The following is a 131,000-nucleotide window of genomic DNA, read 5'->3' as shown; positions in this document are numbered from 1 at the left end:
ACACACCTGGAAATGCAACAGGCACGTTTTAAGCAACTGTGTGCACATGTTTGCATCAATTGTCTCGTGTTGAAGATATGCATCTGAATTCATGAAAGGCTTTATGCTTAAAGATTCCAAGCACTGACACCTCTGTGTACTCCTAAAACAAAGGGTCATATGCTCAAATGAAAAATCATAAATTACACATACTTAAAGGAATCAACCCTCCCACCCCAAAAAAAAGCTTTTATCATTTATTTACTCAATATTTTAGTCATGATTTACCCACTTTCATTTCATTCCATACCTTAATAGCCTTTCATTTTTTGTTTCTGTGCTACAAAGTAGCAGGATATTGATGATACGTTTATTTCTCATGTATCCTCCCTTAATATATCTGCAACATATATTATGATATCATATCTTAAAATCATATGATCATGACTGTGGTTACTAAACTGCAAAAAAATGATAACCACCAATTGTTACCTTAAAGAGCTATTTCTACCTGATTTTAGCACATAAACATTAGTTTTATTTAGATCAATTCTGCGATATTAATCAATATTTTTTACTTAAATTAAAGATGTAGATTTAAATGATTTAGGTGTGACCATTTTTTTTTAGAATGCAAGAACTATGTGTCATAATTTAGAAATATTTCAGTCAAGTGGAGGGGAGAGTGAATGTGGAGAAAAGTATGTATCCATCTATCAGCTAAACAAAAATTAGACCTCCTGAGGCTAAAGACTGAATGCTTTGTAATGATTACAGTAGATTCTTGACTTTACCTGGAGCCCAGTCTGTCTGTATGAGAGTGAAGGAGGGCAGCTAGGTCACTGGTTATGTGGTTGCGTTTGTTTAATGGCTATGGTGTTGTGCTGAAGGGCATATCAGTCTCAGCGAGACACACGAGAAGTGTTTTTTTACAGGCCACACGTTTATCAAATGTCACTAGCGAAGCATAACTACTTTTACTTCCATTTCAAAAACTCTATCAAGGATAGAAAGTTCCTGAAATTGAATTTATACCAAGCTCATTCCATTAAAAGCTAGGTTTCATGAAGTTAAGAAAACTTCTCAGATTTCACAGATATGTTTGGTTACTAATCATTCTGTAAAGAAGTAAAAAACTGTGAAATGTGTTTTTTATACTGCCTCATTTAGAATATTATAACCAGGCATGATGTGTCAGATTTCTTGTGAAAACGCTGTGGGATGCGGCACAGTAACAGCCAATCAGAACACATTCAAAGTTTAATATACATTTACGAGGAATGTGATTTTAAACCAATGACATTTCACTGTGGGCGGGGCTACCCGGAGCAATGACACCGAAATAGAAAGCATGACAAAAACTCATATTAACAGGAAGAAACTATTTATTGCTTGTTGATTTATTTTGTTGCACCAATACATGATGCAATACTTACAAATTGGTGTTAAATGAAGAATGTCTCTTAGTGTGACTGCATGGACAGTTGTAAAAATTACAGCCTTTCATTCCATGACTGATGGAGAAACAGTACATTGTCTGTTGTGAAAGATGCTTGTAAAACATGGAAGGGTGCCAACACATTACAAAGAGCGAATGTTTGGAGGTTTTAAAGCCCTGTGTTTGCTGCCAGGCACTCTCTTGTCTTATGAGGTTTCATCAGCCTGGAAAATAAAGACATCCCCTCTAGGCTTTTCATTAAAAAAATATTTACTTAAAATGGCAAAAGAGAAAGGCAGAGGGGATGAAAGAAAATCTGATGAGCGGAGGGAATTGCCTCTAAGCTTAGCAAACATTACATTGGGCTGTGAATAAAGGAGGCGACCTGAAGAGAAATGGTGACAGTTTTGGCAGGGAGGGAAGCTGGGGGGGTCTGGGGTCAAGCTGACCTAATTGAAAGCATGAAATTGTGAATCCCTGAGTAGATAATGCACTTGTTAGTAGTAAGGGATTACAGATGTTGCAACAAAAGATAAGTGCTTTTTGTGCATGCTTCAGCAAACTCATGAAACACATTTATTTATATTTGTAAAATCTGCGTTTATGCATTTCCATAGTGTTTTTCTCTGCTCTCATCGAATTCTCCCACTAGACTTGCAATCAGTATGTCAGGGGTTTTCAGTGACCCCCAAATGTGACTATTCTCTTGTGAGGTACCCCCTTCTTAAAATATATATTTTTTTATAAACATCATTCAGTCAGTTCTATTTTTCTAGTTCTATCTATTTATTTATTCATTTCTATTTTTTCTAGTTCTATTTATTTATTCATTTCTATAATACACATGGAATAAATAAATAAATATAAATAGAATAAATATAGATAGAAATAGAATAAATAAAAACAGAAAAATAGAAAGAATAAATAAATAGAAATAGAAAAACAGAATAAATAAATAATTAGAAATTGAAAAAATAGAATAAATAAATAGAAATAGGATATATAGAAATAAATGTATTTATTTATTTATTTTCTCTGAACTTTTCTGTGGATCCCATAGCATTTCCTTGTAGAGTCCCCTGTAGAGTTTATTGTAAATGTAGATTTCTCTAGCAATGCTATCATCTATCTGTCATTGTCTTCCAGCATACAAGCATTACGATATGTCTTTGTTTTTCAGGAGAGAAGGTGAGGGTGTGCGGGTGTTTTGGGATAAACTCAGAGAACCATCTTTCACATCTCGTTGGAATCCTTTTTCTGTTGACTATCCTTTCTGTTCATTCACCTATCACCCTGTCAGGGGTGCCAATGAGCAGCTGGGTCGCCTGTGTGAGGTGAGTATTACAATACAACACACAGAACACGTTTATCACAGTCAGGTCTCATTCCTTAGCTCTGACATATTCCTATAAGATCTTCAAACTATCAGACTTAACCCAACCATTAAATGAGCTCAGTTAGCCAGTAGCCACTCTCAAAACCAGTTACTCACAAGTGTTACAGAAGCTGCCAGAGGACTTGCAGAGGGGGAGTAAGAATCCACAATTTCTTGGAAGTCGTCTTAGGAAGAAATGACGTGTTCAGTTAACATTAGTGGTGCAATATGTATTTCACTATATGATTAAGATTTCAAAGAATGACAGCTTGAGGCTAGAGGCAAGGTTACTTAAGGCAGCGTTTCTCAAACTGGGGTCATTCGAAATCAAATGGGGTCAGTGGAAATTTCCTGCATAAATAAATTGACGTAAGTTACTGAATATAAGTATTAATCTATGAAAGGCTTACCAGTTCCACCTGGACTTTTTTATAGTTTATAGTTTATCTGTGTTTATACATGCCATTAAGTAATTTCCTGACAATAAAAACATTTGTGATCCAGGTTTTTAGAGGCCGAGCACTGAAAGTTGATCATTTAGATTTGCCGATAATTATAGTTTATATGCCATTGTTAAAAAAATCTGCTTACCAAACACCTTTTATGTGTGCAGGTTTTTTGGTATGCTTTTTTTGCTTGTTCTTATATGCATATAAAAGCAAACTCTTTTATTTATATCTATCTTTCCCTTGTGAAAAAAGTACACTTTAGCATACTTTTTTTAAAAAGTACTTAAAGTACCTAATAATACACTTTAAAAGAATATACTGTAGTGCGAACGGAACGTAATGTTTTCAGACAATTATGTTAATTGCAATAAATGAAAATATATATTTATTGGCCCTTTTGACCCACTTAACTAGGACTTAAGTACATCTTTATATGTAATTTCATAATTTCTCTACTGTCTTTGAAATATATTTGAAGTGTACTGCTAAATGCACTGACAAGCATTTATGGGAAACTAAAATATACTTTAATGTCACTTGTATGTTATGTATTTATGTATTTAGATATATTTATTTTTAATTAGACATTTTTAATGATGAAATTGTAATTTACTACATTTTTAAATAAATTAAACTTGAAATATTGGGTACAATGGGGCTAAAGGCGTACTGGGGTAAAAGGTGCATTTGGCTTTATTCTATGCTGGTGAGCCTTTTACCTTGTGTGTGTGGGATAAAAGGTCCAGCTTGCCATCTCATACATTTATACGCTTTTTAAACAATCTTAACCACTTTTATGATTTATTTTCACACAAAATCTGTTGCTCCATCAATGTTCAATAAAACATATATATTTTTCCTTCAATCTTACACTATGGGAGTAGTGAAAAGCAATTTTTTTAAACTTGGGGTGTGCCTTCAACCCCGTTTTACCCTAATACTGAATAACACATTACAGTTACTTTAGTATGTGTAGTATGTTAGCCAACATAAAGTAAGTGCACTTATTTAAAGCATGACAAAACATTATTAAAATATAATGATTTAAAATGATAATAATTAAACAAATATTACATTATCGGCAAGGATAGAAATAAATATGTAGGCTACTTTTAAGATTTGAAGTTCACAAGTGCACATTCAATACAATTAAGCTCTTCTTTTTCGCAAGGAATATGGAGATAAACTGATATTCTGTTTTGTTGTTGTTATGTTAATTATCTGAAGTAGCCCTTATATTATGTCATGATCATCTTTGATCATCTAACTATCTGAAGTAGACCTTATATTATGTCACATTCATCTTTTTGGAGTTAGGGGACCTGTAGACAGTCAAGTGGTCATTGGTTTAGAAAAAGTACGTAATTTTTAGATGCATAAAAAATAAATTTAAGGCTGTATCATTTAATTAGACAATAAACAAGAAATAGTCCAAGTGCGTATAGAAAAATCACTGAAATCAAAAATTTTGAAATTAGATTTGTTTTGGTCCCTGGCTCACTCAGCGTCTCTAAAGTATATATGTAGTTCAAGGTGTGAGCGAAGGGTCTTATGCAGGTGACCTCAAAGATCGCATAACCAGTCATTTGGACTAAGGGGGTGTCTAATCCCACAGCCACACATTCCCATTCCTCACATTCCACCCCACCTACTGAGGTGAACAGCAGGTTCAACAAAAATGAAGAACGGTTGATAAAAAAAAAAGAGAAAACATAAACAGGATTGTTTTGACAAGCAGAAACCACCAACCTGACAAACACGAGTTGAGCCAAATAAGCATATAAAAGTTGTTTTTGCCATGTGTTTTAGTACTGAATAAATTACTTTTCCATATTTTTCTTCCTCATTTAGATTGAAAACTTCAGGGAGGAGCTGACTTTAGCAGCGCAGAAAGCCCACAGCAAGAATCCTATACCTGGAAAAGCCAACGGGGTTCTTGTGCTGAATCAACCCATTCTAATCGAAGCATATGTTGGTCTGATGTCTGTCATAGGCAACCAAAACAAGCTGGGCTATTGCTTAGCACGAGGCAATATTGGTTTCTGAGGGCACTTTGAGTCTTCCAATGATTGTTTACACTAAGTAATTCTCTTGCACCAGCTGAGCATGTGTAATTTATATTTTAATTTAATATATTTTTAATATATGGGAGGAATGTATAATTTTTGTTCTTGAAATACATTCTATACTATTAATGTCCATCAAACCTTTCAGTTTCATCTAGTTACATTAGCGCCAAAATGTCAATCAGACATTTCCTGTTTGGTTGTGTCTTAGCATACAAAGAATGTTTTCCCTCCTCCTACGACTTCCTTTGTAGAAATATCTTGTATTCGGTATGTTATCTCTCAGAGGAAACCTCACTATGTGTTTTGTAATGTGCCTTTTCTTTCTGTATCTATGCTGATATTGTACCTCATCATAAAGCTTCTTACAAGCCAATTGATGCATAAGGGTATATAAGTAATTTTTGTTTGATGGTTTAGGGTTTTGTTATTACAGCAAAATGCAGTACTGGATTTCCCCATATTGTGTAATTACTGCATTCACTTAGTGGTCTTGATATATTTCTTCAACAGAATGTCAAATAAACTGCAAAGCCTTTATAAAATAAATGTTAATACTGAAACATGCTTCATTAGTGCTGAAACTGAAATTAGTGTTCCTTAGCTGTGCTTCATTTATCTGACTAATTTGCTCTGTTTTGATTTATTGGGCATTTCTAAGGTGGGGCTATGTCAACAAGCTTGAAACGTATAAAACGTACTGTATATTTTACATTTAAGGTAATGCGAATTGTCCCCTAAAAATTGGCACCAGCATGGCCACCCCAATTAACACGGTGTACATAAGTCACTGAATGTGGATTCTTTTCAGATTTTTTATTACAGATTTTCTTGACTGCTAACACACAATTCATGAAACAATTCACCATTTTCTGACAAATATAAACAATCTCATAACTACACACCAATTTTTACAAACCTCAAACTTCCACATCGAACTCAAATATTTCGGTCAAAAACAAATTCTCTTTTGTCAGAATCAAACTTTGGCCCCAGATATCACACAAATAACAAATAGACTGACTATTTTCCTGCCTGGAGAAAACTGGTGAGATCAATTCATAACACTGTAACAAACACCTCATATTGGAATTCAGCAATGATTTTGCAGCTCATTGTCTATTACAGTATACAACATAAATTAAAGTGCAGATTCAGTAAAATACAACAATAAGCTTTAGGAAAAAATTATTTTCATTACACTACTGTAAAGTGATCTTACAGTAGATGAATACCAAAGAATTGAATAAGAACTCTGTATGCAACTCAATAGAGTATACTGTCAATTGCAGTACACTAGAAAAAATATATATATTTAGCATCCTCTGCACCTTCGGCCGAATTTCATTACAGCATTTTACAGCAGTTCTTTAGCAATTTCTTGGTCTTCTGACAAGAGACTCTCTTATCTCCCTGAGGCAGTCGTCTCTCATTTCTGCAAAAAATACAGTACATGTAAAAAATTGGCTACAAATAAATTTGACAATTGTGAGTTTCCCCTCATCTAAAGCACTGTTACTGTGTACTGTAATTATACTGTATAACGTCTCGGTGATGTATGGTAACCCTCGTTCCCTGAAGGAGGGAACGGAGACGTACGTCGTGACCGACGGATAGGAATCTCGCTAGAGAGGCCAATCTACTTCGAATGAAACTAAACGAGCCAATGCACATTGGCGTGCAATCATTTGCATCAGCTGTTCAGCCACACAGCACGGGTATATAGTGAGCAGAAGGTGCGATTGCAGGGGTTTTTTTTGAGGAGCCAAGCCTGATAACCTGGCCACCCCAGCGGGCAGCAGCAGATGTGACGAAGGGACGTATGTCTCCGTTCCCTAACACACCGTGACCGACGAATAGGAATCCCTACCAAAGCGCCACAGCTGCTGCACCCCATTCAGCGCCCTGTGCAAGCCTCTACCCCTTCTTGCCTGGAAGGACGATAGGAGAGGGCTTACACAGAGTGGATCTGTCACTGTTGTTCTGTGATAACCCACGCAGTTAGATTTTTGAATAACACTGGGAAAGCATGCCCTTTCTATGGGAAAGGGGAACGCTGCGGAAGCCACATTCTTCGAAGAAGTTATGTGGAAAAATACATATGGACTAGCCCGAAGATTGCACTGCATATGAATACTGGGTGACTTAGCCCAAGGGAAAGACATGGGCTTCGATTAGGAGCAGCCGTGGAAGAATACACATATTGGATCCCCGTAGGGTCACACATATGGGACCCAGCCTAGACCCGGTTCTCAAGGATTCAACGGGCCGAGGGTGTTGGAGGACTCAAAGGTTTTTCACTCTTGAGCAATAAGGAGCACTACACGTAGGCTATAAAATCTAGCGAACATGTTAGGTGTCGCCCAGCCCGCAGCTCTACAAATATCTGTTAGCGAGGAACCACGTGCCAGCGCCCAGGAGAATGCAACGCCTCTCGTGGAGTGAGCATGCAACCTGAGCGGGCATGGCATCCAGTGGGCCGTCCTCTGCTTGGAGACAGCATTCCCTTCTGCTGGCCTCCGTAACAGACGAGCTGGTCTGAGGTCCTGAGACTCTGAGTTCTGTCCACATACAGTGCGCGAAAGTTGGAACCTTGGGCACATTGAGGGTGGAGGGAGACAGCCTTCGCGCCAACCCTTGCTGCAAGAAGGAAAGCACGGACCCTATCGAACATCTTCGGGGGTCCTCTCGGCGAGAAGAACACCACTCGATGAACAGGTTCCACTTCCAGGCGTACACATGTCTCGTGGACGGCGCTCGTGCAAAAGTGAGGGTGTTAAGTACCTCTGGGGGTAAGTCGCCTAGAACCTCCGCGTCCCGTCCAGGGACCAGACATGGAGTTTCCAGAGGTCCGGACGTGGTTTCCATAGGGTGCCCTGTCTCTGAGTCAGAATGTCCTTCCTAAGTATGGCTTTATTTTTGTGTCATCTTTTTCAATAAAAAAATATCTAACAGAATGTCCTTCCTCAGAGGAATGGGCCAGGGAGGGACTGTCACAAGAAGCATGAGTTCTGGGAACCAGGTCCTATCATGCTCCTCGTGACAGTCTCTCCCTGGCCCATTCCTCTGGAAACCACGTCCGGACCTCTGGAAACTCCATGTCTGCTCCTCGTCCTCCCTGACTTTGCACAGAGTCTGCGCAAGTAGGCTCACTGGGGGAAACACATATTTGTGGAGGCCAGCTGTGTGCCAGTGCATCCGTGCCGAGTGTTCCCTCGGTCAGGGAGTAAAACAGCTGGCAGTGGGAGGTCTCCCAGGAGGCAGACAGGTCTACCTGAGCCTCCCCGAACTCTCTCCAGATCAGCTGAACCGCCTGGGTTTGGAGTCGCCATTCTCCCGGGAGCACAGCTCGTGAAAGCTCGTCGGCCACACGGTTGAGCACATACATGGCTCGAAGCGACCTCAGATGCTTCTGACTCCAGAGGAGGAGACGAGTTGCATCATGCAATGGGAGTGTAGACCACCTTGTCGGCTGATGTACGCAATGGTCGCAGTGTTGTCCGTACGGACCAGCACGTCCCTGCCCTGTAGCGGCCTTTTTAAGCGGCTCAGAGTGAGACGTACTGCTAGCAACTCGAGGCAGTTGATGTGCCAATGCAGTTGGGGGGCCCGGCCACATCCCTGACACTGCATGCCCGTTGTACGTGGTACCCCAGCCGGTGGCAGAGGCATCTGTGAACACCACAGCATGCCTGGACACCTGTTTCAAGGGCACTCATGCCCACAGGAATGAGGGGTCTGACCACAGGCTGAAGGTCTGGAGGCACGCTGGTGTGATTGTCACCCGGTGAGTGCCGTGATGCCACGCCCATCTCGGGACTCGGCCGTGAAGCCAGTGCTGAAGCGGTCTCATATGGAGCAGCCAGAGCGGAGTTATCGCTGCTGCCATATGCCCCAGGAGTCTCTGAAAGAATTTCAGTGGGACCGCCGTCCTGCCTTTGAACGTGTTCAAGCAGTTCAGCACCAACTGAGCGTGTTCCTCTGTAAGGCTCGCTGTCTGTGCGACCGAATCCAGCTCCATAACCGAGAAAAGAGATCCTCTGCACGGGGGCGAGTTTGCTCTTTTCCCAGTTGACCTGAAGACCCAACTGGCTGAGGTGCCAGAGCACAAGGTCCCTGTGTTCGCATAACTGATCTCGAAAGTGTGCTAGTATGAGCCAGTTGTCGAGATAGTTGAGGATGCGCGCACCCTGTTCTCTCATGGGAACAAGGGCCCCCTTCGTGACTTTCGTGAAGAAACGGGGAGACAGGGATAGCCCGAAGGGCAGGACCTTGTACTGATATGTTAGACCCTCGAACGCAAAGCGCAGAAACGGCCTGTGTTGAAGAAGAATCGAGACATGAAAGTACGCATCCTTCATGTCGATTGCTGCAAACCAATCTCGGGGACGGATACATTCGAAAATGCGTTTCTGCATGAGCATTTTGAACGGTAGCTTGTGGAGACTCCGATTCAAAACTCGCAGGTCCAAGATAGTTCGTAACCCACCGTCTTTCTTGGGTACAATGAAGTAGGGACTGTAGTACCCTGACCTCATATCGGACACAATTGCATAGCTGAGCCTGATGGTCAGAATGAGCCAGCGAGACGAACTGGGGAGCGCTAACCAGGCTCGCAGAGACCTTACAAGTGGGACCAAAGGGACCGTAGGCGTACCCGCAGTGGGGTAGCGAGGTGGAACACAGGGTCTGGCTCAGGAGGCTCTCTCTGGGAGGCGGCCTGTATCGGAGTCTGAGTGTGCTGAGCAACACTTACCTGGTTCCACGGGTCAGGAGGTGCAGGAGGCGGCTTGGTTGCGTTCTCGAACCACACACTGCTGCCCGCTGGCGATAGAAGAGGCGGATGAGAGTGGTGAGGAAACTGCTCCTTTATTGAGAATTTGGGTACCGCTGGTTTGAGCCTACCTCCGTCTGGCTCCACGGCGCCGTTTAGGTGGAAGCTGCTTCTGCGGCGCAGGAGCAAGGGCAGACACAGAAGGCCGCCCCCGGCGACGAGCAGACTGAGCGGGCAAGATGTGTTTGATGTGTCAAAATGTGCCTCAGTCTGCTTTTGTACAGCCGAGAACTGCTGGGCGAAGTTCTCGACCGCGTCGCCAAAGACCCCGGTCTGGGACACGGGTCCGTTAAGGAACCGGAGCTTGTCGGTCTCCCTCATCTTGGCCAGACACAGCCAGTGATGGCGTTCCTGGACCACCAAAGTGGACATCTCATGACCCACTGACTGTGCGGTGACCTTCGTTGCACGAAGCGAGTACTTACAGGCCCGGGAAGGGAGACACGGTTCTCCGCGCCAAATGGAGTTAGGGCATAGCTGCATAGCAATGGCCCGCTCCACTGGGGGGATATGCGTTTATCTCTTAGCTGCCCCGTCATCAAGGGTGGCGAGGGAGGAGGAGCCACCGGTGGAGGTTTCTGGCAGTAAAAGGTGCCGTGCATGTCCCCGTGAGCTCCTCATGCACCTCTGGGAAGAAAGGAACTGAGGTGGGTTGCTGAGAACCAGCGCGCGCCACCCCGAGATACCAATCATCCAGCCTCGAGGGCTCGGGACACGGTGGAGGGTTCCATACGAGCCCGATCCTCACCGTAATCCTCAGGTCTCACGTATCAGTGCCCGAAGCAACCCTCTGAGGAGGGTTAGATCGAGGCAGAGGCACGGGGACTCCGCCCCTTTGCAGGAACGAGAGTCTCGACCGCAGCTCCGTGATGGTCATCTTCCCACAATGGGTGCCTGACTCATCAACGAAGGCTGCCTCAGCGTGTTCGAGGCCCAGACATACGAGGCAGCGATCGAGACCATCCCGCGATCCCAGGTAGCGACCGCATCCAGAAACACACAGATAGAATGTCATCTTTTAAAAGACACGTTCTATCTGTGTAAGCTCTTTTAGGGACTGCTCTCATAGGTGCTGATGCACGCAGGGGAACGGTCACCGCAAACACAGACAGGAATGTGCACCTGTCTGTGCGCTGTCTCTCTCTCACTGGTGTGGTCTTACCATCCGTCAGAACGGCTTTTGAGCGCTCTCACTGTGCACCTTACCAGCTGTGAGAACAGCTTTTTGTTTGCTCAAGTAAACAAAAACAGAAAAGAAAGGAAGAGAGAGAAAGACCACTCGCGCTGCTGTGCTGTGTTGCCCGCACCAGAGTGGAGAGGTCCGAAAAAAGCTTGCTCGTGGTTCTCCTGTAGAGTTGTAGAGAGCACCGAAGTGCTTGGCTCTGAAGCAAAAGACTGAAGTGCAATCGCACCTTCTGATCATTATATACCCGCGCTGCGTGGCTGACCAGCTGATGCAAATGATTGCACGCCGATGTGCATTGGCTCGTTTATCATCTGATTGATGTATCATCAGTTTTGCTACATAATGTTTACTCATGGATAAATGTGTTATTTGAGTTCACATTGTGATTCTTGAGTTAATTAAATTATTAAATTGTGTTTTATGAATTGGAATGTGTGTAAAAACAGGTCAGTTTTTCTCAGTCGATGTGACATTTCTTCAAATGAATGTAGTTGCTCTCAAAACAATTAACACAGCACACTAAACACTCTTATGTTGATGAAACAGTTCAATATTCACTGCTTAATGAAGCACTGCCGTTTATAATGCATTTATTAAAAGTAAATGCTATCATCAAAACTAGGTGTGCTCTATTGTTTTTATAACATTCAGCTATAGACACAAATACAATAATGAAAATATGTTTATCGAACTTTTTCAATGAGAGGTTTTGTTATACAAGTCTCCCCAACCTCATAATTTGAGGTTTTCACAAAAATTAGTTCACAAAAATTAGCCCTCGTTTAGCAATCCCAATGCCCCAGATAGCAATTAAACATCTAAAAGTGTCTTTATTTGTATGTTTTCTGAGAGGAGTACCTACCTTTCCTTTGTCCATGAAAAATGCTGTTCCCTTTCAGTCGGTCACGTTCGATGCCACGTCAGTGACCAACGAATAGGAATCTCGCTATAGGCCAATTTACTTGGAGTGTAACTAAATAAGCCAATGCACCCTAACTGTAGCGCTTTGGTAGGGATTCCTATTCCTATGAAAGGGAACATCTCGGTCAGGGAACGGAGACGGCACGTCCCGTCGCCACAGCTGCTGTACAGGCCACTGGATTGGCTCCACAGCAAAAACTTGAAAATGCAATGCACCTTCTGCTCATTATATACCTGTGCTGCGAGGTGGAGCAGCTGATGCAAATATTGCATGCCAATGTGCATTGGCTTGTTTAGTTACACTCGACAGCACGCCTCAGACAGCGCGTGATCCCGATATACATGTTGCTTATACACAGAATAACAGTAGCCTAATTTCAAAATATCTGTCTTGGCTGTTTGTCAATTTATTCCTGCGCAGGAAGCTAGTTTAGGAAGGAAGCTAGTTTAGGAAAAACAAGTTAGATTAGGTAAGATTCAAAGTGAGGACGTCGCCAGGAGACGATACTCAGAAATCAGCTACCCGAGTGGGGACGTCGCCAGGAGACGAGACCTAGGTAGTTAGGTAGTTAGGTTAAGTTAGAAAGCTGGTGATAGAGTGGGGACGTGAAGAACGGGAACCAATAAATAGAGCCAGGTAGTCCAGTGATCTATAGAGTGGGGACGTCAGGGACGGGAACCAATAGATAGAGCCGGATAGTTAGGTTTAGGGAAAAAATCCACTACAATCCTTTTGGGGAAATTGGATATTAAATTACTGGTCCTTTAAGAAAGCATAAGTAGAATTGGATTAAGACAAGACAAGCAAAACCATTGTTTGTCATGCACTGGTCAATTTTGAGATTTTGCTTCTATAACATGTCTAGTTTCATGGGGTGATAAAAACTTTGTAAAAACCTGTAACTAATAAGCTAAATGAAACAAGAATTTTGAAATCCAGTGTTATCCAGTGTTCAGATTTCTGGTCTTGAAATGTATGCAAATCAGTGCATAATTACTAAGATAATGCCTTGTTTGCATATTTAAACATAACATTTCAGAATGTCTTAATGTGCTGTGATTAACTGATTAATACAAAACTTTTAAAAAAAAAATACGTGATGAGATTGCTCAAAAGTGGCTTACGCAGTGCACAATGGATTGTGCAAGTGAACATGCAAACCCTGTTTTTGAATAAATGTAACAATTTCTTTATACAGTAAACTAATAGATTTGATTTTGTTGTTTACTAGCTTCATGCAGCGCCCTGCCCTGCTGTAAAGTGGGATCTGCACTCATGACCGGTATACGTGTGGAGAATGCAGACTTACAGAATGTACACCATAACTCTGGTCTGGCAGATGTTACGTGTTAATCTCTTGTTTATCTGATTACATTTCTGTAGGCTGCACAATGGCACAGTGTATGTTGCTACCAGATCCCAAACCAGAAGCTCTGCGAATATGTGCGTTCTTTCCATTCATCAACCTCCCACAATATCCATTTACAACTAAACAAGCTTATACACACTTGCACATGACACCAACCTTTCCTAATGTAATGATGTACAGTTCACAACATGATCGTTTATATTTTTGTCTTTGAAGGCTCAAAGGGTTAATGCTTTTCCTACGAATGTGGGGACGTGTCTCGCAAACCAGGATCAGGCACTGCTGTCCCCTCAGGCCATGGCTTCTCATCCATGGTATCTCCACCTCTGCTCGTAAAAGATCTACAGAGTAAACCTTGGATCATATGCCAAATAAACTGAGACTGTTTAAAAAGAAACAGAATAAAACAGAGTGATGACACTGCTCTGTGTGAGTTGGATTTCACAAGAGGATAAGTGAAAGATAAATAATATTGCTCTTTTTGATAGGCGTGTCCATATTAGCAGTGAACTTGTTATTAGTGTTGTCATGGTGGCAAGATATATCACCTTATCTTCACTGTACTGTGCAGAATCCAATTGATTGATTTCCCTTGGAAATGGTGAAATAAAGCAGAGAGACCAATATTGTATCACACTGCTTTTCATAAGTGCCATTTTTATATATTGACCAGTGAATTGAGCTCTTTGTGGTCTGCTTTCTGTGTTTTTTCTTCTTGCATTTTGTAAGCACTTTTATGTCATCCCTGTAATTGCGGTGTTGTATTGTGAGCAGTGTTTCCACGGAGGCTGAACAATAATTGCCCTCTTTCAGTTAAAAAAAAATCAGCCAATAAATAAGAGAAATGATCTTATCTTATCCAAGAAATTATTAAAATTGTCAAAATATGATTCTAGTCTGTTGCATAATCTAGGTTGATTTGAGAAAATGAATTGTTTATTATAAATGCATGACATAGTGTGGTTATATTTCTCAATGAGTCATCTTTGAACTTTTACGTCTATTAAAAACATTTGACAAATAAGTTATACATAATCTAGCTTGAGGCCATCAGTGTAGCCCTTAACTGGCCTTATATAACCTTATCAAGAAGTGATAGAGTAGCCCTATATGTATCTGAATAATACAGAATGATAATTTTGGAGGTGAATATACTGTTCTGGATGTATAAACATCCACAGTAATCCCTGTGCTTAGGTGTCGGGTACTTGATGGGTAATGTAGCACACAGAGTTCTTCAGTTAATCATCATGAAGTTTCATAATGGGAGAGGTTCAGGCTGCATTCTTCTGTGAAAAGGTAAGACGTTGCCCATGGCTATAGAATCTTTTTCTTTCCATATTTTTTTTTTTTTAAACTGAAGCACAGCCTCTGACAAACTGACATCCTTTTTTTTTCATGCTTAGTAAATGGGTAAAAGTTGATATGGAAGGATTGTGTTTTGCTTTCTATCCGCTTTGAGTTCCAAGTTTACTGTTGTACTCAGGGGTGTAGTGTGTGTGTGTGTGTGTGTGTGTGTGTGTGTGTGTGTGTGTGTGTGTGTGTGTGTGTGTGTGTGTGTATGTGTGCCCTTGTTTATATTACATTGTGGGGACCAAATGTCCCCATAAGAATAGTAAAACCTGAGATCACCTACATTGTGGGGACCAGCCAGCGGTCCCCACTTTTCAAAAGGCTTATAAATCACACAGGATGAGTTGTTTTGAGAAAGTAAAAATGCAGAATGTTTCCTGTGATGGGTAGGTTTAGGGGCAGGGGCAGTGTAAGGGGATAGAATGTACAGTTTGTACGGTATAAAAACCATTACGTCTATGGAGAGTCCCCACAAAGATAGTGAACCAGACATGTGTGTGTGTGTGTGTGTGTGTGTGTGTGTGTGTGTGTGTGTGTGTGTGTGTGTGTGTGTGTGTGTGTGTGTGTGTGTCTGATCGCTGATCGATTGCTCCTGTCTGCCTCGCTGCCTGCTGTGAGTGTGTTTGTGTGCTTCGGTGCTGTAAGCTCCGTCTTAGCCTTATATTTCTTTGTTTTGAACCATCATTTTACTACTATTTCTAGTTGTTTATACTACTACATTTTACCCAACATCTCAGATTAACCTGACATCGCTAGCTTTTGTTATTAGTACTACTAGCACAAAACGCTAGTAATTCGCTAGCCTGTTAACGCGCCACCCGTGCGCTCAGCTATTTTATTTATTTATTTTTCTCTCGCGCGTCCGCGCCTTTGAGTTCATAAAAAGCTCAGGTGAGTAAGAATCACTCAACAAACACGGTGAGTAATGTCTTGTCCTGTTATTGTCACCTGCACTTCATGTCACATGTTTAGTATAGCCTTCTCTGTCGACAATATAGGATTTATATGTGATAAATGTAAGGAGACAGTTAGGTTGACAGAGAAGATTTCAGAATTAGAAACACGCATCCAAACTTTAATTGAGGATAGTAAGAGTGCTAGTGCTTTAGATGTTTTGGATGCGCATAGAATAGAGAACTCTTTACATGACGCGGTTCTGGCTGAAGTAGAGCCCGTGCAGCCGGGCAAATGGGTGACAGTGAGGGATCGCTCTAGTCGCGGATCTAAAAACCACTCTTCCGTTCCGATTACCATAACAAATCGATTTGCCCCGCTCAGTGAAACACCCACTGAGAATGATTGTGCCCTAGTTATTGGCGATTCTATTACACGGAACGTGAAAATAGAGACACCAGCCACCATAGTCACATGTTTGCCGGGAGCCAGAGCGCCTGACATCAAAGCAAATTTAAAAGTGCTGGCTAATGCTAATCGTAAATTCTCTAAGATCATTATTCATGTCGGCACTAATGATGTTCGACTCCGCCAGTCGGAGATCACCAAAATTAATATTAAAGAGGTGTGTGAACTTGCAAGTACGATGTCAAGGACTGTAATTTGCTCTGGCCCCCTTCCTGTTCGCAGGAGTGATGAGATAGTTAGTAGATTATGTTCGCTTAACGGTTGGCTGTCTCGGTGGTGTCCGCTTAATAATATAGAATTCATAGACAATTGGAAAAGTTTTTGGGGCAAACCTGACCTGTTGAAAAGAGATGGTATTCATCCCTCCTGGGATGGTGCTGCTCTTCTCTCTAGTAATATGGCTCATAGTCTTAGAGCTCAAACATGACAATCTGGGGCTCAGGTCAGGAAGCAGACAGACTGGCTTAACCGACCGTCTGCTAGCGGCCTCGCGTCACCAAGGTCAGATAAATCCTATCACATAGAGCCTCTTTCACCTAGCTATCATCATATAGAGACTGTGTCTGTTCCCCGAATTTGGAAATCCAAAAAACGTTTAAACCCAACTAAGGTTAAAAATTTAATTGATGTTCAACAAATAAAAAACAGCTCTAATACAGATGAGCAAATGCTAAAGCTTGGGTTGCTGAATATTCGATCGCTTACTTCAAAAGCACTCGTTGTTAACGATATGATTTCAGATAATAACCTAGATGTGCTGTGTTTGACAGAAACCTGGCTAAAACCAAACGATTACATTACTTTAAATGAATCAACCCCGCAAGATTACTGTTATAAACATGAGCCTCGTCTGAAACGCAAAGGGGGTGGTGTTGCTGTAATTTATAGTAATAGTTTCAAAACCACTAAGAAATCAAGTTTTAAATATAATTCTTTTGAAGCATTGGTGCTTAATGTAAAAATATATAGTGTAAACGATAAATCACGTTTGAGATTTGTGCTGGCTACTGTATACAGGCCACCAGGGCACCATACAGACTTTATCAAAGAATTTGCGGACTTTCTATCAGAATTAATATTGACTGCAGATAAAGTACTAATTGTTGGTGATTTTAATATACACATCGATAATGAAAAAGATGCATTGGGATTGGCATTTAAAGACATTGTAAATTCAATTGGAGTTAGACAACACGTGTCAGGACCTACTCATCGTCGTAATCATACTCTAGATCTAATATTATCACACGGAATAGATGTTGATGCCGTTGAAATTCTGCAGCAGAGCGATGACATCTCAGATCATTATCTAGTCTCGTGTAAACTTCATTTAGCCAAGGCTGCAAAGCCGACTCCGTGTTTCAAATATGTGAGACCTATCACTTCTGCTACTAAAGATTGCTTTATTAATAATCTTCCTAAACAGTTTCATCATCTCAGCATCTCAGATAGCTTAGAAGAACTAGATATTACAACAGAAACGTTTAACTCTCTCTTTTCCAGCACTTTAGACACAGTTGCTCCGTTGCGCTTAAAGAAGATTAAAGAAAAAAGTCCAACGCCGTGGTACAACGAGCACACTCGGGCCCTTAAGAGAGCAGCCAGAAAAATGGAGCGCAACTGGAAGAAAACAAAACTAGAGGTATTTCGCATTTCATGGAAAGAGAGCTCAATTACTTACAGAGAGGCTTTAAAAGCTGCTAGATCTGCTTATTTTTCAACCCTATTAGAAGAAAATAAACATAATCCTAGGTATTTATTTGAAACGGTGGCTAAACTAACGAAAAATAAAGCTTCAAGCACCGAAGTTTCCAAGCAACACAGCAGTAATGACTTTATGAACTTCTTCACTTATAAGATTGATAATATCAGGGACAAAATTATAACTATGCAACCGTCTACTACAGTATCGCATCAGGCAGTGCATTGTAGTCTCCCTGAGGAAAAATTTGATTCATTCGTTGCTATAGGAGAGGAAGAATTTACTAAACTCATTAAATCATCTAAATCTACAACATGTATGTTAGACCCTATACCGACTAAGCTACTGAAAGAAATACTTCCAGAGGTCATAGATCCTCTTCTTAATATCATTAATTCATCTTTGTCTCTAGGATATGTACCAAAAAACTTTAAGCTGGCTATGATTAAACCGCTTGTTAAAAAAACGCAACTTGATCCTTCAGAATTAGTCAATTACAGGCCGATCTCGAATCTACCTTTTCTGTCAAAGATATTAGAAAAGGCGGTATCCTCACAACTGTGTTCCTTTCTTGAAAGAAATGATATCTGCGAGGATTTCCAGTCAGGATTTAGACCGTACCATAGTACCGAAACAGCTCTCGTTAGAGTCACAAATGATTTGCTCTTATCATCCGATCGTGGTTGTATCTCGCTATTAGTGTTACTCGATCTTAGTGCTGCATTTGACACCATCGACCACAACGTTCTTTTAAATAGATTAGAACATTATGTTGGCATTACGGGAAATGCACTAGCATGGTTTAAATCATACTTATCTGACCGTTATCAATTTGTAGCAGTAAATGATGAGATGTCTCATCGATCACAAGTTCAGTATGGCGTACCACAAGGCTCAGTACTAGGACCGCTGCTGTTCACTCTGTACATGCTACCCTTGGGAGATATCATTAGGAAGCATGGCATTAGCTTTCACTGTTATGCCGATGATACTCAGCTCTATATTTCTTCAAAACCTAACGAAACTTACCAATTCACAAAATTAACGGAATGCATAGCGGATATAAAAAATTGGATGACTTGTAATTTCCTACTTCTGAATTCTGAAAAAACAGAGTTTCTAATTATTGGACAAAAAACTTCCTCACGTAATAATCTAGAATACTGTCTAACACTTGATGGCTGCTCTGTTAAGTCTTCGTCGTCGGTTAGGAACCTGGGTGTGCTCTTTGATACCAATCTTTCATTTGAAAGTCACGTGTCTAGTATCTGTAAAACTGCATTTTTCCATCTTAAAAATATATCTAAATTACGCCATATGCTCTCATTGACAAATGCGGAACAGTTAGTTCATGCGTTCATGACCTCAAGGCTAGATTATTGTAATGCTCTACTGGGTGGTTGCCCTGCACGCTTAATAAACAAACTACAGCTGGTTCAAAACGCAGCAGCTCGAGTTCTTACCAGAACCAGGAAGTATGACCATATTAGCCCAGTTCTGTCAAAACTGCATTGGCTCCCTATTAAACATCGCATCAATTTTAAAATATTGCTGATTACTTACAAAGCACTGAATGGTTTAGCTCCGCAGTACTTGAGCGAGCTCTTAACGCATTATAGTCCGTCACGTCTATTACGATCTCAAAATTCCGGCCAGTTGATAATACCTAGAATATCAAAATCGACTGCTGGCGGTAGATCCTTTTCCTATTTAGCACCAAAACTCTGGAACAGTCTTCCTACCATTGTCCGGGAAGCAGACACACTCTGTCAGTTCAAAGCCAGATTAAAGACACATCTCTTTGACCTAGCTTTCACATAATACATTATAGACTTCTATAATTTAATGTTAGGCTGCATATAGTAGGTCAGCCGGAACCGGGAACACTTCCCAAAAATCCTGATGTACTCGTTACATCATGAGAAGAATGGCATCTACGCTAATTTTAGTGTCTGTGTTTATCCCGAGGTTTTCCTGCAGCCTGCCGGATCCAGGCCGTATCCAGATCTGACGAAGGACCTTCGCCTGGACCGATGACAACGCAGTGCTAAGTGCCAACTAGTCTCTCCCTATGGAGGATCCCACTACCACTCTACAGATAAGGCGTTGTCGGGAAAATTCGTCTCGCGGTCCTACCCCAAAGCAACAAATAAAATAAAATTCCTTATCAAAATTTATAAGGAAAGACAAGTATTCTGTTTAGGCTTGGCTTGTCGGGAATTCCAAACTTGCGTATATTCAAACGCACATAACTATAGAACCCATTCTAAATGCGCATGTGAACGCCATCAGTGTTTCTCACAGGTTCGCATTTAAAGTCTGTGTAGAGAGAATGGTGTCGTCTTAGCGGGCCCTAATTTAATAACAAATGATCATTGCGACGGAAGCAAATCAATTAAAACTAACTTTAGATGGAAATAACTTAACTCTGCTGTACAGCCGAAACAATCTCTGTTGCCTTAAATTATACGCTTATCTCTGTAAAGCTGCTTTGAGACAATCTACATTGTTAAAAGCGCTATATAAATGAAGATGACTTGACTTGACTTGACTTGTGTGTTTTAGACCATTGGAGTGAGGACAAATAGAGTACAGTGAGGACATTTTGGCCGGTCCTCACTTTCTGAGACCCCTTTAAAGGCCTGTGCATGCGTGCGTGCGTGTGTGTGTGTGGGAGAACCATAGAACCAAAAAGTAAACAAACAAATAAATCTCATGTCCCGGATTTCAGAATTCCAAATTCAAAAGAGTTGTGCAACTGCAAAATCAAGGTCAATGAGAGATTACAGTTTTTTTTTTCAATTGTTTACACACTAAAATTAAAACTTTCCCACAATTAGCAAAACCTTACACTCAAGGAGCAAATCACAAACCTAGATTTGCACAACTGTAAGCACATTGTCAGCTTCAAACTTTTTGCGAAACATTGCACAGTGATTTGCAAAACACTAAACACACTTGTATGCGTTTGACACAGAAATTTATCATGATGTAATTTCCTTGCAATTTCAAAGCAAAGGCTTTCAAATGAACACACCCATGAACCAATTGGTTAAACAGCCACGAGGTGTGCACACACACTGGTGCTTAATTGTAGACACACCAATCAGGTTTAAGCACTATAAAAAGGAAACGGGTAAGTTCACCTGTCTTCAACAAAAATGGACGGTGTCAGAGGAAGAGGGAGAGTGCGGATGAGAGGGGGAATCCGGAGAGAACAAGGTGGAGGAAGAGGCCAAGGTAGAGGAAGACCTGGAGGAGGGGTAGGGCATGCACAAAGAAGAAGACAACCAAATCTGTGTAACGAAATTCGAAAACACAATTGCTATAATTGTGGACCATGTAATAAACCACGGACTAACACTGAGGGAGGCTGGACTGAGAGTACAGCCTAACCTAAACAGGTACACGGTGGCATCAATAGTTCGGACATTTCGTCAAGAGCACAGGTGAAAAACGTATATTCTGCCAACAGAAGAACAGTGAGAAGAAGGGAAAGAAACATCAGTGGCCACAGGGCTATTGTCAGTTTACCAGGGCAACCCCAAGTACTCTTTACCCAAAAAGAGTAGTAACTTTACCCTTTGTGCTGCCATTTCACAGAATGGGGTCCTCCACCGCCATGCTAACTTGGGTCCTTACAACACTGACCTCATTCTTACATTTTTAGACAGATTACACAATATTTTCACAGCAGAAAACCAAAGGGACTAGATGCAATACATTGTCGAGAGGATCGTTTGACATCGTTCTGCTCTGGCCCAAAACTGGTTTCGTCAACACCCACAATTTACAGTTCAATACCTGTTCCACCACACTCCCCCTTCCTAAACCACATCAAGGAGTTCTTCTCAGCATAGTGGTGGAAGGTTTATGATCTCCAGCCCTATGTCCCTGTGGCCAGATCCAGCTAGGCGGAGAGATGTTTAGTTTTTTCGTTTTTTTTCGGTACTGAACTGGATATGTAATTTATGTTTCAGTATTACTATAAGCTTACAGTACAATGGTACGTTCAGTAATACTGTATGAAAACTGGAAAATGTTTTGTTATGAATGTTTTGATGAAATGTTCAGTATTGACTGACTTGAGTACATGAAAAGAAATAAATATTTTCATTAGTCTGCACAATTGGTGTCATGTGGTGTTGGTGAATTTATTTGTACACTTTCACTGTGTGAATGCTAAAAGTGTTTTAGGTTGAGCACAGGAGTGTTTAACTGATTCAAACAGAATCAGACCATATGATGGTTGTGTTTATGTTTTGACAACAAAATAATGTTTTATAAGACATTGTATAGTTTTGACAAAAGTGTTCCATTTTGCAATTGATCTGAGGTGTTGTGCTACTTTGGTGTAGTGTTGGGTCCAGCCTGAGGACTTTGTCCACGTCACATAAACAATGTCGTCTCTTGACAAGCAAAGGGAAAACCCCTCTGGTGTGCTGGATCTAGCCTTGTCAACACTGTCAACACCTTGCTCTTCTTCGTCCTCTTCCTCCTTGTCCACCACCTCTTACACATACTCTTCCTCCTCTCCCTCTTATATTGTTTCCATCTATTGTTGGTATCAACATTTTGAGTAAATGTTTGTACTCTGAACTGACTTGTATTATGTACAGCTGGTTTGGTCACATCATCAGAAATAAGTGTGAACAATTTTAAGTCGTTGTGTGCAAACAATGACAACTGTGTTGCAGTTGTGTTTAACTTTTGCCACCCTGTGTTTAGCATTTTGAAACATAAGTGCATAACAGTGTGAAATGTGTTTTAGTGAGTGAGAATGTGTTTAGAGGTTTGCAAAAAGAGTGCATGAGTTTTGCAAACAGTGTTTTAATTACCTGAACTTCTTCAATGTTTTACAGAAAAAGTGATTTATTTGACAAATTGGTTTAGGTTATTGCGAATTTGGTTCAGAGAATGGGATTTAGTGTTTTAGTAATTCAGAAGAACTGCTGCTTAATATTTTGTGGAAGTAATAAGAAGGATAAGTAATACTTGTATTGAGCAGGTATGTATTCATTTAATCAAAACGAAAGTTCTTTGATGAATTGACAGTTCAAAAGAACAGCATTTATTTGAAAATGAAAAAGTCTAGTTTCACTTTTGATGAATTTAACGGGCAAGTATTAATGTCTTTAAATCTCACTGACCCCAAACCTTTGAATGGTAGTTTGTATATATCATTTAGGATGAGAGACTGTGTGTTTGTGTGGCGTATGTATTGCCTTGGAGGGTTTTGTGTCTTCTCATAGGTCAAGCGTCAGCGGAAAGGCAAATCGTGTCCTCTAGACAGCCGCTTTAGCTTTTTGTTGTGATATGAAAAGAGACTCCACATTGCCCTTGAGTGGAATTTGATTGGCAAAGTGGCCGAGGGTGGAGAAGAGTTGAGAAACTTTCTAGACACCCATGACCCCACATGACCCGTCTAACACCAGCGCAACATAGCATGCCTGGGGCGAGTAATACTATACAAACAGTCAATCGCCAGCCTGACGTTGCACATTGCCTGTAGCTTCCCAGTCTCCAACAAACACTGCTCAGGTCCCATCTGAGGTTCTAGAGAAGAAATGATATGTGCTGTATGTAAAGTTCTGTATGCTAACAGAAAACTACAGAATAACCACTCATTTGTATAGAAGCCAGTTTCTGTTGTCGACATGAAATGGAAGTTGTTATAGTCTTTTCTTCCCTTTTCTGATCTATATCAGAGTGAAATGGCTACTTGAAGAAAAAATGTTGGGTGTGACTTGATTTTGTCCATTGGGAATTGATTGGATCATTGTGGTTTGCTATTGCTGTGATCTCATGTGAGTGACATGTTGTCCCGCATTCGCGCCAGTTAACACGTCATCAGAGAAGAGAAAAGATGTCACTGCATAAGGGAGGGGAATTTATTTTGATTAAAGATTACAAGCGCAAAGTAATTAGAACAATTATGTGCATCGATACTGCAATATTCAATAAAAAAAAAAAAAAAGAGTTGTCCATTTTGATTTCGTGGTGAATTTGAAGTCACAGTGTTAAGTATTCTAAGAAGAAGTGCCTCAGGTCAGACTAGTGTCACTCTGTCTCAGTGTCTCTGAACATTGCTTGTTTGTTCAGTAAACACAAGGCACCTGTTTGCGGAATTCGGGTTGCCAACTAGACCAGTCCAGTGGCATTTATTATGCCTAATGACCCCAGCCACTTTTTCCTTTTCGCTTTCTACTCGTTCCATCTGTCAGCCATACAGCTGTGTGTTATGTACCGGGGCAGGCGACGCAGATAGGGATACTTTGTTTTTATTTATCCCCCCCCCCCCCCCCCCCCACCCCCTTTCTGCCTCAGCTGTCAGTGTTGTGTCTGGAGTGTGGTGTCAAACGTAGCGGGGAATGGGACCCTTGGAAAAGACTCAACTTTGCTAGCCCTCTCAGTTATGCAGAATGTAGAGGGGAGAGAGGAGCACGCCCTGGATTCAGATCCTGGAAAACAATAGCTATGGCAAAAATGTCAGGACACCATTGCTGAGTTGCTGGTTTGGCGTCATCACTGCAAAATAACAGCCCCTGTCATTTCGTTTACAACCATGAATTATTTTGATTAATCTCTAAATGTTAAAAGATGATTTAAGATTGCATACCATTTTTTTTAGTTTGGATTTTTCTGTTGGAGACTTATAAGCTCTTGACACGCAAAGATCGCCCTATGTTAGCTAACATTATATTAATTGGAGCTTCAAGATCTACACATTTAAGGGGGGAAAATGCCCAAAATATATGGAAATGTATTATTAACCCATATAATTCTAAACCTGTATGACTTTCTTCTACTGTGGAACACAAAAGGTGATTTTTTTAATAATAATTTTTTTTTTTTTTTTTTTTTTTCAGTATTATGAAAGCCGTGAAAAAAGCCAACTGGGGCCGTCAAGGTCCAAAATGCCATAAAAACACTTTTAATCTTTAAATTGGTCCACATACCTATTGTATATAATATACAGTATTTCTAATATATTTCTAATCTAATATATCTAATATATTTCTATTGTGCTATATTTCTAACTCTATTTCAAGACTTCTGAAGTTTTATGTGAGAAACCAGGAAGTATCGATGTCTGAAAATTATTTTGAGCGATTATTTTGATTATTATTGTGTTCACAAAACTACTGAATGATTTTTTTTTTTTTTTTTTCATGAATCATACTGATATGTTTCTCACTAGCTCAATGATTTGGTCACAGCAGTTATCAGTCCACTGAAGAGGGAGATTTTCAGTGAATAATGACTAAAATTTGGGTTTGCTCATCACACAAATCTATGATTTCATCATACTTGGAAAATAGCGCATGATTACGGCAGAGTACTTTATTATGCTTTTTGCATTATTTTTGAAAGTTGAAATCTTTCGTTTTCTATTTATTTTAGTTGCATGAAAAAGAAAAACCAAGAGTATTCAAAAATTATCTTTTTGTGTTCAACAAAATAAAGAAAGTCATACTAGTTTGGAATGTCATGAAGATGAAGAAATGATGACACAATTTTAGTTTTGGGTTGAACAAACCCTAGTATATCCAAAATAATATATATATATATTTTTTTTTTTTTTTATTGATAAAAAAGCCTTTTTTTTTTTACTCATGAACAATGATTTGATCAATTACATAATTAAATATCAATTAAATGATAACTGTAACATACACATTATCAAATCCTGCATAAAAGCTATATCACAAATCATCCTGCCAACTAAGAAAAAAAATACTGGAAGTTGTACATCAGTGTTAAAGTGTCCTATTATAAAGTGGCTACACTTTTGTTGATTTGTTTTATATATTTATTCATTTTACCTTTTCAGGACATCATTTAAATTCTAACTGCACTGGTGCAGGAAACCATTTTCACTCATTTTCACTGGCTAGTAATGTTCAAAAATAATTACAAAGAACCAGCAAGTAACACATTGAGTTAAGCATTAATTTTTAATTAAAAGTAGAACAACTGAAATACTATTTTCTTGTAAATAATAATCTAATGTTTTATGTTTTATTTAGGAATTCAAAACATAATTTTTACAGTGTGGGATTAAACTAGAGTCCCATGGGACTTCACAGAAATCATCTTGTAATCAATACCCATGGGGAGACAGCCCATCCTGTGAATAATGGCCACTTGCGCAACCTGTTGTCTTAGCAAGAAGAGGAAAAGAGGAAAGAAAAACAACACACCATGATATGATAAAGATCTTTGATCCAGAAAGACATTAGTCACTGCATTTACAAGAAGTTGTCAAACGAGGGTTTTCTTCTGTCATTTTTCTCATGAAAATACCCACATATTTATGTCCTCCTAAGCTCCCATAAGTATTCTTGGGACAAGGAAAGCTTGTCGTTAATAGATGTGTTTCCTTTAGCCCTAAAAAAGCAAAAAGCAAAATCCCTATTTGCTTAAAACTTCTGAATGAATTAATCTTAGTTTTGGCATTTTTATGCAGATTATTGCACAAAAATTCGAAGTAATCTCCAAACAGTCATTTCGGCAGATTAATATAGTTTTATAGACCTTAGTGATATTTGCTCTGTATCAAAGCTGATGCTATAGCTGACTGCAGGGGTCCGGCTGCTGACAGGCGCTTTAAGGGAGCATATCAATACGAGAAAGAGCAGACGCTGTTCTGGGGCCCACCCTAAGCCCTGAAGGTGCGTTAGTGCACACTCCATCCCTCCTGTGACTCCAAGGAATCTCAATCTTTATGCCCCCCAGTGTAACCGAAGCCCCAAAAATGCACCCACAAAAAAAACCCCTACGTGCCTCGCTGGTTTGAGCGTTTAGGATACCACAGCTAGCGAGCAGGCTGAAATGCAAATGCATTCCACCACAATCTCTAACATTTTTGCTGAAGTTCTGTGTGGGTAAATATAGTGTACGAATTGTAGAGTTGTACATATCAGATATTTAATTACCTCGTGTTCTGTCATGCAATGCACCTGCATGTTTGTTTGACATCCCTGCAGTTCATCATCTGTTTTTATCCCACTTGAAGTCAGCATGCCACATATTTAAATTTCATATACGTGATTGTTTGCCAACAGGGGGCAATGCATGCCTTTATCCAATGCAATGTAATGGGATCCAGTGCAATGCATTGTGGCAAGTTTGTAGTCACTGAAAACCAAACAAGCAGTTGGATCTATGACACTCACTCCATGACACCCCCAGAAAACAGGAACACTGTAAAAAGTGATCAGTTGTCTTAGCTTAAAAAAGTGAGGAAACCCGTTGCCTTAAAATTATTAAGTGAATAGCCTCATGAGTAATTGAAAAAATTAAGTAATGTGAACTTGACAATTCCACATAACTTTTTTTTCAATTACACAGTTTATTTACTTAATAATTTTAAGGCAATGGGTTTCCTCACTTTTTTAAAGTAAAGTCAACTGATCACTTTTCACAGCTAGGATCCATGACTGTGTCCGTTTGGGAAAATTTCATCTCATTTGACCTTTTTATGACAAAGCATGGATAGTTCATCCCTACCCCTAACCCTACCCCTACCCCTACCCCTATCCCTACCCCTAACCCTAAACCTAACCCTAAACCTAACCCTACCCCTAACCCTACCTATACTTATCCTTAAAATCAGAGGGAACTGAATAACACTGATAACCAGCTAACCCTGGTTGTAAGCCAACTTGACATAAACTGTAAACAAATCTGACTGGTTGATTGAAATGTTGTTCCAGGATCAACAAAGATGTTGATCCAGGAACACGTTGCACGTGGTGAAATCACTTTGACCGTAAAAGGTCATGGGGTGCGACTCCCCCAAAACTTGAATGATATTTATGAATCAGTAATTTATGATATTTGTAATGTACACATCATTGACCCAGTTAGTCTATTTAATTTGTGGTTCTTCAGGTTATTCCACCCTTATGCTGCCATACAACAACTGCTTCCACATTTCTATGCAGTCTTAAAAAGAAGCATATCATTCAGTCATGTTGTGTGTTTACTTTGCAATGATGCTTAGCACTTAGTTCAGTAAAAAAAACATTTTCCTCCACCAGTCTTACATGCCTCATGGTCTGAGTATGCTCAATTAAAAAAAAAAAGAAATAAATACTCATAAACTCATAAAACCTGAGCCAGCTAAAGCTCAGGTATTTACGTTCGGGCTACGTATTGGTGACCTGAACTAGAGCAATGGCCATCCTTTCACCCCTCAGCCCCTGTGGCCCTTAAGCCTCAAACCCCTCTTGACAAGTGGGAGAGTTTATGAGCCGGGTTAAGATGTCAGCGGGTGCACGAGTTGAAAGGAACGCTTACGCCCCAAAGTGCACGCCACCATATCCCACACACACCCCAGCTCTCCATCCCCCTGTGCCCTGGAGCTTTTCTCCTTTTGACCTCTTGAAGCAGAGCATTGTGATTGGGATCTCTGTAAATGAGAATCACAATACATTTCATTTTATCCCATTTATTCCTCATTTCTTTTGGCCTTGTTTTGTGTACTTGCTCTCTCTCTCTCTCTCTCTCTCTCTCTCTCTCTCTCTCTCTCTCTCTCGACTGCTACTGTTTCTCTACTGCTGTGTCCCCGACAACCCCTTGCAAATCATGCAAATATGTCCTCCTTGAAATGGCTGGCATGCCACTCGCAGATGTCCGTGCGGTGGGAGATAAATTCGAGTGAGTAGATGAGAGCGACAGCTGGGGGGTTACAGTTTCACCAGATGTCCACTGGGTGCTAACCCTCGGTCAGACATGAGCCACTCTGGACACTCCTCCCTCTTGCGCTCTGGATGCATTTGGGATACACGGTAAATATTTTTTTCTCTGCAGAATGAGGGGAGGAACGGATGGGAAGAGAAGTGAGCTGAATTCTCATCGGCGAGACTTGCATGGTTTGACACATTGCAGATTGAAATGATGGACAGTAGTCTCATAATTTACATTACAGTTTTTCTCGATTGCTTAAACACATTTCTTGAAACTATGCCTCGTATTCTCAAAACTATAAACACAAATCCATAACGTCTCACCCAATTCCCCAAACATCCTATTTTCAGGTCAAAATGAAGCTCTACACTCAAAACCATTCACTCTTGCTGAAAAACCAAACTTTGCCCTCAGACAGGACACACAAGCCCTCAAAATCACACACACTACAACATAGTCTAACACACTGGTGCAATAAATTCAAAACAACATTTCCAAAACTGGTAAGTTATGTTGCTTGTGGTTCCCCCATCACAAACCTTTTCACATGATGAACACAAAAGACACAACCAGTGGATACATTGGCACATTCATACACAGAAAACACACACACACAAAAACATTTTTTTCCTGTTTTACTCTCTTTTTTTTTTACTCTTTTTTTTTTTACTCTCTCCTCTAATTTTTTTTTTTATATTTACTTACAGTAAGATGTGTGTGACCAACATATGACAGTAAAAGAGCACACACAAACCATATTCTAATATGGAATTCGAATTGTATTGGAATGGTAAAGAGTGTTGGGACGTAACAGGAGGGCCTTCACTCAAGGATACAATATGATGGACACGTCTAAGAATGTTCCACATATGGTTGAAATACCATCATTTGCCTAGAAAGATAACATTCTGGGAGTCAAGACTATAAAGGAGAAAGGATGCCCTCCCTTCACTGTCACACTCTGCAGCCACACTGTCTGACTGTACGACTGCTGGCCTTTTCTTGCAAGAAAATAAACCTCATCAAAGACTATTGGAAATATTTGTCTCTTATTCAGTGATAGAATTTTGTTTGCCACCACACCTCCCTGAAGGTTCTCGAGGCGACGGTAAAGCGACTCAAATTTGGCCTTACTCGTAGCCGAGCCTCCCTCATAGTCATACCATTGACAAAGACATGGGCAACTAGAGTGGCTTGAATTTCATCTGACACTGCTTGTCTTCTTGTCCTTGCCCTTCCTCCTCCTCATTCTTATCCCTCTTCCTTCATGTCTTTCTGGATCCATTGTTCCAAAACGCAATAAACTGATTTGGGCCCTTTTATATATCTATTGAAGGTTCTGATTGATGTGTGTTAAATTTTGACTCTTATAGTGTTTCCACTTGGGTAATTGTGTGCTAACTGAGCTGAAGCTGTGCTGACTTGAGTGAACAATTTTGAATGCTAGTGCTTTCTAAATGACAACATGGTCTAAGCAATGAGAAATGAAGGGATTTGTGTGTAGAGTTTTGCAGTGACAGTTCAACAAATCTGACTCATGTGTCAAAACAGGGAATAATGTTTATAGTTTAGTGAAATGGGTGTGCTTTTTGATAAATGGCGTTATGGTTTTGAAATTTTAGTTCAAAAGCCTGGTTATAGTGTTTAAGCAATCGAGAAAAACTGTAATATCTGTAGCATTGATATGGGGCATCACTGTAAGTCTTATTATAGCAATAGAATTTAAAAATCTGACTTAATGACACGACAATGATGTATCAATAAAACAATTCCCTCAGATACTACAGCAGTGAATGATTTTCAAGAATTGTTATGTGTTTTTATATACTTTTTTGTAATATTAAAAGTGCTGAGCAGTCTGGAAGTAAAAAAATAAAAATAACTGTGACTTTAATATCACATAATTAAAAAAGAAATTGTGACTTTATATCACATAATTATAAATGTATTTCTAATAATTGTGACTTTATCTCCCAACTGTTACTTTGTATTTCGGCCCGATCACCGATGGTGCAAGCACCATATTGGACTTTAGTTGGCTCCGTTTATGTTTCTTGTAATTGCAACATTTTAACTCACAATCTGACTTTATATTTATCAATCATGACTTTATCATAATTGGGATTTTATATCTCATAGTGTGACATATCCCACTTAAACGTAGTTTCTCGCAATTGTGATTTTTATATCTCAAAATGTGGGGTTATTTGTTGTAATTGTGGCTTTCATTTAAAAGTATAACAACAACAATTGTCTTGAAATTTTAATTATTTTTTAATTTTTCAGTCCCATACAACCATTTATGCATTTGCAAAGTCACTACAGTTGAGTTGTTGTTGTTTTTTACACATAACACCACTGTACAATATATTCCAAGAAATTTATTTACCACCACTAAGATGAAATTGTCATGTGAAATTTGTTGATTAACGACTTGTTTTTAATCTATTGTAAAAGACACAATATGCTAACCGGATGCACTTCATGACTAAGAGTGCAACTGAGGTGCTGGTAATGATGACACATCCTCTGACTCCTAGTTGACAGTGTTTAATGGAGAAACCGACATAGAAAGAATAAAACACATTGTTCATTACTCATGTTTAATCACAACTATATCATATGTATATACAGTGAGGGTGTTTTAGTCCAATTAAAATTTTTGTTTCAGTTCCATTTAATGTTGACAAGATTTAAATTTTAAATTAACATAAGTTGTCTTATATCAACAATAAACTGATATAATATTTCAATGCAGGTTTACAACATTTTGTGATTTACAAACAATTTAATATCATATTTTAATAACATGTATTTATTTATTTTTGTACGGTTTGAATTTAACTCATTATTTTTAGTATCACTTCATTATCAAATGATTTTCCTTCACTAACAGCAAGTTAAGATGATGTAATGTAAAATTTGGCATAACTAAATGCATTTATTTGCTGTTTAAATGTGATCATTGCACTTCGTTCCCATACAACATTTTTCCTGTAAAGGTCCTTGCTATGTCACTATATAGTGGAAACTAGTAGGAGTTTGAATAGAGAGATCGCATATGGGGATTTTCTGTCTTCTGTGGTAGGTTTGTCTCCAGTCAGCTGAATTTGCCCTGTGGGTGCACAGCCCTTAAAGAAGAACCAGGAAGAAGCCAGGCAAACCCGTTTTGCAGCTCATATGTTTTGAATGAACACATTAGTTGAGTTTACTTTAAAAAAAAAAAAAAAGAGGAAACCCACTGCTTTAAAAATTAAGTAAATAAAGTTCACGTCAAACTGAAAAATATGATTAGGTTGACATTCATTTCTGAGTTACACTGACAAAATTTATAAAAGTTATTAAAACAAAAGAAAATGTGCTGTGGTCACTTTTTTATGTTGGACTAACTTAAGCTTATATACTATGCTGACTGAGTGCTTAATTGCTTTACATCATTAATAGTTTTATGTTTCACAATAGAAAAAGGTTGTAATACAGGATTTAGTAATACAATTTTAATAGATAATAAAAGCCAAATGTGTATTAGTTTATGATCTAGCTTGAAGTTAGATAAAAAGAAACCCATACTGTTCCTTTGAAAGCACAAATAATTATAATATTTTGTAACACCATTACACTGATAGGAAGAGAATTATATAAAAACAAAATACGTTTCAAGTGCCAACCCAAAGAACACTAACCACCATAATGGCGACTTCAAAAGAAAAGTGAATAAATTTGAGGAATCAACATCAGTTATGGTCATGGTCAACTTCTGTGGTATTCTCTCAACATTTCCAGCTGTGTTGATAATTTAACAACATTCAAGATGATTAATGCAAGGGAAGAGGGGGAAATAAGAGAAAATGCAATCCGCCTGACTTTGCAAGTTAAGAACTAGGACACTGAATGAATCAGCATCAACTTTCATGTCATATCCTGCTCTTTGATCTCCATTCTCCACCGTTTGTATTTCCAGCAGTGTAATGCTATTTCATTTGTGAATGCCATGTCTAGCAATGAGAAACCTAAATTGATTAATAACATTTAACATTTTAACCAAAAACAGGTGTTAATCCAGATAATCTAATTAAATATGTTGTATGTGTGTTTGTGTCTATAGTTAACTAAGTTCAATGAATAAATAAATGAAAACGAATAAAAATAAATAATAATAATAATAAAATGAACAATTATAATAAATAAGTGTAGTTAGCACATTAGAGCAAGGCTAACCATAATACAGATACAGTACATGGTGATCGCTGAACTCTGAATCTATCATATCCCATTAAGGAGTGCTTCTAAACTCCCAATATACAAAAAAAAAAAAAACCTGCATTTCTCAGCACATGACAGTTTTTCATGAAGAAAAGGTAATTTAAAGGTGATAGTGATGCGAGTAGTTTCTTCATATAATTTATATCAGAAATATATAAATCTGAGAAGATTGGATTGTCTTTACGACCCCTCCAGTGTCCCTTGGAAACATCCACACACACACACACACACACACACACACACACACACACACACACACACACACACACACACACACACACACACACACACACACACACACACACACACACACACACACACACACACACACACACACACACTCACACTCACACTCACACACAGCTGGTTGTCCTGATTGGCAGGTGACGTTATTTCATAGGAACCTGGCCCACCTTACAGTGTGAGTGTTCATGTACATACACACTATTACCTCCCTCTCACCCAGATCGGCTTTCATTCTCTTCCACGGCAATGTAAATTCCTTGAGCCAATCCAATTAGAAAAACAGATTACATGGCCTTTGCATCTAACTGAGCCCATGACTCCCCATTGCATGTATGAAAAGATTGTTAATGTTGAGAGCCAATGGAAACACATAGTTATTGTTAAACATTATCACATCGACATGCTTTCTTAGAGATGACTCACAGTGGAAATTTCACAAAGTGAACTGAATAGCTTTAACTCTAAAGTAGCCATTGTGCGTCAATCCATCTAACTGCATAGGTGGATACAGGCCGAAACATCTGCTAAAAGCTGAGTTAGCTCTAGAGTTAATAAAGTCTGTTGTCATAACAACTCAAAAATACTGCCTTAATAGTCATCTAGAGTCAATGACTTATAGGAATAACTTGCAATTTTTAATCAAGTTGCCCTTGATAAATGACTTTTAGCCTTCAGCTAACTCTTGAGCTGAGTGAGATCTATTTGCTTGCATTAAAGTAGCGCTTTACATAATTTACCCTGTTTTATTTTTAAAGCCTATCCTGTGACAAAAGACACCTTAGAGCCTCTCTCAAATTACGCATGGATATGTGGTAGCTCATGGACCATGGATAAGATATCATTGAGATGCCACATTATGTACTACGCAAACATTCATTTTAATGGTTTGACGGGAGAACCAATCACGCTTGTCACTCAGTTGCCTGGATACCAATCTCCTGGTTGCTAAACACCAGGCCATAAGTTTTACATCATGAGCTATTTTTCTGAAAGTTAGAATATCAAAGATAGGGTTACCTCACAGAAGTGCTGAGCCGGAGACACCTGCTCAGATGTGTACAAGGGCTGTTAAAAGAGATCTCTTTTTACACGACCCCTTACTGCAACAACCCATAGGGTACACATGAACTGTCAGCAGTCCGAGGCAGCCGCTTATTTGATACTCTAAAGAAGAATAAAGTATTTGGCCAATGGAGATACAACACAACATTCGTAAATCAAAAATCTCAAACTTGACACATGGTGCTTCATGTTCAACAAGTTAACTTAAAGGGATCATGACATGAGAAATCTAATTCTGCTAGTGTCATAGTTTAAAATGTCCTCTTCAAAAAAAAAAAAAAAAAAAAAAAATTTGATTGGAAAAAAAAGATTGCAAAACCAAATAGAACCCATTAAAATAACTGACGCTGTCTACACTGGATACAGCATTTGCCCGTTCGATTTCTGATGTACTCCACATGCATGAGCAATATTCCCGACAGCAGGAATATTGGATATGAACATCATATTAGCATCTGCATAGACTTCTGAAGGACCCCAACGTCAGGAAGAAGTGGATGATTTATTTTTATCCCAGATCGCATTGGATGATTATATTGAGAATTTTCAAAGTGGTCAATTTCTGACCATTGTCGGCAAGATGTGTCTATATTACAGTTTTTCTCGATTGCTTAAACACTATAACCAGGCTTTTGAACGAAAATTTCAAAACCATAACGCCATTTATCAAAAAGCACACCCATTTCACTAAACTATAAACACTATTCCCTGTTTTGACACATGAGTCAGATTTGTTGAAATGTCACTGCAAAACTCTACACACAAATCTCTTCATTTCTCATTGCTTAGACAATGTTGTCATTTAGAAAGCACTAGCATTCAAAATTGTTCACTCAAGTCAGCACAGCTTCAGCTCAGTTAGCACTAGGGCTGTCAAACGATTAATCGCGATTAATCGCATCCAAAATAAAAGTTTGTTTTTACATAATATATGTGTGTGTACGGTGTATAATTATTTTCTATATATAAATACACATACATGCATGTATATATTTAAGAAATATTTGCATGTATATACTGTGTATATATATTTATATTATATATAATTTATATTATATATACATATTTTATATATAAATAACACATTTTTCTTAAATATATATGCATGTGTGTGTATTTATATATAGAAAATAATTATACTCCATACACACACATATATGATGTAAACACAAACTTTTATTTTGGATGCGATTAATCGCGAGTAATCGTTTGACAGCCCTAGTTAGCACACAATTACCCAGGTGGAAACACTAAGAGTCAAAATTTAACACACATCAATCAGATCCTTCAATAGATATATAAAAGGGCCCAAATCAGTTTATTGCGTTTTGGAACAATGGATCTAGAAAGACATGAAGGAAGAGGGATAAGAATGAGGAGGAGGAGGAAGGGCAAGGACAAGAAGACAAGCAGTGTCAGATGAAATTCAAGCCACTCTAGTTGCCCATGTCTTTATCAATGGTATGACTATGAGGGAGGCTCGGCTACGAGTAAGGCCAAATTTGAGTCGCTTTACCGTCGCCTCGAGAACCTTCAGGGAGGTGTGGTGGCAAACAAAATTCTATCACTGAATAAGAGACAAACATTTCCAATAGTCTTTGATGAGGTGTATTTTCTTGCAAGAAAAGGCCAGCAGTCGTACAGTCAGACAGTGTGGCTGCAGAGTGTGACAGTGAAGGGAGGGCTTCCTTTCTCCTTTATAGTCTTGACTCCCAGAATGTTATCTTTCTAGGTATTTCAACCATATGTGGAACATTCTTAGACGTGTCCATCATATTGTATCCTTGAGTGAAGGCCCTCCTGTTACGTCCCAACACTCTTTACCATTCCAATACAATTCGAATTCCATATTAGAATAAGGTTTGTGTGTGCTCTTTTACTGTCATATGTTGGTCACACACATCTTACTGTAAGTAAATCTAAAAAAAAAATTAGAGGAGAGAGTAAAAAAAAAAAGAGTAAAACAGGAAATAAAAATGTTTTTGTGTGTGTGTGTTTTCTGTGTATGAATGTGCCAATGTATTCACTGGTTGTGTCTTTTGTGTTCATCATGTGAAAAGGTTTGTGATGGGGGAACCACAAGCAACATAACTTACCAGTTTTGGAAATGTTGTTTTGAATTTATTGCACCAGTGTGTTAGACTATGTTGTAGTGTGTGTGATTTTGAGGGCTTGTGTGTCCTGTCTGAGGGCAAAGTTTGTTTTTTCAGCAAGAGTGAATGGTTTTGAGTGTAGAGCTTCATTTTGACCTGAAAATAGGATGTTTGGGGAATTGGGTGAGACGTTATGGATTTGTGTTTATAGTTTTGAGAATACGAGGCATAGTTTCAAGAAATGTGTTTAAGCAATCGAGAAAAACTGTAATCCACACAACAAAGTTAAGAAAATGCAACCATAACTTGCACCGTTCAAAGGGGAATTTGAACTAGTGTGCATTTAAAGAGCAGGGGAGTGAGATTTACCTGCACAGCTCTTATTAATTGGCCTCCATTACACTCATCCCCCTAAACCTCACCCACATCCCAGTCACTGCACCAACATTACTAGGGCCTACTCGGACCATTACAAATGGGATTGAACCATTAATTGGCATGGGAGGCAGTTAGGCCGCAGGTTAGGCACTAACTTGAGGGCAAGGGAGTGAGGTTTACATGCCTAGCTCATAGATTCTTGTCTCTGATATTATGCATTATGCACTGGTGCAAATTATTTACAATTTATTTTCCTCTAGAATGCTAATTTTTAGTGGTATAAAAACTGATTTGATGACATCTAAGCAGTGGTGATGATCAAAACCAGAAGTAATGCCTACTAACAACCAACAAGTGCACTGACTGCAATATTCAGCAATGCAGGCGGTGTGAACAAGGCTTGAGATGTGAGGCTTGAAATGACTGTTGTTGAGAACACATTGTGTCACGCTTACAGAGTATTTTTTTTTCTCGGTAAATGAGAGGATTCTGTATTACAGAGGTAAACAAAGTCCAGAAAAACCTGTTTAAACAAACGGTGGCTTACCCATGTGTCATAATGTGCTCTGATTTTTTATATTATAAGTTGGATGGTGTTTTTGTTTGTTACCTTTAAAAAAAAAATCTGTTCATAATTATAATCTTATGATGATTACTGCACTGTAATTAAATAAATGTTGCTTAGACAACCTGTGAATATTGTCTGATACATGCATGATCTCTTTTAACCTTTGCAGCAATCAAAGTTTTTGCAAAACTGGAACATGCACAAGAACAAATAGAAAGGTGAAAAATGAAGGAGAAGTGTGTTGTGTAAAAACAACAGTATTATACAGTTCAGGAAGGGTTACATGTTTTGGAGCTGGTGCAACACAGCTGCAAGACAAAAAACAAAACAAATCAGTTGTTTTGTTGTAGACTAACAGCTTTTACTAGATGTGAATTATTCAGCTATAATCCCAAACCAGTTTGTCATTAATAATGCAACAGAGGATATAAAAAAAAAAGAAGAAGAAAAAAAAAAAGAAAGAAAACAAATCTGGTTCCCACCAAAAGCTGTCCTACAGGATGATTCAAAATTTGGCATTTCGCCTTTAACTCCTTGCCACCAGCAACTTGAATTTTCCCATGAATGGTGACACAACTGATTTTAGGTGGAGAAGTCACTGTGACAAAAGTGAGCTGAGGGTAGTAGGTATAGTGTGATTCACAACGTGGGAAAGTATTTGTCTTTGTCTACAGTTTTATACTTAGAACAATAACAAGGTGCACAAACTAGTATTATCTCTTTAATGACAGCATGTGAGAGGTGGAGTTTTTTTTTATAAGACGCTTTCAGTTATTGTTTCAAAAGTGTGAATCACTTGTTACTTGGTCATTTTTAATAGGATCTATTAATTTATTCAAAACCCCATTACAAATGCAATTTCCATATAATATAATCAGTACATCTTATTATGAGCATGTTTTTAATTTCGGAATTAAAATGAAATGTTTTATTTTTATTTTATGTATGAATTAATTTTTTGGCAGGGGGCATAATACAACTGTCCTGATCATAATGAAGAAAACAGCATCAATAAGATTAAAAAACCTTACTGACATTTTTATGACAACACTGTAAAAAATGTCTAACCCTCCCAAATCTAAAATTTCAAGTGACCGATAACATCTAAATTTTTCAATTGGCCCAAGTGAAATTCTGTAAATTATAAAATTAAATTTACAGATTTTCACTTGGGCCAATTGAAATGTACAGAATTTCACTTGGGCCAATTGAAAAATTTAGATGTTATCGGTCACTTGAAATTTTTGATTTGGGAGGATTAGAAATTTTTTACAGTGAAGGCAAGGTTAGTTCTGGTTTTCTTTTTAAAAGTATATATTTGAAAATAAAAATTAAGATGTGCACACTCGTGTGTATTCAAGGGGTTATGAAAATGTTGTTTGTTTGTATTGCTCCACAAGACATTTTAGAGTAATTACATTCTTGAAACTGATATAAAGTTGTTGTTTTTTTTTTTGTTTTTTTTTAAACCATATGAAACCAACAAAAATAAATTTCTAAGAACTTGGCATACATTTTTTAAAGACTTTTCTATTTCTTTATCAGAAATCGTATCGTTGTCACAATTCTAGTGATAATTTGCCATTCCCTCTATAGCAAGTGGATTATTTCGCCCTTTATTTTGTTCGTAAAAGGAATGGTCCGGCTTCATGTTTAATGTGACAGGCTGATGTAAACACTGGTGAGTTGCCGGGCAGTTTTGGAGTTGTTCACAAGCCTCTGTACTCCATGAATTATCACCTCTCAAACACTGCACTGAACACCAGTCCCTCTGACTCATTTGGATACCCACACCATTAGTCACAGCGGGCAATACAGACACATACGCATACGCTTGAGCCCTACACAGTGCCTGAGAGTGGCTGGCGTATGTTCGTCCCACGCAGTGTACGCTTGACCTCATGTTGAAGACCGTCCTCACCAGCTGCCCCCCGACAACTGCTTAGCCGTATACAAGCACAGGACAGTAATAGGTGGTGTGAACTGCCGTACCATGGTGCGTAAAGGAAGATAAAGGGCATAAAGACGAATTAGGAGGGATGATGTACTTAAAGTTGCATGTGCTTCAGTCATAGCCTTATAAACAACTACTTTTAACCCATCTATGCAAGTACAGATTAACATGGGTTTAACCCTGCAGATCATGCAACAACACTCTGTGATCTACACTGCAACAAGATAATCAGCACATTAGAGATGTGAGATTAGACACACACAGGCCACAGCCCACTGTAGAAACTGACGTAATCACGAGGGCCCTAAATGAGAATGTGGCTATCATATGAAGTAATAGGGATGGAGTGACTATCATCCAATGACTGCATGTTAAGAGCAATTAACACTGCAGTGATGTAAGGGTTTCATGTGTCATCTGCAATATCACTTGTACTCAACAAGAGATCATATTAGTAGTGTTATTTTGTCCTTGCTTGGAGAACAGGGGTGGTAACCACTACAGTGTGTGGTCCAAATTGGTGATTTGTCCAAATATAATTGTTTATGGTGAAAACGAAAAAAACTATACTATGCTAATTCCTCATGATCTTTTCATATACAGTAGCCAAAAGAGTGCTTGTCAAATATTGGACACTTAAATCACAGAAATGTGTTCATTTCATAGTAAATAACAAACTAATTGGCATCTGTAAACGTCAGTTCCCATAACACAGGTGTCCAAACAAAGTAACCACATTCATAATGTGTAGTTCATCACATTAAATATGGTCACTAAGTTTAATAACCAGAAAGTAACCAAATAGGTTTTGTCTGTTTTAAAGTTATCATGAAATGGAATTTGCGTTAGTCTTTTCTTTCTTATTGTGGCATATATCCAAGTGAAACGGCTACTTGAACAAGAAAAATGTAGGGTGGGACTTGATTTTGTCCATCAGGAACTGATTGGATAATTGGATTGTTGTCATTGGCTATTGCTGTGATCTCATGTGAGTGACAGGTTGTACCGCCCTTGCACCAGTATACACATCATCAGAGAAAATAAGTCATTGCAAGTGGAAGGTACGGTGGCCAAGAGGACTCAACGCGCTGCAACTGAAAAAAACACATGCAAATAGAAAAAACACCAGCAAATTAGGAAAACTTCTTCATCTGCAAATACTCACGACGCAACCAAATACAGAAGCGCGCTGCAAACACTCAAAATGCACATACCATTACGGTGTTAAAAGTTAAAGTTAAAGTTCACTTTGACCCCGCTCAGCCTCCCTTTCTCACCTCCACTGCAAAGTTTGGCCAGTCCTTCAGCCCCGCCTCAGCTGGTCAGGAACTCAATGTTTATTGGAACTATCTTCATCTTCCTTGGACTATAGGCTTACATTACAATCGACAACACCACTGACGAGTAGACACTGAACAATAAGCATGTCCCAGCCAGGTTCGTCACTTGTTGGGGTCCCCTTGAAACATTTCCGTGCTATTTGCAGCAAGTTTCTGGATTTGGTTGCATTGTGATTATTTGCAGCACATGCGGTCTCAAACCGGAGAAGATGTTATCTTAATTTGTTGGTGTTTTTTCTATTTGCAAGTGTTTTGATTTTTGATTTTTGGGCATTGAGCTTTGTGCTATTTGCAGCACATTTTTGAATTTGGTTGCATTGAGTATTTGCAGCACATGTGCTTTCACGTGTTCTGGCTTGTGGAAACTGACCTGTTACATGTCTATTAAATCTGAAGGAATCAATACTAGAATAATAGTCTTCAGTCATCAACCTCGATGCGGTGTAATTTACCCTTTTCACATTTCTGGGTTTCACAGAAGCGAAAGTAGTCACAGGTGGGTAAACTTCAATAGAGAGCCTAAGTCCCGCCCCTCCGCTTCCGGCTCATGGGACCTTATTTCGGAAAAAATATGTATGGAAGTCAATGGCGAGAGATAACTTATCTTTTTATTCCGTCTGAACTGTGCCCTGAACTACACATATGATGTTTGTCAATTTAAAAGGTAATTATGAAAGTCAAGAAAGTCGCAGTTTGTCATAAAACAGAAGAGTAACGTTTAGTTTTATGTGAAAATCGCTCAATGAACTACATCTCTCGTCTCGCACTATGTACGTCACAAGATCCGTTGCTCGTATGTGTGTATTCTGGCTCAAAACACTCAGGCATGACGGCGTAACGTTACGATTATAATGTAAGACTATAGAAAAAATGACAGACGTTAGCTTCAGTAAAGTTAGCTTCATTCATTGAGAGAAAAGGTATGACGTCGCATGTGCGCCTTCTGGGTTTGTAGTCTTTGTAATTACGTATTTTCACAGTCTTATACCTCAGCAGTTTTACATCAAGCTGCGACTTTCTTGACTTTAAAATGTATCTTTTAAATTGACAAACATCATATGTGTAAATCAGGGCACAATTCAAACGAGATCAAAATATTTGTTGTCTCTCGCCATTGACTCCCATACAATATTTTTCCGAAATAAGGTCCCATGGTGGTCGACCGGAAGGGGAGGGACTTAGGCTCTCTATAGCATTGAATGAAAGACTCCATTAAATTATTTTATTTTATTTATTTATTTATTTTTGTGGTCCAATTTGCTCAAATAACAAAAGAAAAACTCCACAATAGTGTTTTCACAGCTTTCAAAAAGAGGAATAATATAGATTCAAAAATTGATAACTGCGTCATCACAGACTCTCTCACGTGACACTCAACGACATCTCAACAACGTGTTTCCCCTCTGCTTCTCCTGTGCCTCCACGCAGGTGTCGCTAATTATTACATTACATCAGTGTTTTTTTGCAACCCTTCTCAGCGGCGCCGTTCCCACGCTCTCAGTTCCTACGCGGTAAAATAAATCTTATTTTTGCCTGAGAAGTCACCTTGTCGTTGCCATAGCTTATACAGTATAGCCTAATTAATTAAAATTGTACAGCCAGTCTAGCGAGCTAGCTTTCTTCATTGAATCTTCCCCACAGGCTCCAAACAGGCGTGTGGTTTACCGTGTAGTCCGATTCACGAGCGTAACTCTTTCGAACGATTAATTTATCTTTCCGTAAAAGTCATTGGTTCAAATTAGTGCACTGAATCCTCGAACTGAATCTGAAATCATCACATAGGCTATCATATTAACATATCTGAATCCCATGCTGAATGGTAGCCTACCATCAATTTGAAGTTTGCCTGTATCATTAGGCCTACTAGTCATCTATTGATTTTTTTCAATAAATTTAATTCATACTGCTACACTAAAACCTTACAGTCAACGAAGCAAGTTTAATTTTACTCATATTAGGCTACTTGAATATGAAACTAAGGTAATATAACTTATTATATTTAGTTGAATTCAGTCTGGATAAATTACAGCAGATTTCTAGTTCCCATCATGCTTTTCTTCTGACTGTTAAAGGAGTTAATGTTAAAATTAAGTGTTATTTGTGTTTTTGGTCAAGATTAGTATGGGGAGATCAGTGTTTAATGTTCTGTTATGCCTGTTTTTTGTGGTCTTACCGGTGAAGATAGAGCCTGAGGTTAGTTTGAGGATTGGCCTAATCTCATCAAGACTATTTGTTGCTTTATATAAAAACTATGGCTGTGTATACTTCAGAACAGTGATGGTCTCTGTGCTAATCTGTTAGGACGTGCAGGTGTGCCACATGTAACGAACTAACAGATAACAGTAAGAGATAGGCTTGTTAATTTTTTATTTTTTATTTGATGCTTAATTGATCCTTTATTATTTTATGCTATTAAATTAATTTTTGGCTACATAAAATATTTAAGCGGATTTAATTTGAAGAAATATTATCTTTAAGATAACATTAACATTATAAAACAGTTGTCAAATATTATTGTGGTTTGTTGTTACTCTTTACAGCATGATCAAATCCTTGTTTAATATTGGCCAAAAAAATATAATTAAAATGTCCACTTCTTAATCTTTAATATTTGACCACTTCTTTACGATAGAAATGCTACAGTCACTGTAATTTCTTGAACAAGAACACATGGACATCAAAACATTCAAACTCAGATCGAAGGTTTAATCTTTTATTTTGAAATCGCGATGAACAACAATTTGCATACTTGGAAACATATTGACGTGTTTTGCCGTGTTGGTATAAATGATCAGCGTTACAGGCCTGGTGAAGTGCCGTTCCATTACCAGATGAATGTCAACTTTACCATCACTCCCACAGCCGCTGTATTAGAAACACCCTCACTGCAGCGTTAACTAGTTTTGTGCAATTTGATGCAAAGGTAATATAATACAAAGCATACAGTAGTATTATACGTGTACATGCATTAAAAAATAAATATATATATATATATTAGTACAGGCCAAAAGTTTGGACACATTACTATTTTTAATGTTTTTGAAAGAAGTTTCTTCTGCTCATCAAGCCTGCATTTATTTGATCAAAAATACAGAAAAAAATGTAATATTGTGATATATTATTACAATTTAAAATAATTGGTTTTCAATTTATTATACTTTAAATTATCATTTATTTCGGTGATGCAAAGCTGAATTTTCAGGATCATTACTCCAGTCTTCAGTGTCACATGTGACATCCAGTCAATCACATGATCCTTTAGAAATCATTCTAATGTTCTGATTTATTATGAGTGTTGGAAACAGTTCTGCTGCCTAATATATTTGATGAATCAAAGGTTAAAAAGAACGGCATTTATTCAAAAAAAAAAAAAAAAAAATTGTTTTAATATAAATCATCTTTATTATCACTTTTTATCAATTTAACACATCCTTGCTGAATAAAATTGATTTAGTTAAAAAAAAAATAAAGAAAAAAAATTACTGACCCCAAATTACTGACCAGTAGTGTATATTGTTGTTATAAAAGATTTCTATCTTGAAAACATTTGCTTCTTTTTTTTTCTTTTCTTTTTTCTTTTTCTTTTTTTTTATTCATCAAAGTATCCTAAAAAAGTATCACAGGTTATGTAAAAATATTAAGCAGCAGAACTGTTTCCAACTTTGATAATGAATCATCATATTAGAATGATTTCTAAAGGATCATTTGATAGACTGGAGTAATGATCCTGAAAATTCAGCTTTGCATCACCGAAATAAATGATAATTTAAAGTATAATAAATTGAAAACCAATTATTTTAAATTGTAATAATATATCACAATATTACATTTTTGAAAAAAGGTCCAGTGTCATCTCTGATTTAGATTCCATTTATTGGCCTCAATTGGGTATGGCAGGGTATAGCGGTAAACAATTTTAGAATCGTAATATAGCTCAGTGCTATTGTGCAATCACAAAGGTTGCGAATCAAATAAATATAGGCTATGCGCTGCAGGTTTCAGATTAAAGCGCAATGCTTTATTTACATGCATGCAGGTTACAGCATCTCAGAGCGACTCAATTCACAGTACTCATTCTCTGCATGTGCTGTTTGTTTCCAATAACACGCATTTGGGACAGCATATAAAGTCTGACGCGCTCTGTTTCATAGCGCAGTGTAGCACCATTATCCTTTACATGCATGGGACTCAATCTCTGCATATTTTGTTTGGGTTGCTTATCTTTCTCTCTTCTGACTGCCGTTATCTCTCTCTCTTTTTTTCCTCTTTTTGAAGGTTGTGAAAACAATGTTGTGGAATTTTCTTTTGCTATTTGAGCAAATGGGAACACACAAAAATATATTTAATGTATTTTCTTATTCACCGCTATGATTCTACTGACATTTGTACAATACAATACAATATTTATTTATAAAGCAGTTTAAAAACAACCAAGGCTGACCAAAGTGCTGTACAGAACAGAAGGAAAAAAAAATCAATACAAATAAAACAACCAATAAAGTAACACAAAACAATAAGCAATAATCGTATCTGAATCACGGAGTATTAAAAGCCGAAGAAAATAAATAAGTCTTTAAAGAAGATTTGAAGGTGGAAACAGAGGGAGCTGATCTAATGTGGAGAGGTAGACTGTTCCAAAGTTTTGGGCCTGCAGTCGCAAAAGTGCAATCGCCTCATTTTTTAAAGTCTGGATATAGGCACAATGAGTAGACAGCGATCACTGGATCTCAGGGTTCTAGAAGGAGTGTACGGACAAAGTAGATCGGTCAGGTACTGAGGGGCCAATTTGTTCAGGGCTTTATAAACAAATAATACAATTTTAAAATCAATTCTAAATTTGACAGGTAGCCAGTGCAGTCTGGATAAAATAGGGGTGATCGACTCATACTTGCGGGTCCCGGTGAGGAGTCTAGCAGCTGTGTTTTGCACTAGCTGTAGACAGGAGAGGGAAGACTGAGAGACACCTAAATAAAGTGAATTACAATAGTCTAGTCGAGATGTTACGAAAGCATGAATCACTGTTTGGAAATTACTCTGAGTTAAAAAAGGTTTCACTTTAGAGAGTTGGCGAAGGTGAAAAAGCATGATTTCTCAAATCAAACAGAAAGCCTAGATTTCTAGCGCATTGAGTTTCATTTGGGGCAAGAGAACCACGGTCAACATCAAGCACACAGTTTTCCTTGGGCCCAAATAGAATTATTTCAGTTTTATTGATTTATTTGTTATGACATCCACTTCGGACAATGCTCATGATAACTCATTAAATCTACAATAAGTAAATCCACTGCACCTGCTAATTTCTCTGCGACAGCACTGCCATAGAAATATACAGAGCTACCGCTAAAACGGATGTTCAAACACGTCTATAGAGTGTTCTGTTTTGTGCTTCACAAACTTAGAACAATAATTGTTGTTGTTTTTTTAACTATGTAATTCTGCAACTCCCTTAAGAATGCACCTATAACCTGCTGACACTGGCAGAATCAAAACAAAACTTTTGATCATTATCTTAAACTAATTTGTTGTCATATGATTTTATCATCACGGTAAACACCTGCATACAACAATACCTCTCTTTGATCTATAAAGCTAGCCTTTCATGGGAGACGGGTATATTAGATATATTACTGACTTAAGTTTCACAAACCTACACAACTTCTTTTTGGAACGGAATGTAGAGACGTGGATTCAGTAACTGGTCTGACAGTGGCTGTGTTTGAAATTGATCCCTTATATATTCACTATTCCCTACATTACTCCACTAATATAGTCCATTTACACCACTTGAAGGAATGAAGTGAGCAAATTTGGACACTAAGTCCACTGGAAGGGCTCCCACTTTTGCATTGTTTGTGCTTGCTGTTTATTAATCATTTGAAACTTAGCAAACTGACAGCTTCAGTAGTGATGGAAAACTCATGGAAATGTAAACTATGTGTAGCCTTGATTTTGCGCTGTACCCACATTGGACAAGCGGTTTGGAAAATGGATGGATGGATGATTCACCTGCAGGCTTCATCTTCCGGAGAGATTAATTCATGCGGGTGCCTTTGAGTGTACAACGGTTGCACACTTGTTATTGCGGTGCATTATGGGATTAAATGACTGCACTCGATAACGTCCGGAATGGTTTCGGACACCACTGCAAATGGCTGTCCCCTCAAATAGTGCCCCATTTAAGGGTATAGGGGGCGATTTCCGACACAGCCAATTAGTTCATTCAGCGAAGGATTAGAACGGATGATTCCTGAGTTTGTGAGTCTTTTTGAATGATTCATTAAAATAACCTTATCCTTTATTTGTGAATCGGACTACACTTGTCGCGTAACTCTCTTGTATGTTTGTTCTTGCTTTCAGACTACTCGACAGAAAGGCACGTTTCCTTGCAATTATTCTGCGCAAAAAAATAAAACATTTTTTATTTAAATCTTATCAAATTCAATTCAGATTGCAAACTCATTCCCCACACGGGTAAGATTTATTTAGCCGTGGCGTTGAAATATTCTACCTCCTTAAAGAGAGCAGAAAGCACTTCTCTAATGCTTTTAGTTATTTAATATTTAATGTCCAGTAGGCTACACAGTGAAAGTCTTGGAATGGTACCGAGTGACCGTTAAGTTAAAAGTATTTTCACTTTGGTAGTGGGTATGTGGGAATCTGCCTCCATCTATAAACTAAAGCCAAGTACAGCTGGGTGAAACATTTAGTTAAAGTTGGATTCTGCTCAGGAATGGCAAAATGAGGACACACAATTTGCAGATGTTTGTAAAGCTATCTGCCTGGGTGTGTGCCGTGTGTGCTTAACTGTGTGTTGGGTGTGTGTTGTGGGGTTGGTCTAAAATAACTTGCTGCTTGGCATGTGTAGGCAAAGATATATCAAAGGACATGAGATTGAGAGGTTGCTGGTCAGTTAGTTAAAGCAGAGATGTTCTTATTAGGTCCGTGACTTTACCACTGGAGAAAGCGTAACGGTTAATTTGGATCATGTCACATTAAAGCCTTAATGTCATCGAATGTGACAGTCGTAAAACACTGACAAAAATTCAAGACATTAAGGCCGTAATGTGATTGGTTATTAAGGAACAATTGTTTGTGACTTATCTACTCCTAAAAAAAAAAAAAGGCCTCTGGTCTCCATCTCTGCGTACCACCACATCACCACATTTACACTTTATTTGCTAATATTGAAGGCTTGCCTTAAAGTGGCTTTGGTTAAAGTAGGCATGAAATAGAAGTTTGCATTCAAGGATCGGACAACCTGTCACTCTCTTGAGATCACAGCAATAGCAAACAACAACGATCCAACAATCCAATCAATTCCCGATGGACAAATTCGAGTCCCACCCTACATTTTTTTCTTGTTTGAGAAGCCGTTTCACTCGGATATGTGACAATAGGGAAGAAAAGACTTGCGTAAAATTCTGTTTCATGCCAACTTAAAATTACAAGGGCACATGAATTTAAAAAAAAAAAAAATACATAATGATATGCATGGATGAATCCTTTTAAATTACTGCAACATATTTTATAAAACAAGAATTGTCCATGTTGATTTCATGTTGACATTTAAGGAAACATGAAGTTAAATTTTTTCAGTATTTTTTTGTTTTTCTACAAAAACACCTTTGCTTTTCTGCTAACATAATTTCACATAGGCTATTGGATAATACTGCAAATCTGCAATCGGGTCTGGTTCCATTCTGGAATGGGACATCCAGTTTACAGAATCCAGTCAATTCCTAATGGATACAATTGAGTCCTGTCTAAACTGGGTTGCGAAAAACAAACGGCCTATGCCCTGAGCACAATAGTTTAGTACACACTGTGCACGTTATAAGGTTTCCCTTTATAGTACATTATGGGTGGTGGAATAGGATAGAAGAAGGAAGACACTTGACTGAGGCTCTCTTTAAAGGTACAAAAGTCCGGCGCACCGGATCGTGTTCCCTGGATACCCAGCATCTATTTATTATCCTTCTCCCCTCTGTGACCTCCCCTTTATTTTAGACCTCTGATTCATCTGCAATTCAACCCGTAAAAACCGCAAAACACCTCTAAGTTTACAGCCTCTGGTCTATACCATCGGCAGGTGTGATTTTTCTATAATTTCTGTGCGCATCTATGGATGGCTTGATTCTAACAATACAGCTATGTGTTGTGTTTAGAGAACATTGAAGGACATACAGTAGCAGTTCTAATTTAATTTGCATTGAAGAATTGGTTGCAACCAACAAGCTTACATCAACAGGAGAGCATCATTTTGAGTGTATAATGTTGGTTTTATTCATCTTATTCAATGAGAGCAGGAATCTGCCAATTAAAATTAGCCTGTCATGTCACAGGTGCTTGCTCTGCATGTTAGTGGATGAAGGGATGCAGGGTGATAAACTTCTAACACAGAGTTTCAGCCCTATTGACAGGTCAGGAAGCCACCGTGGTCACCGAGGGCTATTTGATGTGACATCTATTTCACCTGGTCAGGTTAAAATAGAAGTTAGCGACTAGAGTGATGCAATCACCACGCATGGCTGAAAGCTCCTGGGATTCTGGATAGAAACGGCAGCCAGCGAATGGACAGCGGAATGTGCTTTTCAGGTTAGTGCTTAGACAGACATCGCTGGGGACATGGACTAGGAATGGAATGGGTGGGGGTTGTTGCTTAATATCTATATCCTAGCAACTGAGTGGGTATGATACCATGTCCAGTTGTTGCCAGGGATTGGTCAGCATGTTGGCATTGACGCCGCCCCTTTGCTTGTGGGCTGTAGAAAGATTAAACCAAAATTAAAACATCCTCCACACTTGATTCACTCCTGTGCACTTGACCTTCTAGCACTTTAATCTGCCTCACAATTTCTTTTTTGTTTGTTTTTCATGTTTTTCATTTATTTATAACTCCAGATCTGCTGTAATACATGTGCTTGGGCCACTTGCCGATAACCTTGACGACCTCAGTAAAGACCCCAGTCTGGCAGTATGACCTCTCCTTATGCAGCAGTGCAATTCTGCCCAGAGCGAGCATTTCAACGGTAAGACAGAAGCAACAGTTTGTGCCAGTTTGTTGGCCAATTCTGAAAAGCCATTTTAAGGTCACCAGGTTTATCTTGACCACTTACTTGGGCATGCACACATGGTTTTATTTAGTTGCTTCATTTGTAAATAGATATGAGCACATTGCAAAACAACATGTGGCTGTTTCTATGGTCCAGAACAGTTTTTTTGTTTTTTTTATTCTCCTTATTAAAGAGTTGCTGTCTGGACTGAGACATGCTGGAGGTGCTAACAGTTATGTCTGGTTCTCCAGCTGCTGCTTGGCTATGGTATTTATAGGTGTGCTGTTCTCATGGCGAAAGTCAGCGTTTTGTGCAGTTTAGGGTGAACTGTCTAGATACTCAGCCTGCTTGCTTGTTAGCTCTTCATGCACTCGCTACTGGACATTTGTTTTTGTGGGTCTGAACAGAGTTCAACTCTAAATACAGCTGTATTAATAGCTAGGGATTCAATTCTCATGCTTGTATCTGTTAATGCCGTTCTAATGTAGTATTCCATTTCAATGGAGTATTGGCACCTCTTTAAAAAGGCAATATTTCATATACTTTCATATACTACGTAAATTTTCAAATGTCAGCTTTTCTTAGCTGCTTTGGATATAAATCTCTATATTAAATCAATTGTTATGGTTAAATAGGTTATGTACAATGAACACCAATATATTTGATCTTTATCTAGTAATTTGGTATGTTGACAATCACAGGGTAATGTGGAAGAATAGATGCTTTTCAATCTGTTCATGTGAGAGTTTGCAATTTTTCAGGCCTGTAAAATTATCAAAAATATATTGTTTAAATGTAAAAAGGTTGTTACTCTAACACGTAAATTTCAGGTGAAAGCCATGTAATTGGTAAAGTCATGCTAAATTATGCTTTAGAAGAGACTAGTAGAGCTAGTTTTCACTTTCTGTAAAGGCACATAACTTAAAATCTTGGCTATTACGCTCTTTTCTTCCCTGAAAAACATGCAGTTCATTAGTGAGGCATGTTGACACTATATGAGGAAGGTTGCCACAATTGATTAAACATGAAAATTGCAAATATAAAATACATTGATATAAAAGAAAGAATTTAAAAAAAATTGTGTAAATCTGTAAAACACATGGGTCAACTTGTCCTGAGCTGAAAACACATAAGTTCAACATCTTGGTTAAAATCTGCTTTAATAATAGTTTTGACACTTGCCTGAATGCCAGTGTGATTTTATCGTGTTCATTTATTTACCTAACAGCTAAGGAAAAAACTATGACATAATATTTTAAACCAACTTACAAAACTACGGTTAGAGAAATCACACATGTTATTGGACATAGTTACTGTCATAAATCCCTTGTGACAACTTCCCTGTGTGACAACATGCGGTCTAACTTACCACTATATTGTTAGGTCTTGCAGAGACGGTTGTTTTTGAGACTAATCCAGCTCCTATCAGTAGGTCTAATCTACAAGAGAAGAGAAACAGATGTGTACCGATTAAAAATAACATCAACAGAGGTTCTCAAAATAAAATGAACATGCATTTCCATGCAAGTCCAAATCACTTCTAACTGAATCCTACAAAATTCGACTCAGATATTTTAAATAAAAAACAAACTTTGACTCTTAGACCCTCTTGGAGTAATTAAATGATCAAATAGGGGGAAATGTTGAGCAGATTTCGTGATTGACCTACATTCAATTCCTTTTAAATTATATTCAGATATTTTAAATAAAAAACAAACTTTGACTCTTAGACCCTCTTGGAGTAATTAAATGATCAAATAGGGGGAAATGTTGAGTAGATTTCGTGATTGACCTACATTCAATTCCTTTTAAATTATATTTAGTTGCCAAACAGGTTAGAACATTAAATTGTCACACACCTGTTTACTCTGTTATGCTTGAACACGGGATATTGAATGATTCTTTCTGTATTGGCACGCTGACATTCATTTTTAATTACAAGTGCAGAGTGAATCAAGTCAATATGAGATTGTCTAACTTTGGGACAGTTCACTCCTTTGCCACATTCAGTCGAATTTGGGCATTGACAATAAAAGCACGTGTCTAAATGGAGGAAAAATCATGGGGCCACTATTCTTTTGTCTGAGCCACCATGTCCATCCTGCAGTCCCGGGTTTGAGGGATGAGGGAAGGGTCGGCAGATCCCTTTGAATGTTACCTGTCCTCTGATTAATGAAGATAGTGGAGAAGCCCCTCTCACTTGTCTCCCCAGATTTCAGGACTCTGTTTGTTTTGATTGCATTTTCATCGCTGGATGTGCCCAACCTGTCAGGAGACAATGGGCAGCCCTGTTAAGCTGTGACTTTTGACCCCGTCCTGTCTGCGAGGGGCCTGGTCTGTGTTTAAGTGGACGCAGTGCAGCCTCTCCCTCAGGCAGAATGCATAACTCCCCCAGTAACCAGACACCCACCCACAGCTTCCAAAGAAGCTATACCACTAGAGATGAAACCAACCCTCCACATAGCCAAAATGAAAAACTACAGTTCACTATTGTCTCCAAGTAGGTTATGCTTTTTTTAAAGGTGAGCTAAGCCCTGAAATAATTTCATCTCAATCATCTCACTAAAATCTCCATTATGGTTTTTATTACCTGTAATGAGGATAAGAAGCATGGTTCCTTGGCTAAATTTGGGATGCGATGGCTGACATAATGACAGATGTGGCAGCCACCGTGGTAAAGCAGAATTCTTAACATGTTTAGGCTTCGGTTATTTGACGCAGAATGACAGAAAATGACATAGTGTTCCTTCACTGCGTTATTCCTGAATTACTCATTTTCAGGTTGCACTATTTGTTTTATCAGGCTTTGGGAGTGCTATTATTTTGGTGCATAGATGTTTAATTGATGAAACGGCCATTCCCATGTTAGCTGATGATGGATCAGAAATCTGCCCATAAACTTCACCTGTCATTTCTGTGGGTGTAAATCAAAGCTGGATATTTTCGCGCATGGGTGCTGCACCTTTTGTGGGACCATGATGTCATTCTTGGCTGAAAATCCCTGTCAACCATATTGTATTTCTAGCTACTATCTAGCATCCGTTCATCCATTGTTTTTGGACCTTTTGCCGAGAGTGCATCCTCTCTGAACTTTAATTGGATAATTCCCCTGGCACAGGTTTTATGATGATGATGATGATGATGATGATGATGTCATGACACCAGGGCTGTCACCCAGCTCTCAGCCAGGGATCTGAAACATGTCCTGTCGCAATGTGTGACCTGAGACAGCAGCCTCTCAGCACCTGCTGGAGACCTATATAGTCCTCATGCTCTCACCAACCTGTAATGTTGACAATATTAAATGCAATAACATATCAATGAGAGAGACAGAGAGAGAGAGAAAGAGAGAGAGAGACATGTAATCCCTATACAGACAGATGCTGGAACCTTGTGTAAGGTTATTAACCACTACATTCTCTGACATAAGAGAAGTAGTATCTTGTTTTGTGGTTTTGTTGAGTGTGATAGCAAAAGCTAAATCTAAGCGTACTGACAATTGTAGAGCCATTTAGCACTCTTAGAGCACTATAAATGAAACATAGTCTTCCATGATATATGATATAGATGACATACCCCTATGATATAAACACTTTGCTTAAGTTGCTTCCGCTTCTTTATAGCTTGTCACTTCTTATTGCGTTGTTTATGAGCCTTTTTAGAGATAATTAAAGAACATGGACAATTAATTGAAGCTTAATTGTTGCCTCATATATTTAAAACTTCCTTAATCCCAATTAAAGGGTTAGTTCACCCAAAAATGAAAATATTGTCATAATTTACTCACCCTCAAGTTGTTCCAAACCTGTATGAGTTTCTTTCTTCTGCTGAACTTGAGGTTGGGTAAATGATGACAGATTTTTCATTTTTGGGTGAACTATACCTTTAAATTCGATCTTTTAAAATGCTAATATTTTAATGACACTGTTAAATGCCATTTTTACCAGATCTCAAAAATTAAGACATTTCTTATTCTATTCATTAGTTGTGATGCTTATTATTATTATATACATTTTTCATTTACAGTATTTTGACAATATAGTGTTGAATTTTAAAATTGTCTGTTTATTTGCATATGGGATCTGTCAGAATCAGTGCATCCTTACTGGGGGTTAATTTTCGTTTCAACAGAAAAACAAAAGTAAATCAACTAATACTAAAAAATATTACCTACAGTGATATAGTGGTGCTGCTTTTTTATGATTGCACAATCTAATTCTGCAATAGAGAATGATAGCAATATTAATTTTATAAAAATAGTTTTGTGTCTGCGTCTTTTTATTTTGATGCATGTATTTTCTAGTTGGCTACATTGACTTATGTTGCTTTTATAACTTTGTAATAATAATCTCAACATCATACCCAGTTCTGCTGTGCATGCAAGATCTATTTTATAAAAATGACATATAATAAATATTCTGAATTACCTTCTCTTTGATTGTACTGGGTGACGGATTCATTAATAGAACTAACAATATGAATAGCTGTCAGTAAGTTAGGGCCCAGCTTTCATTTGTATTTACTTACTCCCTTAAAAGCCCCCCAGACTGTTCAGGTTGACAGTGTAAAATGTAGAGGGGTTTAGATTTTTATCTTACAATGGGAGCTAGGAATGCTGAGGTATGGACCTATGGACGCACTGTGACAATTGACGCATTGGGCTTGGCATTTGTGTGTCTTCCAGTGTGCCAAATGACAATATCTATGAGGCTTAAAGCAAACATTAGCAATGAAAAAGCTTTTATCCCCAGTGACAGGCCTGGCAGCACACCGTTGTCCCAGTAATTCAACTCTAGCATTCACTTTGTGCCACACCTCTTCAGCTGAACAAAGACAAAAAAAAAAAAAAAGTATATACCCTGCGTTTCTTCTGAAGAGCTATGTTTGGGGAGCCCATGGAAAGAAAAGGGAAAAGAGGAATTTTTTCATGGTATTAAAGCAGAATTGCTTCTTTTGCCCCTCCCATTTTCCCTCTTTTAGGAAATGGATATAGTTTTCCACCCCCGACCCCCAATTAATAAATAAATAAGATTAAGATATATATACTCTTTTGTGTTCCACAGAAATAAAACAATGCACACAGGATTTTGCAATTATCCCTTTTAAGAAACACAAATTTTTAAACACCATATTTAAGTTTTTTACTAGTTCGTCATATCAAATTCATACAAATGTATTATGTAAAAAAGCTTTGTGATGATAGGCAGAACAAATAGGCCTACTGTAAAATGAAGTTTCTCTTCAAAGGCTGGTATCGAAGTGTCACTTTACAGTGATATCAAAGAATAGTGTTGCTTTGTATCTCTGCCTAGGATACAGTAATTTGACATCCTTCGACCTAAAAGCATTCAGCATTTATTAGGCATGCCTACATAGCTTAGTTTATTAATATCTCCCCACGCACAGAATGTAGGGGAATTCCGGCCCCACACCCGAGTGCCAACGTTAGATTATGGGTTGACACCCCAACTCCCAGACACACACACACACACACACACACACATATACATACACACACACACACACATACATACATTTACTACCTTCAACCCCCATCCACAGCCAAGCCCAGTTCAGCCACACACATTCCGAATACTGCATAGCGGTGGTGTTGCTATCATATAGACAGCGAAGGGGAATTCCGCTCTGCTTGGTCCTCAGCGTGTGCTGCTTCTCAGAAGGAACAATGAGACGCCGGCTCTGGCTTGGTGTCATATTTCAAATAGAGAGGGTAGTCGTGTTTTCACTGACAGTCTTATTCTCTCTACTGCTCCTGAATGTCATGTTAACACTGGTTATTGGTGTTGCTTTAGACAGGCACAGAGCATGGCCTTTGTGGGGGGAGAGGTGATTAAGAATGAGTTGTGTTTTTACATCCTGAAGAAGTGCAGTGACTTCTTTTCTTACCACCATTAAGGCAATAACCGGGGCCGGATTTATGCATAAGCATTCTAGGCATGTGCCTTTGCTCACAGGTCCAGGGAGGCAATTACAATAAAGGAGAAATAATACATTTGTTATTATTATTATTTCAGTTTAATACCAAACTCTGTAAGACAATTACTTTATAAACTAATAACATATCATTACTGTCAGGTCTTGTATCTCCATATTTTGTAATTTTATATCTTTTATATATGTCTGTGGGTTTTGCAAATATTTAACCAATGAACAGCTTGTGACTAAACGTCGTAACTCCATTGGCTCCTCAAACTGTCGGTAAAAACCTCATGACTTCACCCCGCCTCAATCTTGAATGAAGTACCTCACACATTTTGGTTGACCATCTATTGCAGAAGTGAGATTTTGGACAAATGACAGGAAAAAAAGAAGAAAAAACTAAGTACACACATAGCTATACAGCTGCAATAAATTTCATAACCTGTAAGATGGCCTCAGATGCGGCCATTGTAATGACTGGGGAAAAAACAGGACATTCGTTGATCAAAAAGTCAAAACTTGATTTGAGCTTAATTTTGGTAAATGTTAATATAATTACACTTACAAGTAGGCTGTATGATCATATATAAAGCTACAATATCAACTTTGACAACACAGTTTTTAATTTAAAACAAAGTTTTTTTTTTTCATTTCCTGAAAAGTAGCAGTATTGGTCAATCCGGCCCTGGCAATAATGCATACTGTATCAGTTTACTAAATGAAATTTGAGTTCAAGTCATTTGTTACTTTAATTAGCGGTGATTGCAAAGGTAAACATAACTATTACTGCTGCTCATACTTAGGATAAAGGATGTTCATAACTGATGTTCATAAATAATTATTTTCTTTTTTTTTGCCTTTTTTTTTTTTTTGTCTGGTGTACATATGAAAATATGACATAAATATGGAGTAAGCTCTTGTAAGTAACCAAACAAAAAAACCTAGCAAACGCCTGGCAACACCCATATCAACACCCTTGCAAACACCCACAACAAACCCCTGGAAGTGACTTTAGCATGGGCAAAAACAACACTCTTTCTCTTTCTTCAGAAAGTTTTAGTTTAATAAGTTTAATACAATGTATGTGTATCTACAATTTATATGAGGACACACATTTTGAGTTAACTTTTGTTTCCATCTCTCTAGATTGAGAGAACCCGCAGCAGCTTGTCTCTCATGGGCTGAAGGTTCTTTCCTGGCCTCCATGTCACAGGGCCAGGGCTCTCAGGGTACAGATATCCTCGGACAAGACGTCCTCAACCAGCTACTGGAGATGCTGGACCAGTGAGTTATGAAGTACCTTATAAATTCACTTGTACTTTAATACATAATAGTACACACTTTACTTAAAGCCTTTATATATTGCATTATAAAAGTGTTTTGTAGTCACTTTTAATTCATCTCTGGGGTCAGGTATTATGCCTTTATAATGCATTGAATGGTCTCGTGAATAATTATAACCACAATTATAATACTTATCTATTCATTGTTACACTTTTAGAACATGTAATGCATTAAAACATATGACAAACAACCAATTGCAGATGTAACAAGCAATCTGCACATATTTATGTAAAATATTTAATACAATATAATAAATACAACTGCATAATGCATTATACATAAAGACTTTAAGTGTTACCCGCTATACTTAAAAGCAGTCACACCCACTTATACTGGCTAAATGATATGATATTTTATTTAACTTAGACTTTTTAAATAAAGAAATGAATAAATAAATTCAACATTATTTACTCATTTCACCAGTAATCAGTCCATTTGCTGGTCTCTGTTCCAGGTCTGCACTACATTCAATGCAGCCTATCGAGCTGAACTTCTCTGAGGGCTCTGCAGTCGGATCAGCATCCAATACCATACAGATTAGCATGGACTGCATCACGATGCGTGGGCCTGAGGAACCCCTTACAGTGAGTACTTCATTTCACTAAACACACAGTTGTTCACACTTAAATTTCCACGTTTAGAAACTACACCAATTTTAATAAAAACAACAATTTCACTTATCTGAAGGATATTGCTGTGTCATTCAGATCTGAGCAGTTACTGTGGGACCCTGTTCTTGACACATTTCAAGATGTTGGATGATGTATAATGCAAGTGCTGATCTTCTCGAATGCATATCTGAGCTTTAAATATGGGAATATTCATTTTAATTAAGTGTTTCATTTTTTAAAAGGAGGAGGTAAGGCAGGTAGTTGATAACTGGTTATTGACTCAAAATATCACCCAAATAATATATACCATCTATTACCGGTAATATATAGTGATGCCTCTATTGCAGTATTTTGTTGAATTTTCTGTAATTTCACATAGCATAAAACTACATACAGTTTAGATATTTTCAAATAAACAAAAGCCATTTATACTAAATATTTAATCATCTTTTCAATACTTAGCTTAATTTTCTACTGCTTGTAGTACTGAAGAATTTAATTGTTGAATTCTTCCAAAATCCCCCGCAAAGTTTAAAACAAATGTACATGGGGATTTTTTTAAAACCTCCCACTGAATGGTCTCAGACAGGCTGTTTTTGATGGAAGCAGTAGATAATTAGCTCTTTTAATTCCATCAGAAGAATTTCTGCATTTTTTGCCAAATAGTTTTAGCTCCTTTTTTTGTTTGTGTCTGTGTGTATGTTTTTAAATGTAATTTGCTTTTAAATATTGAACTTCAGCCAGCAATTTTTTGGAATACACATATGATTTTTTTAAGCAGAGAAACGTAATTATTTGATCACATATGAAACTTGGTTTTGTTTAGTGTGATCACTCAAGTGAATAATTTCAGTAGTGGGGAATTTAGTGGTAAGCCCCAGCAGAAACAGTTAACTTACACTTGCATGTGGGGGTGTTACTGTTTATTGGGGGTGTTATGGGTTTTCCCTGGTCATTCTGGATAGTTTTAGTGGCAACAAATTCAAAAGAGATGTCCAGGTCCGGATGAACAGCGCTAAATATAAAAGTCCTGATGACGATAGCCTTGCTTTGCTACAATGGCAGATCCGATCTGAAGTGCTTCAGATGTTGCATTGTGTCATGTAAATTAAACGATTTTTGAATGATCATAAAAATTTAAGGGACTGAATTTGATCAATGAATTATGAAGATGGAGATTTACAACAACACTACACATCAGACAATTTCTTCTTTGGTGTAAGTTATCTTCTTTTTTTTTGCCTCTCTATACTCTGGATAAGATCTGTTTCTTGTTTGCACTATTTAATCCTTTTCTTTTATAAAATGTAAATCTTGTATAAATTAGTTTGTGAACTTTAACACTGTTTAACAACTGTTAATTTGCTTAAAGTCGATGTAAGTCAAGCAAAATTGATGTATCCCTCGGGCAGATTTTATCAACACGTATGGCTCTAACATAGTGTTTATACAAAACAGAGGAGCAGTGGAAAGTTTGACATTAAGTGTATGACCTGACGCTGAGGCCTTGTAGATTTTCTCTGGGTGCACAGGAGAATTAGGTGGTTGTGGTTCCCCTCCCAGCAGAGGAATGTAGTTGTCCGGTAGTAAAGATGGGAAAAAAGGGAGAGACTGAGCAACGCGTTGCCTCTCTGGCCCTGAGGGATTATCTTTTCTCTTGATCTGGTGATTAATACCCCCCATACAACACCACCCGCCCCCATTTTCCTCGCAGTAAAGATCGGGTGTGGTGCGCAGCATGGCACGCTAACACTCCGTCCCTTGCCAGCTAGCGCTCATGTTGATCGAAAAGGTGGAAACTATGGAAACCTGCCAGTCGCCAATTAAACTCTCGAAGAACTTTTAATGAAAGACAGCAGTGGGTATTATAGGGATAGTTCACCCAAAAATGAAAATTGTCATCATTTACTCACCCTCATGTTGTTCCAGACCTGTATGACTTTCTTTCTTCTGTGGATATCTTGAACAACGTTGGTGTCCAAACAACATTGGACAAAAAATACTGAGACAGAATTTCTTTTTGGATGAACTATCCCCTTTAATAAGCAGCTTATGACTGATCTGTGAACTCTTTCACCAAAAGAACAAGAATTAAGGAAAAGGTTTGCCGCCCTTCATTAATTATCAAATGATATGCACTGTTTAGCGCCCTGAGGGTCCTCGGTGTTTGTATTGTGCATGGGGTTTAAAGCCCTTTTTTAATCTGAAATTGCTCTTTCTTTTGGAGGTGTGCTTTCTCTGTAGCTGCAGGGCAATAATTTAGTGCAGCACCTGCCGCTGTGAGTAACTGAGGCTTGCGTCCTATTCTGTCTGTGTGAGATCGGGGATAGGGGAGGAGAAGGAGCGCGCGCGAGAGAGAGAGAGAGAGGTGTCGAGTCAGGTAGAATGGAGGAATGTGACAGAGGTTGTGTCCTGACATCCAACAGCTCAGCTGATATCATGGCGAGATGGAGCAGTTACTCAGCTAAACGTGGTGAACTCATGAGCTAGTATTTTTGTAGCTGATGAAATAGCCAAAGAAAAGGGAGACAACATGTTTAATATTAAATGTGCCATTATTTAAAATTCACCTTTTTTCAATGACAATAGCAAACCAAACTTTTTGCTTCTGTCAACGACAACTGCCATATAGGCCAGTGCAACAGAAACATAAATTACTGTGTGGACCTTTTAAGAGTTATTTTTTACAAACAGTTCATGTTTTAGATTTGTTACTACCCTTAGTAATCAGTACTAGATCAGTAATAATTGTTTTTTCTTCCACTTTTCCATTAGAAGTTTTATTTTTCCACATATTGTTATTAAAATTAAATTATATTTTAATAAATTAAAAGAGATGATGCTCAACCACATTTGAGTGCATGTTCATGTAAACTACCATCAAAAGTTTTTTTTAAGGCGTCTTCACTTGTTTGATACAGTAATCTTAGACTAATCTTAGTTTTTGGTAATTTAACAATCTTATTAACATTTGACTTTTAGTGTAAAATATTGTGAATATATATAATATTGTAATATTTTCTATTTTAATATATTTTAAAACGAATAAAAAGTCAGTTAGAAAAAACTAAAAAAAACTTTTATGAAGTAGAAATATTTTGTATCATTATAAATATCTTTACTGTCACCTTTGATCCGTTTAGTGCATCCTTGCTGAAAATAAATATCAGTTTTTGTTAAACTTAAATCATTTAATGAACAATTAATCTCCTTGTGGTGTGTAAATAACAACTTATCATAGTAAGTTACTTTTTAGTTACCCTAGTGAAAAAAACTATAAAATGTATTTCAAATGTATTTAAAAATGTAATGTAAAGATATTTAAAATATGCTTATTTCATACTATAGTACAAATCCACTAACATATTCATTGATATATCGCTTGAGACTACTGATATAAATATTATAATTAAACTTTATTTGGAGTACTTCTTTATTGCACAATGCACATTTCTTAATATTAAGCCTAAACTATGTTTTAATATCACTACTGTAAGGATCTCTGTATAATAAATGTATCTTTAAATGCAAGTAATGCAACCTAAAGTATACAATCAAATATACAAGTACATAAATATGTAAATGTATTTGTAGTATACTTAGCATAAAATAAATGTATTTCGAATACATTTTGGTATATTTATTTTTCACTAGGGTACTAAGGACGGAAAATGAAATCATCTGTGTAAAGTTGTTTCTGTTTGTGTGGATGACACACATAACTTGCTTATAAAGACTCCAGTCAGAGGTAGATTTAAGCATCACGGCAGTAACGATTTTCCACAACAGGTACAAACCACTGTGCTTTTTTTGTCCCATCAAATGTCGTAGCCAATCTAACCAATATCAATCTAAGCAAAGTTACACATTAACAGGTTCTATATTTTGCAAACTGCTTCAAATAGAAGCATTGGCGGGAGAGAATGGCTGTCCATTGAGTACTTTTTTTTTTTTTTTTTTTGTCTGGGTGTTGCTGAGCTGCAAAAATTCAACATAATCTATCCCTTGGCTCGAATACATTGAAGGTGGTGAGGCAATGGTTTGTTTAGGCTGTGTTGTGTCCTAGCCCTTGATTAGTCATTTGTAGTTTTCTTTTCAAGTAGAGCCTGACTCAGCATTAGGCAGGAACACATAATGAAGGCGTGCTTCCTCACCGCAATCCATGCATTCTGTAGCTACTGTTTGTCTTGTCCGAAATGTTTCTTGTAAATTATTTAAAATTGTGATTTATAAAATTATTATAAAATCTGTTTTTTAATGATTATAAAATAAGTGGCTTTCATCGTTCCCCATTTTATTAATGTTATTTAATACATTTTATTTATTGTGGTGGTTTTCATAGTGCTGATGAATGTCCGGTTCAGATGATCAAAGTCCTTACAGTTGTTCTTCTACTATATATATAAAGAGTGAACCATTATATATATAATGGTTCACTCTTTTCAAATGTGAGATTTAACTCCACAGTTTAAATCACGACTTCTAAATCACTGCTGACTCGTCACCCCACCAGTTTGCCTCAAGCGAAATTAAAAAGTACTGCCTTGTAAACATTTGCATTTTTCCTCTCTGTCTCTTTCCTTTTTTCCACTCTCTTCCTTTATACATATAGATCAAGGCATTAAGAAGTGTTTAGTATTTGTAAGATCAGTGTTGTTGCAATTCTAAATATCATCTTCACAAATAGATAACTTGTATAAATGCAAAACTAAATGAAGAAATTATAGCACATATTTCTGAATAACTAAAATATCTTTAAGACTTCCTTCTTTGTCTCATACGGAAAATCACAGCAGTGACCCTTAACCTGGTTTAGTTGAAAGGCTCTGCAATTTGTTTTTTTAACCGTTTTTACTTGTATATTGTGTTTTTTCTTGTCAACGGCTGAAAGGATACCGTTTATTTTTTTAAGTCAGACATCATGCTGATCTGAAACTAATATCTTTTAACTAATAACAGAATAATACCATTCCTCGAAGACTATACGAGGATCAAAACAGGATAGCGAGGACTAGTGCAAATTATGCTGTAAAACTATTCTTAAGTTCAGAGTGCAGGTGTTGACTTTTGCTCTGTGATGTCCACAGGTGTTTAGTCTTTGACATCACAAACAGCTTATTATCCTGAAGTGTAGCACTGTACCCATGGGCTAGTGAACTCAGTTAAAGCAGACTGACCCATAGATGAGTTTTAAAAGCATAGATTAAAAAAACACAAAAAAAAACACACTGTAAACCCTAACGCTCAAAATAACTAATTGGTTTGAGTAGGACAAACTTAAATTAGACTAATTAGTTCAGTCAAATTAACTTTTGTGAGTATTGAGCACTTTCTTTTTCTTTCGAGTTCACAGAACTGATATATTTTAAGTAAACTGAACTGTTTCATTGTTTTGAGTTTTATGATATTATTTCTTTTAATTTAGACGAACTTAAGTTCAACTGAAACTGGGCTGGGATTTCTATTTCCCAGCAAGCTTTGCCCATGGCACTTGAAAGGGAGAGTAAATGCTGAAATTAAGTGTAATATAATGTTTGTGTTTTTTTGTGCAAGATTAATGTTAAGTGTGAGATTTAGTAGTGATTAATGTTTTGTTATGCTAATTTAGAATCATTTTTGTTCATGTTGATTTTAGGAGAGTTACTGTCATGATGACAAGTGGTGCATGCGGCTTGGTTTGAGAGCAAGTATGTGTATGCTTTATATTGCTGAAATCATACTACAAGTGCTAAACTATGCTATTGTTAGCACGTTAGCATTTATTGAACTAGTTTGTTATAACCAGCTAAGTTTATAATAACAAAAATGTTCGCATTGAGGTTACATGAAAATTTTAAGTTAAATGTATGGATTAATGTACTCAAACATTTCACGTTAAGAACAATTAAAATGTATGTACAAAATAAAAATCTGTAAGTTCTGCTTACTTAAATTTTTGAATTTCCTAACTTAAATATTTTGAGGCAACTGATTGCCTTAAATGTATTGAGTTTTGCCAACTTCTTCGAGTTTACATAAAAAAAAATAAAAATAAAAATTAAAAACAAAGTAATTAAATAATACATAATAATAATAATAATAATTTGCCATAAAAACAATAGTCATAAGTAATCAAATAAAATAGAGAATAAATACAAGATATGCAATAAAAATATAATAAAATAAACGTCTTACCCCTCTTTTTGTCTCACTCCTCTGTTAAAAGGCGATTCAGAGTTTCCTGAGCAGGTGTCTCTCAAAACACAAGCCACCTGACACATGACACCTCACTAATCCTAGAGTTGTAAGCCCAAACAGTCCTTCAAGTGTCCACATAGATCTAAGTGCAGCATCTTTTGTCTGAGCCACCGGGAAGCTTCAGTCAGGTTCATCACCTTTTTGCAGAGCCTGTTTATTGCCTCACAGTGGTTGCCTAATTTAGCCTAATTGTTTTGAATGAGTGTAAGACTATATATATATTCACTTCATGAATCGGACTTGACCTGCCAAGTCTTTAATCATTTGACAAGGGGTAGCACATGATCTTATGTTTGCTGTTTAAGATTGGATAAATAAATAAAATAAAAAGAAGGCCCACACCATTATCTAAATGTAAAATTAAAGCCTCGAAAAGAATGCAAGGTGTGTGCAAAACCAGACCAATTAACCTTTTGGGAATGATCCGTCTCAACAAATATAATCGACGTATTTTGTTTTAGTCATGAATGGCCATGCCTCCCTAAAGCAAAACCTTTTTTAGGGGCTTACTTCTTCTTACTGCAGTCTGTGGTATAATTTGTGATTGTTAGGTGGGTCAGGTTTAGGGGTCCACCCTTTGTGCACCATGTCTATTGTCACCTGAGGCTGTCCCTTAATGCTGTCACCTCTGACCCCCACGGGACACATAAATAACTTCTCAACCAGGAATAGCTTTTCAAGTCGGTGCAATAAACCCCCCAAAAAATATTTTTACATATTAACATCTGTTAATACAACATACAGACAGCACAAACTATCTTAGATCATGGAACAATCAAAGAGCAGACAAATTTTGTGGAGAATACACTACAGTTTAAAGTTTTAGTAAATTTTGTTATGTTTTTAAAAAGACTCTAAAGCTCATCAAGGCTGCGTTTTTTGATAAAAAATACAGTAAAACATAATATTGTGAAATATTACCATTTTAAAGATTGTAATATATGTAAAATAAAAAATAAGTATTTTTTTAGGATTCTTTGAATAAGAAAGAACAACATATTTTCAATATTTGAAATAGAAAACTTTTGTAAAAAAAAATGAAAGCGTTTAGTGACACTTTTGATCAATTTAATGCACCCTTGGGTAAAGTATTAATAAATCTTACTGAGCACAATGGTAGTGTATGTACATGTAACTTTCTTGCTTGCTTACGTGACTTTTGATACGTTACTTAGAAGGCTTTCCTTTTTCCTTCAGAGAATATTGCATAAGGAATAGCAAATATAATACACTGTAAAAAATTTCTAACCCTCCCAAATCAAAAATTTCAAGTGACCGATAACATCTAAATTTTTCAATTGGCCCAAGTGAAATTCTGTAAATTTCAATTGGCCCAAGTGAAAATCTGTGAATTTAATTTTATAATTTACAGAATTTCACTTGGGCCAAGTGAAAAAATTTGATGTTATCGGTCACTTGAATTTTTTGATTTGGGAGGGTTAGAAATTTTTTACAGTGTAGAGACATAATAAATTGCTTATTAGCAGTATATTATAAACATGGAATATTTAGCTGTGGTCGATTGAATGATTTCATACTTTTGCAAGAGCTGCAGTCAGCTTGACCACAACACCTCAGTTGAGTTTTTCAGCAGCAGCCCACTGTGATTTCAGTGCTACAACAGTGAGGGCCTTAACACCCTATTGTAGATTGCAACCAATGTTTTTCTAACATAATTAGAAGTTTGTTTAGCTAACCCTAATTGCCCCCCATCCAAAGTGCTCTGAATAACAGCTAACCCCAGGAGGGTGTGAGCTACTGTTTTGAAGAATTTTAAAGTGTGCTCTGGGTGTTAGATGGGGGTAATAGTTTAAATGTGCATTTTGATGCTAGTTTAATGCTATATTCTTGACTCATAGTGTATTAATGAGGCAGTTTGCCCTTCTCAGAGGTGACTAAGTTGGCATAAGACTGCTGTACAGGGGGTTGTGGTTACCAACCTTTGGAATGCATAAGTGAACAATTTTCTCTTAATTCAGTCTGTTAAACAGTTCGAATTTAGCACATTCGGTTGGTACAAGTTGGTCTACAAGTACATCTACAAGTTGGTAGGTTTGCAAAGATAGGAACATTTGCTGAAATAACATGATGCAAATAAAATGTTAAAAGCAAATATCACAAATGAGATATGTCTAGTTTACAGTTACAGTTCATTTTATTTGCATGGCTGGTCACATTTCACTTATGTAGTGGGTAAAATGATGTAAGTACCTCAAGCTGAAAAGGTGTTTAATTGTTTTTCTTTCTTCTGTATCATCTGATGAATATAACATGAATACATTTAAATTTTCACAAAGGAGTGGGTTGGTTCTACCCTATCTGAAACAACATTAGTGTGTTCAAAACAAATCTACACCAGTCATCTCTGATAGATACAAGCTGTCAACTGTAGTCCTATTGTTTCTGGTGAGACTCTCATAGGGCCATGCTAGAGGCTCTTTGGGAGGTTGGGAGAGGCTCATTCTTATGCAAACAGGGGCTATGGATGCTACTACTGGAGAGAATTTAGCGCTCTAAGGTCTTTGTAGAACTATAAAGAGGATTCCAGAATTATGTGTCTGGAGGCTCCATGTTTCAGAGCAAAGTAATTTACTGCATCTCAAAATTCCATCCATGATATTTCTGCAAAAAAAAAAAAAAAGTAAATTAAATGGCTGACCTATTTTTACTACAGAATTTCTTTTGACTGAAATGTGTTTTTTTAGGTATTGGAGTCATTGAAAAATTAATAATCACACTTGCACAGATACATTTTTCCATGTTATGAAAAGTGTTTGCTATATTGTATTTGAAAATTGTTAATGGAAAATTTAAGTAAAATAATATAACTTTATTCGGTTTTTTTTAAAGTAATTTTCACTTATTTTTCATTTATTTTTGTATAAAATATTATGTAAAAAAAAAAAAATAGATCGTGAAAAACGATAGCAATTTGCATTGGAAGGCGTCTAGGTCTGGTGCATACTCCTTAGGGTTAAATCTTAAAGGAAGAGCTTGAAGACGAGCAACACCTTCCCAAAAGTAGGGTGTGGTATTGGACTCAGGTATTGGACAGGTAATTTCTCAGGACCTCCCTTTTTTGTCCCTGGTATATATGGCAATCCCATTGAATTCCTATAGAGACTTTAAGCCTGTCCCGTTCACCTCTGTAGCCCACATCGCACTTTTAGGGGATAAAAGGAGGAAAACAAGGGGTAAGAATCCTGGAGCCTGTGGAGCAAACAGCGGCTGCACTGCTCAACCTCAGCGCCAATATGTTGTACCTGGAGACCAATCAGCCCACATCATACAGTGAGGTAAGGCCCTTGCGCTACCACTGCCCATCTGGAGACTGAGTTGGTCCCAGTGCTAAATTTTGGGTTCTCAGGGAACCCTGTCGAGTGATTGCCAATAGTGGCATTAAAAGTAGGCCTTACAAAGGCATTGGAATATGTTGCGTACTTTCTTTTATCCTTTTTTATGCTGTTAACCAAAAACGTTTGAGGGGATCCTGTTACTTCTGAAAATGTTGTGATTTGTCGTTCTGGTCTGACACTTTGCATTTGAATTTAATTGACTTTTTAAAAAAAATAATTATTGGTTTTGATTTGTTTGTGCACGTGTTCGCCAAACTTTTTTATATTGAGACTTTAGAAAATGTTTGCATTTAATAAGTCATGTTTGTTGAACTGCGATAATGGATATTACAATGGCTTGTGGGTGTGAAAAATCGGACGTGTGTCTACAAATAAAAATCAATATGCATTGCTTTAATGGTTTGCCTAGCTGCTGTTTTGTCTACGGTGTACTGCTCTCGGGTTGAGTCAAGGTATTTGGCAAATAATGGATTTGTCTGAGATGGTTAGACTGATAATCTTGTTTGTATAGAACAATAGGCTGCGATTGGGCAGTTTGCTTTGAGAAAGTAATCATGGAGTCTACTTTTACTTAACCTTAATATCCCTTGTATTGTTACTTTTGCTTACGGACAGTTTCAGAAGGTTTTTTTTAACACGTATACAAATATTTTTTTTACTTTAATGGGTTAATGGTACAATTGCACTTAGACATCCAGAAGTCATTGTATTGCTATATCAGGGAAGAAAAAGAAGATTAATACTTTAAGCCAATATAATTGAGTGAGGTGACAAAAGGATCATGGTTTCACAGCTAAGCTTGAATTTCGTGTCAGGTTGCTAATGTGTTTTCGAATGGTCATGGATGAAAGGTAGCGAATTTCTGAGTGTATTTTGTTGAACTGCAGTAAATGCCAACACTGAGTCTTCTGTAACACTTGTATATGGAGAGCACATTTAATCGTTCCCCAAAATGATACTGTTTTCACTTCTTTTTTTTTATATAATATTTCTAAAAATATTTTTAATTTCGAAAAATTCTGTTGCATTTGTCAACTGAACTTTCAAAGAACAGAGCGATCTTTGTACTGTTACAAAATAATGCAAATTAAGTTTATAACTTGAGTGTTCTAAGCTATCTAAGATAGTGGCCGGATCTGTGTTTGTTCTCTAAAAGCACCCCCATTCCTTCCTGACAGGTGGTAGTTCAAACTGTGATTTCAGTGCTGCCATTCTCTTGCACAAAGCTGTTGTCAACACAACACCGTTAGCTCAGAGACAAACCTGTTGGTAGAAACACAGTCCGGTCACCCCAATCCCCCCCACCCCCTTGTGTTTTTAAAGCTGTCTTTAGGTAACCAATCCACTGCCCACACAGCTTTGATTAATGCTTTTAAACGCTCCGTCTCTCACTGTCTTTAATCATGGTAGGGGTTATGGGTCCGTAGACATGCATGTTTTGTATTGTAAGAGGAGACATAGAGGTGCAAGGAATTTAAGCCAAATGAGAAAGAACTATGTATGTTTTGATTTACCACAAATATGTTTTAAATGATGGTTGAAATATATGAAATTAGCTATTTTAAAGTATGTTCTTTGGAGAGGTTCCTTAACTTTTAGGTTAGAGTTGGGTTTAGGTCTTTGAGAGCAGTTTGGGCCTTAAGATGTGCCCATCTTTCTCTCAGCAAAGGGTCTTCAGGTTAAACTCCCGCTCGTCTGAATGATAGATTGCGGAGCCGCTTTGAAGAATGCGTGCATCAAAGTGATCCTGAGAAGTCTAGGAATTGCAATTGTTTTAACTGTGGTGGATACAGATACAATCATCTGCTCTGCCCAGCCCACTGGGTATGAAGTGCGAAGAGAGTAAGAGCAATCCCACCTAACCCCCCTCCACCTTCTTCAATTTAGTACTTAATGCTTTCTTCCCCTGTGGTCACTCATCAAGGCCTCACAGATGTTCTCAACACCCATCCCGGGTTACAAACTGCCCAGGTCACTGGAACACACCCAGGAATGGCAGCCATTTCACCCCCCCAGGCCAGGCCAGCCTCAGCTCCTGTCACTGCTCTTGAGTAAGGAGCCCTCATTTTGGTCTCAAACTCAAGACTTAAGTAGCTGTTAGAATGAAGAAGCAGTAATTTAGTGGTTTTGGTCATTTGGATACTTTTTGTGGAATCAAGAACCAAGACCATGCAAGGCTGAAAATCAACTGTACTGCTGGCTCTACTGACACCTGTCAACAGCACATTGTTAAAAGATGGAATGAGTTCTTTGGAATTCCCTGAAGACTGACATTGCAGAATTGAAAGCAGAAATCTTTACGATTTGCTCTGGCTAGAATCGTTTCTAAGGAACTGATAATTATTAAACATCCATGTATGCATTTAGGCACAAGGGCAGCAATGGAGAGAGTTTTGTTTGTCAAAATATTATTATTACATTTACATTTATGTATTAGACAGAAACTGTTATATCCAAAGTGACTTATATTGCATTCAACATAATTGAATTACATTTTATCAGTTCATGCATTCCCGGGGAATAAAACCCATGACATTGGTGTTGTTTGTGCCATACTCTAAAGATTGATGTATTGTATTATATTATATTATATTATATTATATTATATTATATTATATTATATTATATTATATTATATTATATTATATTATATTATATTATATTATATTATATTATATTATATTATATTATATTATATTATACTATATTATATTATACATTTTAAATGTAAACTCTGCAGAAAGGTAGATCTCCAGAAGAAAGAATTTGAGGATCCCAACTGTACAAAGGTCATATCAGCATATATCGTGGCATTTCAAAAGCTCCATCTTGTTATTAAAGATTGCACCTGCAGCTTTTTCTTTTGGAAATCAGTCAGCATTCCTTTAAATTTTTGTTTCTGCCCATTCCAATTTGTTCATCAGCAATCAATGCATATTGTTCAAACTTTCAATGGTGTTATAAAAGACGAACCCATCATGGTCATCTGATTTATGGCTCTGCTTAACATGCACACATCCCAGGGGCTCACTCTCCAAGGAGGTTATAAACAGGGTGGTATTTTTAAGAGCAGCTAAAGCAGTTGTTGCATTGTGGAAGAGTATTTGATAAAAAGGTGCTAGAGAAAGTTACACACTGATCAAAAAGGTGGGCTATATGCTAAATAAAAAAAGTTATTGCTGGATGTTTTGTCTACACAAACTTGTTGAATTATGATGTTGTATTTCCTCATAGCATATACACAGTTGGTAAACTTTCCCTCTTCCCCCTCACTTTATTATGAGTGCTTCCTTCAACATTAATTGAGCAGCTCTAATGATTCTTAGAAATTAGGAAGTGTGGGTAGTTTCACACATGTGACTTGTACGTTAAAATAAATCATAAAGGGTAACTTCATATGGCTCATTCAGTTTACCTCAGTAAAATGCTCATTCTAATAAAATTATTATAAAATTATTCCACTACACTACATGAGACCAGTTTTGGAGCTTAACCTATACATGACTTGGCCTCTCAAGCAAAGATGTTTTGATGTTTTGATTTCAGCAGTGAATTCCTCTATACTCTTTAAAACTTACAACTCTACTTTTTCCCTAGAAACTTAATATTTTAGGGTCATTCTTTTATAGCTGCATTGCTTTTTCTCTCTTTTTTTGATGCTTTTTGTGCTTGTGTTGATTGTTGTCCAAGTGCTGATTGTTGTCCAAGTGCTTGTGTTGATTGTTGATAAAGCCCAACTTTAATTATAATTTTAAATGAATGCTAATATAGTGCTAATGGCTTGGAGTAGACGGTGCACTGCCCTAGACCTCTGTAGTGGGATCAGACACACAGACTGACTTGCGTGGTCTTACTCTCTCTAAAAGATTCCATTATGTCCTAATTGCTCCATTGTAAGGACGTGTGTGTTTGAGAAGTTCTGTTGAGGCTGGAGGGTAATGCTCTAGTGTTTGGGTCCTCTTTGTGTGGGTATGTGTGTCTGCTCTTACAATACGCTTCTTTTCATACACCAATAGACCTGGTCTATTGTTTCTTTAGACAGGCTCTTAAAAGCCAGAGACTCATTGTTTCCAGGAGGCTGAGCAGACTCGTGGCGTACACACACACACACACACACACACTCACACACACACTGACCGACCCCTGTCTGTACAGTGCAAATGGCACTCTCCAAATGGTGTGTGGGTGTACAAAATAGGCTATTTATAAAAAACATTTTAAAACTTTTAAAAATAGTTTCTTTCTAGACAAAAAGGAATTATTTTAACACATGCATTAGTCAAAATGAATGGACGCTTTTAACATTTCTTGGGATTCTCAGAAGCGGAAGTCGTCAAATATAATATACAAATATAATTTGCGTGCTCCCATTTGCCCCAATAGCAGAAATCCATGATAGCATTTTGATGACTTTCCAAAAGAGGAAAAAATATTAAGAGATTGATTATGTTTGTCAGAAGAGAGAAAGATCAAATTTGCAGTCACTCCCTCAGCCGTTGTTTTAGCAACACGGACACGCAGCATCATTAACCAGTTTTCTCTACTTTAATGCCAAGAAAACACCAAGTATACTGTTATAAATGTAATTATTTTTTTTTTAAATGAAAATATAAAAGAACTTTGCTATATTTATGATGTAATAACTATAGAAACACGTCATCACAGTCTGCGAAAAGGGCCCATCTTTGATTGTGGCCCACAGCATCAGGAGAATTTTATGGAGAGGGAGTGAAAAAGAAAGAGACAGGAAAAGAGAGAGAAAGGGGAGAAGCGTGCAAGCTGGACAGCTGTCTCCATCCATGCCTGAAATAAACAAGGGACTCGGTTGAGATTAATGACTGTCTAAAGAGCCACACAACCATGGCACCTCATCCAGGAATGTGGCGTATATAAATGGAAAGGAATGGACTGGAGGAGTGGGGCTGGAAAAGACTGGCTTACCTCCAGAACATTCTTCCTTCTCTCAAATGACAGTCATTTTAATTCCTCTCTGCGCCTTCACTGGAACAAGGCAACAGGAGCCGTGTGAACTGTGTATCGCCCATTCACTGGCCGTCCCCCTCCCTGACCCCACCTTCCTTTGTTATTACTGCATCTTCCAGGTCATTTAGTGTCTTTATTCATTCCTACAGAGCCCTCAACATAAGAGCAATTAAGGAGTGCTAAAGACTTAATTGGTCCTGAATATGATGGTTGTTTACATTGTAAACGACTGCAGTTTCACACCTATAGAATAAAAATCACTAGGATAAATTTAGAAGTAGTTTATTTTGAGCTAATTAGATGTCATATTTAAGACCCTATTTGTTCCTGTTAGATGTTAGGCTACGTTCAATTCCTAGGTTTAAAATGAATTAAACCATTTAAACCAACGGTTGGGGTTGAAACAACCAAGCATTCTTTTTTTCTTCTTTTTTTTTTTTTTTTTTTTTGAGTTTGTGCTTAGTTGTGAATCATTTCATACTGAATTATGGTTTCTAATAATTTACATAATGTTATTTTTTAGATAAAACTCTTGGAAAACATTTGAGCGAGAACTGAAAATTTACATCCAGTTAATTAATAATAGTTACATAATGTGTCATTATTGTGGTAATCCTTCTCATCTGTCAGGATTGACATATATGATGCTGTTGTAGAAGGACATGTACTGCCTTTCTTAATACAAGTACACAGACGGGGCTGTTTGATGAACAGTTTGAAAAAGTGCATAACCTCTTGGGTCATAATTCTCTCTGACTTGTGCATACTGTACAAAGACTTATTTAAGTCTGCCAAGCACTGGCTGATATGCACATCATCTGTTTTTCTAAGCCCACCATTACATCATAGCCTGATGTATTAACATCAAAAGAAGCTGTATTGTGGCAACAACTCATTAATGTTTTGATGAATATTGTGTCTTTGTTCATGTGACACTACTAATACCATAAACACTTGAAAAGATTGTATACTGATAAAAAATACTCCCTGTTTTTCCTCTAGCCACAGTATACAAGTCTGGGGCTTCTCAACAGCATGGATCAAAATGGTGGCTCCACCTCCACCAGCCCCTACAACAACGATCATGCTCAGAACAATGTAACGGCACCATCACCCTACGCCCAGCCCAGTTCCACCTTCGAAGCCCTGTCTCCATCACCTGCCATCCCATCCAACACAGACTATGCTGGCCCACACACCTTTGATGTGTCCTTCCAGCAGTCCAGCACAGCCAAATCAGCCACCTGGACGGTAAGTCATAGCAATTGTGTATATGTGTGATGGATGTGTGACTTTTATATTATTTTTTATATTATGAAATGAAATATTGCTAGTAAACTACAGACAAATCCCATTTATGCCATTATACTCTTTATTTACACCCCTCCCCCCTTACACACACAAGCAAACAACAACAATACATTTATGGGGTAAGGGATTAGAGCCAAACCAATAGAGAAAGGAGACCATGTTGTCCCTTAAATCTATATTGGGGTTAAGTGTCTGGCTTTAGGGAAACAACCAAATATTTCTGCACCAGGAAAGTGGACCTCCTGCCCTCTGGTTACAAATCATCTATGAATGGCATTTGGAGTGTTTTGTTGTGTTATGACAGTGTACTGTGGTTCTCTGTTACACAAGGACAAAGACACTGTGATGTGCTTATTAAAGCAGGTGATTTCTGCTGTCAAGGGTTCTTCTTCCTATAGAAGGATAGTAAAGTTTTTGTCTGTCTGAACTCTGCTTTAGGCACTTCTGTGAACTATATGAAAGTTGTCAGTTACAAAACTCTCTCTGGCTGAGAAAAAAAAGCCACAACGTTTACTGCACAATACTTGCCGTCTTCTTGAAGATTTTCTCAAAGTCAGTTAAAATAGGTACAAACATAAGCAGTTATTTTAAAACGTTTTATTTTTAATCAATAAAATGCATCTGATTAATACTTGTACGCAGTAACTCAATATTTGAATATTTTGAATGTTAAAAAAATGTGAAAATATAAAAATATTTTAAAAAGACGAAAGGAAAAAGGGCCACAACTGACCCCTGCTGGTGAGTTGTTACTTTTCACAGACCGCTATGTCCACATAGCGGAAACAGTGCGCATCAGTGAGCATTGCAGGAGCTGTGTCACTGTCACTTTGTTTTGCATAGATAGGTGTCACTCCTTTATAATCAAACCGACTAAACTTGCTAGGCTAGTTGTAGCAGCATGGGAACAATCCCATCAGGCCACTAAGTCTGTCAACTAAAAAGTAAAAAAAAAAACTGGCTTTCGGTTGGACAACGCACCCTAGCGGTCGCTAGCTAGTTATAGCTAATTAAGGTCTTGTCGACCTTGTCTTCACACCGTTTCTTCATTACTATTTTTTTGCTGTGTTTTATGATAGCAATAACAACAGTTGTTATTTTTGCACTAAATGTGATACATTTATTTCTGACAAGGCTAACCTGAGCCCTTCAATGGAAGTTATTTAATCACAGACATTAAATCAGATAAATGTCTTCCATTATTTGAGGTTAATTGATCCCAGCTATTATAAACCAATGTCGTGTTAATCTAGAAATTTGGCAGATTGTGGTCCTGAAAAACCAGTGAGTCAGTTGCGGTAATGCAGTCTTATATCTTTGAGTAAACAAGTTGAGCGGAGTTTGGTTTGTGAGTTGCTCAGTGCTCATTGGCTACAGTGCAGTGTGGGATTGTGACATTTACCCTTTTCCCACAAGATCCCTTGTCATCCTCACTTCTTGACTTCACCAATACAGCAGCAATAGTCAGACACCTCAGCGTACTTAGAGAAGACTTCTGGGTGTGAGAAAGACACCACACCCATGGTTGTCTCATTTAAGTTGTCCCTACTCATTCTCTTCACTGTGAGAAACGGAAATATGAATGCTATGAAGAGTAGCTCATCTTTTAATTTAATAACAGTTTAGCAAAATGAAAGGCATTTTCTGGGTTAAGTTTTATGTAACCCACGCTTGTTCTCCATACGCAGCTCAGTCTAATCCTGCATATATTGCTTCCATGACACACACCCACACACATATTTCCTGGCATTGCATCCTACCGCTCATCATTTACGGGAATGCTTTTGCAATCCTGCTTTTTTGTTGATGTCAATGATAAGACAAACCATTCATGAACCTTTTTTCTTCGTTTTCAATTTTCAGAGGAAACCCATCCCCTCAGTCGTTTTCAGTTAACTTTTTTGGCTGGTGTTCGTTATGTTTGATGTTCTTTAAGGCAGAGTCTCCATTTGCATTTTACTGTCAAACTATCAACACATCCAACGGTACAGGCACGATTTTGTTTGCCCATTGGTTCACCTGTATAGAACGGCATGACCGAAGGAATGCGACCACTAGAGTTGTTGTCTCAAGAAGTGAGCTAGGGATTAGAAGAATGGGTCAGTAATACTCGTGTAAATACTCCATGCCTTCCCCCTGAACCCCACACTGCCAAAGGGGCTGTTCCCTGCTCAATGAGTAAAGCTTTTCGACTGCGTCTCTCATAATGCCGCAGGACAAGGAGATGAGAACGAGGATAGAAGTTGGGGGAGGACAGACGCGTTCAAAGAGATGAGTGTTCTAGCGAAAGGTGGCAAGATACGACTTGTCCATGGAACATCTGCAGGCCCGTCCCACGCCTCGTGAGATGGAGCTCAGACTTGTTTGTGTCAACGAGCTTGTCGAGACTCGTCTGACATTGCCACGTAAAGCCCTAAAACCTAGAGCAAGCAGAGGAAGAAGAAAAGGAGGGAGAGGTTAATTTAAAAAAAAAAAAAATCTGAGGTTGAAAAGATTTTTATGATAGGGAAATGATTTCTAAGAAAGGCGTACCTGGAAAAGCACACTTCTCTGACAGGTTCTGTTTGGAGATTTGTTGTTCTTGTTGTTTTGTGTGTTTTATACAATGAAAGATTACCTGTGCTTTTAAAGACCATGCATGAGGTAGAACTGGACTGAGTCAAAGAAGAGATCAGTCTGTCAGCACCAGTATAGCGACGCGTCTGCTTTAGCTCACTTGCACGATCATAATCTCCATTTTCTCGTGCAGCCGAGATACAATGGATCTCTCTGAAAAGGCCCGGCATCTACTTATTAGACGTGACCTTAAAGCCCACCTTTTGTGCGACACCTTCAGACCATAATTGATCGAGAACAGAAATTCAAACACCTTCATTTTCAGCAAAAGAAGAAATAAAGGTAGCTGTGAGGAAAGAATTTGGCAGCACTCAGGGGGACCATTGAGCAAAACTAGGGGAAATCCAGCATAATTACACCAAAGCTTGTCACACGTTTTCTGGGAAAGATCACATTTCCAGAGCATATAATTTAATCACAGGGCATTAACTAGTGCCAGGAAGCATTGGGGGCATTTGTTTACATCACTCGAGAAAGTATGAAGATGATGAGGGTAGTTTGCAGAACAATCTCCCTCCAAATGCACTATGAAAAGAGTTACTGATTTTGGTTTGAAAACCAATTGCATTTAAATGTGGATATGCACCTTTGGCTTCATCCTTTTTGTGCACAAAAGGGCTGATTTTCACTTTCAACTGAAACCAGTTGAAGTGAATATGCATAAACACCATGCAAAATTTTCAGGCATGAACTCAGCATGGCTGTTGATTTGCTAATCAAAAGTTAGCAAACGTGCAACACAGCAAACAATTGTTTCCCATGTATTCTAGTGTAAAAAGCATGCCATCATGAGTAAAGAGCAGTTTGAACTCTACTTTACCCTCAACATTTCTAGCATGAAATATATTAAGCACAGGTAATGGGCAATGTCCTGTGAAATTTGCCTTGGAACAGATAAGCATTTTTCTGTGTGTAATTAGGATTTGAGTGTAGGGGGTGCAAAAGTTTTGCTTTCCAAACTCACCAAACAGGTGTTTTTATATTTTTTTCCCTGCTGTGCCAAAAGTGTGTGGTGGTGGGGGTGGGGGGGGGGGGGTGCAATTTTATTTCTTTCCCAATGATACAGGTTTTGGAAGAAGCAACAGGCGTGATAGTACATGTCAGGTATGAGGTGGGACAAGACCAGAGGCGCCAGAGCGTTGGGCCAACCCGCCCCGCCATGCTGAGACACGAATACAGCCTTAGCCCGCAGCCCTGCTCTGCTCAAACACACACACTACAGATGCAAACTTGTCACAACATGTACAGCACTGTATGTGTGTGCGTTTGTTGTATGTGTGATTGATTGTGGTTTTACACATAAATCTCTGTATGTGTAAAAATCGCTTGACTGATATGTTTATAGTGCACATCATCAATTGCAAAGACATTGAAAATGATTCAAGAAACAGTTGAACCATATTAGCACTTTTTGTTTAATATTTCAGTAATTAACATTTTAACATAATTTTACAATAATTAAAGGCTGCAGGACAATAAAGGAACCGAACAACCTTAAATACGGTGCTTCATTTCAGTCATTATTAAAACAGAGCAGATTCTGCACGTTTCCTTTAGGCTGATTGTCAGCTAACAAACTGCAGAAGTGGTCTGCAAGAACTAAAAGATCACTTTAAAACTACCATACCAGCTTTTTAGCATCTTGCAACTGTAGTGTAGAATTCTGGGTAGCACTTTACAATAAGGCTCAATTTGTTAACATTTGTGAATGCATTTAGGGGGTCATGAACTAACAACAATGTACTTTTTACTACATTTATTTATCTTGATTAATGTTCATTTATAAGTATACTTATACATCTGTTATTGTTAAATACAAATAAAACTATTAAAAATGTATAAAATCTGAAATAAAATAATACATCAATCGATGTAAAACTGAAATTTAGAAATTTTGCCTTGAAATAAATAAGTTGAAGTACTAAAATTAAAGCTAACTAGAATGATAAAAAAAAAACTAATAAAAATGGCAAAAGCGCATAACAATTTTACTTGAACGTAAACTAAAAAGAAAACTGAAAATATAAATAAATACTAAATAATAATGAAACAACAGATATATTTTAACACTGTATATATTTAACATAAAATGTATGAATGATCATGAACATTAACCTATAAATACATTAAAAAATATTATTCATTATTAGTTCATTATAACTAATGCATAATGTTGACAATTTTAACCTTTTTGTAAAATGTTATGAAGCTCCTTTTCTGTTCAAACAGTTACTCTGACCTTTTTGTTCCATTCTCAAGCTGTGTAATTCCCATTGTAGCCCATGACTGGAACATAATTACATGTTAACACCACTGTGCCCCTCCCTGTAAAATAGCCAATGCCTCCAATTCATCAGATCACTGTGTGGCCCCACCCTTTGTGTATGTGTGTGTTTTTCCGTCAGAAGCGGCTCATTTGGCCCTAAGCAAACACGGGAGCCTCCACACATGTTCGCATTCTGAAAATGTGTTGCTTTAGGGCTAGAATTGGTATTTCAACTGCTTTGTTTGTGTGGTAAGTTTTGTAGGTTGAAGTTTACGATGTTGCAAAATATGTAAGAATGGTGTTTGTTGTCAGTATGTCATTTATATCTGTCTCTGGCTTTTTTGCTGGGCCTCTGTGTGACCGACCCTCTGGCATTCGTGTCTACATTCATTGGTCCTAGAGGATCTTCCCTCTCCCCTTCTCTCACTCACCTCATTTAAATGAATGACAGGAGCGTACAGGGCATATCAAGTTGGGAGCAGAAGGGCAATTACAGTTATTTATCTTTCTTTTTTTATAGAACACCTTTCAAATAGTGCGTTGAGTTCACGCACAAAACACCTCCATCATCCCTCGGTGAAAGCACCCTGGTGCTAATTTAGTCAGAGCTGAAATGGGTCAAGTCAGTTCTGAGAGTGCAGATGATGAGTGAAGGTGCTGTATGCTGTTGATTTTCTGATGAAGACATCATCAGCTAATGCAAGTGATATGACAAGTCAGGGAGCCGAAAATATAGACTGTACAGACCTATTTTCAGCGTAGTTGACATAAAATGTGTCAAAAAAGATGCAGTTAAGTCATAAACTAACAATGAATTTTTGTACAGCATAATATAAATTATAATAATGATATATGTTGAGCAATTTATTAATCTATTTTAAATATATATATGGTTAAACATTAAACATATAATGTTAATATACTATTATTAATTCATAATATTTGAATGTTAATTTGTGAATTAAATAATGTTTATTTATGAATGTTTATTAAACCTGTTAAAAATGTATAGTTATATGTAGAAATGAACATTATTCTAGATTAGTAAATGCTGTTAAAGTATCTTGTATCCTTTACCGTGGTCTTATTGTATCAGTAAAATCATAGGCTGTATGGGGAGGCAAATTCTTCATGGATTATTCTTTTCTTTTCTTTTCTTTTAATGGTGTTTTTTTTTTTCCCTACATCATCCAGTTTGTTCTACCAATTCCTTCAGGAAATGGCCAGGATTTGTGTGTGTGTGTTTGTTCTTGTCAAGATTGTGTAATACTGTGAAAGCTCACAAGCAGGTGTTGGGACGGGCTCCTCTCATTGGAACACTTCATATCAAAAGTTAATAGAGATGGAATTTAATGTAACATTGTTCTTCAGAACAGCCCTGGGCAATGTTCACAGCCCTTTTTTCTTTCTTCATCTTCTTCACCTTTTCAAATGAACTTGACAGGAAAGTTTTCTTCACAGTTATTTTCCATGTACTTGATACGCTTCTTTCAGCACAAGAATTCATTTCAAAACTGCAAAGAAAATTATGGTCTGTGCTATTTTTCTTGAAAAAGAAGTGATGTGCAACCAGCCATTATTATCTACAATACAAAATCTATGGCATACCATTAGGATTTGCAACATTGATGGTGGCTGAGGGGTGATTTGCAGTTGTCACAATGTTGGCGGTCACACTTTGTGAGACTGTTTAATCGCGGCGATTTTTTTCTTTTTGACCTATTGTGTGTGGTGAGACAGTATCTTAAACACTTGATGATGCTGTAAGTATGAGTAACACCTGAGTTTTAGCCTGTGGTGATGAGGATGATTCAAGCACACCGTGTGATGCAATTGTGATTTTTGTGGTCAGTGACACACAGCACATCAAGCTGTCATCAGTGATGAAGAGGATATTGGGAAATACAGTTGTGATTACCTCATAAGATTTCTTTTTAATAATGATATGTACAGTTTGTTTTCATGCATTTAAAAAACAATAAACCTAATTAATGAAACTCCAGCAGAGCCTGTTTCTGTGTTAAAAGCCATTCTTACATAAATTGTTGATTTGAACATGACAATTTATCACACATAATCAGGGCTTGACATTAACACTTGACATTAAATATAATATATGTAGGCTATAGATTATTATTTTTTTATTTTTTTTTTTATTTTTTTTAACTGTAGTCTTTTAAAAATGCATCTGAAATAATAAGTGCAATGTAGTGTCAAAAATATAAAATTTTCAAAACATGTTATGTCAAGCCATGAGTATGATTAACAAATTAGACCATTGGTTCTTAACCAGGGGGCCTCAAGCAAACTTCCAAGGGGTCCTGATTATGACTTAACATTTTTAAAATATGACAAACAAGCTGAAAAAAAAACAAAAAAACAAGTGGGGTCTGCAAATATTGTGGACGGGGGGGGGGGGGGGGGTTAAAAGAGTGGAGAACCACTTTTTAAAGATTCACGCAAAACTTTTGCGATTTTTTTCTAAATATCGATAAAAAACTATTGCGAAATGACGGCGTTTCCATTAACCGATGTTATGCGACTAAAACGTCTTTTCCTCTCGCGATAAGTCATTCCAAAAATCATGGCAACAGACGTTGGTAGGTTTATATATATCACAGCCACGTACCGCACTAGACGTTATTATTATTAATGGAAGGAAACGTAGGCGTGTTATCCAAGCATTAATGGCAAGGAAAGACCTTATACTGTGTCTGTGAGCGGCACATATGAAGTGTTTCTGGGTTTTTCTCACTCATTTCTGCTCCGAGGTCTTGATTGTGGCATTTCTTTGATGTTTAGAATCCAGTATTTCTGTCATTCTTTTGTCTTTTATGAATTAAATAAAGAACTCGTATTCTGTCCAAACACACCGCGCCGTCTAAGTCAGGTGACCTGTAAATGCGCAAAAACTGTTTCCATTGCAGTTGTGCGAAATATTTCTTTTTCGAATTGCCTGAAAAACCACCTCATGCGAGCGTAAAAACTTTTTTGCGATAAAAGCGAGTTTTTGCGAAATTGACGTGTTTCCATTGAGCGCATTTTCAATTCGCAATTTCAATTTGCGCAATTTGAAGGGTAATGGAAACGCAGCTACAATTCGTTCTGTATGAACAAGGCCTATTAAGGGCATTTAGGATTTAAGCTTTTCATTGCTCAACATCAGAAATATTATCACTTCAGGGTAATAATTTTTACATCAGATTTCTGCAACAAAATGGTTCCTGACATCTTCATAGATTAATTATGCTTCAGGTGGTTTAGAAAGCATATCTTAGTGTGCTTTGTGTGCTTAAACACAGGTATATCTTAACCCATGACAGCTGTAGGACAGAACCAGAAGTCCTGCCGCCGAATACCAGCTGCTATTCCCTGTAAAGACAGTTATATGGCGCTTATTCCACTAAAGGGTTGCCAAACTGCAGCTGTTTTATCTCTGCATTGGCTGTTTAAGAGAAAGAAATTCTTTACATGAACATTTTACAAAAGCTCTCAAAGAAAGCAACAAATTTTGCAACATTTTAGTAATACTGATTAAAATGTGCTTATATTGGGGTGCAGTGATATTACAGATACATAAAGTAATTTTTGGTTGTTTTAATGGCAGTTGCTAACCAAACTCTTCTGTCTTTTCTTTAGTACTCCACAGAGCTGAAGAAGCTGTACTGTCAGATTGCCAAAACCTGTCCCATTCAAATCAAGGTCCTTACCAATCCACCTCAGGGTGCAGTTATACGGGCCATGCCTGTCTATAAGAAAGCTGAGCATGTTACTGAGGTGGTCAAACGATGCCCGAACCATGAACTGAGCCGAGAGTTCAATGACGGTATGTCACTCTTCTAAATTTGTACTCTAGAAATGTGATTAAATGTGTTTTTAAGCTTCAACTTGGTGATATAATCGACTGACTTTTGTGTTCATTAGGCCAAATAGCCCCACCCAGTCACCTGATCAGGGTTGAGGGGAACAGTCATGCTCAATACATGGAAGATTCCATTACTGGGCGTCAGAGTGTGCTGGTGCCTTACGAGCCCCCTCAGGTGAACACACACACACACACACACACACACAGACACACACACACACACACACTGGTATTCCTATCATTATGAGGACATTCTATATGCGTAATGATTTCTGTACTGTACAAACTGTATATTCTATCCCCTAAACCTATCCATCACAGAAAACTTTCAGCATTTTTACATTAAAAATAATTAGTGCACGAACTCCATCGCACACCTGTAAGTAATAGGTGCGTAGGATAATAAGGCCAGATAGGTCGTTTCAACATATAAGGAACTCCCGCACACTATCTTAACTTGCAATTTAAATTAATTTTTTATTAATGCACAATAGTGTGCACAGCTGTGACCGAAACGTTGTGCATTAATAAAAAATTAATTTAAATTGCAAGTTAAGATAGTGTGCGGGAGTTCCTTATACATTAAAAATAAAAAATCACTTAGTATGGTTTATAAGCTGTTTTCCTTGTGGGAACATAACATAGGGTTTACAAGGTACACACACACACTGCTCAGTGAACCTGGCTCTCCCTACATACCCCGCACACCTGAAATCATTCCTAACAGATGTTAATTTAAACCAGCATAACAGCTCTACAGAAACGAACAACCGTGTGGTGTATGACATGGTTGTTTCCCATTAACAGGTGGGCACAGAGTTCACAACCATCCTGTACAATTTCATGTGTAACTCCAGCTGTGTTGGCGGGATGAACAGACGGCCTATTCTTATCATCGTCACTTTGGAAACCAGAGAGTAAGACAATTTCAAAACGCATTGGATTGTACTGAATAAAATATCGCTAATTTGTGAAGAACAAAAAAATGGAAACATGCATACATTTCTTCATTGGTCTCTCCAGTGGTCAGGTTTTGGGCCGACGGTGTTTTGAGGCTCGGATCTGCGCGTGTCCTGGACGTGACCGCAAAGCTGACGAAGACAGCATCCGCAAACAGCATGTCAGCGATGGCACAAAGAGCAGTGAGGGTATGAAACGCCGTAAGTAGTGCTGGGGGCTGGTGACTGGGCTTCATCTAACACAAATACATTTGCATTGCATGTTTCTTACTCCTAGGTTTAGTCCTCTCACCTCTATAGATACTGCATGTCCTCTTGAACAAACAAACACACACACACTGCAACTTTTCCTCCTGTTCTGTGCTTTAGCTCCGCATCTTGTGCTTGCAGATCTTCTTTTGCAGCTGTTTCACTTCCTCTATCTCTGTGTTCCACAGCCTTCCGCCAGGCCTCTCACCTGTCTCAGCACCCCTCCATCAAGAAGCGAAGATCCACCGATGAGGAAGTGTTTTGTCTGCCTGTGAGTACCTCTGCTTTTTCTGTATTATTCCAGCATCAGATTTTCGGTTATTTATTTGAAATAAGATATAGTTCACACAGGACTTATTCTTGCATAAGTTTATATAGTTTTATTATGATTATTTTTCAATGTAAACATACACTAGGTGGACATCTTTGAAATGTCATCTTGGAACCTGTCGTCTTCCATTCTGTTGCTCTCTGTTTAGCTATTTTTGGACAAGACAATTGGTCCTAAATGGGCAGTCCCTCACTCGATGAGGAAAAGTTGTTAAAACTTTCTATGAAGCCTGCTTATATAATGCATTTTTGCTTTATTTGTTATATAACCCATTAAAAACACCAAACTACATGTTACCTTGTGCTACTTTTTAACTGTGAAAATTGAAAGTGATTATACTTAGGCTATGTTTTATAACTGTTATGATAACAATTAACAATAACTTTTACTATTATTTTAGTAGTATTTTTTAAGTATTTTACATATTTTAAATTGCATATGAACAATAGTGCATTCATAAATTAACATTAATTTAGATTCATAAATGAATTATGAATACCTTTACAATGCATTAAAACCTGTTAAAGTCTTAAACCTGTAAAAAAAAAATTTGATACTGAAAAGATAAATAATAAAGAAAAAATTATGTAAGAGTCTGACATCCAGACTTATCCCTCCTCTCTTCCTCTCTGTGCTTCAGATTAAAGGCCGTGAAATCTATGAGATTTTGGTGAAAATCAAAGAGTCTTTGGAACTCATGCAGTTCCTCCCTCAGCACACTATTGAGTCATACAGACAGCAACAGCAGAACCTACTGCAGAAACAGTGAGTACCTTACACATGCAGAAAGATTCCCTAATAAAATGGGGGTGATTCTGCCTCATTGGAAAATTGAGAAAAACAATAATATGGGGAATTGATCCTCAGTTCATCGTTTTTTATAATGTGACTAGCCACATAGGCAAGTACTACACAGTGCTAGCAAGGTCCACCCACAGATTTATATTTGTGGCAGTGTGTTTTAATAACTTGATCAGCCTGTTTGCTTTCAGTGTTTGTGATTGCTCATTAACTGACTTTGCAATTTCAGTTTTTAGTTTTTTTTTGATCAGCCATTAATTTCCACCTCTTATGAGGGTTTCTAGAGTGCAAACACGTGGCAGTTTAATTCTCTCACACTGATGATACAATCTTGGTTACAGCGTGAATGTATGCGTTTGGATTGCATCTGCATGAGATTTGTGTTGTGCATCACTGATGATGTTGTTAAAAGATTACCTCTTAATCAAACCCTGCTGTTATGGTCAGCAATTTACATAATATTAGCTATGTTTTGCATTCTGCTTGGCTTCATATTAAAGGGTGTACCTTGCTTTGATTTCTTCACTGTTAAGATTTCCACAGAAATTTCCACAGAAACAAGTTTATACTCTGCAAGCACATTTCTATTGGTCTTCATGGTAAATGCATATTTAGTCTGCCCTTAACCTTTAGCATAATTTCCTCAGAAGCACATTCTGTACCTGCTGTAATAGTGCTCAACAGAGGGGGAGGGAGAGACCTGTCAATGATTCCCTAAATGTCACCCTTCATTAATGAATGCTTTTGACGGCTTCTCATTTGACAACAAATGTCTGACAATTAGTCAATAACTGATGTCTGACAATAAGAATTTAAATGTCAAGGGTTGTCTTCCTGTAAATTTCCTTAAGACCGTTTAAACCATCCACACCCAACTGAGCTGTTCAGTGACGTCAGTTTGTAGGTCAACTGGATTCGCCATGGATTCCCTAGGGAAGTTCTAATGGGTTTTCAGAATAGCCTTTTTTCGATGTATGAGTAAAAAATAAAGATTCGGTTACATAATCTCACATATTTTTGGCTATTTTATATTATAGGACAAAATGTCAAAATCCTTTAATATTAACCACAGACCACATTTACTTTTAAATAACAGCCATACTAAAAACCCTTAGATATTCCAAAGGGAACCAATGGAGTTTTAGAACTATAAACTGCTCAAACAGCTCTAGTGTGAGAAAATGTGAAAGAAAGGCTGTTGATTATAGGGTTCATTTGTCCCCTATGTACAAGAACAAGGAAATGTGCATCGTTTGACTCTCCAAAACTATATTTTGAGTAGCCTGTTAATGCAGTACACATTGAAATCATCCCTGTCCTGATTAAATAGGTAGATAGTTTATTTAACATTTCCTTGCAAAGTGTGGTTTGATCATTTTCAGCTTTGTCTGCATGCTGTTAATTCCCTCTTCTTTCATAAATCTGTTTTTCTAACTATATCATTTTTTTCTCTCTCTCTGTTTTAAATAAAGCTCCTTCTGTCATAGATTCAGTGGGTTGGTCGTTTTATTTTGTTGATTTCCTTCTTGTTCTTTCTCACTGTCTCTAAAGTTTAAATACTGAAATCACTTCCATAGTTGCAACTTACTGCCATCTTGTGGAACGATTGTGTGCATGCTAAAAGATGGGAAAAAATATATATCATGCATCCTAATATCAAATATTTCCACATAGTTTGATGAGCCTTTTTTTTTTTTTTGGTTGACATATCTTTTAGCACCTTTAAATCACATAATGTAGTTTTATTTAAATGAACGAGGCTTTGAAGATTTTTAGATGCATGTTGTATCCCATTTCTTTTAGGCTAATAGTCTATATTATTAAAACTAAATATATGATTAATTATTAATATTATTATATAATTCCAGTTTGATTTACCCATCATCAACTGCTCACCGCTGTGGTCCTCTCTTTCTTTTATTTCATGATACAGTGTAATATCTGTTTAAATGGTGTCATCTTTTTCATTTTGTTATTCCTCCACCTCTTTTTCTCTCTTCTCTCCTCACATCTTCCTGCATTTTCCTGTCTTTCTATTTCTCACTGTCTATCTTTGATTCTTTTCTACAGTCTGATAAGGGCCCGTTTGCGCTCTGAGCTTCTGGACCCAATAGGTGAGCAGAAGAGGCGCTTCAGTGCTTCCTGAAAATAGGAATCCCATTCCTCCTCCCTCAGAGCATCCTTCGCTCATCTATCTCCATCTCTTCTTCATCTCATCCTCTACCCCTCAAGGGGCTCCCTGTGCTTCTCCAAAGTGTCACCTGTGGTAACTCCTAGACTTTTTACATGCCACAAATAGGTTGAACACAGGATTTTGTTTCTACCACCTGAAGACCTCGTTTTAAATGTGAGCTCTCAAGTGAAGTCGTTTTAGATATTTTTTGGAAAGTCCATTGCATGATTTTGCCCCTCCAAAAGTGTATTATCCAGACTATGGCGCTTGTTTATCAATTGAAATGATCCGTTTGTGTGTTAAATTTGCTTACACTCAACGTACACTCAGATTTAGTTTAATTTAGCATTAGTATTGTTGTTCAATAATCTGAAGTGTCTAAAGTTTCTTAAAACATTTCATTTTTCGTGTTTGATGTTTCTTAAAGGGCCCTTGTGACTGAGGCGGCTTGTTGCCTCAGCATTTACTATGATCTGCTGGTATTGCACAGAAACCCATTGCACATAAACAGTATAGCAACTTGTCAGCTGACCACCTTATTTCTCTCTTTCTCTCTATTCTTTCCATCTGTTTTTCTTCTTTCTATCTCTCTAAATAATCCTGAATGTCGAAACTGACCAGGAACCAAGCACACACCTTTTTATGGGACTCATAGATTTTCTTTAAGCTCTTGATGATGGTTTATCTTAAATAGCTTTTTGTTTTTGCCTCTGTCTTCATTTAATTATTGGAGCTGGACTCATTGAGTTGTCTATAAACGTGGGGGGATAGACTTTATTGATGACTGAATTTTGATAATGCTGGTCATGTTTTGTAAAGTGTACTGCTGGGCAGTTTTTTTGTGCGTTTTGTCTTGATGATTTGTGCATTTTCTTAAAAAAAATGTATTTCCTGCTATGTACATGGCAGTTAAGAGAAAAGGAAGTGAATGCTACAGTGTTGACAGATCCTTTTGTTGTTTCATATGAAAATACTGGTTGTTGTATTCTCAATGGCTCTTGCACTTTTGTCAGTTACTACTATTCAATAAATAACTTCTCTGCTTTTGTGGTCCTATCCCTACACTTCCTCTTTAATCTCTTTTCTTCTCCTTTATCTCATTTTTTCCTTGAATTGTCACGGCTTTTCAGTCAGCAGGGTATTTCAAAATATCAATGAACTGAAACACCTAGTGTTTTTATTATATATTATGTGAACAAAGAAAGCAACATATGCAAGTTAAAGGGTTAAACCACACAAAAAATCATTTACTCACTCTAGTCACTCCAAATCTGTATTTTTGTTCTTATATTTTTATAAGAATAATATATAAAGAATATATATATTTTAAAGAATGTAACCTAATCAATCTGATTTTCAGTGACGTCTCTAAAAAGATCTCCTTTTATGTTCCAGAAAAGAAAGCAAAATCATATGTGGGAGAGTAAATGAGAATAAACTATTTTTTCTTTGGCTGACTTAACCATTTAAGGCCATATTACACAAATATGTCATGTAAATTAACAATAAATGAGTCTCATATGAGTCTCATTTTTTCCCCCTGTTGTTCCTATTGTTAATTTACATGACATATTTGTGTAATATGGCCTTAAAGGGTTAAGTAAGCCAAAAAAATTATCTTTTTTCTCTACACCAGAATATATAGATTTTTGTGTATACCTCTTTGCTGAGAATTGCAGAACAACAAAAACATGTTAGAGACCTTGCAAAAAGTGTCCAAAACATTTAATCATAAGGCAGCACACATTTAATATGCCTGCATAAAGCCTATGCGAAGAGTTCAGTAATGGGTCATTTGGACATCCACTATAGTTTAGGCAAATATCCAATGACAGTATCAGAACCTGTACTTTCTTTCTCCCTCAGGAGCTCTCTGCCACCCCAACCTACCTTCGGTTCCAGCTCACCCACCCTCGGGAAGAACAAGCTGCCATCAGTCAGTCAGCTCATCAACCCCCAACAGCGCAACACACTCACCCCATCCAGCATGGCTGGAGGACTAACTGACAGTAAGGACTCTATTTAATCATCAGTCAACTTAATAGATGCTTACAGTCTATCTACAAATGGAATATGTTAGGACTAACAAAAGATCTTAGAATCAGTGTAAAGCAATTTCTGAAGTTAATTTTACATGCGAAAGTGTCTCCGAACCCTTTCTCCTCAGTGAAGGAGATCCTGTCTGGACTTGAGAAACTCTCAGTTCTCAGTGTCACTTTGACAGACAGTTTCCTTTTAAAATTGAACTAGATCTTTGTGGGACAATCCGCCTTCCCTTCGGCACACTGTCAAAATTTACTTATACATGATAAATATGCATTGTGAAGTGTGCCTCAGGTTTCATGTTTTCTAAAATCACCTAATGCATATTTGGTGCCCTCAGGTGTTAATGTAGAGTAGAATATAATAGGCTATAATAATTGTGGTTAGGTTTGTGACAAGGAAATTTTATTTTATTGGTAAAACTTTTCTATAAATTAAAAAAATAAATTGTGAACATTAGTTAATGCATTTAGTATCATGAACAAACAATAAATTAACACACATATATATATAGGCCTATACTATATGTATGATCAATTGTGTGTATATATATATATATATATATATATATATACACACACACATAGTTTGGGATTTAATAACTCATATATATACACACATAGTTTGGGATTTAATAACTCTTATGCTCACAGTGGCTGCATTTATTTGATCAAAAATATAGTAAAAATCAATACTGTGAAATGTTAATACGGTAAGACTTTACAATAAGGTTCATTAGTTAATGTATTAACTAACATGAACTAACAATGAGCAATACATTTGTTACAGTATTTATAAATTTAACTAATGTTAACAAAACCAAGTAATAATTGTAGTAATACTACAACGTATTACTAAATGTTGACATTAATATTAACAAGATTAATAAATGCTGAAGAAGTTTTGTTCATTCTTAGTTCACGTTAACTATTGTAAAGTGTTACCATTATTACTGAGTAAAAGAAATGTCAATAAGAAATGTTTCTTGAGCATCAAATCAGCATATTAGAATGATGGTGAAAATCCAGCTTTGTCATCACAAGGATAAATTACATTTTAAAAGATATTAAAATAGAAAATATATATTAATGTTCTTTGCAAATGTAATAATATTTCACAATATTATTGTTTTCACTGAGCAAAAGAGACTTCAAAAAGGTTTTATTTTTAAAAATCGTTATGATTCCAAGCTTTAGAACGTGTGCGTGTGTGTATTTTTAATGAATTGTTCATTGTTAATTCATGTTTGTTCAGTATATATTCATGTTAATTTACAAAACTTGAAATGTCAAAATTGTACGACTATATGCAGAAATGATTATGCCGTAAAAGTATTTTTCATTGTTGATTGGTGATACCTAATGCATTAACTGATGTTGCTAACACATTGAACCTTATTGTAAAGTGTTATTTTATTTCCCTTTTTTTGAGGTTTATTACAGTCTCAACACTTTCCCCTCCCTTCAGTGACCCCTCCGATGATGGGCGGCCCTGTTCCCATGAACACGGACATGAGTGGCCTGAGCCCCACCAACCCCCTGCAGTCTCAGTTACAAATGGTGCCCTCCTCTCACTGCACACCTCCGCCACCCTACCCAATGGACAACAGTATTTCCAGGTACACAAATACACTCGCAGTAAGTCTCTCTAAAATGGCACATACGTGAAAGGGAAATGGCGTTATCGCAGTACTGTTTAAAAGCTTACTATCTGTCAATTGCAGTTTCCTGTTGAGGCTGGGTTGTTCAGCCTGTTTGGACTATTTCACAGCCCAAGGACTGACCAATATCTACCAGATTGAGAACTACAACTTGGAGGTGAGAAATTTGCCTTTCTCCTTAGTGTCTATTTGTCAGGTGTCTGTTTAAGACAGCATCGCTTAGAATTGTTCAACATGGAACTATAATAGCACAGTAAATGTCAGGATTCGGAGATCAGAGCAGTGGCTGCTGTATTCATGAGCTCTGTGGTATTTCCATCCACAGGACTTGTCCAGGCTGAAGATTCCCTCAGAATTCCAGCACAACATTTGGAAAGGAATCATGGAGTACCGGCAGACCATGGAGTTTTCTCCACCTCCCCACATCTTGCGCACCTCTAGCGGGACATCCACTGTTAGCGTGGGCTCCACCGAAGCCAGAGGCGAGCGCGTAATCGATGCGGTGCGCTTCACTCTCCGTCAGACCATTTCCTTCCCTCCGCGGGATGACTGGACCGATTTCTCCTTTGACCTGGCTCCCGATTCTCGTCGCAACAAGCAACAGCGCATCAAGGAGGAGGGCGAATGAACACTATACATGCATACAACGGCAACAGTGTACATTTACTGTACGCGCACACACTCTCTGTTTTATATTGACACACTTGGTGTTGGTCCAGAACGTTTCACAGTTTTCCTAAGCAAGTGATGATTAAAAAAACTGTGAGCCTCATAGTCTAGTTCACTTAAACTTAAATGGGCAGATGAAATGCACTTAAAGTCCTTTACGGTTTCATTATCTTCTGGTGGATTTAGCTCTGGTTGTCATTTCAAGCCCCTTTACTGAACGCAAGCAGCTGTGGCTGAGGGGAAATGGTGCTTTGCTAGATTGTTTTGTCATTTTTACTGTTTCTTGAGACGAAGCACTTAAGAAATGCTGTTGTTACTACTCATAAAATACACACTGAACGTTTGGGTTTCTTTCCTTCCTTTTTTTTAAATGGCCAACGGTATATTTCTATGTGATTGTTCTTTTTTTGTATAAAAAACCAAACCAAACATTTTCCTCCCAGCAGGAGCTTTAGTGTTAATTGTAATCATTGTTGAGAGAATTCCTTGCGGTTGAACAATGTCATTTTTAAAAGGCTGACGTATGTCAGTTTTGATTGTATGTATTTCGAATCGCACATGGTTCTCTATTCTCGCAGAAAGTGTTATTCGTCTATTTTTATTTGTGGTGTAAGACTGATGTTGTCATGTAGCCTCTATGTAATACTGTAAACCCTTTGTATCTTTTATTTGTGAGTCGCAAACACTCCAATACTAGAATTGCAGTGTGTAAGTATTGAATTTAATTGCTTGAACTGCTGTTTACTGGCCCGTAAACTATAAAAGTGATTTTTATTGGTTCATTGGCCAATGTGTTTGTACATTGTCAATGCAATGTGGCTTCAGTATTTTTTTTTAACCAGTTTCCAATTCACTTGATACTCGTTGTTAGCCTTTTGTGGCAATATTGTACAGTTTTTTTCACTTTCATTTGACAACCGAGTAAACAATTCTTTATCAAACTATTAATAAGGAATTATTGTAAATATGTTGCAATGTACTTATTTTGATATAAACCAAAAATAAAACGTATCATTTAACATTGGGGTTTTTTTTCTATAATTAAATTAAACAGGTTTCATTCAAATAGAAGTCAGACATGGTGGACCTCATTTTGATTTATTTAAACAGGAGATATTATCAATAGCATTCTGTGATTTTAACACAAACAAAGGTTGAAAAGTTGAGCATTGGGGATAATCCTATGAACATATTTTAAGAATCTTATTCTCATTTAAGACTTACATTTTTAAGCACTTGCATAGTGTGAAACTGACAGGACTATTTCCAAAAATGTTCTTAAGTTTACCCTTTCCTCACATTGATTTGACCTCTGTTAAGGTTTATGTATAGATTATGTTTGATACTGGTAAATAGTTTATGTATACATTTATTTTTGATGGACACTGGATTCACAAGCCAGTTTTTCTTTAGTGCTTTCAGCATCAATACATAATACTTGCATTACTGAATAACTACTCAACAGATGCTGGTTCACATCTTCAACTTTCTTAATACATTCTCTCGTAAACTTGGCCATTACTTATTTTACTGTCACCGTCTCAACAACCCATTCCTTTTAATCTCGAAAGCAACAATCACAAGATAACTTCATGGAACCAGGTGATCCAACAAAAGGTTAACAATTTCTGGGCATTTTAGTGAATCAGTACAGAAAGCAGCAGAGTTGTGTGGAAGTATATGTGTGTCACACTGGCGCAGCCTCTTCTGCAAGCAACTATACTTTCCAAATATGAAAATTAAGTATATATTCACCTCAATGCCTGTGATGAGGCTCCAGGTGAATTTGTTTGCTGTAAAAACACTGCTCTGATAAATATGTCAAAACTTTTTCTGTTACATGAGTATTCAGCAATATATGATGTTTACATCTTCAAATGGCAAAATAATTAGTGAGCTCAAACATTAAAGCAGAAAAAGAGCAATGAGGTTCCTTGATTGAGGTTCCAAAACCGTTTTCTCATCCAGAGGACCTGTTTGAGACTCATATAAAACAGCTATAGCTCATTAAGGCTCGAGACAGATAGATAACAAATCTAACTTGCTTAATTAGGTCAGTTTCTCAAATCAGAAATCGAAATCACAAAGCAAAATGAACAAAATCACCATTTCTAATGCAGGCTCATATTGACATCTCCATGCCCAAAGTTTTAGAACTCCCGTCAATCATGATGGCAGAGTGCCCAAAGAGTCTTGACAGTATTCCACGTCAGTGTTGCCCAGGGAGGAGGATCATGACAAGAAAAAAAAAAAAAAGAAAAAAAAGTGTGGGAATGCTCTACTACCCCCTTCCCCTTCAGGCTGTTTTGGTTGGAGCTGTGGCTGTCTCCTGGATGACCAGAGTGAAGCATTTCTGATGTCTCTGTCACTAAGAGCTCTCCATAGCATCTAAAACTTTCATGATTTGCTGTTTGATGACTTTAGTGGCGTCACCAGCGTCTGGAATTAAATACCTTGAGAAGAGAAGAGAAGAGAAGAAATATGCTTATGCTTACAATCTTGCAAACTACACAAAGACAAGTAAATGACACCAGATGCAGTGTTGCAAAAAACAAAACAAAAACAACCTAAGAACATTTGCATATACTGTTAAGTATATAGCAGGGTTATAATCATTAACTAAAACTATTAAAAACAATTTTGTTCATTGAAATAAATCTGAAACAAAAAAATTGGATGAAATATCTAAATAATAGAATAAATTATAAATTTTGCTTTGGCAACTAAATGAAATACATTTAAAGGCAGAATATGCAAGTTTCACCACTAGAGGTCACTTAATCAAAGCAATAACAAAGGCGTGGCTTGATGATGCCGTGAATGAGTGTGGAATCATGGGAGGTCTCATTTTTACCTCCACAGCCGATGGAAAGCAATCCGCCGGGACTCAGAAACCATGTTCATATATGATCTAATGTATTTCTGTTTAACTTTGTCAAAACAATCATACTAAAAATACATTTGAGTGTGTTGAAAATTTTGTGTTATAATGTTACTCTGTGCGTTCGCTCAGCGGCTGGTATGAGACACTTGTTCCACATTACAGTAAGCTAGATCGATATTAGAATATCATGTAGCTTGTGTTGCTAAATGTAATGCAATTCATTTTAAAATATTGTATGTATGGCTGTATTACTGTACAACAAATTAATCTCTTTCTGATTATGCTATGTTAGCCACTTGACAAAATAGCGTTGTCTCTGAGGGATGGTACAAAAATTTTACTCAGGGTAAATCAAGAAAAAAAAATATTCGAACAATAAGATTAACCGTGTTGAGCTATATAACAATGATTAGTTTTCGGGTCTATAAAAGTATCCAAACATTTGCTCACCTATCTAATAAAACACATAATATATTAAAGCGTCTTTGGTGTTTCCATGGTTTCTACGGAAGTAAATTCTACGGAAATCGAGGGTAACGCGGATATGACATTGTCAGACGACGCAATGACACGAGCTGTTACACTGGTTAAAATGGCTGATTTCTCTGGATTTAAACATTTTTGGAAACATTTGGGATAATGTAAGTACACAAGTCAACAAAATATTTTATTATAATGTTCTAGTAGCTTTTGGATATTTTAATCCAAAAATATTACATATTGTGACTAAGTTGAAGCACTAAATTTACTAATGGGAAATAATAAAAAAAATGTAAAAAATAAACTAAAACTGAAATAAAAACAATTAAGGCGTTTTTGGGGCTTAAAAATGCAAAAAAGTGAAACCACCCTCCAGAGTGGAAATATTAAAAATGCTCCACCGTCACGTTCCTGTCTAAAGGGTAAAAACGCAAAAGTCTACTAGGGAGAGAAGTAGAAGGAAGGTTGTACGGAGGCGCGCGGACTTGGTGTTGTTGTGTGGCAGTGCTTCACATTGCCACCTAGCCGCCTGGAGTGCATACTACATCGAATTTCACACACTTTTGCGTCACCATATGCACCCAGAAAATGTATAAAAATGACAAAAAAATTTAAAATCTTGTTAAAATTAAAACTGAAAGTGTAAAAATAAAAGCAAATTCAAAAAAGCAAAATATATGAATAATATATTCTTAAATAATAATATGAACGTATTTTTGGAGTTAAAATACATAAAGGTCTCTTGGTGTCCTGTACCTCTCTACAGCCACTATCTCCACTCCTGCAGCATTGTTGTTGCCAAACTTAAAAGTGATGAGTTCTGGATGCTTCTTCTTGGAGGTGATCTTCACCACAGAGTTTAGGGCCTGCCTGGACTGGATGTAAGCAAAACCTTTTCGGGCTGCGATCTCTCTCAAACAGTACATGTGTGTTGCAGTGATCAGCAGATGACTGTGGAAAATAAAACAATAAATAAAACTGTTGTTTCACTACTGGATGAATCAGCGTTTTTGAACAAATCTCTTGAATGAATGTTTCAATGACAAATATATTTTTAACAGTCACTTGTCGCCACCTACTGGCGTAACGATGTAATTGATACAATCTTCATTTGAAGAGTCAATTATTGAATAATTGTAAGACAGGAATAATGATGTGTGGTTGAAAAGACGTTTCTTACCCATGATAACTGCTCTCTCTGGGTCAGCAGCACCATGAACACAGATTTGAATGTGATAATGATTCAGCCATGTCTATTAAACCTTCGAAATCTACTGACATCTATGAATAAGACCGCGTGGGTATTTGAATTAAGATCGCAATCTTTTAATGATTAATCGTACAGCTCTAAAATGCACCCACTAACCATCTATCAGCTGGGAAGCCTCAGTATCTGAGGCTGAATTATTAACATGACAGTTTTTCACATGCAACCGTATTATTACACTGAATACCTTGGCCAGAATATAACATAATTGTGTTATAAAGTTAGAATATAACCTTGCTTCTTTTTTTTCTTTTAAATGGAGGAACTTATTTATTTATTTATTTATTTTTTATACTTAAACTTTTATTTGATGATTTCACCTCACAGTGGAGCACCAATCCCATGTCTAATTCTGATGTGCTCAGACATGTGGCCTCACCTTGGGAACATATGTCCAGTCTCCTTAACTTCATTGCATGGAATATGGTGCTTCACATCTGGTTTGTTGATCCAAGTCTGTATATTGACAATCTCTTTCCTGTCATCATCTGATATCGATGAACTGTCAATCTCATCTAAAAGGAGGAAAGGAAAAAAGAAAACATGAGGAAACAGATAGGGACCCAAATATGAGATGACTGAGTGTAGTGTACCAAAAGTTGAATTTATAAATATCTAGAAGTTAGGTTTAGTACAGTGGTTCTCAACTAGAGGTCTGGGGCCCAATAGGGGGCCTCGACAAATTTCTTATAGTTGTATTAATAATCTTAATTAAAATGCTTAAAAAACACACACACACACAAAGATGTACAACATTAAACTGACATTACATTTTTAAGTATATTTATTTTTATTACAACAGAAGTTCCAGAGGTACATGTCAGCTTAGATAGGAAGGCTTTTGAATATTGTCTTGGAAAAAGGCTAGGTTATTTTGTTAATATATAGTTTTAAAAGATTTTTTGTTTTGGTTCCCTAATACCTTGCTTAATAGAAATTATGATTAAAAAGAATTCTGCAAGCCAGTATGACATGGCATGAATCCAAGGTCAAGATTTCCACTAAAAAATAAATAACATTTTGGTTTGTTTCTCATCAAACTCTGCAAAATGCGATCCAAACACTGAATTATCCCATGTGACTTGAGCTGTATATTCTGTGATATTTTTGCATTTTGTTTTTCAGCTTAAAAGGTGTCAGTTTTTGTGTTGGATTTTCAAATACCAACACTGGCTTATGCGTGTTTGATTGGAGCTTGAACTAAACTCTGCAGGAAAGTGTAAGTTGAGTTGCCTGGAACAGGTTGAATGTCCCTGGTTTAGATGGACCTATGTATTTACCTGTATCATACTCTTCCTCATCTCCGATGCTGAAAACAGGCTTCACACCCCTGTATGGCTTCCCCACCCGATCACTGCTGCTTACGTGCCTAAAGAAAAAAAAGAAAAAAGCATCAGAAGTACTTACAAGAGCCACTAGAAGAAAAAAGGTTTGTCCTTCACAGTAGCATTGTCTTCCTTGTGCTAAAACAGGCATTCTAAGAGCATGGTAGTGAGATGAGGTGTCCTCTGGGATTAGAAAGATGAATACTGTTAGTTGGAAGAGAGGGAAGTTAACATGTTTGCATTTTAACAAAGATGAGAATCAAAGTGTGGAAGGCCAGAGTTTACAAAGCAAATCTCTTAAGAGTCCATTTTACAGTAAAACTGAACAACTTTAACATTAAATCAAAATTGCCCCAGCCTTCCACAGCAGTGATCAAATCTGTATAAAAACAATGAAGAACTGCAGTCTCCCTCCACACAAGTTAGGGGCATCAAAGAGGACTCAGACTTCAGGCTGTGAGACAGACACTGCTGGCATAAAACAAGCAAAGGCACAAAGTGGCAAATGCAGTGAAAGAGGTCAAAACAGCCAACACAGTCACAAAGTGACAAAAATACCTGTGGTTCACAGCTTCCACCATTCTGAGTGGTATTTGTGAATTCTACTACACATGCATGTGAATATTTGGTAGTGGATGACAAAGTCACAAACTCTAGAATATTACTCTACTCTGATGATATTCTCTGAAGAATTTTAGCAGGAAACAGGAAATTCAAAAGACTGAATAGGATATTTGTACTATAGATGCAGGTGATGCAGATGCGTATGGTGTTAGAGCATGAGTGTGCCGTTTAATCTGGGTTTTGAAAACCCCTACAATGAGCTAAAGCTGACAGCGCCACCTTGAGAGGGCAAGTTGCGGAAACCGGATGCACGCTGAAGGGGGCACAGACAAACAGTAATGAAGTCTTACCGATCCAGTATTCCCTTGTCTGGCCAGGGTAGATTGAAAGACATTCTAGTGTGAAATAACAGGGCATAGGTTGTGAGGATTATTAAAAAAGGAAGACTTCAGAAAATCAATCAATTTAAATAAATACCTCTATGTAATATAATTTAAGTCATTTTCTTAAGTAAGGGGTTTAAAAAAAATAATAATTAAAAAAAAAGAGATATCTGATCATTTAACTTTTTTTTCTTCTCATCAATTGTTCTTTTTGTTTTAATCAATAAACGGACATATCCGCAGAGAAGGATGTGAAAGAATGTCTGTCTGGTGAACTGAAGATTAAGGATGCTCACCTGTCCACCGGTGTGGAAGTGTTTTCAATGAAGCTGATCATCTTCTCCTTCACATTAACTGACTTGGACTTGAGTGCAAAAGTCATTTTGTTGACAAGTGATTTAACTCCTTTGCCATCTGTGCTGTTCAGTTCCCCCTGTATCAATATAAGAGATGGGCTGAATTAACTTAACCCAAGTTTGAGAGGCATTTGCTTATCACAATGGAAGTTGAATTTAATGGCTTGCTTTACATACAATGTCCACTAGATGACACTAAATGCCACCCAGAAAATGAAAGGAAGATGCTACATGTATTCAGCTTATATTTCAAAAGGGAAGTAAGCTATTTCCTATGAATGTGTGCAAGACTTCAGATTCCTTAGCCACTATAAGTAATTAACTAGAAGAATAACAAAGTGCAGTAAGCAGTAAAACTATTTGAGCTACAAGCCATTGCGTTTTAATTACAATAATACATTTATCAATTGTACAGCTGGAAGCCTCGCATTCAAGATAAAAAAATGGCCATGCATGCTCCTACGTAAAAAATAAGGAGGATAAATCTTCAGAGAAGTACCATAAATATCTTGAAAACAGATGTTGATGAGGAGGACATGGGCCACAAAAGCATGGTTTATGGGCTGCATGCCCTGAGTAGTGAGTAGCACAGCTTTAATGCACAATCTGATGATGTAACGTACATCTCTCACACTCACAGACACACTAAACTCACATCAGCTGAGCTGAGGCTACTGTGGGATCCTGAGGTGCTCACAATCCAGTGAACATAAACATTATCCGGCCCTTCAACATTAATATCTGCCAGGTGCTGCTGCAATGCTGAGAATAAAAGAAACAAAAAGGCAGTGAGTCTCATCAGCACAATAAAACTGCTTCTGTCACCATGTAAAACTGCTGATCAGATTTTATAAATGCATCCAAATGCATTACATTTTATTTATTTAAAGGCACACTATGTAAGATTTTTGGAACAAAATATTGAAAAACCACTAGAACAATGCTATATATTTTGTTGATTTGTGTACTTACATTATCCCAAATGTTTCTAAGAATGCTTAAATCCAGAGAAATAAGCAGTTTTAACCAGGACATGGACCATGCCCATGCGTCGCCTATCAATGACATCATACCCGCATTACCCTCGATTTCCGGTTATATTTTGTAGAAACCATGGAAACACCAGAGACGCTTTAATATATTATGCGTTTTATTAGACAGGTGACCAACTGTTTGGATATATTCATCGAAAAAAAATGAATCACAGCTCAACACAGTTAGTCTTTTTGTTTAAATCTCGTTTTCTTGATTTACCGTGAGTACCATATTTACCATGCCTAATATCGATCTAGCTCACTGCGGTGTGCAACAAGTGCCTCATACAGTAGCCGCCGAGTGAAAGCACAGAGTAGCATTATAACAACTTTCAACACACTCAAATGTATGATGTGATAAAACAGCGTTGCGTTACCCTACATACGATTGACCGGAATAAGCGGAAGCAGTGTGTGGCATTATAAAAGCTCCACTGCTCTCGAGCCGTGTGTCGTGCTTGTCTCTCATTAGCAATCACTCCAGCGGCCTCATTTCGCGCCAACGGCTTTTGTAGCGTTAATAAATCTTTAATACATTACCGGTCATCCATGAATATGATTTCTGTCCGAGTTCCATCGTATTCTCCACCGGCTGTAGAGGTGAAGACAACAACTACCATGATTCCACGAAATCAAGACGTCATCAAGCTACGCCTTTGTTTTGAATAAACAACCTCTAGTGGTGAAAAGTTACATAGTGTGCCTCTTATTGTTTGTTGATATTTTATTTATCAATTGCATTTTGTTCCAAATTTGGCCAGAAGGTACAGTGCACAGATGATTAAAAAAGTGTTAATGTTGCTGAAAATAAAACTTACCCATAAATCCACCTTTTGCTATGCTCACATACTCTTTATTTTTCTAGACAAAGGAAAGGAAAATTTATTTCTAATAGTTATGAAATTCTTTGAATAATAATTTACACAACAATTCAATATGTAGCAGCAGACACAGTTCTCACCTGTAGGAAGTGGGCAAGCACCATGTTCATGTACATGTCCTCTTCTTCACGTCCACTGCCCATGAAGCACAGATGCTCTCCGCTGGCCACAGAGCCCGACTCCAGAGACTGCTTCTGTGCCTCCAGAAGAGACTTCACTGACAGGGCAAACTCAGAGGGGTTATGGAGCATCTGTGAACCAAGACAACGACGTGAAGGACACAGGTGCACAGAGCTGTGTGCAATTCCTCTGTGAGGCAGCTACACATATTAAACATAGTATTTTTGTGGAAACAAAGTGGATCAGAATCTCTATTTCAGAAACTCTATTTGACATTCATATTAAGTCAAATATTTACAAATGCAATTGCATTTTCAAATTAAAGGCATTCTTCTCTGCTTGCAAAAATTCTTACCAGGTCAGAGTCCAAGTGAAAGGCAGTGGAGAGGTGACCAGCATTGTACTGCTCTGCAGGACGGCAGTCGACTACAAAAAACCTCACACCCTCCTAAGAAGCATAAAACCGCAAAAATATCATCACTTGAAATAGGGCATCACATGCTGAAAACTGATTTTCTGTTGGTGATTCGCATGCACAGCTGGCAGAAATCAAGATGTTTCAAGGTCAGAGGGTGTGAATTTGAAGAAATTGTTTTTTGCAATGTACATACATATATAGAGACCACATAAAATATGGCAAACAGAATCTCACACATACATGCTTGACACTCACAAAGATTTGTTCTTACACATCAAGCATGTTTACCATAATTGATGTGTTCTATGTATGAAAACATTAAAGCTATCTTCATTTGTCAAAGATAATGAGATATGAGGGAGTAAAAAGAGTAAATGACACATTTAATTTCTGGGTGAACTATCCCTTTAATGTTGAACCCTTATCAACAACATTAATAATCATTAAAGATGATTTGGAGAGGTCTTCAACAGTAATCTTGGAGTGGGGACTCACAGGTTGTAGCTGGTTGGCTTGCAGGATCTCAGGGACGGATACGGGCAGACAGAGTGCTTGACTCAGGTCCATGTCCTCTTCTTTTAGGGCAACCAGACTGCTGCCAAACAGATTATGGTTCTCCTGCACACACATCAAATACTCAGGGCTTGATGGTGTGATTCACTTGCATTTGTAAATTAATAGAGATGTGTGCAGCCTGCAGCGCCTCAGTTTTGTGAAATGTAAGGTCATAAAAAAAAGGTCATAACTTATCTTAAGTGGGATAACAAACATATTAACTATTTTAAAAGGTATTACATTTGAGGGTGGAAAACAGGAATTGTGATTCAGCCAAATGTGATTATTAAACTTTTAAATTATGCTACATGCTATTAAAAGATGTTATTGCAATGCACCACAATTCCTGATCTATTGTGATGTCTGATGTGCATCATATCTATAGGAAGTTGGAAATAAGAACAGGGATATAATGCTTACCTTTCTAAGCGATAGAGGCGTCTTGCTGTTGTAATACTGTGCTAAAGAGAACAAGTCTTCAATGTCCTCTGCCTCTAGTAATGACGGAGACAGCTCCAGCATTTCTGAGAAAAAAATAATAATAATACAAAAATTACAGCTGTACACTTGTCACAATGCAACAGGTTTTTGTAATGTATTTTTATTATTATTAAATAATGAATTAAATTAAACAATTAAAAGTAAAAAAAAACATTACTGATTATCTCCTCTTTGCCATCTCCTTCTTGGGCAAGAATGCTGTCTCTGGACATCAGAAAAAGAAGAAAAACATCTTTTGACTTGATCTCATGAACAGGCGAGTAAAACTGCCTTAGACAGTGTAGTTCATTAAAGGGGTCCTATTATGCTTTTTCTTTACTGTGTAATGTTACTGTTTGTGCATGAAAAAGGGATGCAAAGTTAGAAAGCACAAAGTCCACTCCAAAGGGAGTTATTCTCTATATCAGTAAGCAGGGTTTCTGAACTCGCGCAAATGCCTCGATTGTACAATGTACAATCGGAACGTGCATGTCAAAATATATACCGGTTATGGTAAGGGCATTACATTTCCGATACACGCTTTAAGTGGTAGACCAACTTACTGTTCAACAGATTGAGGTGGTTGACCAATCAAAGCAGACTGGGCTTTTCGGAAGGTGGGTTTTAAACAAAACTGAAACTAAAACAGAGTGTTCAGACAGAGGGTGAAAACAGGCCCTGCAACAATGTAAATTGTTGAACATTAAACGATGTATGAACATGTTTAGTAGATGCCATAAACAAAATTATGAACCTGTGAATGAGCATAATAGGACCCCTTTACTCAACTGAGTGCACTGAACAGTCTGAACTGTCACATACTTGGCATTGACAAGGATGATGAGCAAGAGGAAGAAGATGAGAAAAGGGTCAGCCTGTTGGAGATAAACATCCCACAAGGCCTGTGTTACCTCAGGGAGACAGTGGCTAGAAAAGAGACTGCCCAGCTACAGGAAACAGAAAAAATTGTATATATAAGTGTCAAGTTCTTTAGCAAAAATGATAAATGTATATTTGATTCATTCTAGGAATATGACCATAACACTTTTTTTCAGACTAGCTCCATAGCATGTAGAAGTTACATATAATTTATCTACTAAGCTAGGGGTGTCCAATCATGCTCCTGGAGGGCCAATGTCCTACATACTTTAGCTTCAACCTTCATTTAACACACCTGCACCAGTTAATCAAGGTCATGAGGATTACTAGAAACTCCCAGAAGGTGTGTTGGGGTAAGTTGGAGGCCTGGAGCTAAATTCGTTGGCTATGCACGAGCAGGTTTGGACACTCCTGTACCAAGCCAAATATTTCATCAACTATTGCCAGAAAAAGACTGACCCAGCTGATGGCGTAGGAATCAGGAGTGATCTTTTTTGTATCCAGGAAGGAGCAGAGTTCAGGCTCATGGTACTGCAACAGGAGCCTGAATAGGTGAAACGGCCGTCCTTTCACAAAACAGTCTCTGCAAAGGACAAACAATATGACACTAAATCAAGGAAACTGATATACAAAGAATGCATGTTCTCCCTCTGCCAACCTAAAGTGTTTCACAGTTAAAGTTGGTGGAATTTAATCACCATGAACAAAACTGAACATTTCAAAACTGGCCTTTTGTCTTTTTAGACAAGACATGGTAATTTCAGGGATTGATTTTCTACATAATACGCAACATTTTATTATTATTATTATTATTTATTATTATTATTATTATTATTATTAATGTTTGATCAAATTACATCAAACCAAACTTGTCATTACACAAATAAATCCTGGATCAGGTAAGTTTTGGAGTGGAAAAAAAAAACAGATGAAAAGCAAAACTGTGGGGGTTTTGTTTATTAATTTTTTTTTTTTTTTTTTTTGTATAAACACAGACAGATGAACACTCCTACTACCGTGGGATGTATTTATTCATGATGGCATAGAAGCAGTTGTATAAGTCTCTGCGGGACAGCTGTAAGCCCAAGAGTGGTTTGAGGATGTGTGGCCAACTAAGATCTGGAGTGAAGGTGACATTTCTGGATTTGCAGTAGAAGGTGATCACTGACTCCACATCTGACACCAGGTCCCGCCCTTCCTCCACTGGTATCCCCAGCTCATCTATATGCAAAGATTGCAGAGGTCAAAGATTAGCATCATTATATAAAAAAATCATACTGATTTTTATGGGGCTGTATTTCACAACACTGTAAACTACGGCTTGTGGGAAAAGTAGTAGTAGATTGCTTGATGCCTTGTTCTTGCCACACTAGGAAGAATTAGGAAGAATAACTAACTAACTAACTACCGTAACTAACTAACCTTTATACAGGAAATAAAAAAAATAGATTTTTTTTTTCAATTGTACTTGTGATAAAAAATTAATTCACCATAAAATGGAATAGAGATTTTCTTCCGCAAAGTGACGTGATTGCAACAACTTATCAAAAATGGGCTTGGTTGCAAGCTTGCAGTTGATTGTGGAGAGGTGGGGTTCAAGCAAACAAAATAATTACAGAAGTCCGGTATAAGTCACTGAAAGTCTGTCATTTTCACTGGAAGACTGAGTTATGACATTTTGATCAAACATTAAGATGCCAAACAAAAATTTAATTAAATATATACATATCAACATTAAGCCTTTTCATGTGCATGTCCTTTGGACAAGTAAATCTGTCATTCACTTGTCCCGAGTAAAAAAACTAGCTTGAACCTCAACAGCGCTACCTTGTTACCGTCAGTAATACATTTATTATCCACTATCGATCGCAACTTCCAAAAAATGAAATAATATTAGAATCATTCTCTCGTTTTAGTGATTCCCTAGTTATTTTTTTGTTACTGACGCTTTAAATCAGGCTACTTGTCCGGTCGGGCAAGTAACATTCTCATTTAGATAAAATGAGAAAAATTGTAATTGTAAAATTCTCTTTTACTTGTCCCTTCAAAAAATCCACAAATGTCGAGCCCTGTAGCGGTAAAGTAAAATGCACTCTAAAAATCTAATTTATTTGGAATAAACAATTATTCAAGGTATTTTGAAGTGTCCACGACAACAATATCGTGCATGTTCATTATCGTGATAAATCGTATTACCGAACACCCGCACATGTCTACAACTGACACACCTGAAACACTCTCTCAAGCCCCGTTCACACCGCCAGCGACACGAGCGACATTGATCATTGGCGACAGAATGTGGGCATGTCAAGCGACACGAGACATGCGACAAAAGTTCAGAAATTTCAACTTTGTGCAAATGAGAAGCGAATTTCACGAGCGACAACCAATAGGAATGAAGACTGCCAGTAGAGCTCACGTCACCGTCTCGACTGCAGGCAAGAAAGAACAGAGATCCGGAGTGATTTGATTCACTGTTTTATATGATTTGACTGTAACCACATATATGGATATAGCAAAATTATGCACGGAAAACAATCTGTCGACAGTCTTAGGGAGTTTGATTCATGCATTGATAGTTCTTGTGTTGTAATTGTATGATTCAAGTTTAGCACGGCTGCAGTTCATTTTACAGTTTCCACTGTATTATGTTGATTATTAGGGACAAGAAAATTGATTATTTGTCAAATTCGAATTACATTTTAGTAGGCCTAACTGTTGACAGTATGAGTGAGTTTCATTTGTTGATTGATCGATCGTTAATCAAGTTAATGATTTAATGCACTGAGCACTTCTGTGGTTAATATAACACTCTCCAACAGCATAATATTACTTTTAAATCTTTTAAGCCTAGTTTTTTTGTCAAATTAGAATGATATCTTAGTTTTATATATGTTGTACTTTCTATAGATATGGCCAGACGTGCAGTCTGCCAATAACATTAGAGCGACAGCACTACGAACGCCTACAATCAACTACAGCGTCAAAATCGATGGCAGTGTGAACGGGGCTTCAGACAGCATGTGATCTCAAATTCAGTTCTCTTTTGCAGCTTATTGCGCTTGAATGTGAACACACACAGTTATAAGTTATATCATGTTGAGTATTCATGTAAACAGTAGGTTATGTCTTAAATGAACATAAACAACTGGGTGAAAACCGGATGTGTGTCAGTTTATTAGAGTCATAATTTTTAGTTTAGTGACTTTAACTTCTGCTTTAAAAGGCATTATTTTTGTTTTTAGAATGTAATGTCACAATATTAGAATGTAACGTTATTTTAACCCTTTTTGCACATAATATATAGCATAGCCTACATTGGTTACATTCACTATATTTGTTATTCATAGCCTTCAATATGAACATTGTTTGTAGAACAACATTGGGCAGGATGTGAAATAACTTCTTTTCTTTTAATAAATACAGATTTTGTTTTTTATCCAAATAAAAAAAGAAGAAAATACAGAGACATATAACCGTATAGCCAAAAAATACTAAGATATTATTTTTTGGTCATATCGCCTAGCCCTAATGTGTAGAACATAACCACGCATAAATGACAAATTGAAAATGAGGAGAGGTGATTCACCAATAATCTGCTGACTGCGGGTGTGAATGAGCGTCTGTTCTGCTAGGTCCAAAGCTCCATCCCATGAGGACAGACTATCTCCTTTACCAGACACGTTCAAAGCAATCTGTCAACAAACATGAAACTAAAGCTTAGAAAATTAAACAGACAAAACACCTACAGTTCAACAAGGCTTTATCAGCAGCACTAGGGTTGTCAAAAATATTGATATTTCGATATTGATACTGAAATAGTTCCAATACTCCTTTTCTGCAGTATTGATACACAACATCAGCTGCACATTCTCACTCTCTCTTCTCTCCGCATGTTGTGTAACAGCTTATTGGATCCGTGCATAAGCTCGTATAGTGACAGCAGCCTAATAAACCTGATGCTTTCTGTCATGTTAATCAAAGAACAAAGAGAAAATCACTCGCTGATCTTGACAGAATAACTTTTGTAACTTTATTTGTAAGCATTAGTCTGTATTTAATTTTTAGAATGGAAACTATCCAGTGTTATTTTTACATTTGATTACTTAAAATTCTGTAGTATTTCTTTTCTGAATACTACTGTTAGACCCACCTGAAAAACATAAAGCAATGTATATTTAATTTGTCTCTTGATTCTATTGTACTTATTTGTGCTATTGTTTGCAATTTGTTTATTTATTCTATTACTGACTGTTTACTGGCCTTTTTTTCTAAATCTAGTTGAATTCAAACAAAGCCTCCCTGTGTGTAAAATTATGATATAACAAATTATCTGGATGGTGGTATATATGGCAGAAATTCCAGTATCGTGACAACTCTAATTAGCAAACCATTAGATATAAGCTAATCTCCCACGGGGGGGGGGGGGGGGGGGGGGGGGGGAGTTTAAAGGGTCCTACACGCCAAGCTAAGCTACAGTTTCCTTAATGGCCATCTGATCAATACAGAGGCTCTCTAAAGCCCTTTGGGATCCATTGACTCTGAGGGAAATTCTTTAAAACAAAGCCCTGCATGGATCTCTTATGTATTTTACACATGACACTTTTTCCTGTCTCTCTCATCAACACACATGTACAATCTTTCCATAGCTTTTTCAAAATACAAATAGTCAATATTTTCAAATGAGGCTACACAGGCTGATTAGTCTTTATACACTTACCATCCATAACTTTGCCCGCTGTGGTGGGGAAAGGTTTCGGACCTGGATGACACCATCCTGATCAGTGTCCAGATCACATTCTGCCAAGTCAAGAGCGTCTGCCAGATCCTGATTCCTTCAGAAAACACAGTAAATGCACACATGACACACTGTGACCTGATCACTCAAACTTCACTCAGCAGAAGTCAAGGGCAGATTTTGACCACATTCAGGTTTTCTGAATTCAAGTGTTTGCATTACCTACATGTACGCAGAAACTATGCAAGCAGAAACAGAAGGGTTTTAAAAACATTATATAAAACTTCATCCTACGACTCAAAAGCTGAGGGTAGGGCTGCACGATATTGGAAAAAAACTACTTTGCGATATTTTGTGTTTCTGCTATATATAGTGATATGAAACCAATTTCACCAGATGATTTTAATAGCTCTATTTGTAAATAATGAATCATTCTAGGATGATGATTTTGTAGCGGAGTGCATCTGCAAAGAAAATAATACTTGCAAGCATAGATAAAATACAATAGAAGAAAGATACAAATGAAATAAGCAGTGCGTTAAGTTTTTCAGGTAAATCTAACGGTATTCAGGTACAGAAATTGAATAATCAAATGTAAAATCAAAGTCTTCACTGTATAAATAGAATATTAGCCTACTAATATAATTAATGAATACAATTTATATTTGTTAAAGCTACAAAAATGCTTTGTTGTTTGATTTACAATGGTGACACGAACAGCTGCGGTATATTAGGATGCTTTTGCTTTAAGACAAATGCACGGTTCCAATATAATGATACACATATCCGTTTTCTTTCTCAATTGTTTACAACACTGCGTTTATGAGGATACTTGCCAAGACTGGCATTTTGACTATTTTGTGTGCACGTGTCCGTTTAAGCTCAAAAGGATGAGAAAGAGAACTGATTTCGCTGTTCACGTGCTGTCTGTGCAGCTCTGTGTGCACGCACAGATAACAGTGTGTGAGTTACAGTGCTCTTGTGCTTGATTTTTAAACATGCAGGACTTAAAAACACATGCAAATGATAAACTTTCACTCTATGATGGTTAAACGTTGCAATTAATCCACGATCATGTGTTCCAAACCTGGGAAGCAGCTGGCCCGTTCGGATCACGGATCTATTAATGCCAACTTGACATTTCTCATACTGCGATGTGACTATCGCGGATGCGCACAATATTGATGCTGAATAGGCTATATCATGCAGCCCTAGCAGGGGGTATGAAAGATTTTTAAAGATATTTTTGAAAGAAGTCTCTTATGCTCACCAAGGCATCAAACATACAGTAGTATTGTGAAAAAATACTACAATTTTAAAAAATCTGTTTTCTATTTTAATACATTTTAAGATGTAATTTACTCTTGTGATGGCAAAGCTGTATTTTCAGCAGCCATTACTTCATTCTTCAGTGTCATATAATCCATCAGAAATCATTCTAATATGATGATCAATTTGGTGCTCAAGTATCAATGTTCAATGTCTAAATTGGTTGTGCTGCTTAATTTTTGTGTAAAACGTAATAGGTTACTAATTTCAGGATGTTTGATGAAAGGAAAGTTCGCAAGAACAGTATTTATTTTACATTTTAATCATTTTTAACATCATAAATGTCTGTACTGTCACTTTTGATCAATAAAATGCACCATTAAATTGCATTAAAAATGACTGACCCCAAACATGTTCGTTTACTGATGAATGTGTTTACGTGAATAAAAGCTTACATTAAAACTGTTTATCGTATAACGCAATCGTGTCTCTTCAGTTGACTTGGATTAATTCATATGGTTTTATTTTACAATCTTCTTTATGAACGATTTGAAGAAGCTTTGTGAGAATAGACTTCCTATGGAGGGACAGAAATTTCTCAGATTTTAATATCAAGATGAACTACTTTAATTTCCAAAGATAAACAAAAGTCTTGGAAGGGAACGACATGAGGGTGAGTAATTGATGACAGATTTTTCATTTTTGGGTGAACTATCCCCTTTAATATAAAAAGAGTATAAAGACAATGGCAACTTATTCTAATTAACCTATACCAGAATTAAGGAGAAAAATAATTATTTGTGTTAAGTGTCTGATGAATTTATTCTTATTCGGTCTGACGCATTTTTATATAAACAACAAAAAATAGCACAGGCAAAAAACAAAAAGCATCTTGTGTGAACAGCAGTGACATGAATCATTTATGAGCAATATGCTGAGCAGCTATACAGAAATTAATATCACCACAACAAATAAGGTGTGTGTATACACGGTAGCTGACATGGCTGTGCGATGAATACACATTACTGAGAATTCAGCTGCAGAAAGAGGCTTCTACCAAATTCAATATTCAGTCAAAAGGGTATTCAGTCTCTCAGCACTGCTCTTCTGCACTTTCACTCTCCTCTAGGGTTTCTCCAAGAGCTATTACAAATTCTAGACACTAGCAGAACAAGCCAAGAACCTGGTGGAGGGTTCTTCAGGAGAAAAACAAACAAACACTCGACTTGCACTAAATTGCATTTTTAGCTAAAAAAAAAAAAAAAAAAAAAAAAAAAAACGGAGAGAAATCCTCTGAGGCCTCTTTGCCATCTGCTATACTGCCAGGGAAAGAAACTGGCAGACAAAGCCCTACTCTCACACACTACTGATGAGAACAACTGTGCTGAAATCAAACAATGCGCATCACTCACACAAACACACCGCAGATGCTCCAATTCTTTCACACACACAACCTCTTCTCAGCTGCAGCAAAAACACCAGTGACGCATTACAAAATAAACTCTTTTTTATAGCAATAATACAAAACACTTAATTGCTTAATAAGAACCTGCAATATAGTAGTTAATGGCATGAATGTTTTTTCCAGCATAATTTTCAACCCATTCTAACTGATTATTCCAAGACTATCAAAAGTCGTTCTCGCAATTTTGACAAAACCTCATTTGTTATCGAACTAAACAACATCACCATGGTGACACATTTATTTACACCAGTGAAAAAATATGGTTAAATAAATACATCAAGAAAACTAAACACTGTAAAGGTGTAAAGGCCCATTCACACCAAAGACGATAACTATAAAGATAACGATAAAGATATAATTCTAAAAATCGTTCTCCATATTAAAGAATAACAGAGTTCACACCACAACTATAACGATAAAGATATGAGGAACGATATCGTTGGGATCACTTTCAGAACGATTTTTTTTCCAGCTGTCGAACGATAAAACACTGACAGCCAATCAGAATCCATTCTAATTTAAAGGTCTTGCGCATTTAAAATGGATCTGGATCATCCGGACGCACGCATGCTTAGAATAAAAAGACCGTTATCGGTCGTTGGTGTGGACGCATATATAGTTATCTTTATCGTTATCTTTATAGTTATCGTGCTTGGTGTGAACAGACCTTAACTGTAGTAGAAATCAAGTTGCTTATTGATGATGGGTTCCACAATCACTCTAAAGTCCTGACATACTCTTAGGGCCCTTTCACACCTACCTTGTTTGATCCAGATTTTCTGACTTTTCAGTTTGATCCAAATCAAAATTACAGGTGTGAAACCTCCCCCGGACTAGCCTGGAAATCCTGACCTAAATCTAAAAGATTAATGGTCTGGCATCGACTAATGAAACTCGGCCAGCTCGAGGGGTGGCACCAAGCATGCATTTGAAAATCTCACTGCACGCAACTGGATAACACTACGACCAATCACAACAATAAACCCCATAGCTAACTGGTAGATTATACTCTTACCGTATCTGGTCGGCAAAACAGCAAAAACGTCCTTCTTGCAAAGGAACGATTCGAGCGGCGTCTTCTGTTCCTGTTTTAGATAAAAAGCCAAGTCTAACTCGTTCATTGTAGCGGCCAAAGCCGTTTCAAACAACTGGTATTCATCCATAGCCATCTTGCAATGTTTACTAATGACTTCGACATCACAGCGCTGTCGTCATCTGTTTAGCTTGCGTCTGGCCCGCCTATATCAGATAACCCGATGTGATTGGTACAGCTCAGAGTGAGGGGCATATTTAATGAGCATCATTACTCGACACCAGAGTAACTCGCTGAGCAAATTCAACTTGTGCTCTCGCGAGAACTCTGGATTACCAGGGTACTCCCGGACCACAGTCCGGACAAACAGACGAAATTTGGTCCGACGAAAAGAGGTAGTCTCGGTCCGGATCAAACTGAACAAAGGTTTGGTTCGTTTCTAGTGGGAAAGCATTTTCTGTATGGTTCGGACTTTCAGATCATTTACAGGAAGTTCCGGTGGTTCTCGCAGGATTGCTTGCAGTCTTGTCCTCCTTTCCTGCCGGCAACGATAAAATGTTCGCACAACGAGGACGTTCATTTGGCGAATTTGAACTAGCCTCGGCCCTCGAGTATAGTTGGTGCTGCAGGTAGTAATGCCGTAACAGTATAGTGGCAACGATATGCGTCTGTTCATTCATTCTTGTCAAAAAAAAGATATTTATTTTTTCATTCTTGTCAAAGTTATCCACCGAATTGACAACACGCTGACGTCAGGTGCGCGTCCGTTTACAAATCAATCAATGTCAAGATGCAGCCCACATAGATGATGACGACAGGACGCAAGTATGTCATGTAAAGTTTTTTAGTGCGCTCGCATAATTGCAATGTGAAACCAAACCAAAACTTACCGAATGTATCAAAACATGAACTTTGGTTCGGTACTTGGTGCAGACTTTCTGGGGCGTGTGAAAACACCCTAGAGATGAAGAAAGCTGTCTAACAACAACAAGCCATACCAAGCATTCAAACCTGGGGTGAAAAAAAATGCAAGTTGCCACATATTTAGGATGACTGCCTGAATAATGAGGTATGAAGCTTTAGAGTCAATACATTCTTTTTAAGGTGCAACACGCTAATTAACATGCAAACATCTGTGGTTAATAATGGACTTAGAAATCACAGCCTGAAATATATACCACCCTGCCACAAACTTTGCTCCTTTTATCTCTCCTAGGGAGTCATTTGTCTTCCTTGTCATTGTCTATAAAAACAGGAAGGTCCATATTCAGCATAAGAGGAAGAGGACACAAAGGCTCACTAAAAAAAGTTAGAGGAATCATTAAAAATCTAGGATTGAAAGTATTTTTGCCGAACTAATTGTCATTACACAGTGTATCTCTTGTTAAGCTAAATCATTTTTAAAAACTATAATGGTAATAGTGGATTATGAGAAAGAGAGTGCTTTGCAGTGACCTTCAATAAAAAAACAGTTTACAAATGCCATGGCTGTGAATTACATCAGGATTCAAAATTCTTCTCAGAATAATTCTGTTGAACTTCTACGCCACATGTGCAGATAAACAATAAAACAGAAAAAAATGTTGACGTCAATAAGCTGTCAATGTAGTTGGGCTGAATTCCTCAAGCATTTATAACTTGGGAGGAGTTTCTAATGTTCATACTTATTTCAACTCTCCTGTACAAGACATACTGAAATATTCACAAAATAATCCATACTCATTCAGAAGTACCAAAAAAGGGTGAACCACCCATGTTGAGAATTTTTTTTTTTTTTTTTAATTCCAGAAAACCACCACAGCTATTAAATATGTCTAGAGCTAAACAGAATAATTCACACTTTTAAGGAGAGCCGAATACCGTAAACTACAATCATACATACCATATAAGTAGGGGAAAAACATGGTCATAGTGAAGTAATACAGGAGATAAGAGATTATCATAACGTTAATCATCATCAATTCTATTGTGTCCAAAGCTACGCTAACACCTAGCAAAAGCTGTTTTAACACAGCCAACTCCTAAGGGAACACAACAATGACATATTTAATCTCTTAGAAGACATATTATACAGATCACCATAAAAATAAAAGGACTAAGTTATGTCGAACTGCTGAGAAGGTCTGAGAAACAGCTGGAGTCTCAAAACAATACACTAACTGCTTTGACTAGCCAGAGTAAGTTAGCTGCTTAGCACAGCATCGCTGTCTCACAAACGGATGTCGTGAAAAAAAACTACGTGATTAATAATCTCTTTTCACCGGACTTCAAGTTCCAAGTGATAATATCAGACTGGGACCAGTAAATAGGTCTGCGGTAAAAAATTATCAGTGGTGTTTTCTTACCAGCTGCCTTGAAGCACTTCCCCTACAGCATCCGCCATTGCTGTGGTGACGGTCCACGTCAAACCGTGTCGTAAATACCAGCGTCCTGTCGCTAGGACCACATGCGCGCGCTTGACACTAGTCTAGACGTGACGTAGAACGCGATATTCAGCGGCGCGCGACTTAAGCTTTGATGTATAAAAAAATTGCATTCTAGACCTGGTCGGTTTCAACACGGCATGACACTTGTTGCCTGCCTCTAACATAAATTAGTCTTTCACTTTGTTGTGCTTGTGCGTGTAGCCCACTGTCTTTTTAATTGATTTGAAATACATTGTTATTCATTTTCTGCCATGATGCATCCCCTTATTGTATGATTTATGTCATATGTAATGTGTTATTGAATAAACAAAATAGTTAGCCACTCGATTGGATCTTCTGGTCTAAGTTTAATTTACTTGTCACGTGACCGAGCCTCATCAGCAAAGGAGGCGACAAACATTGATCATTCCAGCAAATAGTGTATTACAGAGATTTAATTTAGGCTACATAATGGTTATCCTTGTTTTTTTTCTTTTTTTTTAAATTATATCAATTTCCTCCAGGAGACCAAGGACTTCAGCACCTGGTTGAAGAATATTATGTCCAAGGGGGTCTGTTTTCACACAATGTTTTGCAAAAAATAATCTTGAGAACTGATAGCCTATCATTTTGTTAATTTATCACCAAACCACTTGCTCAGAGCAAATTCTGATGACGATACCAAAAAGGGCCTCGCTCCTATTGACAGGAAGTGTCTAATTCTAACTGAGCCAAGATTAAACAAAACGTCATTCTCCAAAACTTAACTTAAAATGCATGATGTCTGATGAGCATGGGTCAAAGTCAACAATCCCTTGAGGAGGAGAAGTAAAGACAATATCATCAGTTAGTCTATCATCCTGGCTCTTAGGGTGCTTTTGATTTTTTAAAGTGTACTTTGTTTTTATTATACCTATCATGAAGATGCTTGCCAACCTCAACACTTTCACGCAAACAACTGTCAAAAGATATATGTTGATAGATGGATAGACGTTGGCAAAACCTGAATAACACAGGGGCCATTTGCATAGCATCTGTCTTGAAAGTTTGACCAAGCAGTTAGATAAGAGGTTATCAGTCTTTAAACCTTTTAAACACAATATGTTTGTGCTTTTTTTATATATACATACATACATATTTATATTATATAAAAAATGTTGTGTATAACTGTGATCAGTTTAAGCCAAAATAGCTCATTTTCATCTGGGAATGTGCATTTAATTATTACACAAATGTAATAAGCATTAAATAAAAATAGTTACAAATAACTGATCTAAAAAAAAAACTAATTCACTTTGGATAAAAGCATCTCCTAAATTAATAAATAAATGTAAATCTGCATCGAAAAACGAAAGCAAGCTGGCTTTATGCATAACTGTGGACAACTTGATTCTTTATTTTAGGGTATCATACATTAATATTACACAAGTAAACTTTACCGACATCACATTTACCCCAACCCCCCCTCCTCCCTCTCTTTATGTATTTTTTATTTTTTACTTGAGGCATCTTTTTTTGCACAGCAACTTTCAACAGATTCAGCACAACAAATTCATTTTAAACCTTTAGGTTGTGCCAATTAGCTTGCATTAGTTTATTTTAAAACAATCGTTTTGAGATCTTCAAACATGCAGCAGAATGACTGGAATGACGTTCTACCAATATTGGTAGGTACCAATTAATAATCAGTAACCATTAATAATTGATCAGGCTGGAGAAAAAATGAAAATAGGCAAACATGTAAACATTTACATATTAGGCATTGCTTAATGTGTACATGCATAGGCAATTTATCACATCCTTTCCCCCCACCTAATAGCATAGGACAAGCCCTATAAAGACAGCAATGCCATTTTGTTGTTTTGATATTGAAATTATCTTAAAGCAGAAGATGGCTGAATGAATGCAGATAAGAGAAGAAATCATGGTTGCAATATTTCACTTTTTACTGCCTTTTATTAATAATGGTTAAACTGTGAATGTTTCATTTTATTTATATATATATATATATATATATATATATATAACATTTCTATAAAATTCTCCCCGCAGACACAAATATACTATATGTAATTAAGGGCATGCCATACTTTAAAAGTACCTCAATATTCCAAGATTTTTACAAATTAATGTAAAATTTAAACAAAAGTCTAGGGAGGGGGAACTTAGTTGCTAAATGTATGGTGTTTGTTTTCGCATTGATATTTTTCAAGAATGAGCCATTCTTCAAAAATACCCCTCAATGACATTTTTATTTCACAGAGGAATTAAACAAATAAAATCAGATATGTGCAGTTTTAAAAATAAAATGAGAGGAATGTAATTTTGGCGCTTCATAATGTATCTAGGTTCATTCTTGTTTTTGCACAAAAATGCAACATTACATTTCTCACAGCTTTGTTTTAAACATTTAACATTTTAGTGCCTCAGTTTAATAAGATGGGAAAGGTGATTTCAGAGCAAACTTCTTATACAGGGCTAAGAGGGTTTTAAATTACTTTAGTTATATTATCTTATACATTAAATAATGTGTAATTTGCCTCTATTTTGTGTCAGAAGAATATTATCTTTAGGATGTTACTTTACGTGTTTTTTTTTTAAAGAGAAATCTCATTTCTGCACAGAAAATATATATGTTTAAAAAAAAATCCCAAAATTCAAGATAAAAAAAACAAAAATGAATTTCAAATTTCAAACTTTTCCTTGATATAATCCCCATCTTGCAAACACAGTGTAATCACAGCAGTGACGCATCAGAACATACAGATTTAAAACAAACACATCTCAACTAAAATTTTAATCCTGCATTTCCCATACAACAAAGAACGCAAATAAGATTGCTAGGATGTGACAGTGAAAGGACAAAGCTTACGCACATTACAGTATCAAACCATGAATACATAACGCAGTCCTGCTGATGGTATACACTGATTTAACGTAGTGAATCTGGTGTTTTGGAGAGGAAAAAAAAAAAAAAAAAAAGGAGAAAGACATAATTACCAATTGGCAGGGGAGGCTGAACATGAACAAATGAGTGCTGTTTGTAAGTAATAATATAGCCATACTCAATGAGGGAGGATTTGAACAATGATAATTTTATCTTTAACAGAGCAGCCATCAGTCTTTTTCACAAGCTTGTTTTTTGCATTCTCGTTTCCTTTTGCTGCTCCTCCACCTTCCAGTCCTCAAAATTGGTGTAAACACGTGACAGCAGAACATGTTCGGTCTTTCTTTTCATTGACAATGATCATGTTAATGATGAAGTAAAAAAAAAAAAAAAAAAAAATCAAACTTATGAGATGTGTACTCTGGCCCGGCAGTAGAGAGTGAACAAAGGAAGCAAGAGTTATAGCGTGGGAGGCTTGAGCCCGTACTTCTTGGCCACCTCCGTCTGGGCATAAGCAGCATCACAGAGGGAGTAAAGATGGGCCATCTCCATCTCTGACTTGGCCAGGTTGATGGCCTTGTTGAACATGTCTATAGCCTTATCCAGATTGCCTCTGTGGGAAAAAAAAATACATATTTTTAAAGGGACTATAACAAGAAGGACTGAAAGTGGAATTGAGAATTGTAAAATTCCTCAGGTATCTGAAAAATCTGGTGTCAAAACCTTATTTATTACAAGGTTACAACCCTGTAATAAGGCTGTAATAGTCACATCAACTTTTACACAAACTTTTCAATATAATCAATGACCCACAAATTAGGAATATTTTTTTGGGAGGGGGGGGCAATGTAACAATTTGGGCATCACAAACCTTTGGACTTCAATGGTTCCCATAGTTTCATAAGCAAAGTCGCATTTATTGTCAATTTCAATGGCTTTGCTAATGAGTTCAAGACCCATTTCCAAATCTTGTTTCCATTGAAGCTGCAACAGACTGCAAACAGAAACACAACTGATAAGTATTTTCTTTGTTGAACTTAGATAGATTAACATATAAAAAAAGGATAAAACTAACCCTTTGTGGACATATGTTGTGGCGTTGTCAGGTTCTAGTTCAATACATTTATCATACATTTCGTCAGCCTTACCAAACTGTTGCTGGTCAGTTAGTGCCTATCACAAAAGTAAAAAAAAAAAGACAAAACATTATAATTAAAGATATGAAGTAAACTCTGATCAAATACAATTTTATGGTTTTATGCCATCAAGGTGAAAAGTACCTGTGCATACAAAGCATAGCCCTCAGCACACTTTGGAAACCTCCTAATGACATCCTCAAAGCCATCCATGGCTTTCTGAACCTGGGATGGGTTGTTTCCAGTGTATGCCTGTCGGTACTACAAGACAAACAAAAGGCAATTAAGTTTATACCACTTTTACAGTAAAATTAAGAATTTCTCATATTAGATTGTTCTGGTTGAAAGTCAACAGCAGTACACAACACCCATAAAGTCATTTATCATGATACCATTCATCATCGCATTCAAATGTCACCACAAACAGTGCCAGAGCACAGGATTTAATGTGTAAACAGTACCCACTTCTGGTACTTACCAATGCAAAGCACTTCTGGGCCTGGGCGAGTGCAGAGTCTGGTCGAAGTTTTATACACTCATCAAAATCTCCCACAGCGTCCTCCACCTGGTCCAGCAGAATCTTCAACTGAGAAGTGAAAATATTCCCAAATTGGTTATCCATAGTACATAAAGTTTGTTGCTGTTAATTGTTGGGGAATGTTGCTAATTGTGGTTCCTAACACAGTTGTAAGGGAATGTTGCAGAAAAAAGAAAATTGTACGCAAGAACTTAAGTAAATGGACGTCAATGAAATTCCATTTAAGCCTAAGAGAACCCACGTCACACCCCTCATCTCACTCCACTGGCTCCCAGTTGGGGCCAGAATCAAGTTTAAAGTTCTAACGCTGGCTCCCACTAGAACAGCACTTTAGGTGAAAATTCCAACATGTATGTGACGTTGTCATACCTGTCCCCTGTGATGGTAGACATCAGCATTACGGGGGTCAATTTCTGCAGCCATGTTGAAATCCTGCGTGGAGTGCTGGGGCTGCTGCTGCTGCATGTACATGCTTCCACGTTTAATGAGCGCATTAGCACGCAACTGAAACACATCACAAAGATGCATTAACACTAATAGGATCAAGAAGAGAGACAAGCAGGGCGAGAGCTGTGGGAACAGAGCGAGGCTGGTGGCGCAAGTGATAATGAGCGTCACCTGCGCCCCGCGGAGGAGCTCCGGAATCATAAAAGGAGGAGAGAAGACAGTGAAGGACGAAAGAGGATCAGGCCTGATCTTTACGTTGTTTTGATTAAGTTTGTACGGGCAGTCGTCCGTGGGGGGTTGCCGCTTTACTTTCGTTTTGAAGGGTTTATTTTGGACATTAAAGTGTATATTGAACATTCGCCGGTTCCCACCTCCTCCTTCCCTGAACACAAACCTTGTTACAAAGACATACTACAAATTCCCTTAATGTAAATGTCAACAAAATGTTTTAATCTTTGATCATTTTTTGAGGTTATAAGATATAAACCTACAGATGTTGCAGGATAGGTAGAGACAGGTAAATCTGATTATACATAGTATATTCATTTTAAATATACATTTAATCTGTAATTTGGTAACTGATAAAAATGGCAGTAAGAGAAGGCATCTGAACTCTTGTAGGCATGTGACCAGCTAAAGACAAAAAAAAAAAGAAAACCTGGCCCCCCAGGCAATTCATATTATATATTATATATTATATATATATATTTTGCAAAAATACAAAGAATTGTCCTTAAAAAAAAGAAATGAGTATTTAATAATCATGATAACAATATAATACATTATAATACAATATGTTATAATAAAAGTAATAATGGAATTGTTATTATTATTAATAATAATAATAATAATAATAATAAAGTTAATAATTATTATTATTATTTTATTTTACAGAACAACAGTAAAATTACAATACTAACATTTATGGCTGTCTTAATTTCTTTGCTTTCAAATGTTAAACCATTGATCTTTTATTTTTAGCATAAAACTACAGGGACACCTTATTGCTTCTCTTTGTTGACAACAACAGATTTCTAAACAATTCTCATAATGAACATTGCATTCCCAAATGCAAATTATAAGCGACTCAAACCTTTCAGAGTAACATTTGTGAACTAGAAAACAGAGTGCTGTTACAGTACTCTGAAGCATGCAGTGCATCAGACTATATATTTATATAACTACATCACAACCGTTGTGATTTGATGATCGGGCAACTGGCAAATAACACGGTTTCAAAGCCAACTTTAACTCGTATTTGGGTTTTGAACCCTAGCTAACATGCTAATAGTGTCCAGCAGATGGCGCAGATCTCGTGCAGCGCTGTTAGAAGTATAGACCTGCACTCCCACAGGACTACCAGGGGACCCAACATAACATAGTCGTTAACAGGGCGCGTTAGGGTACTCGTGTGTGTGTGAGGGTTGCAGGAGAATAAAACGATTTGCGGGACTCCCGCAAAATAGAAATATCTATAAATAAAACCTCTTAAAACTAATAAATTGTTATTGATCTGTTTTACAAAAGCAACAAGAACAACTAAAACAAAATGGAAACGATTTACAGGCCAGAGTTTCTATTTATAACATATTTGCAGCATTGAACAATGTAGACAATCACAGACACACGCGTTGATTTCTTGACTTTTTGTTCAGCACTGAATTCTGCATGCTGTCAGCTTCATTGATAATAACAGAGATTTGTGAGATCGCGATGAACTGAGATGTCAGCTTTTTAGAAATTATTAGAAATTATTTAACTTTCATGTTAAATTAACAGTGGTTTGTGAATGTTAATGCTTTAATAACAAATAATTTATCGGGAGCATTAATGCTGATGTGTAGGTTGTGGCGACATGTAGGCTAGCTTGAAAGTATTTCATGGAGGTACAGAAAAAAATCTATTTATACTTTTTAGCGGACGGGAGTCTGTTTTTCACAGATTTACACAATTTGTGAGTCATACAGAAAAATTACATCCTTGCTATAATCTGTTACCTTGATACTGGCATTCTCCATGTTAATGACACGGTCCAGGTCAGGCTGTGCAGCCATAGCGTTGCCAATCAGCAGGTAGAAGGTGGCTCTCAGCAGAAGAGCTTCAGCTGTGTACCTGCCTCCAGACTCAATCTCCTTTGTGCACTCACTGATGATCTTATCGTAGTTCTCCTCCTCCATATACTGCTTAGCCTTTAGGTAGCCTGAGCTGAGGAAACATTTCTTTTTTAATTTAGGAAATGATTTTGATTCAAATGTGGAACAAAAAAAAAAAAAAAACTATTATACATTAGCAGTACAGCATTTTTTTATTTTTTTATTATAGAAATAGAAAGTTTATACTGAGTAAAGTGAATGACAGTGACTTATACTTAGTTGTGACTGTATTATAATAAAGACACTCTAAACATTTAGGGTTTAAAAGCAACAAAACAAAAGCACAAACAGTAAATGTACAAATCTCAGTGTGTATTGGCAAAATAGAACACCCTCAGCTCTCACCTTCCTGTGACCTCTGAAGCCTCACCCTCTTTGTCTTTATCCTCATCCTTCTTTTCGCCTTTCTGTAGGGGCTGTGAAATGATGTCATCAGTAAAGGAGCTGAAGTAGGACTTGATAAACTGAGGAGATGGCATAAGAGGCTCCCGGTTCTGAGAAAAGCAGAAAATAAATAAAAATAAGGTAGATTCTATAAATATGTAATACAGTTTACATTCAAGTCTGAGATCTGTACCTTTCCATCACATTCTCACCTTGTATTTCTCTTTGGCCTTTTCTTTTCCCAGCTGTTTCAGCACCTTGTCTGCGAGTAGCATACTCTGCTGGTTCTGGAAAACCTCCAGAATACATACTGCTGTCACATCTACAAAAAGTAGAAACATATTTGGGACTGAAACACATGTTATGCCAGAGAATAGAATGTAGTCAATGACTATGTTTACATGTGCACCAATAATGTGATTATTTCTAAAAATAAAAAAAATTCGCAGTCTTAATCGCAGTAAGATGTTTACATGACACGAGCAGACCTCTTCACTGCAATTTTTATTATTCTGATTATTCGCAAATAAGTATGGTTATACCACACACATATAGGCATACAGTATGCATGTTACCGGCCTCATAATTTAATGTGAATATGGTTACTACGATTACAGACTTAATTGCATTAGTTTGAATGAAGTATTGCGTTTAGATGAGGTAAAGTTTAAATCGCATTATGAAGGTGCATGTAAATGCACTCAAGGAAGTTCTTTTTGAATTAAAACAATTGATGGTAATTAATGACAACTTGATTTAATGACCAATATCAGTGATTGTGAGAACAGGTTGTTTAGAAACATAAGGTGCTTAAAAACAACCTAAAAATATAAAAGGTTGAAACACATCATATATGACTTAAATTAAAAATAAACAACAGAAACACAATTAAAATCAAACCAGAAATAACGCTAACCTTCTAGGCATTCCCTCTTATTATCCAGTTTTTCCAGTGCTTTGGCACGCCTAAAAAGGGCTTTTACATAGCAAGGATTCAGCTCGACTGCCTGAGAGCAATCCTGTATCACTTCTGTCCATTTCATCTGAAACACAAAAATGAACAAAAAGCAATCGTTCAGACATGTAACACTTTGTGATGATGCTACAAATGATGATCTGACAGACAAACCTGTTGCTCGTAGGCTGCAGCTCTATTCTGGTAGAAGGTGGACAGATCTGCTTTCTGTTCTTTGGGACACAGGCTGATGGCTTCTGTGTAGCACTGGATGGCCTGCTCATATTTGCCAGCCTTGAAGTATTTGTTGCCCTTATTCTTGGCAGATTGTGCTCTGTCAAGGGGACTCTGGATGGGCAGACAATTATTTTAAATAAAACTATTAAGATTGCATGATGAATAGAACATATGATAAGAACAAAGCTGCATGATCTATCATAGTGTAATATGATCTGCTCTAGTGGTAGTGAAATACTTTGTGAAAAAGCTTTTTCATTTAATCCAGAACCAAAATTAATTAGAGCACTTTTCAATTGACATACATAGTAACTTCCCACACAAATGTATGCCACTGTCATTAGAAAATGTGAAAACTGTATATGCTGGTTAAACAAAAAGATGCAATTCATTTTTCAGAAGGCATGCTACATACAAGAAGTTCTCAAATCTGACATGATGACGTCACATCAGCAAACAGACCAACATATAAAAATTCACTTAATTGTGTTTGCCAAGTTCTGTGCCATAAGCTCAGTCAATGTTAAAGACGCCACTGAGATTAGCAGGTATTGCAACAGTCAGCTTTACATGATAATTCTGTGTGCATCTAAAGCATGTCTTTTCCTAATCTACAAATGAAAGCACTAACTATTTTTTTCCATGTTGATGATCCTGTAGTTCCTATATAGGCCTAAATGAAAATGAAACCTTACAACCATTTCACCTTAACCCTCCACATATCACATGTCTACATATAACCCTCCAAAAATTGCATAAAAATCCAAATCTCTGGATAAGACTCCTCCCCCTGTCTAGCCCTGGACAAATCCCCCACTCCACGTCTGTCTGTCTGTCTAATCCTCAGATCTTACAAACAGAGAGGTGAGCTTCCTATTCAGAATGAGTAACCTATATGCATTCCCAGATTGCAAAGTATATGTTGATGGAAGAACAACATGATAGTATGTGCTGTGGGTTCAATATTTTTTACGTAAAGCAACTATTAAATATTTATTATTATATAATATTATATTTAAATAGCTCTAAGTTTTCAAAGTTTTCACAAGTTCCTAAACATTCTAACAGCAAAGCGTCCAGCCAAAACGTCCTTAAACTATAGAAAAATGAACTGACATATACTGAAAGAGCCCTGCATCTATTAATCTGAGAGTATAATAAATAGAGGTCTCTGAATTTCATGTATTATGATACCAAGTTAATTTTGCTACATTTGTTGGGATGAGGGCTGGAAGCTGGAGACACATGCTCTACTTATTTGATCTTGTTCGTCAGAGCAAGCCTCTAATAGATTAAATGGGTGCTATTATGTTTTTTCAGCTGCGGTTTGAGAGAAAAGATCTGTACAAGGTTACAAAGTAGTTCAAAGTCCACTCCAAACGGAGATATTCTCTTTTTTACAGAAAAGACTTTAAGAACTACAACAAGCTTCTTCCAGATCTTAAGTCACAATGTCAGTCATTTAAATAAACCTACAAACATTAGCAAAAAGGGGTGTGGCATTTCCGGAACACGCTATAAGTGGTGCCAATCACAACACACAGGGCCATCAAACCAATCAGAGCACATTTCGTATTTCTGAAGGAGGGGCTTTATCGAAACAGAAACTAAAGAGGGGATTTGAGACAGACTGGGAAGAGAGGTGCTGCAATAATGTAAAATATGAGAAAAATAATGCGATTTTTGAACAACCAGGCAAGAAACCCTATTCTAGTACACCCCAAAAATAAAATCAAGACTTCGTAAAATGGCATAATAGGACCCCTATAAATGCAGCTGCTGTATCACAGTTCATGTAGTATTATATATAACTCTTACCATGCACATAAATATAACATATATGTTTCATAGCTGTAACAACCATAGATGTTAACATATATGTAACATAGCTGTCCACTGGCCCAGTCATATTCAATATTGCTAAATGCATACATTTCTGTGTGTAATTCATGCATGTGTCATTAGAGGTAACCCAGGGTTCCCACACTTTTGACTAATGACTTTCCATGACCTTTCCAGTCATTCGAGATTACTGGATAAGAATGTTTAATCACACTGATATGCAGTATGATTAAACACTAGTTTGACAACAAAAAAAAAAAAAAAAAAGAGTCAAACAGTCCACTCACAAATCAAACACCATTATGTTTTTTCTTCTTGCGAACAGAGATGGACTCCAGAGCTCGACCCTGACCATGTAACTGAACGAATACTATACCTTATGATCTAAGCACAGGTCCATGTTCGACAACATTTTTACGTTTTAAATGTTGTTAAACTTTAGGCGACGCTGTCAACACAAAGTGCAATAAAAGTAACAGATAAAAGACTAATAGTTAACAAGGAAACTGTCACATGTGGCTTGCCTCAGTTTGACCATCTCCCCGCCCTCGCATACAGCACACACCACCAGAATTTCATATAAAACCGCGACCTTTAGGCGTATGATCAATATATATTCTGCATCAGGGTTATTAAACCAAGGGCATTTGACTACCCTAGTAGCCAGACTGAACAGATTTTGATCACAGATGTTGTATATGAGCTCACGTTTGGAAGCTAGCTGGCTATTGCACATTCGCTAAGACGGGCTAGTTTGTCAAGCGGGTGTCCTTGACAGGGAGAGCAGTAATGTTAGGGTGTCAAGAAAATATATACGGGCAAAATGACAGGTCCACATATATAAATGTTGTCTATTAAGAGAAAAAGAACTGTTAGGCTTTAGAATTGGGGACATTACCATGTTCTCCAGCTCTGGGTTAGTCGCTCCGTGCTGGCCCTGGACAGGGCTAGCGCTTCCTTCGGGAGTTTTCCTCTCTCCATTCTTTTTCCCTTGCTTTCCCTTGCTGCGACTTCGGTTCCACAGGTAAACAGCCCCGACGCCTAGGACGATCGGTGTCCCTACTAGGAGTGCCAGCTGCCAGCGGGGGAGCCCACTCCCGGACTGAGGCTCTACGGGCTTCGACGCAGCCATCATCCACGCAGCAGCACTCAGCTAACGCGCAAACTCACACACTCACTTCCTTTACAGAACCTACTTGGGAGGTCACCGCGCTGAGCAGGTGGTATCATGGGATACTGGAGGACTGTACTGATTGTTATCCGCAATGTTCTTCTTTTTTTTTTTTTTTTTTTTTTTTTTTTGAACAAAGAACACTGGGGATACATGTATCACACGAAAAACAGGATAAGAAACCCAAGGTAAAGAAAGGCAGTAAAGTACATACAGTAAGAGATAGTCTACTTTTTTATTATTATTAATCATTCACAAAACATTTAAATAGAAACTAAACATTTAATAAATGAATACAAATAAATAGAAATAAATAACATGAGAAGAAAAAAATTAAAAATTGTCATCTTCAGGAAATCATGAGGTAACTTATGAAACCATAATTTCTTTGAGCAACAGAGCAGTTTTAGCGGATTTCTTGTTAGCTGATAAACAAAGAGACTCATAGAATAACTTTAAATCAATACAAAAAAGCCTAAAATTGGGCTTAGAATCAGTGACTTTACATTTATGAAGATGAAACTCGCCACATAAAGTTAGCAGTTTTAATCTGTCATCCATCTCCTTTGACCCGGAGTCCCAAATCAAAAACATTCATAATCTCAAAAGTAAAAAGTTTGTAATAAGCAGAGAAAATAAGCCAGGCTACTTCTTTCCAGAACTCCTTTGCATAATCACATAAAAATAAAAATAAAAGTGGAATTGTTTCAAGATTAGAGTTACAGAATGTGCACTGTGAAGAGATGTCTAACTTAAACTTAGAAAGAAGAGAGTAACAGCCCAGGGAGAGTAATTATGTATTTTAAAGTGAAGCTCTGTCCACTTGTTAGGTAACAGAAACTTATTAATGCCAGTCCATATATTAATAGTAGAAAGAGAAGGATTATTTAATTTCCATTTGAAAAAAAAAGTTTTGGGATGACAGCTGATTTTCATAATAAGAAATCTTCTTTTTATTCATTTTAAATCTTCTTCAAGTTGACATAGACAACTGATCATCTTCTTTTCTTTTTTTTTCTTGTGTGTTTTCAAATATTTTCTGTCTTATTGGTTGGAGACAAAGATTCATTCACTGCCCACTTTTGCTAGGCAAAATAGGCTATATGTTTGAAATGCTTTTGGATAATTAAAAAATATATATAATTTAAATGAATTTTTTTATTAATGTAGCCTAACGTTGATTCTTTTTTTTTTTTTTTAAATCTTCAAATATATGTAATTTTATATTTTTATTTAACATATATGTACCCTGCTTAATACTTATTTGTCTATGTTTATCAATGCAATTGTAAATGTATATTTTGTTTTTGTTCTTTTTTATGTAGGCCTATTTATTTAGTTCAATTAGACACGTACAATGCAAAAAATACAAGACAAATTAAAAATAAAACTACTAATAAATAATAAAAAAATGAAAAAAAATATTGGAATAAAAAGTGCTAGGCCTATATAATATTAGGGCAATTAAATGAATTTGAAAAGCTTTCAAAATAGTATTGTTTTTATAAGCTTTTTGTTTTGTAATCTCATGTTTGAAAGAGTTTCAAAGTATATTGTGAGATCGGTGTTATAAAAGGTAATATAGCCTACAAGGGTTTCTTTTGGGTTATTTTCCTATTTGGGAATTAAAATCTCTAAAAAACACATTCTAAAAATGTATTGGATTAAAAATGTTTTAAAAAATCAAACAAGGCCTATATTCAATATAGTCCCATATTTTTTATTTGAAAAACTTGGGTGATTAAATTTTTGTTGCAATGTCCTTAAATTATTGAATTATCTTGATCTTCCCCAAATGAAAAGATATCAGTATAATATTTAGAAATAAATTTAGAAATCATGCCTATAGGGCTTCAGTAATAATGTCATACATTCTTTCTAATTAGGCACATTTCTGCATTCCTTTTCTCAAGATTAAAAAAGTATTTACTGTTTCTTTCACCTTCTTCAATCCATTTCCTTCTAGATCTTGTTTTTGTTCTTGGTGTTCAATAATAAAAAGAATATCTTCTTCTTCTTCTGGTGTTTAATGGAGGTTAGATGGGGCATTCCGCCACCTACTGGATAGGAGTGTGGAACGCATGGTTGGGAAGTTGGTAAACAATAAGACAAATGATCTTAAATACTATTGATCAGTCTTGTTTCTTTTAAGAAAATTAATAATTCATGAAATATTCTTGATTGTTTTTGGGCCATTTCCCAACAGTACCTGAAGTGACAAATTATTTTCAACATATTTAAGCTTGAATTAGTTGAAATCTAGCTCTTTCATTTGCATCACACTTTATAAGTAGGCTATGTGTTCTACTGATTCTGCTTGACCACATTTGTCACAGTTTCCGGTTTCATGCTTCCCCTTTCTATGCAGACACTGATTTAATGAACAATGTCCAATATGCATTCTTGAGATTAAAAAAGTCCTCTTTCCTGTTGCCAAAATATCTTCTTTCTAGACCTACCTTTTCTTAAATGTGATGAAATTGTCTACCCTTTGTTCCCTTCTGCCATTTCTTCCTTATTTCATATGCTATTAAACCTTTTCTGCTTTACTCATTGACACAGTCATTTTTTGAATGTTTCAAAGCCTGTTTAGCCAGATGGTCCGCCTCTTCATTTCCTTTCACACCCATATGTGATGGTAGGCTACCCACAGGAAGTTTACTATAAGTCCAGATTGTCTTATTCTAAATAAACTCTGCATCACTTCAAATATTATATCTTGTCTTGCTCTTGATATTCCACTTAAGCTATTTAAAACTGAAAGGGAGCCTACAAATTACTGATCTTATTGGTTGTACTTCTTCTATCCACTGAAGAGCTAGGAATATTGTTAATTATCTCTAAAGTAAAAACAGATATATGATCTGAGAATAATTTTTATATTTTGACCTTGAAGTGGGGTATGTAAACTGCTGCTGTTATTCCGATTCAGGAGCTTTTGAGTCTTCTGTGTATATTTGTACTGTTTTATAATTCGCTTGATCAATACATTGCTGTACAGCTATTGTCACGAAGGCTACACCATCGTCCACACCAGACCCTTTAGCTCGTTCAGCCTCGCCTGAATACTAATTGCACTCACCTGCACCAGCTCATCAGTACCAGATATAAGCAGTCACACTTCCCTTCACCACTGTCTGGTCTCATTGATATCTACCATTCCTCATCCTCATCCTCATCCTCATCCTCATCCTCATCCTCGTATCCTTCCGTCTGCTGACAGCTATACTTGTCAACATATTTCTTTCCTTATGTTTTTCTTCATATAACTGAACATCAACTACAGGCATAGGATAAAGCCAAGGAGGAATTGCTGAAGTTGCCACAAGGGGCAATATTGATGTCACTTAATCCCATATTTTGTGCCGCCTCATTGGCAGTCCATCCAAAGCTTGGTAGCTTTTTTTATACTCATATTCCAGGCAATCATTCAGAACTTTCTTAACTGGATGTCTATCCAAGTGTCCTTTTATTAATCCAGTATACTTGTACTGCTGTTATTGGAGATTATTTTATTAGTCCACAACATATTCGCTGTGATTGAATTGCCTCAATCAAAAGTTGTTTTAGATGCAGAACACACCATACTGTCATAATAAATAGCTGCTCTTATCAGTGCACAGTATATACTTGTAAGAGACTGATGTAATGCTCCCCATTCAACTCCTGCCAAACACCTCATCATTTTTTTTTTTACATTTGTCTAAAAAAAAAAAAAAAAGGGATATAAATTCAGTTTTGAATCCATCCACATCCACAGGAATCTGATTAGACACTTGCTCCAATTATTGTCCAAACATTTTAATATTCATTATTGGATTGTGTTTTTCTTTTTGTAAAACCAATCACCTGCGTTTATTACAGATAAATCACACTGTTCTTCTTGGTTTTTAACAACGGCTGGCAACCCATATAAAACTGACTGAGATAACATTTTGAACAATTCCCCCCCCCCCCCCCCCCCCCCCCTTCAGTTCAAAACTTACATTTTACAGTTATATTCTCCATCTGTAAATGTTCGAAAGTCATGAAAATGTATCCATTTTGCTGCTAATTTTCATATTGAACGAGCGCTGTTACGCGCATGCGCGCCAAATAGGAGCGCAATAATTCTGACTAAAATATACATTTTGCTTGGAAAATTAATATGCGATATTTTATAACACTAGAAATATCTTCTAATTATAATAATTTATCTTTAGGATGTTGGATAAGTTGCACTGAACTTCTAGCGAACAGAAGTACTTCAGTGAAGTAGCCTATAATTCAGGGAAGATTTTTTTTTAAGAAACTAAATATATAGAGATACAAAACATAGTTTTGGGTATAGGACCTATGCTACTTAATAAAGATGATGTATACTTATTTAGAATGCTGAGAATTACAGCTTTTAATGCAATAATTTTTTGGAGAAAGCAAGAATCCCCAGTTTTAAATGAGTAGATTTAGTTTCTAAAGTACATTATGGAGAGGATAACATTAAATTAAGAGCAAATGTATACATTTTGAAAAGATATGTGCAACTCTAAAATCAAAGAATATTCCATAAAATAAAGGAATATATTAGCCTACATTAACTACATTTTTATATAACCCTCCCTCCCTTTTATTTCTAGTTATTTGTTATTTTATTTATTTACTTATTTAATATTGAATATTTGATATTCAAATAATATTACTTGAATAACTGTGTCATTATAAGAGTTTGATATAAATATGTTAATGTTACATTTTTATTAATATTTATTTATTGTTTTTTGTCTTTTCCCCCTTAAATCATATGTAAAAGTGTCTATGTATTTTTTGGTTATTGTTCTAATCATGTGTGTTTTTAGGCTATGTGTTGGTGGGTATTATCACAAAAGAAAAAAAGTAGAAGGAAAAATAAGGAATATTTATTGGGGGAAAATATGATGTCTTTAAAGGAACTGTCAATTTGTATAATTGTGTTAAATGTGTTTGAATTGAAAGACATAATAAAGTACATTTTATATATATATATATATATATATATATATATATATATATATATATATATATATATATATATATATATATATATATATACTAAAATATTTGTTATTTGGACATTAGATGTGCCTTATTTAGAATTTTAAACCTGTGTGTATATTTTTATGATAGCAATAACTGTAAAGGGACTATTGTAATGGGGTAAATCAAATGTAGGCTAATATACTGTCAATTACTAAGCTCAGATTCATCTTACCAGTTAAAATTTATACTCTGCTTTTGTAATTATTTATTTTTAATTTTGTGATTTTAACTTCTGCTTTAAAAGCTTTTTTTAGATTGTGTTCTAATGTTCTTCTAATCATAAACATGTACTACAGCTGACAAACAAAACCAGAGAGAAATGTATTCATAAATCTTTAAAACAATCTAATTAAATCTTGGGCACAAAACATTCAGCCAGTAAAAAAAGAAAACCTGTAGTATATATATTGTATTTAGGCCTATCTATCTATCTATCTATCTATCTATCTATCTATATATCTATCTATCTATCTATCTATCTATCTATCTATCTATCTATCTATCTATCTATCTATCTATCTATCTATCTATCTATATATATAGGTCTATATTGTCTAA

General features: G+C 37.1%; 4 protein-coding genes across 13 annotated transcripts in view; 2 read left to right on the top strand and 2 right to left on the bottom strand.

The window, feature by feature from the left end:
• tprg1 (tumor protein p63 regulated 1) overlaps positions 1–5,894 on the top strand; it is a 24,153-nt gene extending 18,259 nt beyond the window's left edge. The window contains exons 5-6 of the mRNA XM_079884007.1: positions 2,598–2,751; positions 5,093–5,894. Of these exons, the coding sequence (XP_079740133.1) occupies positions 2,598–2,751; positions 5,093–5,287 (349 nt within the window). The 3' untranslated portion in view covers positions 5,288–5,894. The remainder of the gene's footprint in view (positions 1–2,597; positions 2,752–5,092) is intronic.
• A 43,537-nt stretch (positions 5,895–49,431) lies between these two features.
• tp63 (tumor protein p63) lies at positions 49,432–91,725 on the top strand. Of its 9 annotated transcripts, XM_079884259.1 has the most exons (14): positions 49,432–49,663; positions 56,774–56,911; positions 57,426–57,555; positions 73,161–73,409; positions 81,991–82,177; positions 82,276–82,391; positions 83,024–83,133; positions 83,240–83,364; positions 83,613–83,695; positions 84,396–84,520; positions 88,596–88,738; positions 90,240–90,390; positions 90,496–90,589; positions 90,758–91,725. In XM_079884259.1, the coding sequence occupies exons 1-14, from the start codon at positions 49,611–49,613 to the stop codon at positions 91,058–91,060; spliced, it is 2,007 nt and encodes a 668-aa protein (XP_079740385.1). In that variant the 5' UTR covers positions 49,432–49,610; the 3' UTR covers positions 91,061–91,725. The 9 variants fall into 9 exon arrangements, with proteins under 9 accessions (XP_079740385.1, XP_079740384.1, XP_079740380.1 ...); XM_079884258.1 differs by lacking the exons at positions 49,432–49,663; positions 56,774–56,911; positions 57,426–57,555 and adding an exon at positions 66,938–67,115 and having other exon boundaries at positions 90,769–91,725; XM_079884254.1 differs by lacking the exons at positions 49,432–49,663; positions 56,774–56,911; positions 57,426–57,555 and adding an exon at positions 66,938–67,115.
• A 458-nt stretch (positions 91,726–92,183) lies between these two features.
• tbc1d23 (TBC1 domain family, member 23) lies at positions 92,184–113,677 on the bottom strand. 2 transcript variants are annotated; one of them, XM_079884249.1, is made up of 19 exons: positions 113,578–113,677; positions 107,448–107,562; positions 106,317–106,422; positions 103,744–103,948; positions 103,187–103,310; positions 102,671–102,795; positions 102,027–102,073; positions 101,789–101,892; positions 101,309–101,431; positions 100,751–100,843; positions 100,356–100,526; positions 100,213–100,255; positions 99,016–99,122; positions 98,301–98,437; positions 97,972–98,016; positions 97,013–97,101; positions 96,112–96,247; positions 95,222–95,416; positions 92,184–93,554 (listed from the first exon to the last, which is right to left on the bottom strand). In XM_079884249.1, exons 1-19 carry the CDS (start codon positions 113,613–113,615, stop codon positions 93,470–93,472), a joined length of 2,088 nt encoding a protein of 695 aa, XP_079740375.1. In that variant the 5' UTR covers positions 113,616–113,677; the 3' UTR covers positions 92,184–93,469. The 2 variants fall into 2 exon arrangements, with proteins under 2 accessions (XP_079740375.1, XP_079740376.1); XM_079884250.1 differs by lacking the exon at positions 97,972–98,016 and having other exon boundaries at positions 113,578–113,676.
• A 2,537-nt stretch (positions 113,678–116,214) lies between these two features.
• tomm70a (translocase of outer mitochondrial membrane 70 homolog A) lies at positions 116,215–125,430 on the bottom strand. Its single transcript, XM_079884949.1, has 12 exons — positions 125,115–125,430; positions 122,312–122,485; positions 122,099–122,225; positions 121,395–121,504; positions 121,144–121,292; positions 120,643–120,850; positions 118,568–118,702; positions 118,139–118,246; positions 117,805–117,921; positions 117,600–117,697; positions 117,396–117,518; positions 116,215–117,137 (listed from the first exon to the last, which is right to left on the bottom strand). The coding sequence occupies exons 1-12, from the start codon at positions 125,349–125,351 to the stop codon at positions 116,984–116,986; spliced, it is 1,740 nt and encodes a 579-aa protein (XP_079741075.1). The 5' UTR covers positions 125,352–125,430; the 3' UTR covers positions 116,215–116,983.
• Positions 125,431–131,000: the final 5,570 nt, after the last annotated feature.

The sequence above is a fragment of the Squalius cephalus genome (assembly GCF_949319135.1).
Source record: "Squalius cephalus genome assembly, chromosome: 10".
NCBI classification, from domain to species: Eukaryota; Metazoa; Chordata; class Actinopteri; order Cypriniformes; family Leuciscidae; genus Squalius; species Squalius cephalus.
The sequence above is the reverse complement of the archived record's forward strand: the minus strand, read 5'-3'. Positions and strand labels throughout refer to the sequence as shown.

Excerpts from the sequence above, each read along its gene's own strand:
- tp63 (XM_079884259.1), top strand. The coding sequence starts at position 49,611 with ATGACCTCTCCTTATGCAGCAGTGCAATTCTGCCCAGAGCGAGCATTT. Across the intron at positions 82,392-83,023 it reads TGCCTTACGAGCCCCCTCAG|GTGGGCACAGAGTTCACAAC; the intron begins GTGAACACACAC and ends TCCCATTAACAG. Across the intron at positions 88,739-90,239 it reads GGCTGGAGGACTAACTGACA|TGACCCCTCCGATGATGGGC; the intron begins GTAAGGACTCTA and ends CCCTCCCTTCAG.
- tbc1d23 (XM_079884249.1), bottom strand. The coding sequence starts at position 113,615 with ATGGCGGATGCTGTAGGGGAAGTGCTTCAAGGCAGCTG. Across the intron at positions 100,844-101,308 it reads AAGCCAACCAGCTACAACCT|GAGGGTGTGAGGTTTTTTGT; the intron begins GTGAGTCCCCAC and ends TATGCTTCTTAG. Across the intron at positions 93,555-95,221 it reads GAGATAGTGGCTGTAGAGAG|GTATTTAATTCCAGACGCTG; the intron begins GTACAGGACACC and ends TCTCTTCTCAAG.
- tomm70a (XM_079884949.1), bottom strand. The coding sequence starts at position 125,351 with ATGATGGCTGCGTCGAAGCCCGTAGAGCCTCAGTCCGGGAGTGGGCTC. Across the intron at positions 118,703-120,642 it reads TGGAGAATGCCAGTATCAAG|TTGCGTGCTAATGCGCTCAT; the intron begins GTAACAGATTAT and ends GATGTGTTTCAG. Across the intron at positions 117,698-117,804 it reads GCTATGCTTTGTATGCACAG|GCACTAACTGACCAGCAACA; the intron begins GTACTTTTCACC and ends CTTTTGTGATAG.